Below are 125,763 nucleotides of genomic sequence, written 5' to 3' on the forward strand. Positions count from 1 at the left end.
GGGCGGTGTCTGTTTATGTTAGATAAGACGTGAGAGAGAGAGAGAGAGAGAGAAGAGAGAGAGAGAGAGAGAGAGAGAGAGAGAGAGTAGAGAGAGAGAGAGAGAGAGAGAGAGAGAGAGAGAGAGAGAGAGAGAGAGAGAGAGAGAGAGAGGGAGAGGGAGAGAGAGAGAGGGAGAGGGAGAGACCTGGGGGCATCCGTTGAGCATCTAACAAAAGTGAAGAGTCCCACTTCAAATGGATATAGAACATTTAATGACACACACACACACACACACACACACACACACACACATAAACACACATAAACACATACAAGCGTGTTTATCTATACTTGTGTTGTGAGGACCGTCCATCGTCGCACATGTTCAACAGGAAAGCGGTGTCGTCTGTTGGCAGGGAGAGAAGACCCCTCACTGTGCTCCTGTGACGCCGGCGGGAAGCACTGTCTCTGCCTGGGGGTCTCTATCCACACGGTGAGCAGAGAGCCTGGGGGTCTTCTATCCACACGGTGAGCAGAGAGCCTGGGGGTCTTCTATCCACACGGTGAGCAGAGAGCCTGGGGGTCTTCTATCCACACAGTGAGCAGAGAGCCTGGGGGTCTTCTATCCACACGGTGAGCAGAGAGCCTGGGGGTCTTCTATCCACACGGTGAGCAGAGAGCCTGGGGGTCTTCTATCCACACGGTGAGCAGAGAGCCTGGGGGTCTTCTATCCACACGGTGAGCAGAGAGCCTGGGGGTCTTCTATCCACACGGTGAGCAGAGAGCCTGGGGGTCTTCTATCCACACGGTGAGCAGAGAGCCTGGGGGTCTTCTATCCACACGGTGAGCAGAGAGCCTGGGGGTCTTCTATCCCTGGGTGGGGGTCAGCAGGGAAAGAAGATCATGATATTTCTGGGGCTCCAGCTTCTTCCCAGGAGGTAACCTTTGACGGCGGACAGGATGGTGGTGGTGGTGTCCATTTTCCACCCTGACACCAGGAACTAGGGCTAGGGGGGCGATTAATCAAATTTCAAGTTACGATTTTGGCTTTTTCCCACAATCATGACGACAAGATAATCGAGATAAAAGCGACGCTCTCATTTTGTCTTGTGTGTTGTAAACGCAGCGCACCCCTCCTTCACAGCGGTGTGCTCCGCCCGCCCCCCCCCCCCCCCCCCTCCCCCCCAAACCCAAACAGTAGCTTCAGATCATGTGGAGAGGGAGGAGGATGGAGCCACGGCGCGTCTCTCCAGTTATTTTGAAACGTCTTTGGTAACTCGTAGAAGATGACGTTTCTTTGGCCGAGAAGAAACATAAAACAAATTCATCGTCGTCATGTTTACACAATATCAATCAAAATAATCTGGATTATAATTTTTACCAAAATCACTTCGGAGGACCCTGGCCCAATGGGTGGGTAACAAGGTCCTCCTAGAGTTTTCTTTTTGTGAGGCCCAGCCCAAGGCTCCCCACACAACCCACATGTCCTCACAAGAGGGGTGGGCTATCAAGGGTTGGTTCTCACAAGTATAGAAAAACCAATGCACACACAGACACACACACACACACATATAAAATGCATACACCTTCACACAGGCAGGCACACATACTCACACATTCACACCCTCTCTCTCACACACACACACACACACACACACACACACACACACACACACACACACACACACACACACACACACACACACGCACACACACACACATTTTTACACTCAGACATGCACGCAAACAGACACAGGTCAAGTGTACACTAAACACACCCACACACTCATAGATAGACACTCCCCACAGCAGAGAGAGAGAGAAAGAGAGAGAGAGAGAGAGAGAGAGAGAGAGAGAGAGAGAGAGAGAGAGAGAGAGAGAGAGAGAGAGAGAGAGAGAGAGAGAGAGAGAGAGTCTGCTCAGTGTTCTCTCTGTGGTAAACCCCTCCCTCTCAGGTCAGACACCCTATAAGAGTTCAGCTACTAGATTCTCGCTGTCGACTTAGGCCTAAGTGACGTACACACATTTTTCCTGGGAAGCAGCTTGAGGTCAAATACTACACTCCACAACTCCTTCAGTTTAACACCTCCTTTTTACGACTTAAGCCCACTTTTCCGAGGCAGAGAGAGAGATGAGCGGCATCTTGGGTAAAAAAAAAAACAGGAAGGATTGGATTGGAAAACCTGACGTCTAGCATTGAAAATAAGAATGCGTTCTTCATTGACCTTGCGGTTAAATAGAAGACAACTACAATAAATTAGATAAAGTCTATCAAATAGATCAAATCAACACTTGTTTTCCCCTCATGTGTGAGATTTCTCTGGAATGCTATCCCTCAACAGATGGATGAGCAATTGACCTATCTCAAACTCTGCCCGCTTAAAGATATTCCTTTATTGATCCCCTTGGGGGAAATTCAGGCATCATAGCAGCAGGGGGGAGGGGGGAGGGGAGGTACAGGTAGTAAAAAGCAGTGTAAACAATATAACAAATCAATATACTTAGCATAACATAATTAACTCTGGACATGTGCATAACGGTCAACAAGGTGCGAGATGAGGGTATCTATGCCTTCTCAGTTATATTTGCCCTACAATAAGTGGTTACAATATATAATATAATCCAATCATCTAAATCTAATCTAATATATAATCCAAAAAAAAAGCGAAATGCTAAATATATGACCTGATGAAGTATACAGTATTCACATAAGGTGCGGTATGCCTAAGGTAGTATATTGTCCTTTTAGTATCCTAGTATTTGGACGCCTGGCAGCAGTCCCTGCCCACTGTTGTGGAGCCTGATGAATGCAGGACTGGTCGAGGCGGTTAGTTAAAGGGGAACTATCTTATAAATGGCCTTTTTGAGTGTTTAGCATTGTTTCCTAGCTATGTGAACTTATATTAATATGATCTATGTCTCAAAATTCTCATATTGGCGCATTCTTCCAATTCTCCTCTCACAATATTCACCCTCACTGAACTGAGTCGTTTGAAAATGTGCCTATATGTGATGTCATATAGTCACTGCTGCATGTTAATGTTCAGGCTAAGACGACGCTGCGCAGTGGTTTAGGAGCCCAGGCTCAAAACAGCTCGAAATCTTGAGGTAGAAAAATGCTGTTTTTGAGGACTTGATTAGAAATACAAAACAATGAATAAAAAAAATATATATATTACAGAGGTGTTCCATAGACTCACAGGAATTGTGTAAAAGTGCCCAAATAGTGAAAGAAATAGTAAAATAGTTCCCCTTTAAGTGTCGGGGGGGGGGGGGGGTTATGAGTCTGTGACTGAATATGCTTCTCATCTTGACTAGCTCGTCGTAGAGGGGATGGGAGGGATTCTCCAGGATAGCAGCCAGCTTCCTTCTCATCCCCCTCTCTGCCACCACCTCTACTCTGACCAGCTGGACTCCCATCACAGAGCTAGCCTTCCTCACCAGCTCGATCCTCCAATCACTGTGTTGAGATAGATCAGCGGTTCTCAAACTACGGGTCGCGACCCAAAGTGGGGTCGTGGGTATAGGTGACAGTTGGGTAAGTAACTGTTTTTATGTTCTGGCAACATATCTTGGCTAAATATGCCTCGTTTTTATAATTGTGTATTGATGATAACATAGTGCTGTAATTAAATGTTCTAATAAATATGCATGATCAAGTTCAACAACGTGTGCTTTTATTTTGACATTGCCTAATTCCACGTTGAAATTGCGCGACACATTAAGTGTGGGGTCGCCAAAAGAAATTCCTAAATAAAATGGGGTTGTGGTATAAAAAGGGTTGAGAACCCCTGAGTTAGATATAGGTCAGTTCCATTGTGTAGCAGAAACTCCGCTTGCAGGATCAACAGGCAAACTTGTAGATTTTGGTCAGAAAATGTGAACTCCAGAGTAGTATTGTGTATGTATTTCTATGGTATATTTTCACAACTGAATGAACCCACGGAGGGAAGTGGGGTTTCTGGAACCTCAAGACCTTTTTCTAGAAACTGTGTCGTTTACATTTCGAGTCTGCAAGACATGTTCACTTTACAAACAAGTATCTTTCCTGCTCACGGTTGGTTGACACTTCCTCAAAAAAGATTGTGTTATGGTTTTATGATAACAGAAGATAAGACTTTTTCAAACAAATGCTCTAGGAGTTCTTTTTTCATTCCAAACTAAGTGGTGCATGAATGAATGGATGGATGGATGGACGGATGAATGCATTATTAAATTAATTCATTAATGAATGGATCGATGGATACATTGATACATTAAAGAATGAATTAATGAATGGATGGATGGATAAATGAATGGAACATTAATGTTATGGTTTGACACCGACCCCAAACGCAACGACACAAGAGAGTAGGATTCAGAGTTGCCAAAAACAAGGGCTTGTTTATTAAGACTAAATAAACAGCACAGACTTGGAAGAATTCAAACAAAGACTGGAATACAAGCAAGGATGAATGCTGCTGCTCTGCAGCTTCTCTCGGGATGGTAGTCAGGGGAAGCAGACGCTGACGTCAGAGCCGCTCTGCAGACTTCTCTCGGCAGAATCTCCGAGGTGGTTGCGGGACCGAGAGAGAGAGAGGGAGCGAGTTAACTCCGAGTGCAGGTGGAACAGAGCAGGTGAACAGGAGAGGTGACTTGTACCCGAAAACAGAGTTATCCAAGTGACTGAATCTTCGGTGTAAATACACACTGTGAGTAACGTTCCAAACACAATCCCAAGTGATAGATATCTTCGGTGCAAAATAAACACTGTGAGCGAAGTCCCAAAATACAAATCCAATGTGATAATATCTTCGGTGTGTAAACACACAGTGGGATGAATGAATGAATGAAAACTTTATTTAACAGATTGCAGAATGGGTACAATACAGTACGGCTCAATACATACAATTGTTAAGGGGATGCAGACCTGAGAAAGACGTTTGTCTTGTTTCCATCAGGGTCCCCCATTTTCAATTCATATAGACATATATGACATACATGACATACAGATAGTCAGTACTGCTACATCTATACATTTATGACATACCAGATTTGCAAATACAGTACTGTTTGTGATACAGAAGGAGTCAAGAAAAGGGAGTATATACATTTGACGTAGAAACTGTACATTGGAGGTTGGGTGGGGGGGGTTGGGTACATTGGGATATTGACAACCATACTGGGTAATTTACATTGGAGGTGGTTGGGGGGGGGGGGGGGGCGGGGGGCACACTGTATAAACAAGTAACACTGTACATTGAGGGGGGGGGGGAGGAGACACTGTACAAACAAACACAATTGTACATTGAACTATTGACAAAACCATACTAGGTAAATGACTGTACATTGGAGGGGGTTGGAATGATTGGGTTAGGATATTTACAGGGGCCAGTGTTGAATTGCAGTCTCCCGTAGGTGTCCCTTGAGAGAGGTTTTGAAAGTGGGTAGTGATCCACATTCCTTTACAGCTTTGGGTAGGGCGTTCCACATTGATGTGGCATAATTGCGAAACGTGTTTAGTCCCTTATTTGAGCCGAATCTGGGTTTGACATGATTTGTGGAGCTCCCTCTGGTGTTGTGATCGTGGTATTCACTGACCTTTGGGAAGTATTTTGACATGTACATGGGTACCTTGGTCGTGTAGTGTATCTTGTAGACCAGGCCCATTGCAAGTTGTTGTACTCTGTCGTCTACTCTAAGCCATCCTAGGTTGTCGAAGTGGGCAGGGGTGAGGTGGGTTCTAGGAGTAAGGTCAAGCAGTAGTCTGACCAGTTTGTTTTGAGATGTTTGTAATTTTGTTTTTAGCGCCTTTGAGGTGCTTTGGTACCATGAGGTGCAAGCATAGTCGTAGTACCCCTGAATGAGTGCTCCTGCCAGAGTCTTCAGGGTGTTCTTGTTTACCAGAGAGGAGATCCGGTACAAGAATCGAGTTCGTTGGTTGACTTTTTTTATTACATTGGATGCCATTTTGTCACAGGAGAGATTAGCCTCTAGGATGGACCCCAGGTAGGTAATTTCATCTTTCCTTGTGACAATATTGTCACCCACTGTAACTGAGAAGCCGTCGGTCTTGCTGAGTTTGTTATTTGAACCGAAGAGAATGGACTCTGTTTTGCCCATGTGTAATGATAGTTTGTTATCAGCGAGCCATATGCAGATTCTGCCTAGTTCCGAGTTTGGAGATGTTAGGCCAAAATATTATCCCAATGAAACAATCCAAAAAAGGCTAAACGCTGGGTGAGTGACTGTCTGATAAAAAGCTGGAAATCTTCAGTGTAATATAAACACACGAAAAATGGAATTGGATCAAAGACAGTCATAAAAAACTCACCCAGGCGTTGTGCGTAAAGAGCGTTGGAACAGAAGGGAGCGAGCGAGTCGCCACGGGGAAAGGGTGTCCAAGAGGAATGCTTCTTGAATATCCTGGAGGCAAAGCACTGGGAAACAACAGCAGGCAGCAGGAACGGCGAATGCAACTGAAATATCAAAACGATCCAACAAAACTTGAATGGGGAAACAGGGTATAAATAATAAGGGAATGCTTAATTGACAAGCAGTGACAGCTGAGGGATGTGATTGAAAAGCGTGTGGACGGGGGAGAACCAATCAACGACGTCTCTGGGAAGAAGCGTGTGAATAGGGGAATGCAATGATTAACAGAAAACAATTGGAAACAGAGCGAGTAGGCTTAAAGGAACAGAGCGAGTGGGTGAGCAGCGGACCAATCATCACAGTACTTCAAGAAGCCTGTGGTGGGGAAAGAACCAAACCTTACAATTAATGAATGAATGAATACATATTAATGCATGAATACATGTTAATGAATGAATACATATTAATGAATGAATACATGTTAATGAATGAATACATATTAATGAATGAATACATATTAATGAATGAATGGATACATATTAATGAATGAATACATATTAATGAATGAATGGATACATATTAATGAATGAATACATATTAATGAATGAATGGATACATATTAATGAATGGATACATTAATGAATGAATGAGTACATTAATGAATGAATATTTTAGTGTCAAACCAATAATAATAATAATAATAATAATAATAATAATAATAATAATAATAATAATAATAATAATAATAATAATAATAATAATAATAATAATAATAATAATAATAATAATAATAATAATAATAATAATCCATAACACACCCTTTTCCATTGTACAAAAAACAGCTTCCAGTTAGTTGTGCCGATTTCAAGTGAACATCAATACAGGGTAAACAGAACACTACACTTCTACTGGTGCAAAGTCCCGTGCTTTCTCTAAATTATTTATCTTTCCCCCCCCCCAAGCCGCCCGTTGACGTAGCCCAGCGGTACAGGCGGTGCAGGTGGCCTCCTGTGGACGGAAGGAGGGACACTCAGCACTGGCAGGACGTCCCAGGAGACGTGATGAGCACCAGGAGACCCCTGCAGAGCGAGGGACACGTGATGAGCACCAGGAGACCAGAACTACACAGCTAAACACACTCGTATCTAAAAACACACAAAACAAACCAATCTAAAACAGTGCTGTATATACCGTATATATATATATATATTTATTTATATTTACTGCATATATATATCCATGTCTAGATATACCTGCATATACAGTAATTATTCTATATACCTACTTATAAACCTGTATATATTACCCATACAACTCTGTATAACATGCACAATAATGCTGTATATATATTTCTTTTTTCTTACTGTATATATCTATCCACATCTGTCTGTACATACCTGCATATAATCCTTTTTACATGTCTGTAGATACTATATCTACATCTGTCCCTTACCTACTCTTACTAGTTACACTGCTGGCCAGTATGACTTGCTAGTTGCTACCATAGTGTCTTTATATACCTGTAACTCTGTACATCCATCTGATTAGACACCATTACTCAGTAGCACTCATTTATATATATTTATACCCAGTTTAATCACCTGTACATTGTATATTACGTGTGCACTTTACTGTTACATTTGCCCTCTGTTTGGATGCCAAACCTCTTTTCATTGTACTGTACTTGAATCTAATGTAATCTAATGTAACCCTGAAGAGAAGTGGATGTTTCCCCCCGGTGGCAGAGCAGCGCTCCTCAACAACAACACCAGTCTGTGACCCCTCTGACCTCTCTGACCCCGAGCAGACAGAATGTACTTTGTGCTTCACTGCGTCGTGACATTGGCAGCTGCAGCGGTTACTGCTCAAAGTCTATAAGATCACACGCACACGCACACACACACACACACACGCTCACACACACACGCTCACACACACACGCTCACACACACACACACACGCTCGCACACACACGCTCACACACACGCACACACACACACGCACACGCTCGCACACACCCACGCGCACACGCACACACACACACACGCGCACACGCTCCCTTCACAAAAACACTTCCATACGCAGTCACAAAACATACAACAGGCACAGGAGCACTCACACACACAATGCGTGCACCCACAATCAAAACACACGCATGCACAATACACACACACACACACACAAAAACACACGCATGCACAATACACACACACACACACAAAAACACACGCATGCACAGTACACACACACACACACAAAAACACACGCATGCACAGTACACACACACACACACACAAAAACACACGCATGCACAATACACACACACACACACAAAAACACACGCATGCACAGTACACACACACACACACACAAAAACACACGCATGCACAATACATACACAAAAACACACGCATGCACACACAAAAACACATGCATGCACAATACATACACAAAAACACACGCATGCACAATACACACACACACACACAAAAACACACAAAAACACACGCATGCACAATACACACACACACACACACAAAAACACACGCATGCACAATACACACACACACACAAAAACACATGCATGCACAATACACACACACAGTACACACAAACACACGCATGCACAGTACACACACACACACACACAAGAACACACACATGCACAGTACACACACACACACAAGAACACACACATGCACAGTACACACACACACACAAGAACACACACATGCACAGTGCACACACGCACACACACACACACACACACACACATGCACAGTGCACACACACACGTTTACGTCTGTCGTGTCTCCTCAGTGTCTCCTGGCCGCAGAGCGCCCGCCGTGCTTCGTGGATTTGGGATTTCACAGGTCGCCGGGCGCCTGGTATGTTCTGCAGCCGGACGGGATCAGAGCGGTGCAGGGATGTGGAGCGATCCAACGAGGAGGGGGGGGGGGGGGGGGGGGGACACGACGGGTCACAAACAATACCGTGCACGGCCGGAGCATGTGACACACACACGCACAGACAGACAGACAGACAGAGGCGGAGTGAGAGGTTCTGGGCCCTGTGCCCGTGACGTGTCTCTGGGCGTTTGAATAAATGTACCACAGTTGGTACAGCAGACTACTAGGTCTACTGTTGGTGAGAGTACACCATCGTTATACTGTACACATCATCACACACTACCAGGTCTACTGTTGGTGAGAGCCCACCATCGTTATACTGTACACATCATCACACACTACTAGGTCTACTGTTGGTGAGAGCCCACCATCGTTATACTGTACACATCATCACACACTACTAGGTCTACTGTTGGTGAGAGTACACCATCGTTATACTGTACACATCATCACACACTACCAGGTCTACTGTTGGTGAGAGCCCACCATCGTTATACTGTACACATCATCACACACTACTAGGTCTACTGTTGGTGAGAGTGCACCATCATTATACTGTACACATCATCACACACTACCTGAAATAATGTTAATCCAGACTAGAGACAATGATAATAATAACGTCATTCAAATATAATAAATTGGAATATCCTCCAATTCTGCACATTTAAAGAGGCAAAGTAATCATAAAGTAATGAAATGTAATCAGATTTTTTTTTTATTTTTTTTTATGACAGAACACAAATCACATCGACATCAACAATAATAATAATAATAATGACAAGACATATAACATACAAACTTTTATATTTCCAACAGACTTAATTAAAATGAGAGATAATTATAAAAGAAAAACAGAAAAATTGGTACTCCCAGTCCCTTGGGTTGCTTATTATCCACATCACTTAGGCCATATTTAGAATCAACCATTTGTATCCTGGTATAACCTGGGAATATTCGGTTATTAAGTTGTTCATCTATTAGTTCAGTCCATAGGTAGAAGTTCTCACTACCTTGTAGGTAGCGTTGGAGCTTGTTATCAATAGCTTGTTATTGATGGTTGAGGTCAATTATTCACTGATTCTTGAGAGTTGGGACAAAACATGTCCTACATAGAAAAGTCAAATTTACATCTAAAGGTATTGTGTATACTGATGTTATGTTTTAGCACATATATTGGTTTTTATGGGGGATATTTGTTTAAATGTATAATCTGTGGTTAGAAGCTCCCATGTTAATTATCTTGTCCTCAGCAAGGGGTCACATTACTGACCAGCCCAAAAAAGCTTGAAAGACCTCTCCACTTGTGAAAACATATCAAATCAAAGATAAGGGTTATACATGTATAAAACAATGCATGCCATGAAACTCAAATAATATTTTCCATAGAAATCTACCTATCAAAGTTGTATCCTCAGTTTATGTCAACTCTGTCAGACCGTTTCATAAACCTAATTAAATCAGGCAATAGCATGGCCAGCTCTATCCCTGAGGACCCCTTTTCCTTCCCCTGAATGTGGTGAATGCAACACTACCACACATGGTCTGGTAAGTTTGACACTTTTTGATATTTTAGACAAACAATGTCAATATTCCGATGGTCACAGCTGGAACATGTCAACACCGTCTCTCCGCTATACTTTTAAAAAACAATAGTGGATTGAATTCAACGTGTTTCAGTGAGATTATTAAGACAGCTAGCAACTGCCAAAAAACTAGCTAGCTGTACTGCACAATACAGGCTTGGAGGCAAAATGTGTGCCCTTTTGTCAACTCCGTCAGACGTCAACTCCATCAGATTTTGTCTGATGGAGTTGACGTGTAAGCTGACGGAGTTGACAAATCCATCAATAACCTCATAATATGCTATTATTATACTATTTTTGAACATGGTAAAGGATTTAAATGTTATTTCAGAGTTTTATCTGCACAGAAGTGTGCATATCATAGCATGCATTACAATACACTTCTGACTTTTAGAGCATGGGCAGGCTGTGGTCTGCTTATTGAATAATTGTCTTATTTTCCCAGCACATGTGTTAATAAATAAATATAAATATATCACTTGTCTACGTTGATTGATTGATGTAAAATCATAATGGTGCAGTGTGTAGTTTTCACTACCAAACATCTACACTCTTGCCTCTTATAGAGCGGGGAAGGAGTTCCATGTTGCCCTTTCATATCCCAGTAGGGATACAAGACAGAAGAAAACAGTTATTCTTGTTCTTATACTGTTTACTTAGTTCATCAGAGCAAAGGTGCATGGTGGTAAACTGTGGATATTTCATCTTAATATCTTTATAATAATTCTTAATATAGGACTGGTCCATGCGTGTCTAGATTGCTGTGTCATCCTTTCTCTGACTCTTTCCATCCATAGTGTAATACATTATGGTATGGAGTGATCAACAGGATAATTTTTGGCTAGTCAGTTGTCACAATCTTATCAGTTGTAATATACCCTAAGATTATTGGAATGACTGTCTTCTTGAATTTGCTCCCACTGCTTCCACTGAACATGGATGTTGTCTGCACAAGCCAGTGTGAAGATGTTTGCAACATCTAGTTGTAGAAACTACACACTGCAGCTTTATGATTTAACGTCAATCAATCAATAATGTTTAGTAAATAGACACCTGGTTTTATAGTCTTATTCTAATACATTTTCATGGCTTTTGTATTATAGGAAAGCATGGCTAGACAAAGATTGTCAGTTGAGGAGCGAAGGAGAAGAAATGGAGAGTATCAATGAAAGAGAAGAGAAAAACTATGAAAGAGAAGATTACAAATGTAACAAAGCAACAAAACAACCTGAGAAAAACAACAGTGTGCTGGAAAAAGGCTACAAATACATCACCACTGGACTCTCCAGGCACGGAAACAAAGAATATGCCATCAGGAAGCAAAGTAAGGAATCCGAAAATCCAAAAGGCCCTGCTATTCCACCACATCCTCAGATGAGAGCTGACGACAAACAAACAAACTCCTGGCGCACGGTGCCAAAAACCAGCACTGAGTGTGTCATCAGGCATGATTCTTAAAAAGTATTGTCTTCTTCAACAAATGAAAGAGTTTGGGTTAACCTACAAGTTAATGAGAGAAAAGGAGCAGCCTCAGAAAAAGTCAACATTCATGGTATAACACAGACTGTTCAGGATTTCTTCCTGCACTGCACGTGTGACGACGGATAAGGCTGATGTTTATTTTTGTAAATTTTGGGGAAAATACAAATTCCTTCTTCAGTTTATGTTGTTTAAGTAATAAAGCAGCATTAGATCTTCACAACGGATACGACTGACACAATCACCAGGAACAAGATCAAGCGGCAGATAATGATCCTGCTAGACTCCATGCTCAACCTCCACACTGAATTCCAGATTATGAACCCCACTGTAAAGCTGAGCTATTCTTCATTCTGTGCTCTGAGGCCCTTCTATGTCACAGCAACAAAAGCATCTGATCGGAAGACATGTCTGTGTCAAATACATGAAAATGCATGCTTAATGCTCAAGGTCCTTAAAATGTCTGGTGTTGTGAAGTCAAACAAACTGGATGACAATTTTCAATTAGTAATGGAGACTGGTTAGCAGTAGCAATAACACTATGCAACAACCATCAAATGCACTCACAGCACACACATCCACACGCACACACTCACTTTAAACAAACAACTCACTGCAGCACCCACTCTACACATACTTTAGAACACCTAAACACTTTATATTTATTGGCAAAGAATTTACACTACAACCCATACGTCAGTACACCTTACTGTAAATTGTACCTCATCCCATTTCTGCTTTGCACTATATAGTATATTGTATAGTATATTGTATGGTAACTCAGTTACTTCTACTCTGCATTGAACATTGTACATATGTACATACTGAACACTTGTGTCTACGTACGTGACTTCTATTTTTTACTTGCTATACTTATTTTATACTTATCTTTTTTGTCTAGCACAGTCTCTGGAGCGTAACAGAAAGATGCATTTTGTATAAAAGTATTCTGTACTTCTGTATGACAACTAATAAAGAAACTTGAACTTGAACTAGTATATGATGACCACTAGCCAAGACCATCGATGTGGATAATGAGCAACAAGATGTGAAAGTGGATTTTCTGCATCCCCATGGTCCAACAAAAAAGGTTCAGCACAAATGTGGCAAGAAGGATGTCTGTTTCTGCCCAGTTCAAGACATCATAGTGAAACTAATCAGAAATGCAGAAGGAAAGGAAGAGGAGAAGTGGGTGAGAAAGTGAATATCAGGAAGTGGTGTAGAAGAGGTAGATGAAAACAGGGACGAGAAGAAGGGGTCCTGTTCTCCATTACTGTTTTTGTTGTTGGAAACGGTGCATTTTGTAATAGTTGGAAACGGTGTATGTAAAGTTTGTTGTTTATTACAATTGAGTAACTATAAACTATAAACACTATTACAACATACTTCAGAACTTTAGATTCTTGTTGGACTGGAATAATTAGAATTATATACTTTTTTGTGTGTCTGACGGAGTTAACACAAATCAAGTTTCAAAGGGGAAACATGTGAATTTGTTGAAAAATTTACATGGTTAAATAGCTCAGACCTTTCTCTACATGAATATATAACTCTAATTAATATAGTGTGCATTCTCAAAATATAATATTTAAAAAGTGTTTTGTCCCGACTCTCGAGAATCAGTGTATTGTGAAAAAATGGGATAAACAAAAGAAAATCACAGTAGGTAGGGGAGAAAGAATAAAAACACAGTATAATCAGATATTGTTATCATGTTGTTGGAGTAATCCAATCGATTACGTTACAAATGCAAGCAGATAAAACACACACACAGAGGTAGCCGCCTAGTCTGCATACGATGCACACAGACTGACAGACAGACACACACACACAGCCGTGGACACAGAGACACACATAGGCTTTCAAGCTGTCTTGCTATTTCTTGTCTCCCCCCCCCCCCCTCACGGTCTTTACGGCCGTCAGAAGCACTGCATGACGAGGAACAAAGAAGCATGTGCACTATATCTGTGCACTATATCTGTACACTAACAAGTACACAAACAGGGCACACTCACAACTTGAGCTATCATTCTGCAGACAGGCACACGCACAAACACACAGACACATAAAAAGACAGGAAGGCCATTTCAAATAGTCCTGACTCAGCAGCCCTTCCACCAACCTAATACTTCCCCCTCCCAATCTGCCTGTTTCTCTCTCTCTCTCTCTCTCTCTCTCTCTCTCTCTCTCTCCATCATCTCCCCCAGGGCTCTGCCATTCTTAGAGGGAGAGAGTGTGACCGCTAGGCTACACTGCAAAGTCACTGCAATGTCATAGGAAACGCTGGTGATGCTGTGTGGGAGAGACGGCCGGTCAGACATGTTAGCCGGTAAGCTATAACCAGCGTGCATGCTAGCTAGCCGGTCAGACATGTTAGCTGGTACGCTATAACCAGCGTGCATGCTAGCTAGCCGGTCAGACATGTTAGCTGGTACGCTAGCCAGCGTGCATGCTATGCTAGCCGGTCAGACATGTTAGCCGGTAAGCTAGCCAGCGTGCATGCTATGCTAGCCGGTCAGACATGTTAGCCGTAAGCTAGCCAGCGTGCATGCTATGCTAGCCGGTCAGACATGTTGGTTGGTTTGGTTGGTTGGTATGGTTTATTTATTTCTTAATCCCTGAGGGGAAACATGATTTGCCACCAGAGCGAATACACATATACAAACATGAAAGACACAGTTACATGATACAATACACTACAGGATACACAACACAATAGGAGAGCCTCTTAACACAGTGCTATCGGTGTTCGTTAAAACTTTTTACCGCAGCAGGTACAAAGGACCTTCTCAAGTCAAGTCAAGTCAAGTCAAGAGTTTTAATTGTCACGGCATACAGGTATACAATGAAATGCGGCTGGTCTTGCCCGCGACGATGTGCAATACAGTGGTACAACATATAATAGAATCCAATAAAATACAGTGGTACAACATATTAATAGAATCCAATAAAACAGTGCAATAAACAGGTACATGGTGTGCCATCTCGGTATCTGTACATTAGTATTTACAGAGCATATAGGACATGCTAGGTAGCTTTAGTAGTGCAATACACTACTAAGGACCAACAATCGCTCAGTAGAGCATTGAGGCATCAGCAATCTGTTACTTTAATGAGCTTCGCAGAGCATCGAAAATACTAAACAATGGGTGGCCTACAAAAGATAAAATGGTGTTCAGTTTAGTCCTGGTTCGTTTGACTATGGTGATCAGGAGGAAGGCCAATCACTGAGCCAGCCTTTTTGATGATTTTATTTATACGTTTTTTGTCCGAAACAGTGATGCTGCCCCCCCAGCAGAGAACAGCATTGAACAGGACACTAGCCAGGATACCCTGGTAAAATACATAGAGAAGTGACCTGCTGATGTCAAAAGAACGAAGTTTTCTCAGATGAAAGAGCAGAGACTGGGCTTTTTTAAACACAGAATCTGCGTTCTGCTTCCAGTCCAGCTTAGCGTCCAGGTGAACGCCAAGGTATCTATAGGACTGGACTATTTCAACCTCCTGCCCCCTAATGATGACAGGAGAGACATTCACCTTCTTCCTACTGAAGTTGATGACCAACTCCTTAAATCAAATCAAATCAAATTTATTTATAGGGCCCGACAACACACGTTAATGTCCCCATGGGCCGTACAGGTCTTCTTTAAACAAGTCAAGAAGAAAACATAACAATAAGTCAAGAACAGAACAAGAACACCATAAGGTCCAAACATTTTTAGATGAATGCAAATAAAAGAAAGAATGCAAGCACTCCCAGACATACCCCACGCGAAGGTAAGGAAAAACTCACTAAAACCTAACAATAGGGAAAAAAGCTCCACAGGCAGTGTGGAGGAGAGAAACCTTAGAAGGGCCATTCAAGGGGGGATCTCCCTTCTTAGATGTTGGTGATAATAGTGTTGCAGACGGACAGTTGGTAAGCATGCACTCATGTGTGTGGTGAAACACAGATGAGTGCATGCAATAGCAACTGTACATTTTGAAAGATTAAAGATAGAGCTAATAGCGATAGCAACTGAACATTTTGAAAGATTAAAGATAGAGTTGATAGCGGATCTATTTGAGGCACAGGGGCGGCGCAAAGAGGGTCACGTCCTCCCCGTCTTAGTCACGGGACATTCAACACTCCGGTCGTTGCTCAGGGACAGCTGGAGACAGGGAGATAGGGGGTGGCGCAGGGAGGGTCGCGAACTCCCCGACATCATCGCGGGACATCCGGCACTCCGGTCACCACTACGAGACCTCCGGAGACAGGGGGGCACGCAGAGGGGGTCGCAATCTCCCGGCCTTCGTCACGGGACGTCCAACACTCCGGTCAACACTCCAGGACAGCAAGTCATAGGGAGACAGGGAGACGGGACAGGCGTTAGACAGCTCATGAGATTGTAGTAGGCAGACATAGCAATAGATACAAGTGGTAGGCATATATGTGAATGGAGTAGATATATGAAGTAAGCGTATTATGTGAATAGAATAGAAGTACTTAACCCAGCAATGAAACCGCGTTGACTGTTAATCTGTTAACAGTCTGTTAATACTGTTAATCAGTTGACAGGACCACGGACAGACGGCGGTGAATAACTGATCCAAGGCCTCGGAGGTGCATGTAGAGCAGTCACCACAATCTTGGCCAAGACCCCGAGGCATCCATCACCTTAGTCAGCGCCAGGAGACGGGCACTCAGAGAGAAGGGGGAGGGAGGGGGGGGGGGAGGGAGGGGGGGGGGAGGGAGGGGGGGGGGGGAGGGAGGGGGGGAGGGGGGGGGGGAAAGAGGGGGGGGGGGGAAGAGTTAGAGAGTTCCCATGTTTGTGGTGCTGCAAAGGAGCAGACATGTAGTACCCTGTAGTGCCATGTAGTACCCTATAGTACCCCGTAGTGCCATGTAGTACCCTGTAGTACCCTGTAGTACCCTGTAGTGCCATGTAGTACCCTGTAGTGTCCTGTGGTACCATGTAGTACCATGTAGAGCCATGTAGAGCCATGTAGTACCCTGTAGTGCCATGCAGTACCATGTAGTACTCTGTGGTACCATGTAGTACCCTGTACCCTAACTAAACTACCCTATAGTAAACTACCCAGTGGTACCATGTAGTACCTTGTACCATAACTAAACTACACAGATTAATCTAAAGGTCAGTCCCCGACCAGGTGAGATCAAGGTAGGTTGAAGGAGAGAGAGAAAAGATGAGTCTTAAGCAGGGATTTAAAAGCTTCGACAGAGCAGGCGCCCCTGATGACGGCAGGTAATTTGTTCCACAGGTAGGGAGCGCGGTAGACAAAGGCTCTGTGGCCGGCGGATTTCTTTTTAACCCTAGGGGTCGATAGAAGCCCCGCATTTTGTGAGCGCAGAGCACGAGCGGGCGAGTATCGGGAGATGAGATCGGATAGATAGAGCGGTGCAAGCCCATTTAAAATGTTGTAGGTGAGGAGTAGCACTTTAAAGTCAGAACGGGCTTGGATAGGAAGCCAATGTAGGGCGGACAAAACTGGTGTGATGTGATCAAATTTTCTAGTTCTAGTTAGTATCCGTGCAGCCGCATTTTGCACGAGTTGAAGATTTTTGATGCTTGAATTAGGTAGGCCTGAAAAAAGTGCGTTACAGTAGTCCAGACGTGATGAGACAAAAGCATGAATCAGGGTTTCAGCATCAGCCAGAGTTAAAATGGGGCGTATTTTTGAGATATTACGAAGATGGAAGAATGCAATTTTGGTGACATTTTTTATATGTGCATTAAATGAGAGGGAGGAATCAAAAATGACTCAGAGGTTTTTTATGGTGGAGCTCTGGGATACATGACAGGTATCAAAGTTGAGGGAGATGTCCTGAAACAGGCCTCTGTGGTTTGGGGGGCCAACAATTAACATCTCAGTTTTATCTGCATTAAGGAGTAGAAAGTTTTGCGACATCCATTTTTTGACGGTAAGCAAGCAGGCCTCAAGGTTTTGTAGTTGGGAGGAATCATTCCTTGTTTTTTTCCGATGTTTAATTCCAAGAAGTTGGCATCGCACCAGTGGACAAATCTCCTTTTTATAGGCTTGGCCATCGCCTTTGTTGATTAGACCGATCAGCGCTGTGTCGTCAGAAAATGTTTGCATATGGCACATGGCCTCGCTGTGTCTGCAGTCCGCAGTATAGAGCACAAAGAGGAAGGGCGCCAAAACTGTTCCCTGTTATGTTAGCCGGTAAGCTAGCCAGCATGCATGCTAGCTAGCCGATCAGACATGTTAGCAGTGGCGGCTGGTGAAAATTATTCTAGTTTCAAGTTTCTTTATTAGTTGTCATACAGAAGTACAGAATACTTTTATATAAAATGCTTCTTTCTGTTTTGCTCCAGAGATTGCGCTTGATAAAAATAGATAAGTATAAAATAAGTATAGTAAGTATAAAATAGAAGTCAAGTACGTAGACAAAAGTGTTCAGTATATACATATATACAATGTACAATGCAGAGTAGAAGTAACTGAGTTACAATACAATATACTATACAGTACAAAGCAGAAATGGGATGGGGTACAATTTACAGTAAGGTGTAATGAGGTATGGGTTGTAGTGCAAATTCTTTACCAATAAATATAAATTGTGTTTAGGTGTTCTAAAGTGCGTAAAGTGGGTGCTGCAGTGAGTTGTTTGTTTAAAGTGAGTGTGTGCGTGTGGATGTGTGTGCTGTGAGTGCATTTGATGGTTGTTACATAGTGTTATTGTCATTTAGCATTCTGATGGCCTGAGGATAGAAGCTTCTTCTGAGGCGTCTGTTACACCTAGGGTGTTTTCGTTTCGTTTTCAGGATGAGTTTCGCTTTTCCAGGTCGCAACGTAGTGGCAGCCGAGTTAGACATTCGTTTTGCAACCTGAGCACTTTCGTTTTGCCTCCTGAGCACAGTGATGTAGTACAATGCCAAAGCAGTAGGTGGCAGTAGGTGGCGAACATGAAGGCAATTTTCAACCAATCAGAACTTGAATGTGCCAATACACTTCCTGCAAAAAATATCAACAAGCCGCCATCTTTAAATGCCTCCGTGTAGCACTTATTTTTCAGCAAAGAAATTGCAATTTATTGCAATAAAAGTGCAATAAACAAAACGGATACATTCACTGTGTGTTCTGCCTGTCATTTGTTGATGAAACAAAACTAACATCAACACAATTGACCACCAAGAGCGGATAGTTTAGTCTCACAAAAAGATCGCTGATGTTGTTAGCTACATGCTAACGTGAATGGAATATGCCAGTATAACAGTATAGCATTGTGGCTAGCAGCTAACGTTAGCTCACGTTAGCCAGCCAGCACAAAACTGATGATATAAGGAGCTATCAGTAGCTAGATAACATTAGAGACAACGCCTCATGTATTAAACAAAAGTGAATAGATGACTGGGCCATTTTGTTTAAGTGCTTGTTATGTTGAAAGAGGAGCTTTGAGCTGCTCATGCAATCGACTCTTGCGTGGCTGCTGGTTTGTTGACATGCATGTTGTGAGGCAGAGGATTTGGCCTTGGTCTCTACTGCGCATGGGCATTGGGCAAAACGGCTCCGCGCAGATTACACAACACGTTGTCGGCGAGTTTTGGTGTTTTTCCAAAACGGAAACACAATTTCAGCGTTGTCAGTAGGGCAACGCGTTTTCTTGCCAAAGCGGCATTTCTATTTAACAGGGACAGCAAACATATTCATTCAGCAACAAAACGAAAACAAAAACACCTAGTCTAACCATGGCCTGAGTCTCTCTGTGCTTGCCATGAGACTCCGGTATCGCTTGCCTGACCGCAGCAGTTCAAAGAGGCAGTTGTTTGGGTGGCTGGAGTCTTTGATAATTATCTTAGCCTTACCCATGCACCGCTTGTTGTAAATGTCCTGGAGAGTGGGAAGCCCCCCTACAATTGTGCGTTAGGTGGGGCGAAACTATGTGTTGGGGATAAGGGTTCCGCACGGACAATATTGTTGGTTGCTTTCCTGTCTGCAAATCAGTTCCAGTTAGCTAGCATTAGCAAGCAGACAGTTTTGACGTTGTATTGACAGTAAAACCTTAGCACTTTGAGATTTGGTTCCAAATGTAAAGTGCACTACAAATTAAATGTATTATTATTATGTTGAATAAACAAACTATTTTACCCCAGGATATATCCATGAAATTCGGATTTCGGACGGAGCAGATAGCTAACGTTAGCTCAGTTGTTAAGCCATTTATCTATCAATAAGATAACAAGTGATGACTTGTTTAACTCAAATGTTGAAGCATACTGAAGCATATTTTTTCGCTTGCTTACCGGCGACTCATACATACAAAAAAGGAGCTCCAGTAGCTCACCGCGTATCTCGGCGCTATTTCGGCGTCGGGGACAACCGTGCGCGTCACGGATCTGGGGTACACGAGTTCGACTCCCGGACTCGCCGTATTTTCTCAGAGTGTCTTTCCCCCGATCTATATCCTATTCAACCTGTTTCTGTCGGTCATGCTTGACCAGAAAAAGCGATAAACGCTAAAAAGAACCAGCTGACTGGTCAAAGTTTAAAAAAAAAAGAAAAGGCTTGAACTTTCCATAAACGTGTCCATATAAATCCATTTAGTTAGATCCAAGTCCAACACTGTCTGACTACAAAGTTACAACAACCATAGACATATGCAGGGCTGAACAGTGCGACATATATGTTGCACGTGCTACAACAACATCGGTCTGTGCGATGAATGGATTTACTTCAGTAGCACCCGTGCGATAGGCATTCGGTTCATATCGATACTCTTATTTTGAAAATCCTGTGGCAAGTCTCATCTCCGCAGAAGCGCAGCTCCAGCCATAACATCTATGGCTCCGGCAGCTAACAACGTTCGGTTCATATCGATACTCTTGAAAATCCCATGGAGTCGACTCGTATCCGCTCGGCTCACAGCACAGCAGTAGCGTCTGGAACGCGGATATTACAACATAGCAAGGCTAGTGTGCCTATTTTGCAACCCAAAACAAGTCCCTGCTGTTTTATTCTGCAACGGGTCAAATGCATCTAACATGCTTTGCAATCCTTGCCATTCCTTTATGACCACGTCGTGTTAAAGGCCGAAATTAACGTTACGTTAGCGTAAGCTAACAACAAGCTAACCCTCTTCAGAGCCATAGAGAGAACAGCAGACGGGCAGAGAGAGGAGGGGGGGGGGCAGGCATTCTCCCTTCTGTGTGTGTGTGTGCATTTGAAAAGATCAGATGAAGTCAGATGAGTATATTATATTGATAGTAAATGTACTGAGGGTGGACAGATAATGTTGATATTTAAACATAAAAAATACAATACATAATAAATGTATTCATGATCATCATGCAACATAAAACAATTGCAGGAACGGTTTGGGAGAGGAGGGGGTTTTAGGTTGCGTGTTGTGAGTTCCAAATAACAGTTTAAAGCTCAATATATCAAAATGTTGCACTTTACAGTGAACAGGAGGTCTATTTGTATTAAAAACAATAGATTGTTTTTCCTTTAAAAGTCTGGAAGAGGTAAATAAGTTTTTGGAAATTATATTTTCGTTACCTTTTTTGAGTTGATCTAATTGTTACTGATTGTGTTAAATGGGCTTATGAAGTTATGATATCGTCTCATATCGATTGCAGGCACCTGCATCGTATCGTGGCAGATATCTGCAAATATCGTATCGTTGTCCAAAGAATCGATATCGTATCGTGCTGAAACTGGTGATTCCCACCCCTAGTAGAGTCCATACATCCAACACCAAATCCCATAATTCCTTACACGTAACGTGTCTGGCTGTGTGACGTGAACTTGTCAGCATGAAAATGACAGCCAAACATGGCACTGCAACTAAATAACACAAATACAATAGGCACATTTGTGACTGTTACAAATATAACACGTTTTATACTTGTGCTACAAGATTTTGGCCAGTGCTACAAAACTATCAACCTCTGTAGCACCAGTGCTATGTGCAAAAAAAGTTAACGTACAGCCCTGACATATGACAACAACTAGTAGCCGAGCGGAGGGTATGGTATTTTCCTGGTGGACGTGCCATGCTCAGCCAATAGAGTGAATAGAATAGACAATTCGACAATGACTCTACTTCAGGCGCTAGAGAAAAGCGCCCACAGGCATCATATTTGAAGATGCTGATTGGATTAAATTTAGTTGCTAGGTTCATTTATTTTTCAATTGGCTGAGTTGCGCACTGACGCTGGCGCTGATTTCTAGCGCCCCGAGAAGAGAGGGGGCCAGGGGGGATGAATAGGATGCACAAACAATGATTTATATTTGATATATTACACGTTATTGTGCATTTTAAACACAAACATACTTAAAATGAGTAATTATTATTTATTAAATTTTTTTTTTAAATATTTTTAGGGGTCGAAATCTAAAATCCAAAACCACTATTTCTTCTTTCTTCTTCTCTCTACGCCAGGGGGGGGCGGCACCCTAGCGCCCTCTATGGACCAGCCGCCACTGCATGTTAGCCGGTAAGTTAGCCAGCGTGCATGCTAGCTAGCTGGTCAGACATGTTAGCCGGTAAGCTAGCCAGTGTGCATGCTAGCTAGCCGGTCAGACATGTTAGCCGGTAAGCTAGCCAGCGTGCATGCTAGCTAGCCAGTCAGACATGTTAGCCGGTAAGCTAGCCAGCGTGCATGCTAGCTAGCCAGTCATACATGTTAGCCGGTAAGCTAGCCAGCGTGCATGCTATGCTAGCAAGCTGCGGTCCCAAGAAGCAACACCTCCAGGCTGGAGGACGTCATTCCAGGTGCCAGTCTGGCCGTTTAGACGGCACAAGCCAATACCATACTGTTTGATCTGTACGTCTTGGTAGCACGTAGAATGGTAAAGAGAACTGTTAAAGGAACACGCCAACATTTTGGGAACTTAGAAGATAGATACCATTTTCCTCTCTGTGCGTTCAGTAGAAAGCTATCTGGCTGCACGTTAGCCTAGCTTAGCACAATGAATGGAAGCGGACAGTGCCGGTTTGCCTAGGCATTGTCCAACTAACACCTCTCCCGAAGTCTAACGGGTCATGTCTGCTTCCATTCATTGTGCTAAGCTAGGCTAACATGCAGCCAGATAGCTTTCTACTGAAAGCACAGAGGGGAAACTGGTATCCATCTACTTGTCTCTCTCTGGAAAAGACGGTAAGAAAATTTCTCAAAATGTTGGTGTGTTCCTTTAAAGGTAGAATCTGTAATGCCGTCAAACAGCGCCCCCCTAAGGGAAACATTGCAGATTGGTATTGCGCCTTATTTACTTTTTTTGGTTTTGGTCGGATGTGTGGGTGGGATTTCAGTAACTGTGAACCTAGACAGTTTTCCCCCCAGGCAGTCAGACTCATTAACAAATAACGCTTAACAAGTACCAGCCTGTGACTGGAGCGATCCAGTGCTCTTTTATGGCCGTCTCTGCCACTGATTTGCACACAGGACACCTGTACGGTGTTTGTTATGTAGAAGCAGGGTTCCCACAGATATTGCAAAATAAAATTCAATGACTTTCAAGTACTTTTCCAAGCACCATTTTAAATTTTAAAAGGGCATTTAAAAGGATACAATTCACTTTTAAATGCTGTTTTTTTATAGAAAAAAATCGGATCCAATATTTATTTCCGACAATTAGTTAGACTAAAAAATTCGATTTCTTGATTGAGCATTTTTGGATGAACAAAGCTTTCAATGAAAATGGTTGATTTGAATTTCAAGGACTTTTTAAACACCTTGTTAAAAAATAGGCTGTTTTCAAGGAATTCCAGGATGACTTTTTTTTAAGCACTTCAAGAACCTTGTGCGAACCCTGTGTAGAAGTGACTTTATCACTGATTCTACTGCCACTTTGCACCCACTGTAAATTTGTATGTATTTGTAAAGCCTGTCAACACAAGTTAACGCCCCCATGGGCTGGACACGTCTTCTTTAAACAAGTCAAGAAGAAACAAAGCTCTGAGCTTTTTTGTGTTCATCCATGGCAGTATCTCCTGACTGTGCTTTCTGTCACATGTTATTTTTATATTGTCAAATAAAGTAATTCATTCATTCAACATCACAATAAATCAAGAACAAAACAAAAAAACACCATGAAATCCAAAATAAAATAAATAAATGCAACACTTCCAGACATACCGCACACGAAGGTAAGGAAAAACTCACAAACAAATTAGCAATAGGAAAGAAGCACTGTGCCATGTGGAGGGGAGAACCCTTAGAAGGGCCGTTCAAGGGAGGGATCCCCCTTCTTGGATGTCGGTGATGGTAGTGTTGCTATGGAATGGGTGGAGAATAAAACAGGTGAAACAGTTGGTATGTTTTTATTATTATTATGTACAACGGATGGTACCAGGACGCGGTCACGATGGACTACCGACGTGTGACTGGGGCGAGTAGCGGTGCTATGGGTTAAACTCACTCCTCTGTGCCGTAACAGGAATAGAGGATGTAACAATGAAGCCGATTCTGAATGTCTCCAGACCTCTTTAGAGCCTGAGGTGTGACCAGCAGTACCCAACTCCTATATCCACAGAAATCCATTTAAAATCAGACCAAAACTGAAACTGTAAACAAAGCGCAGTTTTGCATAGAGGTCGCTGTTTGACAATATTACAGATTCTACCTTTAAAGAAAAAAAAAAAACCTTACAGCACCTTTAAAAGGAACCATCCACCTTTGATCAACCACAAGCTCAGTGGGAGTTTTCCCTCCCCATCGCTGGGGGTCAAGGTCAGTGTAATTGGCCTGTGAACGTGTAGTGATTAAAGGGATACACAAATAAACTCGACTTGACTAGAGTCTGCAGAGAACCACAAAACAATGTAATTGTACGAGGCTCCGAAGACAAGGCCGTATCCATTTCCTGAAAGGGCTTTTGGAGCATGGAGAAATCAGGAAATGTTTTTGTTGCTTCCAGTTTTAAAGACTGCAATGGGTAGGGGACTGTCATTCAAACCTTTCAGTCGGTCTGAGTCGGTCGTTCGCTTCCTGACTCTTATGGGCACGCCCCTTCGCTCAAGGTCACAATGCAGGGTATTCTGGGTAGTGTAGTACTGGTGGTTACTTCAAACAAATTTTTCTGTACATTGGAAAAACCTAGATATAAAATAAATTCGTTTTTCACATTACAATCTCTTCTGTCCAGGGGTCCAATAGACCCGTTCACTTAAAATCAAGCCAAATGAGTCACTAGGATTTTTACTCGAAGTAAACCTTTATTCATGCAATGTTTAGAACGAGAAATAAACAAAAATGAACAAGCTCAATATGAATGAGGTGTGTGATGTGTGTGTACGAGTATGAGTGTTCATGTCTGCATGTTTGCCTCTGAGTGCGTGTGTACATGTACGTTACTAACATATCTGCTGTTATTTGTCGTTTGTGTGTGTGTGTATGTGATTGAGTTAACGTGTGAGTAAATGTGCTCGTGTCTGTTTACATAATGTGTATATCCTCAATTCAACTGAGGTGATCATGATGTTGCAGAATACCCCAGGGCTGTCCTCCCTTGGCTTGCGTTGCTCATTTCGTCAAGCTCTGTATGTACCTGCAAACTTTTAAAAAGGGTCAATTTGACCCGGAATATAACAGGAGGGTTAAGGTTTAGGTAGACAAGGCAGGAATTGTTTTTGATCAACTGAAAGGACTCGCAGTTCCTTAAAAAAAATTATATATTATATATATATATATATATATATTTTTTTTTTACTTGTCTTGTTGTTACACAAGACAAATTCTCTCTGGAAAACAGATGTAATTATATCTATTAACAATTAACTAAGGTAGATATGAACCATGTTTGACAGTAAAAGTACAAAAAAGAGTGTAGGTAAGTAATCACTCCGTTGTCGCCATAACGACGTATGTGGCACGGGGGGGGGGGGCTGAGGCTCTCTGGGCTATCGGGTGACGTTTCCTGGTGTTGGCGTCCTTATGCAGAACACAGCAGATTCCATGGAAAGACTTCCCGTTTGGTCATCAAGCATATAGGGGCTGATGATGGCAGTGCCGACAAGCCATAACTCTTAAGTTGCGAACCTATCCCTTACCTTAAACCATTCCAAAAATAATTTTTTTTTAAATTAAAATACATTTTCTTTTTTTTTTATCAAATGTCATTCTCATCTACAGGATCTAGACATTACTGTTGGGGATAAGACTCAACATAGTAGTATATTATCTCCGGTAACTGTTGAATATGATCACAGGCGCAGGTGTGCCGTGGTTACGCCCGATCTGTATCGGCACGCCGACACGGTCAACACTGATACCCGTTTTCCTTTGAATGAAGCGTTCCTTTGTGGGAAAAACAGTGGGGCAGGCGCTATTTTAGTGCCATTGCTGAGCATCAACTACCTATAGTCAGTCACCCATTAACCTTAGTCACCCATAAGGGTTAACCTTCTTTATTACATGGCGTTTTCACATTCGCCAAAATGCTTGCTTGTGATTGGTCAATAGCGCGCGTCAGAGGTCCGATATTACACAATAATGACCGCTGTGGGACAATAATGACCGCTGTGCGCAGCTGTTCACAATCAAGCCCACTGACATCAGTGCAATCAGACACTGCCGGCTGCCGGGGAAGCTGCTGGGGGGCGGAGCGACGAGCACTCAGCGGAGCCAGAACCAGTGTTGCGAGTCGATGTAAAATGAATTAGGTATATTGTTAGTAAGTTAGCCATGTAATAAGCGGGATAATGTATAGCTATACTCGATCATTGTCGCAAAATAATTGACCTTCACTGACGTTTAAAACACCTCGCCGAGGCGGCTCGGTATTTTAAACTCTGCGTCGGTCAATTATTTTGCGACAATGACCTCGTAGCTATACATTATCCCTTACGTATTGTCGCAGTGAAAGGGTTAACCCTTTGGTGGTGTGGTAGTGAAAGGGTTAAGAGATCACTTTTATTGTGAGCTTAAGACAAGACAAGTGAAATGTGTATTTTCACTATGATCCCTCCTAGTGACACATGCACACCGTGTCCCACATACAGTACATGCATGTCATCAGAGGGGTCAGAGGTCAGAGTGCAGCACCCCCCTGGAGTGGTTCGAACACTCGGCACCTAGCTCAAGGTCACACAGGCGGAAGTGGTGGGCACCGGGATGTAATACCAGCTCACGTCAGGGAATACACCCTCCTCTCCCGTCTGTGCCGGGGATCGAACACGTGACCTTTCGGTTACTAGTCAGCCTCGGTTACAGTCTTCACCACAAGGTCCTCCCTCCTTGGATCCATACATCAGGGTGTGTAGACTGGAGCATCACGGCCCCATCGTCTTTGCTTGGGTTTTGTGGCTAACTAGTCGGAGTGGCGGATAATATCCATGATAATATCCACACGACACGTTCGTGACACAACGCTGCAGGATGTGCGGAGACTGCGAGCCACACCTTACCGTGTGTGTTGTACGACAGCAGGTGGCTGTAGGCTACCGTTATGTCCAGAGAGAGAGAGTTGGGTGTCCTCTGTAAAAGGTAGGTCAAGCATTAGCCCAAGATTATTCATAACTATAGCAGATTTGACCACGTACACAAGTTCTATATATATGATGTTTGCAGAACCTCTTACAGAAACAGACAAGTTCCATATATATGATGTTTGCATCTCTTACAGAAACAGACAAGTTCTATATATATGATGTTTGCAGAACCTCTTACAGAAACAGACAAGTTCTATACATATGTTTGCATCTCTTACAGAAACAGACAGGTTCTATATATATGATGTTTGCATCTCTTACAGAAACAGACAAGTTCTATATGATGTTTGCATCTCTTACAGAAACAGACAAGTTCTATATATATGATGTTTGCATCTCTTACAGAAACAGACAAGTTCTATATGATGTTTGCATCTCTTACAGAAACAGACAAGTTCTATATATATGATGTTTGCATCTCTTACAGAAACAGACAAGTTCTATATATATGATGTTTGCATCTCTTACAGAAACAGACAAGTTCTATATATATGATGTTTGCATCTCTTACAGAAACAGACAAGTTCTATATGATGTTTGCATCTCTTACAGAAACAGACAAGTTCTATATATGATGTTTGCATCTCTTACAGAAACAGACAAGTTCTACATGATGTTTGCATCTCTTACAGAAACAGACAAGTTCTACATGATGTTTGCATCTCTTACAGAAACAGACAAGTTCTATATATATGATGTTTGCATCTCTTACAGAAACAGACAAGTTCTATATATGATGTTTGCAGCATCTCAGCACCTTCTCTCCTTTCAAGCTGAACGATCCAGTAAGCAAGCACAATTTATTTCATAAATATTTGTAATCTGGTTGCTGTGGTTACATGAGGATCTGTGGCTGATTATAGTTAAAGGGACACAAAGGAAATGCGCTCACCGTCTTCTCCAGAGCAAGACAATGATAGATAAAACAAATGTATCCCTAGGGCGGCCAGGGGTAGCGCAGTGGACTAAGCGTCTGTCTACCACCGCAGAGACAGTGGGATCGAATCCAGCTGCGGTACCTCCGGCTTGGTCGGCCGTCCATACTGACACAATTGGCAGTGTCAGCGGGTGGGAAAGCCGGTGGGGTGGGTCCTGGTCGTTGTAAACAGCGACTCCTACAGTTCGGTCGGGGCGCCTGCACAGCGAGGGAAGGATCTGGGGGAGGTAGTGTGACCCTTCCACACGTTACTCTCCCAGTGAGAGTCCGCGCTACACATGTGTCAGAGGAAGCATGCGATAGTCTCCGCTCTCCGCCCTTCCAGACCGACGGTAGGGGGTAGAGTGCGCAACGACCAGGAAGGGGATTGGGAATTAGCATAACGACTAACATTGGGATGGGAGAAAAACGGAAAAAGGAGGGGGGGAAAAGAGAATACAAAAATATATATATGTATCCCTGTGTGTTCAGTTATCCGGCTATAAGCTAGCCTAGCTTAGCACAAATGAACGGAAGCGGATACGGATCAGCTAGCCTAGCTTAAAACTCCAGGAGAGGCGCGTTTGGCTAACAGCTAGGGCTAGCCGGTCCATAGCGACTGCCATTCATTTGTGCCGAGCTGGGCTAGCTTGCAGCCGGATAGGGTTCTACTGAACGCACAGAGAGGAAATTGGCGTCCATCTTCTTGCTCGACTCCACAGCAGGGAGCCGGGGATCAAGCTATCTGGCTGCACGTTAGCCTAGCTTAGCACAATGAATGGAAGCGGACAGTGCCGGTTAGCCTTCGGGAGAGGTGTTAGTTGGACAATGCCTAAGGCTAATGTGCAGCCGGATAGCTTTCTACTGAGCGCACAGAGAGGAAACCGGCGTCCATCTTCTTGTCCGACTCCTGAGAGGAGCGTAAAGCACGTTTCCACATGATGTCGGCGTCGTGTTCCTTTAATTCTCCTCCCTCCCCCCCTCTCTGCGGCAGGGAGCCGGGATCAGCTGAAAAGGGGGCGTCCGGTGAGCAGGGCCGTGCCTCAGACAAAGCAGGGGTTTAACGGAGCGTGTAATAATGCTTAACCCTTTCACTACCACCCTACAGAAGGTTAACCCTTTCACAACCACACTACAGAAGGTTAACCCTTTCACTACCACACTACAGACGGTTAGCCCTTTCACAACCACACTACAGAAGGTTATCCCTTTCACTACCACACTACAGACGGTTAACCGTCTGTAGTGTGGTAGTGAAAGGTTAACCTTCTGTAGTGTGGTAGTGAAAGGTTAACCTTCTGTAGTGTGGTAGTGAAAGGTTAACCTTCTGTAGTGTGGTAGTGAAAGGTTAACCTTCTGTAGTGTGGTAGTGAAAGGGTTCATTCAGAATCATGCCATGGGTGAGCACTGTGGGTTAGAATGTCCAGCAGTAACCATCTGCACCGCCCCCTACATTGTACATTTTTATTCCCACACTCCTAATCGTTTTCCTTTATCATGTTTGCTCCGTTACTTTGGCATCATGAAAGTTAACATGTGGCTGCAAGATACGGTAATCAGTAGATTGCGTTATCGGTAAAAAAAATATATATTCAAAACATTTACAGAGGTGAAGATTGTGGTTTAATTAACGCCGATAGCCGCAGTGCACCCGGAGCAGGTTTTAGTGTTTTATTTCAGGGTTTGAATTAACCCTTGTAAATTGCTATTATAATTATAGAGATTTGGTCCAGACATGGAACAAAATCAGTCTGAACAGACTATTAGGCCAACATAAGGGAGTGTATTGAGGAAAAGGAAGGAAGGAGAGAAGGAGGGAAAGATTAAGGAAGGGAGAGGGAAAAGGTTAAAGGGGACAGTACATGTCATTTATACCTGTATTGCATTACATTTCTCTAAACTCTTTCAGGTGTAGGTTGTCTTTTTGGTGGGGAACATTTGTAATTGTGATGTCATCATTAGAATGTTCAGTCCTCAGAATTCTAATCGACGAGTGCGGACAGCGGAAAGGGTTAACCGCGCGGATCAGGGGGGAGCAGATAGTCATTAACTATGCCTCGTCGTATTTACAGTGATGAGAAAGACAGGGGGGGGGGGGGGAGCGCGGCTGTTTAGTATTCACAGCGGCGGCGTGGAAGCCTCACGGTGACTCATCTCCCTCACACCAGCGCTTCCCGGGCGGCTCGCGGCACACGCCCGTCACGACCACCGCCTCCACCACCGGCTGGGCTTCGCGGAGGCAAACAGGAGCACAAAGGAACACCACCCGTGTTCTCAAGAGCTTCTCTCCCAAGGTCGAGAGCTGATCTTAGAACCATCGATTTGAGGACCCTTGGCCGCTGTTGCGTGATGCAAGTGGTCTGCAAAGGGAGAAGTGATTCAGGAACAGTTTCCTCCGAGACGCTCCACAGAAGCCAAAGACCCATATAATTGCTATGTGGCAGTCGAGACAATCGCAGAAGGGAGGTGGGGAATTCTCCCTTCTGACAGATGCCCTTCGCAGTAAAAAAGAAAAAGGAAGGTTGGGGCCTGTGAATGTCACCGCCCACCAGCCATGCGGACGAAATGAGCTCGTCAGGGTGATTTCACACCGAAATCACGTTCCGCTTGGGGGTTCCGTTATCACAAACACACACACATCAACTACCACCACGCTCCCTCATCGCCTGCTTAATTGGCTCAATAGAAAGCCATCATTTCAGAAGCTTATGGGAAGGACGAGACAAGGGAGCGTAATGAAGGCCGCCCCCCCCCCCCCCCCCCCCGCGAGGCCTGGATAACGGGCGACAGCTTTGAGGAGGGTGTCGCGAGGCTCCCTGGCTCTCCACTCGCATCAAGACACATTCTGTCGAGCTTCCTTTCTCACACGCGAGAGGGAATCTTGAGAACCGAACGTTCCAACGATGACGTAACTAGTAACAACAAACGGATATTAGAACGTTCCAAAAATGTACACCTGATTGAAGGGGTTAAATTAGAACAGAGGTGGGTGACTTGTGACTTGTCCTGGACTTGTCCCATCTATCCACCTCCAATAATTGCAACGAGGAAGAATAAATTGGAATAAGCAATCCCTTTTGATTCTAACAAGCAATCTGAAGGCAAGTTGAACATGATTAGGAATCATGTAAAGGAATGTGAATCCCTACCCACATTCAAAACCGCTCTTAAAGAGCACCTATACGGGAGGCTGCAATTCGAAACTGGCCACCGTAAATGTCCAAACCCCCCACCACCTCCTAATAGACAGTCTCCTCCCCACCGCATGTATATATATGCTCCCCACCGTATGTATATTTCTCTCCCACCCACCCACCCCCTCCTAATGTACAGTCCCCTCCCCATCATATGTATATACTCTGTCAGGATCTATGGGTAACAGTGCTGTATATTTGAATACCGTTTATGTCACAAATGTATCAGTACTAAATACCTGTATGTCCCTATGCCATAAATGTCATGTATGTTGTGAATGTCATAAATGTCAATATGAATTGAAAATGAGGGACCCTGATGTAAACAAGACAAACGTCTTTCTCTGGTCTGCATCCCCTTGTGTGTATTGAGCCGTACTGTATTGTACCCATTCTGCAATCTGTTAAATAAAGTTTTCATTCATTCATTAAATGAGACAGAGAGAGAGAGAGTGAACAATTACCAGCATCCATCACATGTGAAGCAGAGTGGGCCTGATGTTACTTTAGTGAGACGAGGAGGGTAAGATCCTATTATAACCGTCGATCAGACAGAACATCATTTACGATGTGCGAGGATGAGCTACCCGGTTGATTACAAACCCCTTTCAGGTGACGTGATCGAGCACGACGTCAGCGAAAAAGTCTGGACTCTGGAGACAATCGATAATACGTACTTGTTTTCTGGTGATGCACAGGAATCATCTCCAGGTGAAGTAGATGGGAGATTCTGCCACAAACTCCCCTAACCTGCTCCCCTCTCCCCACAAACTCCCCTAACCTGCTCCCCTCTCCCCACAAACTCCCCTAACCTGCTCTCCTCTCCCCACAAACTCCCCTAACCTGCTCTCCTCTCCCCACAAACTCCCCTAACCTGCTCCCGGCACGGTGGTGTAGTGGTTAACACTGTCGCCTCACAGCAAGAAGGTCCAGGGTTCGATTCCCGCTTGGGGACCAGGTTTCCATGATGCCAGGTACCCAGGTGGGGCATCTCCCAGGCCTTTCTGTGTGGAATTTGCATGTTCTCCCCGTGCTCGCAAGGGTCCCCCCCCCCCCCCCCCCCCCCCCCCCGATAAGATAAACCCAATGGAAAAACATGCACAACAGATCGCTAACGCTGTGGCGTCCTTGACGAAGACGGACAGGAGCACTTGGATTGGTCCCCGGGGCGCGGCTCACGTTGACGCCCTATCTGCTCCCGGCTGCCCATGGGGGGAAGGACAACGGGATGGGAAAAGTGCAGAGAGACATTTCATCGGCGACTCAGTGCATGTGTGTGTGTTCCTGTGGGTCGCCCATCTCGCGTGTGTGTTAAACTGCATGACAAATAAAGACTTCTAGTCTAACTTCTAGTCTAGTCTAGTCCTCTCCCCAAACCTGCTCCTCTCGCCCTCTCCCCACAAACACCCCTAACCAGCTGCCCTCTCCCCACAAACACCCCTAACCAGCTGCCCTCTCCCCACAAACACCACTAACCTGCTGCCCTCTCTTCTCTTCTATCCCCAGGCCATCAGGCTGCTAAACGAACAATAAACACTATGCAACAACCATCAAATGCACACAGCACACACACCCACACACTCACTTAAACAAACAACACACTGCAGCACCCACTCTCCATACTTTAGATCACACAAACACACTTTATATTTATTGATAAAGGATTTGCACTACAACTCGTACACCTACTGTAAATTGTACCTAAATTGCACCTCATCCCATTTCTGCCTTGCACTATATAGTATTGTATATTAGTACACTGCATAGTATATTGTATATTATATGGTAACTCAGTTACGTCTATTCTGCATCTAACATTGTACATATGTCTATACTGAACACTGACCTTTTTTTTTTTTTTTTTTTTTTTTCTTTTTTACTTTTAATTTACATGCTATACTTATGCTATGTTATTTTATTTCATACTTATCTTGTCTTGCACAGTCTCTGGAGCGTAACAGTAAGAAGCATTTTGTATAAAAGTATTCTGTACTTCTGTATGACAACTATTAAAGAAACTTGAAACTTGAACTTGAAACAAACACCCCTAACCTGCTGCCCTCTCCCCACAAACACCAGTAACCTGCTGCCCTCTCCCCACAAACACCACTAACCTGCTGCCCTCTCCCCACAAACACCACTAACCTGCTGCCCTCTCCCCACAAACACCACTAACCTGCTGCCCTCTCCCCACAAACACCCCTACCCTGCTGCCCTCTCCCCACAAACACCCCTACATTTACATGTACATTTAGCTGACGCTTTTATCCAAAGCGACTTACAAGTTCTGTACGACAAGCCATCAGGAAGGGCACAACCCTATCAGCTGAGTAACAATGTTCATCAAAGTGTTGAGTGCTACAGTGTAGGTTAGTTTATTAGGACAAGTGCATGACAGTATGGTTAGTTAGGGTTAGATAATTTTTTTTTCTTTTCTTTTTTTAATTCAGATAATGGTTGAAGAAGTGCGTCTTTAGTCGTAGGCGAAAGATTGGACGTGTTTCGGCTGTCCTAACTGGGGTGGGTAGTTCATTCCACCATTGTGGGGCAAGGATTGAGAATAGGCGACTTCTCTTTGATGACCCTCCCCTAACCTGCTCCCCCCTCGCCCTCCCCACAAACACCCCTAACCTGCTGCCCTCTCCCCACAAACACCGCTAACCTGCAGTTTTTTTGCAGTATATTGCTTATAGACCACCGTTTGTTCTATTTACCAGCTCCTTCTGTGCTGAAGGCAATATTGCCAATCTCCACCAAGGGCTCAGGAATGTACCACGGTCTTTGCGGTGGTGTTACACTGGGCAAATATTGGAGGAACGGGCAACAAACAGGGTCCAGAACGTATTCAAACATTTGTTATAATTACCTCTTCGGGGGAAGGTTTAAAGGAACACGCCAACATTTTGGGAAATTAGCTTACCGTCTTGTACGCTAATCTTGTAAGCAGAGAGAGACAAGAAGATAGATACCAGTTTCCTCTGTGCGTTCAGTAGAAAGCCATCTAGCAGTGCCGGTTAGCCTAGGCATTGTCCAACTAACACCTCTCCCAAAGGCTAACCGGCACTGTCCGCTTCCATTCATTGTGCTAAGCTAGGCTAACATGCAGCCAGATAGCTTTCTACTGAACGCACAGAGAGGAAACTGGTATCTATCTTCTTGTCTCTCTCTCTGCTTACAAGATTAGCTTACAGGACGGTAAGCTAATTTCCCAAAAATATTGGCGTGTTCCTTTATAATGGCGTCAATACCACTCCACCTCCTAGATGAAGAAACCTGTTGACCATGACCTTGCCTCTAGCGCCAGCATGTGGATTTATAGCCTGGGTCTGTAGAGACTGGAGTTATTAGCAACTTGTTGTTTCTGTCAATTACCCAGTGAAATGTCGCATGCGAAAGTAACGGCACCGCGGGAAGATTGTTAGGCTCCGGCAGAGGTCTGCGCTCCCGAGAGTGCATTCTTTTAGTTTACTAGGTCATTAAAGAAACAATGCGGCCTAACAAGTTGCCCTGTGTATTATTAGACACATCAACGGTCAAATAGTGATTCCTTTAACTTGTGGAGGAACTGTAGTGCACGCTACAATATATTAAAAGGTGCTGTAAGTGGTATTGTCTTGTCTACATGTTAACATACAGTAATAGCTCTACATTCTGACAGCTATCACTGATATAGAGTGTCTGGTCAGTAACAGGGGTCTCCCAGTCCCTCCACTCCGCAGTAAACACAAAATAAATGTTCTGGTATCCTGTTGCCACTTCACTATCAGGAGAGAGAACACCACACTGCCAAAATAGTCAGACAAAAACAAATGTGCGTTAAACAAGTAAAATAATCTGTCAACAAATTTGGCTGATTTCTTGAAATAAGTACAAATATCTAGGGTTCTCCTGATTGGATAATGTGGGAATGGGATACCAGACATTTATTTTCTGTTTACTGCAGAGCGGAGGGACTGGGAGACCCATGTTACTGACCAAACACTCCCATCAGTGATGGCTGTAGGAATGTAGAGTTAATCAACACATAATTTGAACAAAGACATACATGTTACGGCACCTTTATTAAGGAATAAAATGTGAGAACAGAGATTTAATTCACCCATTGCTAAGGAATCCTTCTCATTAGGCTGCAACAGTGTAGCTTACAGTGCAGCTTCTCAGGTGCTCCAGTGTAACGTGACGCTGGCTAAATGCTGCCATCGGCTGGAGAACACCCTGAATGACACTCCCGTGTGGCAAACGACAACCCTAGTAGCACAGGCATCAAAGGAAACAGAAAATGGCAGTTAAGAGCATCTTATTTCACCATAGCCGCATTTCTGGCAGACGTTTCTGGTCATGTGACATGTGCGCCCAATAGTGTGACGAGCCGTGTCTTTGCCCATTTCCACGTCAAACAGCCTGCAAACTACCTGGCGTTCTATCGCCATGCTCTAAGACAAACTCTAACCTTAACCAACTTCGAAAGAGTGCCTAAGCTTAACCGTCGAAAGAACTTGCCTAACCTTAACCAACTTTGAAGATTGCCTAAGCTTAACCAGTGTAGAAACTGGCGTCGGCCAATCAGAGAGCGTCTGCCAGAAATGCGGCTACGGAAAGTATACAGGCTACCAATCGACAATATTCACACGGCGGCCATTTTGCTCTCACGCCATGCTCGGGTTGGGATCACTTTCCACCCTGAAAGTGATCCCAACCTGAGTAATGAACGACATTACACTTCAGTTGCTGTTCGACGTGTTTTATTTGAACCTTTTGAGGCTTTTCCAAATGTTCCATCCTGCCAGGGAGCCAACACATCCTCTGCACCGGAATTAAAAACAAAAACATTGACGGATTTGACAAAATCCTATCCGAATGTAAAACAATTTCTTGAAAACTGTTTTTTTTTCTTTTTGAAAAATTAAAACCAAGTCTTTAACCATCTTTAAAATAACTTAAAATTCTCACCCATTCTGGGGCCTGGAAAAGTGGAGTTGGAAACATAAAAAAGCATTTTTGGCTTTGATGGTTTCTGAACCGCGGAGAGACCAAAAGCTAGCGAAGATAAAGCAGACATAAAAAATCTTTGTATTCAAAATTCAAGTTTTCCTCGTTTCAGCAAAGGCCTTCAATCTGAAGTGCGCGTTCCTGACTGATAGTCACTCTCCAACAACTTAACTCCCTTAACTTAAGGCTTAAACAAGGTGCTCGACTGCGAAAGATCTCAAAACTGAACTTTTCTTTTTCTTTTTTCAAGATCCCAATGCAGTCTTATATTTCATGATTGCACGTTAGGTTTTTTTAGCGACAAGAACATTCACAAAAAGAGGAATGTCTTTGTCGAAAAGAAGAAAAAAAACGCAGTGCAAAACTTGACATTTTGAACGATTTAACCCTTTAAAATTGCAATTGTATCATAACGGGGGGGGGGGGGGGGGGCTGCAAAAGTAGAAGCTTTTTTTTCCCATTCGCTAATTTTTTTTAATTAAAATTAAAATCCCTTAAATGAACTGGCCCCAACCGGATATTTATTGCAGTCGAAATAAGAACAAGGGTCATGCTATGAAACGACCGTGGCGTCCAATTACTAAAATGATATGATTTCTGGGAGATTATGAAAAAGAGCATCCTGCTTCTGTAGCACAACTTTCACTTTGGTTACAGATCTAGGACCAGCGTACTGTACCTATAACCATGAAGGAGGTAGAAAAATATCTGAACCTGGATCAGTGTGGGGAGAGGCGTGTGTTCACATGCTCCCATCTCATCGAGTATAAACCCGTCTCCGCTGCAACGCCGGCCTATAACAGGCCTGGCTCACGTTCCAACGCATCTAGACTGTATATATTAAAACTGATGCATAGACCACCGCAACACTTCCGGTATTCTGATATCATGGGAGAGAGGGGGGGGTGGATTAATTAATGTGGATGAGAGCCTTGACATTAAGTGGTTGTAGCTACGGCTGTGGGGGTGCTGGAGACATTATCCAATAGACTTTTATACACCCGAGTCTCCTGAACATGGAGAGACCAGTCCCAAGTCGAACTGCACTTTCTCTGCCGAGCTATAGTCACTTTTCCACATCTACTCCTGAACTCTGCGCAGATTGATAAACCTAGAAATCCAGAGACTCCGTGGGCAATCTGCGCATGCGTAGTTCGGGAGTAGGTGCGGGAAAGTGACTATAGCTTGGCCGAGAAAGTGCAGATCGACTTGGCACTGGTCTCTCCGTGTTCAGGAGACTCAGGCGTATACAAGTCTATTGGATCATGTCTCCAGCACCCCCACAGCCGTAGCTACAACCACTTAATGTCAAGGCTCTCATCCACATTCATACATTTTTCTCCCCCCGCTCTCTCTCCCATGATATCAGAATGCCGGGAGTGTTGCGGTGGTCTATAGGAGCAGACAAGAGTATACAAGAATACAGGATGTGATGCAGACACACACCTTCTCTCTCACACACACGGGAAGCGGGAGAGGAACTAGTTGGCTGCGTTGTCGGAGGGGTTGGGCCAGGGCTCCGAGCTGCGTCGGCTGAATGTGGGGCTCCACAAGCTCCAGGGGTTGAAGGTGGGGGAGGGGCCCGCCCCCCGGGCCGGGGCGGAGCCCCCGATGTCCGAGCCGCCGCCCATCAGATCGGCCAGCGGGGAGGAGGGGGGCGGGGAGAAGGAGGAGTGCAGGGGGGAGGTGCCGGGCGCGGAGGAGAAGGAGGAGTGCAGCGGGGAGGTGGGGGGCGGGGAGAAGGAGGAGTGCAGGGGGGAGGTGCCGGGCGCGGAGGAGAAGGAGGAGTGCAGGGGGGTGGAGTCGGCGCCGGTGGACCAGATGGAGGGGCTGAAGGGCGGGCTCGGCGACCACACGCTGCTGCTGAGGATGGGCTGCAGGGAGCGGGAGACAGGCGTGTTAACCAGCCAATAATAAAAGGTCACATACTGTATTAACCCTTCCACTGCCACACTACAAAGGGTTAACCCTTTCACTGCGACGATACAGAAGGTTAACCCTTTCACTGCCACACGACAAATGGGTTAACCCTTTCACTGCGACAATACAGAACTTGGCTAACCCTTTCACTGCCACACGACAAATGGGTTAACCCTTTCACAACCACACTACTACCACACTACAGACGGTTAACCTGTAGTGGGTTAACCTTCTGTAGTGTGGTAGTGAAAGGGTTATACTCCTTTTCAACAAGTTAATATACTGGAGGTCACCAAAAACAAGTGTGTCTGACTCTTAACCACCAAAACCTGCACAGACTACATAATGTATATCATGCCAGTTAGGGTACCTTGTATATTATATATTTATATAAGCCAAATTTCCCTCGGGATGAATAAAGTATTTCTATTCTATATATACGGCACCTTGTGTAATAATAATAATAATAACACTTTATTTGTATAGCACCTTTCATACAGAAACTGCAGCTCAAAGTGCTTCACAACAGAAAAAAGACAGGCATAAAATGAGCACATAAAGTGCAGACATAAAAATCACAGTTTTTCACATTAGGATCCAACATCCCAACAGGCCACCTTGTTTATGGTTTGATTGTTTTAAAAATAGACAATAATAAAAAGAGTAAGATAGAATAGACAGAGTAAAATAGTGCAGTGCAATAGAATAGTAGAATAGACATAAACATAAAATGAGCACATAAAGTGCAGACATATAAAATAATTCTTTTTGCAATAAAATAGTTCTGGATTACCGTTTAAAGTCGTCTTTACCTTCTCCGTTTGGTATCCACAGTTTAATATACATAATACTTAATATATATAGTGTATACCGTTTACTCTTAGTATACATTCAGATTTAAATTCTTTATTGTCTATATTTATTGTAACGTATATTATAACAGACCCTCATCTGGCACCTTTGTTTACACCGTATATTTTTCTCGTATTTTTATATTTAGATCTAGTTTTATTGCCTATATTTATGTCTTTCTACTATTACTCTGCTCGTACCCCATGCTGCTATGATGCCTGAAAATACCACTCCGATTATGCATTCTAGCATGTCTCTACTATATACCCCCTCTGGTTCAGTCTTTGTCTTTCCATTACCCTGTACATACAAGCAGCCCCCCCTCCCCTATGCTGCTATGACACCTGCATTTCCCTAAGGGGATCAATAAAGGAATATCTTATCTTGTGTTAGTATTGACTGTATTGGAACAGGACAGGTGCCACTTGGTGCAAAGTACTCAATACCCAAATGGTCTGCATTTATTTAGCAGCTTTTATCCAAAGCGCTTTACAACTTATGCCTCACAGTCACCCATTCACTCGCACACAGACAGCGGAAGAGACCACCATGCAGGGCGCCAACTTGCTCATTGGGGGGGTTAAGTGCCTTGCTCAAGGACACTTCGACACACTGTCGGGAGGAGCCGGAATCTAACCCGGGAACCTTCCCGATTACCAGACGACCGCGCTACCTCCTGAGCCGCTGTCGACCCAACCCTAACCCAATGCTAAAAAATATTAAACAATTATGCATCACTGAGCACAGGGTATACAGTACTATCTTCCTGGACTTTTATACCTACTGTATATTTCTGTATATTTTATATTAGAATGTAACATAGGAAATGTATATCCCCGGATCGTATTTTATTCTTAGGCTTATTTTTATTCTTATTCGTGACTGTTGGTTCTGTCCACCTAAATGTTTACTGTGAGCGATCTGTAGTGCCAAATCTCCGTCAGGATGAATAAAGTGTTTCTTTTCTATTCCATTCTATTGTATCAGCGGGGTGCGTGTGTGTTTCTTACAGTGGAGGGTTTGGCGGTGGAGCTGGAGGTGCACGGCCAGGGCTCCAGGGTCTCGCTGGGCCAGACGGAGGTGGTGGGGCTGGAGGATGCGGGGGGGGCGATGTGGCCGAAGTCGGGCCAGCTCCGCTGGGGCTCGGCGCTCCTCCCGGACGACAGGCCAGTGAATACTGTCAAACACACGCATGGAACAACCAGTCACACACACTGCATCAGTTACATCAGAGTAGGGCTGACCCCTATTAATCGATTAGTCGACTAATCGGTCGAAAGGAGCCGTAGTCGACTGGCCAACCTCTTAGTCGAATATAATAATAATAAAAAAATATATATATTTGATCATTCTTTCAAAAAAAAAGAGGCCTAGAAGCGTGGCTAACGCTAATGGCACACATACCAGAGGCTAACTGCCTACGAAAACAGGCACTGAAAGAGGATTTCACCCGTCTAATGAACACACTAGACTAGACAAATATCAAGGTGTATCCATCAGTGGACCAATTGCATGCTTTTGCAGAGCACAAGAAGCCTTCAGTCGACTCCTTCAGACATTAAGCACCCCCCACAGCACAAATGGAATGATACAAAAAATATATATATTACCGGTATACTTATTTTTTTTTAAGTCGACCAATAGTCGACTAACGGCAAATTTTGGCCAATCCTAGTCGACCATCCAACCCTACATCAGAGTAACGTCAAGTCATGCTAACTCTAAACATATGTCTCAGCTGTGCCTGTGAGCATTTCCAGGGATAGCTTAGTTAGCGTTAGCAGGTTAGCTTAGCTTAGTTAGCAGCTAACATTAGTTAAGGTTTTTACCGTGATGTGGGCATACAGGAATGGCGAGGATGCAAAGCATGTTAGACCATTGGACCCCGTTGCTCGCAGTTTTCATTGCACATAGAAACAGTTGCGAGAAGTTGTCAGAGCTGTCATAGCTTCTAAAATGTAAGGTCGGGCGCTGCTCTGTGTCTATTATGAAATGACAATTGCGCGTTGACATGCCCACTATGCAAAGCTATTACTCGCACACTGCTCCTACAGTAAATGATTTTTCCAGTTTGCACAAATACATTTTTAGGGGCAAATGTGAGTGAAATGGTCGCACTGTAGAGCCCTGCCCATACCGGTACCTCCCATCCCCCATGCTGCTATGATGCAGAATTTCCCCAAGGGGATCAATAAAAGGAATAACTCATCTTAATCTTATCTCATAATCATCACAGACATCTTGGTTCGGAAAACAACAATTGACTAACAAAACATTGGTCTTCATACTTTAATCATTCAGTTTCAGCTCTAGGCCATGGTCAGTTTCAAATAATTTTCCTGAAGGCAGTCTTCAGGACACATACCATATTAACACATTGAGTGCCACGCCCCTTCCAGGAAATTAGGTCTAGATTGCCACCGCTTTAATCAATGGGAGGACGGGGATATTTGCGAACGCTTAAACTATATCTTAAATTATGGCTATGGGTCTAATACACCCGTCGCTCATCAATGACTTGCTTGCAGTCAACATGTACAAAACGGATTGTTTTTTCATCGGTACATTTCCGTTTTATACCGTTTTGAATAAGAGTATAGTTTGAGATTTCTAGTAATTCCAGAGAAAGACACGATGATAGCCCTTTAGTGGAATACACAAAACACGTAATTTATCGGCTGATTTATGAATCGTTTTCAAATAAACGCTAGATTATCGATAGTATATGTGTCCTCATGCACGATACAGAAGCGGGGTCTGAAAAATCGCTTCTCCGTACTTTGGTCGACGCAAACAAGATTCGTAACATAAAGGCCTTACCTCACATCTGATGTCATGCAAAAAGATTAATCCAATTCCTGATTGCCATTCCAAATATAGTCGAAAACACATAATCCACGATGCTCCCAGTCCCGCCAGTCAATGCAATAGTATCCAGCTGCATGCCAGAGAAGTAAAACCTGGACCGGACTTATTTTTTGATGCAGTCCCAGCCAATCCAATCCAATGATGTGCAATACCATCCGGGAGACGATAGGCGGCGGTATTTGCCAGACCCATTCCCAATGATAACGTCAGGCTGGATGGATGAAAAATGAATGGATATCGCTAATAAAAGAAATAACGATTAAAACCTGACTATACTCGTGATTGGCACTGAATGGGTTAAGAGTAGTACCTTTAGGCAAGGCGTTTGACATGGATGACGGCCTAGGACGATTGATCATTTCCCTGATTAATGTATGAAGACAAACACATAATTTGTGAATGTGGCCGTGTCGTCGAGGTGTCACGCTGTGGCTGTAAAGTACATCTGTAAAGTACATCTCAAAAGACTTTGACTGAAGGATTCTTACCTCCGGTCAGGTTGAAAATGTTCCTGCTTCCAAATGCTGAGAAGGCGTTGCTCAGAGCCGGGGTTCTGCCGTTTCCAATGGGACTCAGCAGCCCAGGGCTAATGAAGCACAGAGAATACACATCAGACAACGGCCTAGTTTCGATCCTCGCTCCACAATGGGAGGAACGAACTTCCCACCACAGTCAGGACAGCTGAGAGCCGGCCAATTTTCCACTTTAAACTAAAAGCCAACTCACCTTCTTACAGTCTTTTACCATTATGTACCTTACTACTATGCTACTATACTTAATCTACTACCTATCATGCTAATATGTCTATATACTACTATGCACTCAAGAGTTCAACACTATTTGACAAACAACGCCACTGACCCTTAGCTGCCAAGAGTTGTACCCCTCCTGCTGACTTGTTGTACACAACTTGTAAGTCGCTTTGGATAAAAGAGTCAGCTAAATGACAAAATGTAATGCCATTCTATTACCATTATGTGACTAAATGTATTACCATTATGTGACTAAATGTAAATGTAGTGATGGTTCATGGTGGTGGTTCATAGTGATGGTTCATGGTGGTGGTTCATAGTGATGGTTCATGGTGGTGGTTCATAGTGATGGTTCATGGTGGTTGTTCATAGTGATGGTTCATGGTGATGGTTCATAGTGATGGTTCATAGTGATGGTTCATAGTGATGGTTCATGGTGGTTCATAGTGATGGTTCATGGTGGTGGTTCATAGTGATGGTTCATGGTGGTTGTTCATAGTGATGGTTCATGGTGATGGTTCATAGTGATGGTTCATAGTGATGGTTCATAGTGATGGTTCATGGTGGTTCATAGTGATGGTTCATGGTGGTGGTTCATGGTGGTGTATGCAGAGTGCTGGTCTCACCTGTCTGAACGGTCACTGTCCACAGAGGTCATGTGGGTCAGGCCCGCCCGGCTCACTGCTCCTCGGCCTGAACTGCTGCCCCCTGGAGGACAACAACAAACCAACTGGTCAGCACTGGAGGTGGACACGACCTAATCACCCTTAAAGTCTTCAGCCCTATTCGCAGTGGACTAGTGTGACCTGTTGGCTGGTATTACATCTACGGTGCCAACCATCCTGCCTAAGTGCCCTTGAGCAAGGCACTGAATCCCAAAACCGCTCCAGGGGCGCTGCACTCCAGAGAGAGACAAGAAGATGGATACCAGTTTCCTCTCTGTGCGTTCAGTAGAAAGCTATCTGGCTGCACGTTAGCCTAGCTTAGCACAATGAATGGAAGCGGACAGTGCCAGTTAGCCTTCGGGAGAGGTGTTAGTTGGACAATGCTTAGGCTAACCGGCACTGGCCGCTTCCATTCATTGTGCTAAGCTAGGCTAACGTGCAGCCAGATAGCTTTCTACTGAACGCACAGAGAGGAAACTGGTCTCTATCTTCTTGTCTCTCTCTGGAGAAGACGGTAAGCTACTTTCCCAAAATGTTGGCGTGTTCCTTTAACACGCTCACGAGTACGACTCCAACAACATGAATACCCCCGCATCCCTTCAGTTCGCCTTTATACATCCATCCTCGATAATCGGGAACATTTGAAGATACACCCATGTTCCTTTGAAGATGCAACAATTATCTTTATTTATGTACGATATGCTAAAGAAAAGAAGGTCAAATGTGTCCAGACGTCTTCGGTCCATCATGTGGGCGTGTCCTGAGACTCCCTGTGGTGGAGCGGTGACACCCTCTCTAGTTCGTCCAAGTTTACTTGCCCGTTATAGTTTCCACTCATGATCGAATACAAAATTACTGACTCAAGCTATTTTCTCCCTCATCATGGGGTCATTTTCTATGATTTAGTGCTAGTCCGGTGCGAATAGGGCTTCAGTATGTTTCCCCTAGTGGCACAGTAGCAATGCTGAGAAGGAGACCAAGTATGATTCAGGAAATCAGAGGTTTCTGATGGGATTTAAGTGGTGAATTAGGAAGCATAAAACAGGGTATCAAACAGGAAGAAAGACCGTCCGGTTCTAAACTGTGTGGGTCTGCAGGACACATGCTGGCATGGTTATATTTGTTTCAACTTAATTGTTGGTTTGGTTTATCAATCTAAATCTGCCACCTCGAACCCATATTGAGCCATGTCACTTCAATGAGGTGGGATGGCTCCCTGTGGAGCAGAGGGTCTCCTTTCTGAAACTGGGACATATGTATAAAATGTTAAATGGATCTGCCCCCAGATATTTATGCTCTCGCATTGTCCTGCGTGGCCAGGTCCACGGACGACAGTTACGGTTTGGACAGCTCTCAGTTTATGAGCCTAGAAAGGGTTCCTATTCACAGAATGCCTTTCTGTCTACAGCCTGCTGGCTGTGGAACTCTCTGCCCAGGGCCATCCAAAACTCCCCCACTATTGCTGTCTTCAAGAGGGGTGTGAAGCGACATCTGCAACAATAGGTTGCAGTGGGTGCTTGGCCACCACTCTTGAAGAACAGGAACATGACATGCTGTAATGAGGCTCTTTCAGAAAATTGTCTATTTTATCTAGTATCTATCTTATCTTCTTAACCCTTTCTTTGTGATTTATTGTATTCTTCTTGGGACCATGTTGGAAACAAGTCGACAGACTTTCACATGTTATCCTTGTACCCCTTGTTTTTATACTATTGTATAAATGTTATGTACTAAATAAAAATCAAATCAAATCAATCAATATTTGTATTGTTATCGTCTGTGTTGCTTTGACCTTTTTCTTATTTTCTGCATCGCTTTTATTCAGTCTATTTTATGCTTATTAGTATTATAATAATTAGACCGTGGTCTCTTACCCGGGCTTTTGTCATATCCTGCAGCCACGGCGGCGAAGGTAGGGTTCCCGTTCTGACCAGGAAGTGAAAGTGACTTGATGAGTTTGCTTTTACAGCCAGGAGCCTTTGACCCCGTTTCACTGGAAAGAAACAAATAAGACATACAAATAAAATGTTAAATATGTTACCCATTTGTAGCCATACAATGAATTAAAAACAAAAACAGTGGTACTATAAAGAACAAAAACATTTTGCATGCATGATGCATATACTCCTTTTTACATATCTGTAGATACTATATATCTGTAGTTTATGTACATATCCCTTACCTACTCTTACTAGTTACGCTGCTGGCCAGTATGACTACTACCATAATGTCTTTATACCTGTATTACTGTACATATTAATACTAGAGCTCTGTACATACATCGGATTAGCACTATACTCTGTAGTACTAATTAGTAGTACCAATATATCGTATACCCAGTTTAATCACCTGTACATTGTATATTACTGTTGCACTTTACTGATACATTTGCACTCTGGTTGGATGCCAAACTTCTTTTCGTTGTACTGTACTTGTGCTGTATAATGACAATACATTTGAATCTAATCTAATGTCTATGGAGAGTGACTGCATCAGAGACATCCTCTATAGGTATTTTCTTTACATCAAGGGTAAGACTTTTTTCTTTTTTTAAAGAAAAAGAAAGGTTCGAGGGCAGATTCTGCACATGGTGACAAACTACATGTAGGTTAACTGAGCTTGCCGAGAGGACTGTGCCCACTCGCCACCTGGGAGATCACTCCTCTCAGGAAGCGCATTTAACCTACATGTACTTTATGTGTTTCAATATTAAACCTATATTGAACATGAAGAACAGTCTATGACATAATTGACGAGTCCGGTTCCACGACACTTCCTGATCCAATATCCAACACATCAAAATCATATTCAAGACCTTTTTTAAAAGACCTAAAATTGTGATCATTAAACGTAAGACTTTTTAACCCTGTTTTTTTTTTACCTGCCTGTGTAGCCCACAGCGCTGTAGGGGCTACAGGTAGAGAAGCAGGCGGAGGCTGGCGGAGGGGTACCGATGGGTCTCTTCAGGAATGGATCTGCGTTCATGGTCTGTATGGAGATCTGCTGAAGACTGTCCACCGCTGAGGAGATAGGAACATTGACACTTAATCACCATGGAAGCCTATATATCCCTGCTGTCAGGCAGACACATGTGGGCTCTTCAGTTGGGACGCACCTGTAGGATATAGTGAATATCATGATATATTATTAGCCAGATAAATCAATTATATACAAGATAGTTAGATACATGGTTGAGTGGCTTTCGCCCAGGTTATCAGCTGAAATTACCTAGGAAGAGAAAACTGAATGGTGTCGGGAGGAGCCCTTTATAGTGAGAACGGGGAGCGGTCAAAAGGGGGGGGGGTAGGGGGGAGACACAGGATAGGGGACACATGGGGGGAGGAGGGGGAGGGATTTGATATCCACGACACACAGATACCAGGTTGTTGGGGCGATACCAAGATGCAGGGGAGATACCAGGCTAAAACAGGGCATTATATCTGAGAATCTTGTGGACACAAAGATACCAAGAGTCACATTTTAAAGCAAAGTTGATTCTCTGCATTGTTTTGAAACAAATCAGCATTTTGTTACAGGGTTCCCATTGCAAAGGACTTTCAAGTACTTTCCTAAGCAACATTTTTCATTTTAAAAGGGCATTTAAAAGGATACACTTCACTTTTAAATGCAGTTTTTATAGAAAAGGAATCTGATCCAATATTTATGGCTTAAAACCATTAGTTACACTTTAAATAAAAAAGATGCAATTTCTTGATTCAGAACAATTTTATCATGGATGAACAAAACGTTCAATGTGAATGATTGATTTGAATTTCAAGGACTTTTTAAGCACCTTGTTAAAAAATGGGCTGTTTAAGGAATTCCAGGCCTTACCTTTTTTTGGTAAAAAAAATCAAGCTAAGCACTTCAAGGACCTTGTGCAAACCCTGTTATGATGCCCTAGCTCATGGAATGAACTTGAACAGTCAAGATTCAAATTCTTTATTGCTTATATTTATTGTTAAGTATAATGTAACCAATATATTTATTTTTAAAACTGAATCAAACCATAAACAATGTGACCTATTGGGATGTTAGATCCTAATGTGAAAAACTGATTCTATATGTCTGCACTTTATGTGCTTATTTTGTCTTTTTTTCCCCAGTTGTGAAGCACTTTGAGCTGCAATTTTTTGTATGAAAGGTGCTATACAAATAGTGTATTATTCTTATTAGGGCATACAGACCTTCATCTGCACCTTTGTTTACACCATTTATTTGTCTCATACACTTTTATTCAGGAATTATATCGTTTACACTGCTATTTTTTTCCTTATATTCAGATCTAATGTCATTGCCTATATTTATGTCTTTCTACTATTACCCTGCCCATACCTGTACCTCCCCTCCCCCCTGCTGCTATGACACCCACATGTCCCCAAGGGGATCAATAAAGGAATATCTCATCTTATTGGAAATGCAAGCCAGTAAAGGCACAGACACAGGCACAGCAGAGCTGGTCTCTCACCGCTGTGGGTCTTGTAGAACGGCATACAGTCCCACTCCGGGGGTGGAGAGATATTGCTCTCCCCCTCCGAGCCACTGCTGCTCCCGCTGGGCAGGAACTTGGCCAGGGGGGAGGGGCGCAGGTCCTCCAGCATCCCACGAGGCACTGGGGCGGGGAGACGGTGAGTGAGTGGAGGAGATAGACGGCTAGACAGAGATGATAACTCAGCTAGACAGATAATAACTAGACAGAGATGATAACTAGACAGAGATGATAACTAGACAGAGATGATAACTAGACAGAGATGATAACTAGACAGAGATGATAACTAGACAGAGATGATAACTAGACAGAGATGATAACTAAGCAGGACTGACCTCTTGGTTTGGGAGGTAACACTTTGGTTGCTGCTGGTGAAGTGCTGGCTAGTGCTTGGCTTAGAGCGCTCTTTGAGTTGAAGGCTTTCCGCTTGTTCTCCAGCGGGGTGACGTATGGGAGCTCCAGGGAACTGAGGGAGGAGCGAGGGAGACAAGTCATGAGTGGTGAGTGTGATGCAGAGGGGAGGGGTGTGGGTGAGTGTGATCCAGAGGGGAGGGGTGTGGTGAGTGTGATCCAGAGGGGAGGGGTGTGGTGAGTGTGATCCAGAGGGGAGGGGTGTGGTGAGTGTGATGCAGAGGGGGAGGGGTGTGGGTGAGTGTGATCCAGAGGGGAGGGGTGTGGTGAGTGTGATGCAGAGGGGGAGGGGTGTGGGTGAGTGTGATGCAGAGGGGGAGGGGTGTGGGTGAGTGTGATGCAGAGGGGAGGGGTGTGGGTGAGTGTGATCCAGAGGGGAGGGGTGTGGTGAGTGTGATGCAGAGGGGAGGGGTGTGGGTGAGTGTGATGCAGAGGGGAGGGGTGTGGTGAGTGTGATGCAGAGGGGAGGGGTGTGGGTGAGTGTGATCCAGAGGGGAGGGGTGTGGTGAGTGTGATGCAGAGGGGGAGGGGTGTGGGTGAGTGTGATGCAGAGGGGGAGGGGTGTGGGTGAGTGTGATGCAGAGGGGGAGGGGTGTGGGTGAGTGTGATCCAGAGGGGGAGGGGTGTGGGTGAGTGTAATCCAGAGGGGAGGGGTGTGGGTGAGTGTGATCCAGAGGGGAGGGGTGTGGGTGAGTGTGATGCAGAGGGGGAGGGGTGTGGGTGAGTGTAATCCAGAGGGGAGGGGTGTGGGTGAGTGTGATCCAGAGGGGAGGGGTGTGGGTGAGTGTGATCCAGAGGGGAGGGGTGTGGGTGAGTGTAATCCAGAGGGGAGGGGTGTGGGTGAGTGTGGTGAGTGTAATGCAGAGAGGGAGGGGTGTGGGTGAGTGTGATCCAGAGGGGGAGGGGTGTGGGTGAGTGTGATCCAGAGGGGAGGGGTGTGGGTGAGTGTGATCCAGAGGGGAGGGGTGTGGGTGAGTGTGATCCAGAGGGGAGGGGTGTGGTTGAGTGTGATCCAGAGGGGAGGGGTGTGGGTGAGTGTGATCCAGAGGGGAGGGGTGTGGTTGAGTGTAATCCAGAGGGGAGGGGTGTGGGTGAGTGTGATCCAGAGGGGAGGGGTGTGGGTGAGTGTAATCCAGAGGGGAGGGGTGTGGGTGAGTGTGGTGAGTGTAATGCAGAGAGGGAGGGGTGTGGGTGAGTGTGGTGAGTGTGATGCAGAGAGGGAGGGGTGTGGGTGAGTGTGATGCAGAGGGGGAGGGGTGTGGGTGAGTGTGATCCAGAGGGGAGGGGTGTGGGTGAGTGTGGTGAGTGTGGTGAGTGTGATGCAGAGGGGAGGGGTGTGGGTGAGTGTAATGCAGAGGGGGAGGGGTGTGGGTGAGTGTAATCCAGAGGGGAGGGGTGTGGGTGAGTGTGATCCAGAGGGGAGGGGTGTGGGTGAGTGTGGTGAGTGTGGTGAGTGTGATGCAGAGGGGAGAGGTGTGGGTGAGTGTGATGCAGAGGGGAGGGGTGTGGGTGAGTGTGATGCAGAGGGGAGGGGTGTGGGTGAGTGTGATCCAGAGGGGAGGGGTGTGGGTGAGTGTAATCCAGAGGGGAGGGGTGTGGGTGAGTGTGGTGAGTGTGGATGAGTGTGGTCCAGATGGGAGGGGTGTGGTGAGTGTGATGCAGAGGGGGAGGGGTGTGGGTGAGTGTGATCCAGAGGGGAGGGGTGTGGGTGAGTGTGATGCAGAGGGGAGGGGTGTGGTGAGTGTGATGCAGAGGGGGAGGGGTGTGGATGGGTGTGGTCCAGATGGGAGGGGTGTGGGTGAGTGTAATCCAGAGGGGAGGGGTGTGGTGAGTGTGATGCAGAGGGGGAGGGGTGTGGATGGGTGTGGTCCAGATGGGAGGGGTGTGGGTGAGTGTAATCCAGAGGGGAGGGGTGTGGGTGAGTGTGGTGAGTGTGATGCAGAGGGGGAGGGGTGTGGGTGAGTGTGGGTGTGGTTGCTAACCTCGACATTTGGCTCTTCTCCTTTGTATTCGCTGGCTTCTTGTTCTTGGGTTTTAAACTCTGCTCTGCGATGATCTCCTCCTTCTCCGGCGCTGGCGGCCTGCCTTTCTTGTTGGCCAGTTCCTGCGAACCAGAGGAAGCGTGAAGCGTAACGTTTTCTAGCCCCGTGCCAGAGAGAAGTCAGAGAGGATATGTTTTAAGAGAGTATATCGTACTGCAGCACCGTGTTCTGAGGGAGAAAATACATTAGATAGATCAATCGAAGCCCCCCCCCGCCTGCACATTCCCAATAACTTTCAATAAATTCTGTTCTACAAACAGGCAGAAGAAAAGTGTACCTTTGGTCCAGCCAGGAATCCAGGGGTTACGTGTTTCTCTCAACAATCTCAGGACCGTCCCAAAGAGATCTCCAAAAACCTGCTGTTCACAAGTTGTTCAAATTCACCCTATTTTCATCTACCTTCCCTAAATCTGTTTTGTGCCATCGCAGACACCATTTTCATCATTACCCATGGTCCAATATCGGGTGTGTGTGGTATCTCTCTGAGGCTGGCCTCCGTGTGTCTGTGTTGGAGGTTAGGGACCTCTGTGTGTGTCTGTGTTGGAGGTTAGGGACATGTGTGTGTCTGTGGTACCTCTTTGAGGCTGGCCTCTGTGTCTGTGTTGGAGGTCTCTGTGGTGGTGGAGGAGCTGTCGTCGTTGTCATCCTCTCCCTGAGCTTTTCCCTTTGTCCTGCTCTCTGCCGCCTCTTCCTTCTTCTTCTGGGCCTTTGGTTTGCGCGGTACCTTCCCTTTAGCTCCTGGACAGAGAAGAAGAAAAACTTGAACTTGGCTGAAACCTGTGAACCTCGTCCGTCCGTCCGTCCACGTACGTACACACACACACACACACACACACACACACACACACTGTCTCTCATATTTGGTTCATTTGAACAGTCTAAGTAGTTGCAGGAAAAACATACACCAAACTAACACCACACCCACGTTCATGAGGCTTGATGTGAAGGCCTAGTTCTGAATAGTTTAATTCAGATTATTAAGAGTGTGGTCCACACACACGATCACATTTCCCTCCTAGATAAAACCACAGCATCCTGGTACCTTTGCCCTGAGCGCTGGGAGCAGACTCCAGCTCTTCAGGGGTAAACTCTGGTCTGTCCAGATCCTTGTCCATGGCCTCCACCAGGCTGGCGTAGTCCTGCTCCTCCTGCCCAGAGTTGGCCCCTCTCCCCGGGCCGGAGGGGCCCTGCTGACCGGAGCCAGAGCCCTGCTGTTTGGAGCCGGCGGTGCGCGCCCTGCGGCCGGCTGGCTGGCTGGATGACGAGGCGTCGGAGGCCTTGGGGCCGGGCTGGGGGGCAGGCGGGGGGGGCTGCGGAGAGGAGCGGCTCTGGCCTACTCTAGCGTTCCTGCCGCCAGGCCTGGAGAGGGGAGAGGAGGACGGGACAGGCCTGGTTGGAGGTTGGATGACCAGGGGTTTGAAAAATGACCTAATAGATTACAAGCATAGGGGGAGGTCTGTAATCGCTGTATGTGCCGTCAATCAGGGTGGAGTACCATTGTATCTACAGTATTATTATTATCTGCAGGTTTCAACAAGTGAAATTGAAGACTTTTTAATACCACTTAGAGCACATTTTATACCAATACTAGCAACAACAAAAAATAATAATAATAATAACTAATAAAGATTTGGAGAACATTTTATAAAAAAAAACGTGTGCGTTCCATACAAACATTTTAATACCCTGCAGATACTCGGTGTTAAATGGACTGCATTAATATAACGGCTTTTATCCAAAAGCGCTTTACAACTTATGCCTCACATTCACTCACACTCCCACGGCGGAGGCGACCACGCAGGGTGCCAACCCGCTCATCGGGAGCCGTTAAGGGGGTTAAGTGTCTCGCTCAAGGACACTTTGACGCGCTGCCAGGAGGAGCTGGAATTTAACCAGGAACCTTCCGATTACCAGACGACCGCTCTACCTCCTGAGCCAGTCGCACCCCCATTATTACCTCATGTAGTACAAGGGATGAAGGACAGAGAGGCAGCAATTTCAGTTAATTATCCACAACATCCACATTATTTTCAGTGGAATAGGGAATACCTGTGCATTCCAAGGTTCAAAACAAATATGGGCAAATGTTCTTTTAAATTCTGGGGAGGCACCAATTGGAATTTGCTACCTTGTATTAGTAGCAGACACAATAAAAAAGTTAAATCATGGGTGCCTCGACAATGTTAAAAAACTAGATTTTAAAATGTATGAAAATGTTGTGTATGTTACATCGTTGTCTGTGGCTAGGTTTGTACTGCACTTAAAATGTATATGTAGTTTGTCATATTGTTATTTGTGGTCATGTTTTGTATTGCTTATCTGTCTGAGACCAAGGAGCACAAGGGAAATAAGTAGTGCTTTCAGGCGATTAAAAAGATTTATCAAATTTTTTAACAAAACCTTCCGTTTAATCATCTTCCATTTATTCATTTGCTTAGATTTTTCAGGTCTGGTCAATTTTAGCATGGTGTTATTCACAGTAAATTTTTTTCATTGATATTCTCATTTGGTTCATTACAATTTACTCAAGCCTAGTAACAGACAGTATTTCTGACACTGGGAATACATTCCCTGAGATCCATAGATGTCCCTAGAATCAGATACCAAGAACATGCAAAAATTATATATATATATATATAGCGTTTCATCCTTGATGTTTTGTTGAATTTAAATGTCAAATCAAATCCAATGGAGGAGAAAACCCACTGTGCCGTGCTGTTATGGAGGCGCACTATCTCCCTGAGGTCGAAGGGCTTGCCCGTCTCCATGGAGGTGTTTGACGACTCGAAGCACACGCGCTTCTTGAACATCTCCCAGATGCCCAGGGCCTCCAGGTACGCCGTCACCACCACCAGGAGGAACATGGAACTGCAGGGAACACGACGTGAGAAGATTATTATATTATTCATTACATGAGAAGATCATTATATTATCATTACAACCTGCTGCCAGCAGCTGGAGAACTAACTAACGGCTGCAGAACTCGAGAACTACTAGGAATGTCTGACTCTTAACCACCTTAACACCGTATATATGTATGACGTATATGTGGCGGCACGGTGGTGTAGTGGTTAACAAAACCTGGGTTTGATTCCCGCTTGGGGACCAGGTCGCCGTGTTGCCAGTTACCCAGGTGGGGTATCTGCCGGGCCTTTCTGTGTGGAGTTTGGATGTTGGATGATAAGATAAACCCAATGGAAAAACATGCACAAGAAATCTGACCTGTATCTGATTTAGGACCACATATGAAAGTGGCCCAATTTAAATCAGAATAGAAAAGATCAGATTCCATGTGATTTATGCTGTTCACACTGTCATGAAAGAATCAGATCGGAGATATGAGTAAATTATTTTTAAATAAAAATGAAGATTTGGGCAACTTTTGCCTGCAGTGTGAACGTAGCCTTTGATCTGGACTGGGCAGCTGCAATGGGGGAATGGTCACAGTTAGGGATGGGTACCGAATCAGGTACTTTTAAGGGTATCGATCGAATCACGTCGGTGCTACCGAGTACCGATTCACGTGAGATCCACCGGTGCCACATTTCTGTAATAATTTAAATATATACCGGTATATATATATATTTTTTTTTTCTTCATAAAGTCCGATGATGTCAACGTTTCGTTTACCGCGAAACAAAACCTATGAAGTGTGCCGCACGTTCACACACCCAATACACGCTTACCTAGGATTTGACTTGATTCAACAACAAAGCAGTCGGGGAAATGGCAAGCCAAAAACGGTCGCAAGTGTGGTTACACTTTACAAAGCTAGATGCAGAAAACGCTCGCTGCAATATTATATATATATATATATATATTAACAAATTGTTCTAAATAAATAATAATGATAATAAATTATTTGAAGTTTGGACATTTTTTTTTACAACTGAGGTAGGTAGATTACATTTTTAGAGACTAAAGTATCGTTGGGTACTGGTAACTGTTCAAATGTGAACGGTACCCAACCCTGATGGTCACAGTGGAACCTCACTCCCCCAGGTCTACAGGGCTGATATGGAATGTAGCCCAACTATGTTCCAGACACAAAGATGTTCTGTGAAGTCGGCCTTCTCTCCCGTCTGATAGTTAAATGAAAACATGTGGGCTGCGGATCGAATTTATCCAAGCGTTATCCTCGTTCCCTCCCCTCTCATTCCTGGGACAAAACACACACAAGGCGTTTGTCTCGTCCGGGTTTGAGGATCTGGAGTGGGGAGAGCAACACTGCAGCAAGGTCATACATTTATATTAAAACGTCTGCTTCTCAGTGGATTAGCCTGTAGGAAACGATTATTAAGTGGCCATAGTTTGTTAAATAGGCCTGCTTTTGACAAAACTTTGGCAAGATAGGGATTTTCTTTTATTTACTACTCAACTTTTCAACTTGTCTTAGTATTTACAAAGTATAGTTAAGTACATGCCAGGAGTACATGAATGTCTTGTCCTGCATTTATCCTGAGCACCCAAGACCAATTAAAAACTATTTTGATTGTTAGGGCAATAACTTACAAATTCCTCAATCGCTCTTAAAGGTGCTGCTGTGTATGTTTGTGTTGTGAAGATAAGTGTTAAAGAGCTCTACATTCCCAGAGCCATCTATGATTTAACCAGAAAATACATTTTCTTGTATCCCTTCCCACTTTATCCAATCAGGAGAGATAACCATAGATATTTGTATTTATTTCAAGAAATCTTGCCAAGCCAAGTTTGCTTACTGCACTGGTCGATTATTTTACTTGTTCCAAGAACAGTGTGGAGTTCTCTCTCCTGATTGGATAAAGTGGGAACGGGATACCAAGACATTTATTTTCTGTTTACGTCAGAGATGGCTCTCGGAATGTAGAGCTCTTTAACACTTATCTTAACACAAACATACACAGCACCTTATCTTAACACAAAAATACACAGCACCTTTAAGAGCGATTGAGGAATTTGTAATTTATTGCCATAACAATCAAAATAGTTTTGAATTAGTCTTGGGTGCTGAGGATAAATGCAGGACAAAACATCAAGGTACAGGCAACGTATACAATACTCCTGGCATGTACTTAACTATACTTTGTAAATACTAAGAAAAGTTGAGTAGTAAATAAAAGAAAATCCCTATCTTGCCAAAGTTTTGTCAACACTAATCAGTGATGGCTGTCAGAGTGTAGAGTTATTATTTTAACTCATGTAATAATATGTAATAATAAATAGGATTCGAAGAGAGAAGCGCCTTTCTCAGACTCAAGGATATTGTACAAGGAGAGATAAGCTATATGAAAGAAAGTGTAAATAAAATTGTGAAAACATTTGCAAAAAGTTAATAACTTAACAACTTACATGTATTTTACCAAACAATAAAATACCAGTTACAGCACCTTTAATTGAGAGTGGTCTAAAGGCGTTTTGCTGGTGTTTAAATGTGGATACAAAAGGGTACTTGTAAGGCAATCAACAAAGCATACACTATTGATGAGTTCGATGGGAACGCAACCTAGAACCTCCTCTTTTAAAACGGATGTGGGTTTGGGTCCAAGTTCAAGCTGGCAGTCATCCTCTCAAGTCGTTCCAACCATCACATCACGTAACCATCAGTTATGCAAAACTAACAAATGGCAATTGGAGGAAGAGCGAGACTGCATTAACCATTTCACTGCGACAATACACAGAAGGTTAACCATTTCACTGCCACACAACAGCCAGTTAATCCTTTCACTGCCACACTACAGAAGGTTAACCCTTTACTATCACACTACCGACGGTAACCGACACAAAACCGACACGTTAGATGTAGCCTTTCACATTCTCCGTTGTGTGCAACCCTCTCGGATCGATTTGAACCATGTGCTCCTCTTTTCAAGAAACTAAACATTCTGTCTGTCTGAGGTTAATTCTTTACAGATATGTAAAGTATCGCTATATGTAAAATAGCGATTTTTTTCCCTTTTTTCGATTTGATAATTGCATCATTCCAAATCGCGATTTCGATTAAAAAACTATTAATCGTGCAGCCCTAGTTAGGGGGAGGGAAGTCATGGGTGGGAATCTGGCGTTGTGGACAGCGACGCCTACAGGTTAGGTCTGGGCGCTTGCTCAGCGGAGGCAGGAAATGGTGAAGGCAGCGTGACCTCCCACGCGTTACGCTTCACCAATGAGAGTCCTCGCTGCCAGGTGAAAAAAGAGTCACTGGCTGTCTCCACATGTGTCGGAGGAAGCATGTGGTGGACTTCAGGGTTCCCTTGTACCGACCAGTAGGAGAACATGCACACCACAACCAGGCAGGGGATGGGGGGGAATTGGCACAACGACTAAATTGGGACGGGAAGAAAAACAGAGAAAAATCTGAGAAAGAGAGGATTAAAAAAATATAAAATAAACACAGATAATATTTGACTGGAATTTCTCCACATTGAAGTCTTCCAGGACAGGTGGACCCTGGACCCTGCCTGCCTGCCCCCCCCGGAAGCGGACAGTGCTGAACGGAAGCGGACAGTGCTGAACGGAAGCGGACAGTGCCGGTTAGCCTAGGCATTGTCCAACTAACACCTCTCCCGAAGGCTAACCGGCACTGTCCGCTTCCATGCATTGTGCTAAGCTAGGTAACGTGCAGCCAGATAGCTTTCTACTGAACGCACAGAGAGGAAACTGGTATCTTATCTTCTCGTCTCTCTCTGGAGAAGACTGTAAGCTAATTTCCCCAAATGTCGGCGTGTTCCTTCAGTCGATGGCAGCCCTACGACATTCAGTCCTAGCGGCAGGGGGGTTTATAGCTGACCTCATGATGAGAGAGATGATGACGTAGAGCTCCAGCTCCCAGTTGGGCCGCGGCAGGGCGGTGGCGCAGGAGGCCAGCATGTGGTACGGCAGGGAGGCGTTGAGGGAGAAGAGGAAGCGGGAGCCGCCCGCGGAGGTCAGCTTCAGCTCCCGGATCACGCGGGACGCCGTGAAGTCAGGCGTGAACCTGGAGGACGGACCGACGGAGAGAGACACACAGGGGAGGGGAAATATAATGAGATCCATACAGATAGATCAATAGATATATATATACTGTATATAAACAAAGTCAAGTGAGTTAGCATTTACACACAGTTTGAAAGTAAAAGTGAAAATAATAACAGAAACTATAAAAGAAGGAAGGGTCATTGAGTCACTGTGTAGCACGTGAACGTACATTGGTGCCAAGTTGAATGGGATCAACAATCTGCTCGTTTATGACCCGTCTTTTAAAACAGGTTATTACCTCGGATGTCAGAATCATCTGCAATCGTTGCATTGTTAACTAGCTAACGTTTGATATATCGGTTGATGTATATTCCCTTATTACATGGCGTTTTAACACGCTCGGTTGCCCCTGACAGCGGTGAATTATTTCTCGATAACTGACCGCTGCCATGGGCAACGCGCAATAATGACCGCTGATACGGGTAACAGAGCGCTATTGACCAATCACAATCAAGCATTTTGGTCGCAGTCACGAAAGCTAAGCATTACCATTATGCACAGCTGCACTCATCAGTGTAATCAGACCACACACCTGCCGGCTGCCGGCGATTACAGCGGAGCCACAGAACAACTGCGTCTGCATTTGATCTCGTCTTGTCAATGGTGTAAAATGAATTAGGTATATTGTTAGTAAGTTAGCCATGTAATAAGCGGGATAATGTATAGCTACTCGGTCATTGTCGCAAAATAATTGACCTTCACTGCGTTTAGAACACCTCGGCGCGGCGCCTCTGTGTTCTAAAGTCTGTGTCGGTCAATTATTTTGCGACAATGACCTTGTAGCTATACATTATCCCTTACTTAGATATCCGGTATATTTTTTGTATTATTTACATCTCCCAAAGGCTTAAATACAACTGGTATTCCGAGCATAGAACGCTGGTATTCTCACGCGATGACCCTTCCTTCTTTCTTAGCCTCCTTGCAGAAACCGAGCTACTTACAAAATGACTATGTCCCTTGAAGCGTTTGGTTTTAGTGCAAATTCTTGGCAATTAAGGACTTTGAAACCGAATCCCTCGCAGGAACGGCCATTTATCTCGATGGACCGGATGTCGATCTGCTGTTGACCGGTGTTCTCGACCTTGAAGGACTTTCTGAGGGTGAAGTTGGGCTCCTTTGGCTTATTTACTAGAGAAACAGAAAGTAAATATTATTTACTAGAGAAACAGAAAGTAAATATTATTTACTAGAGAAACAGAAAGGCCACAGATCAAGAGAGGACAACAACATCTTATTTACTAGAGAAACAGAAAGGCCACAGATCAAGAGAGGAGCACAACAGCTTATTTACTAGAGAAACAGAAAGGCCACAGATCAAGAGAGGAGCACAACATCTTATTTACTAGAGAAACAGAAAGGCCACAGATCAAGAGAGGAGCACAACATCTTATTTACTAGAGAAACAGAAAGGCCACAGATCAAGAGAGGAGCACAACATCTTATTTACTAGAGAAACAGAAAGGGCACAGATCAAGAGAGGAGCACAACAGCTTATTTACTAGAGAAACAGAAAGGCCACAGATCAAGAGAGGACACCAGCTTATTTACTAGATAAACAGAAAGGCCACAGATCAAGAGAGGACAACAACATCTTATTTACTAGAGAAACAGAAAGGCCACAGATCAAGAGAGGAGCACAACAGCTTATTTACTAGAGAAACAGAAAGGCCACAGATCAAGAGAGGAGCACAACATCTTATTTACTAGAGAAACAGAAAGGCCACAGATCAAGAGAGGAGCACAACATCTTATTTACTAGAGAAACAGAAACGGCACAGATCAAGAGAGGAGCACAACATCTTATTTACTAGAGAAACAGAAACGGCACAGATCAAGAGAGGACAACAACAGCTTATTTACTAGAGAAACAGAAAGGCCACAGATTTTCGCAGATCGTCAAAACCGATCGATGACACGGAAAACATGATCCAATTCTCTGCGGAGTTCTCACTCGCTCACAGCCACACACTCTGCTGCTGCGCGTCTTGCCCCTCCTCCTCCCCCTCCCAGACCCATCTCATGTCAACAAACAAACCCTTCGACGAGTCGAGTGCATGAGCACCGCAGAGCTCCTCTTTCAACATAACTGAAGCATTAAACAAAATGGCCCAGTCATCTATTCACTTTTGTTTAATACACGAGGCGTTGTCTAATGTCATCTAGCTACTGATGGCTCCTGCTATCAACGTGACAGTTTGGCATTCGTTTTCGCAAGAGCTGGCTAGCGTTGGCTAACTAGCTATCGCCCGTGAGCTAGCGTTACCGTTTAAACAAAACTACACAGTCAACTATTCACTTTAGTTTAATACATGATGAGGCGTTGTCTAACTGGCTAGCTACTGATAGCTCCTGATATCAACAAATGCGCATTTCAGAATGATAGGGATGCACCAGCATGAAACCTCCGTTAGCTAGGTAGCTCACGTTAGTGAGCTAAATAGTTCACTTTATTTTAATACATGATGCATTGTCTAACGTCATCTAGCCGGCTAGCAGTAGCTACAGATAGCTCCTGATATCAATGTCTTATAACATAATTGACATTATTTGTTTTTGCAGCTGAACATTGGCTAATTAGCTATCATGCTTCATAACACGTTTCAGACCCTGTTGAACTATCGCTCTGACTCAATAGTATCCATCTGCAGAACGTCAGCCCCAGCACTCTCAGGCCCCACGCTGAATGTGATTTGACCAAAGCAGAGTATACACACAGACAGTGGAGCTGTTTGCAGATAGCGAGCATTTTGACTTGTTGCGTGGTGGCGATGTCTCGCAGACAATACAACTACAAGTATAATTATATAATATATATATTTTATAAAAAAAATATATATATATATATATAAAATATATATATATTATTTTTTTAATAAAAAACGATCGATATCGGATCGGTATCGGCCGATATGGCTCAAGACGATCGGTGGCAATAAACGTGATCGGGGCATCCCTAATTATTATTATTTATAAGGCAGTATCTGTCCCAACAATGACAAAAGAGGTATTTTGTAGATATTCCTAATGGTATTTTAGAGTTAGTCATTTCCTGAAAAACTGAAAAAAGAATGTGGATGAGTCATCCAGCATATGGGGGTGTATACTAATTTAGCATCATCCAATCAAATGCTTTCTAGAATTCAGGACAGTCCTTCTTTCTTCATCTCCTGTTCTGTGGTTCTTCTCCAGGTGGTTCTCGGTCTGCCTCTCTTCCTCCTGCCCTGTGGGTTCCATGTCAGCGCCCGCTTTGTGATTGATTTCTTTCTTTTGAGTGTGTGACCTATATCCACTTCCACTTCCTCCTCCGGATTTGAATTTCTATTGTGTCCTGTTTGGTGAGTTCCCACAGGTTGGCGTTAGAGATGGTGTTGGGCCAGTATATTCACAGGAGGCGTCTGAGGCACCGGTTGGTGAAGGTCTGTAGCTTATTATAGTGGTGGTGGTTTTCCAGGATTCTGAGCCATATAGTAGAGTGGTCTTTACGTTTGAGTTGAAGATCTGTAGCTTGGTCTTGAGTGACAGGTTTTTTGCCTTCCAGATGATGTTTAGCATGTTGAATGATGTCCTTGCCTTTCCAATCCTGGCTTGGACATCGTCTTCCGTACCACCTTCCACAGAAATTATGGTTCCAAGGTAAGTGAAGCTGTTTACATCCTCTAATGGGTTTTGTTCCATGGTTATGGGTGTGTTGTTCTTGCTGTTGATACGCATTACTTTGGTTTTGGATGAGTTTATTTTGAGCCCGAGCAGAGCAGCAGTTTCTTCCAGTTTTCCCGCACTTGGCCTCTTTTAACTAAATTGAAAAAAAAATTTATGTTAGCTTGCTAGCTAACATTATGTTAAGTAACATTGCTTGGTTTTGTTTGTGCTCTATAGCGAACCTAAGATAATCCAACAAGCGAGCGAGCGAGCTGGCTGCCATTGCCAACAGCCAACGCTAGTGGACCCAGTGAACGTAAAGCATTCATTCCAAAAAATGTAAACGTGTGGCAAACGTACAAAACGTTGCTAGTACCATCTCCAGTCTCTCTTCAGCTTTCTTTTCTGTTCTCCCAGTTGTTAACAGACCGTTATGCGACCTGGCTAGCGAGCGAGCTGTACCCGGCATGCTGTTCAGCGGTGTAGGGGTGCTCCCATAGTCGAGCGGACCGTACACGGAGCGGACTTGCGCGGACTCAAAGCAGACCCAAAGCGGACTCCAAGTGCGAAGCTCCAATTTTCCAATGCGTGGACGTCCGCGCCGCTCACTTGGTGTCACACACAAAACGCTGCTCGGCGTTTTGGTTGACATCGACCTGCATTTAATGTGACGCCGATTTGCATTTTATTCTGACCACTCGCCTTTTCACTCGCAAAAGAGAATGGCTTTTCTAAATGAAGTGTGTAAAACTGCCAGTTTTATTATCGAAATATTGGAAACGGAGATAACACTCTTTATTTTGACACCGGATGACGACGACATGACAGAAGTTGAACAGCGCGTGGGAAACATTTTGTAAACTGGCGCGAGACATGTAGGAAATTGGTCTGCGGAGGGCCGCTCGACTATGAAAGCTCAAAGAGTCCAGTCCGCTCGACCATGGGAGCACCGTAACAGTCAATAGGGTCCCCTCTCAATACACTACACAGTGTAGGTGCTGGTAAAAACAAGCGGAAATATATATTTTTGAAACAAAATTATATTAACTATTAAGAATATTTAAAAATCCATGCGCATCCCTAAAGATCACTCCTACTTCATTGAAGCTACTCACAGTCTGTACATTCTTTCAGGTGAGATTCCACCATCTTGAAGCGAAGGAAGCCCCCAGGGCCGGGGTTCTTGCCCCCCACCTTCAGCCTCTCGTAGCAGCCGCGGCCCTGGACGATCAGGAACTCCACCCCCGTCAGGTTGTTCCTGCAGACGGGGACGATTCATCAGTTTACCCGCCTATGTCCTTTTGACAGATTAGATCGTTTGAAGTTGAAGGTTCTTCCTTCTTGTGCCTATAATGTATGAAATCGTGCCTATATTACCTATAATGTATGAAATTGTGCCTATAATGTATGAAATTGTGCCTATATTACGTATAATGTATGAAATTGTGCCTATATTACCTATAATGTATGAAATTGCTGATAAACTGTCTTTTGTAAACTCGTTATCGAAAATCTGCAAAATGCCCCTTTAAATAAGAATAATAAACTATTTATAAAGCACTTTTCGTGCAATAGAAAGCAGCCCAGAGTGCTTTGACAAAAAAAAAGTGTATTTACAAATTAATAATAAAATGCAGGACGTAAAGATTTCACATCCATACAGAATGCATTTTACATTTAGTAATTTAGCTGAACACTTTTATCCAAAGTGACGTACAAGTTGTGTACAACAAGTCAGCAGGGAGGGTACAACTCTGGCAGCTAAGGGTCCGTAAGATTGTTCGTCAAACAGTGTCAAACTCGAGTGCTACACTCTTGAGTGTATAGTAGTATAGACATATTAGCATGGTAGCTAGTAATATAGGCATAGTAGCATAGACATATTAGCATAGTAGCTAGTAATATAGGCATAGTAGCATAGACATATTAGCATAGTAGGTAGTAATATAGGCATAGTAGCATAGACATATTAGTGTAGTAATATAGGCATAGTAGCATAGACACTATATTAGCATAGTAAGTAGTAATATAGGCACAGTAGATTACTTAGTAGCAAAGTGTAAAATAGTAAAAGAAGTTTTTTATTTGACTACATGGTAAACATCATCTAGCGTGCTGAAAACAAGCGCTTTAAAAGCAGAGAATGCTGTTCCAACACCTCAGACATGATGGGAGCCGCCTGTTACCAGAGTATGAGGGGGAGAAGGCCTGGGGAGTTACCTGAGTATGAGCAGTGAGGTGACCGTGTGGTTAGTGGTGGAGGAGGAGTTACCTGAGTATGAGCAGTGAGGTGACCGTGTGGTTAGTGGTGGAGGAGGAGTTACCTGAGTATGAGCAGTGAGGTGACCGTGTGGTTAGTGGTGGAGGAGGAGTTACCTGAGTATGAGCAGGGAGGTGACCGTGTGGTTAGTGGTGGAGGAGGAGTTACCTGAGTATGAGCAGTGAGGTGACCGTGTGGTTAGTGGTGGAGGAGGAGTTACCTGAGTATGAGCAGGGAGGTGACTGTGTGGTTAGTGGTGGAGGAGGAGTTACCTGAGTATGAGCAGTGAGGTGACCGTGTGGTTAGTGGTGGAGGAGGAGTTACCCGAGTATGAGCAGTGAGGTGACCGTGTGGTTAGTGGAGGAGTTACCTGAGTATGAGCAGTGAGGTGACCGTGTGGTTAGTGGTGGAGGAGGAGTTACCTGAGTATGAGCAGTGAGGTGACCGTGTGGTTAGTGGTGGAGGAGGAGTTACCTGAGTATGAGCAGTGAGGTGACCGTGTGGTTAGTGGTGGAGGAGGAGTTACCTGAGTATGAGCAGTGAGGTGACCGTGTGGTTAGTGGTGGAGGTGGAGTTACCTGAGTATGAGCAGTGAGGTGACCGTGTGGTTAGTGGTGGAGGAGGAGTTACCTGAGTATGAGCAGGGAGGTGACCGTGTGGTTAGTGGTGGAGGAGGAGTTACCTGAGTATGAGCAGTGAGGTGACCGTGTGGTTAGTGGTGGAGGAGGAGTTACCTGAGTATGAGCAGGGAGGTGACCGTGTGGTTAGTGGTGGAGGAGGAGTTACCTGAGTATGAGCAGTGAGGTGACCGTGTGGTTAGTGGAGGAGGAGGAGTTACCTGAGTATGAGCAGTGAGGTGACCGTGTGGTTAGTGGTGGAGGAGGAGTTACCTGAGTATGAGCAGTGAGGTGACCGTGTGGTTAGTGGAGGAGTTACCTGAGTATGAGCAGTGAGGTGACCGTGTGGTTAGTGGTGGAGTTACCTGAGTATGAGCAGTGAGGTGACCGTGTGGTTAGTGGTGGAGGAGGAGTTACCTGAGTATGAGCAGTGAGGTGACCGTGTGGTTAGTGGTGGAGGAGGAGTTACCTGAGTATGAGCAGGGAGGTGACCGTGTGGTTAGTGGTGGAGGAGGAGTTACCTGAGTATGAGCAGGGAGGTGACCGTGTGGTTAGTGGTGGAGGAGGAGTTACCTGAGTATAAGCAGTGAGGTGACCGTGTGGTTAGTGGTGGAGGTGGAGTTACCTGAGTATGAGCAGGGAGGTGACCGTGTGGTTAGTGGTGGAGGAGGAGTTACCTGAGTATGAGCAGTGAGGTGACCGTGTGGTTAGTGGTGGAGGAGGAGTTACCTGAGTATGAGCAGGGAGGTGACCGTGTGGTTAGTGGTGGAGGTGGAGTTACCTGAGTATGAGCAGGGAGGTGACCGTGTGGTTAGTGGAGGAGGTGGAGTTACCTGAGTATGAGCAGTGAGGTGACCGTGTGGTTAGTGGTGGAGGTGGAGTTACCTGAGTATGAGCAGTGAGGTGACCGTGTGGTTAGTGGAGGAGGAGGAGTTACCTGAGTATGAGCAGTGAGGTGACCGTGTGGTTAGTGGTGGAGGAGGAGTTACCTGAGTATGAGCAGTGAGGTGACCGTGTGGTTAGTGGTGGAGGAGGAGTTACCTGAGTATGAGCAGTGAGGTGACCGTGTGGTTAGTGGTGGAGGAGGAGTTACCAGAGTATGAGCAGGGAGGTGACCGTGTGGTTAGTGGTGGAGGTGGAGTTACCTGAGTATGAGCAGTGAGGTGACCGTGTGGTTAGTGGTGGAGGAGGAGTTACCTGAGTATGAGCAGTGAGGTGACCGTGTGGTTAGTGGAGGAGGAGGAGTTACCTGAGTATGAGCAGGGAGGTGACCGTGTGGTTAGTGGTGGAGGAGGAGTTACCCGAGTATGAGCAGGGAGGTGACCGTGTGGTTAGTGGTGGAGGTGGAGTTACCTGAGTATGAGCAGGGAGGTGACCGTGTGGTTAGTGGTGGAGGTGGAGTTACCTGAGTATGAGCAGTGAGGTGACCGTGTGGTTAGTGGTGGAGGAGGAGTTACCTGAGTATGAGCAGGGAGGTGACCGTGTGGTTAGTGGTGGAGGAGGAGTTACCTGAGTATGAGCAGTGAGGTGACCGTGTGGTTAGTGGTGGAGGTGGAGTTACCTGAGTATGAGCAGTGAGGTGACCGTGTGGTTAGTGGTGGAGGAGTTACCTGAGTATGAGCAGGGAGGTGACCGTGTGGTTAGTGGTGGAGGAGGAGTTACCTGAGTATGAGCAGGGAGGTGACCGTGTGGTTAGTGGTGGAGGAGGAGTTACCAGAGTATGAGCAGGGAGGTGACCGTGTGGTTAGTGGTGGAGGAGGAGTTACCTGAGTATGAGCAGGGAGGTGACTGTGTGGTTAGTGGTGGAGGTGGAGTTACCGGAGTATGAGCAGTGAGGTGACCGTGTGGTTAGTGGTGGAGTTACCCGAGTATGAGCAGTGAGGTGACCGTGTGGTTAGTGGAGGAGGAGGAGTTACCTGAGTATGAGCAGTGAGGTGACCGTGTGGTTAGTGGTGGAGGAGGAGTTACCTGAGTATGAGCAGGGAGGTGACCGTGTGGTTAGTGGAGGAGGTGGAGTTACCTGAGTATGAGCAGGGAGGTGACCGTGTGGTTAGTGGTGGAGGAGGAGTTACCTGAGTATGAGCAGTGAGGTGACCGTGTGGTTAGTGGTGGAGGTGGAGTTACCTGAGTATGAGCAGTGAGGTGACCGTGTGGTTAGTGGTGGAGGAGGAGTTACCTGAGTATGAGCAGGGAGGTGACCGTGTGGTTAGTGGTGGAGGAGGAGTTACCTGAGTATGAGCAGGGAGGTGACCGTGTGGTTAGTGGTGGAGTTACCTGAGTATGAGCAGGGAGGTGACCGTGTGGTTAGTGGTGGAGGAGGAGTTACCTGAGTATGAGCAGGGAGGTGACCGTGTGGTTAGTGGTGGAGGAGGAGTTACCTGAGTATGAGCAGTGAGGTGACCGTGTGGTTAGTGGTGGAGGAGGAGTTACCAGAGTATGAGCAGTGAGGTGACCGTGTGGTTAGTGGTGGAGGAGGAGTTACCAGAGTATGAGCAGTGAGGTGACCGTGTGGTTAGTGGTGGAGGAGGAGTTACCTGAGTATGAGCAGTGAGGTGACCGTGTGGTTAGTGGTGGAGGAGGAGTTACCAGAGTATGAGCAGTGAGCTGACCGTGTGGTTAGTGGTGGAGGAGGAGTTACCTGAGTATGAGCAGTGAGGTGACCGTGTGGTTAGTGGTGGAGGAGGAGTTACCAGAGTATGAGCAGTGAGGTGACCGTGTGGTTAGTGGTGGAGTTACCTGAGTATGAGCAGTGAGGTGACCGTGTGGTTAGTGGTGGAGGAGGAGTTACCTGAGTATGAGCAGTGAGGTGACCGTGTGGTTAGTGGTGGAGGAGGAGTTACCTGAGTATGAGCAGGGAGGTGACCGTGTGGTTAGTGGTGGAGGAGGAGTTACCAGAGTATGAGCAGTGAGGTGACCGTGTGGTTAGTGGTGGAGGTGGAGTTACCCGAGTATGAGCAGTGAGGTGACCGTGTGGTTAGTGGAGGAGGAGGAGTTACCCGAGTATGAGCAGTGAGGTGACCGTGTGGTTAGTGGTGGAGGTGGAGTTACCTGAGTATGAGCAGTGAGGTGACCGTGTGGTTAGTGGTGGAGGAGGAGTTACCTGAGTATGAGCAGGGAGGTGACCGTGTGGTTAGTGGAGGAGGAGGAGTTACCTGAGTATGAGCAGTGAGGTGACCGTGTGGTTAGTGGTGGAGGAGGAGTTACCTGAGTATGAGCAGGGAGGTGACCGTGTGGTTAGTGGTGGAGGAGGAGTTACCTGAGTATGAGCAGGGAGGTGACCGTGTGGTTAGTGGTGGAGGAGGAGTTACCTGAGTATGAGCAGGGAGGTGACCGTGTGGTTAGTGGTGGAGGAGGAGTTACCTGAGTATGAGCAGGGAGGTGACCGTGTGGTTAGTGGTGGAGGAGGAGTTACCAGAGTATGAGCAGTGAGGTGACCGTGTGGTTAGTGGTGGAGGAGGAGTTACCTGAGTATGAGCAGGGAGGTGACCGTGTGGTTAGTGGTGGAGGAGGAGTTACCAGAGTATGAGCAGTGAGGTGACCGTGTGGTTAGTGGTGGAGGTGGAGTTACCTGAGTATGAGCAGTGAGGTGACCGTGTGGTTAGTGGTGGAGGAGGAGTTACCTGAGTATGAGCAGTGAGGTGACCGTGTGGTTAGTGGTGGAGGAGGAGTTACCAGAGTATGAGCAGTGAGGTGACCGTGTGGTTAGTGGTGGAGGTGGAGTTACCTGAGTATGAGCAGTGAGGTGACCGTGTGGTTAGTGGTGGAGTTACCTGAGTATGAGCAGTGAGGTGACCGTGTGGTTAGTGGTGGAGGTGGAGTTACCCGAGTATGAGCAGTGAGGTGACCGTGTGGTTAGTGGAGGAGGAGTTACCTGAGTATGAGCAGTGAGGTGACCGTGTGGTTAGTGGTGGAGGTGGAGTTACCTGAGTATGAGCAGTGAGGTGACCGTGTGGTTAGTGGTGGAGGAGGAGTTACCTGAGTATGAGCAGTGAGGTGACCGTGTGGTTAGTGGAGGAGGAGGAGTTACCTGAGTATGAGCAGTGAGGTGACCGTGTGGTTAGTGGTGGAGGAGGAGTTACCTGAGTATGAGCAGGGAGGTGACCGTGTGGTTAGTGGTGGAGGAGGAGTTACCTGAGTATGAGCAGTGAGGTGACCGTGTGGTTAGTGGTGGAGGTGGAGTTACCTGAGTATGAGCAGGGAGGTGACCGTGTGGTTAGTGGTGGAGGAGGAGTTACCTGAGTATGAGCAGGGAGGTGACAGTGTGGTTAGTGGAGGAGGAGGAGTTACCTGAGTATGAGCAGTGAGGTGACCGTGTGGTTAGTGGTGGAGGAGGAGTTACCTGAGTATGAGCAGGGAGGTGACAGTGTGGTTAGTGGAGGAGGAGGAGTTACCTGAGTATGAGCAGTGAGGTGACCGTGTGGTTAGTGGTGGAGGAGGAGTTACCTGAGTATGAGCAGTGAGGTGACCGTGTGGTTAGTGGAGGAGTTACCTGAGTATGAGCAGGGAGGTGACCGTGTGGTTAGTGGTGGAGGAGGAGTTACCTGAGTATGAGCAGGGAGGTGACCGTGTGGTTAGTGGAGGAGTTACCAGAGTATGAGCAGTGAGGTGACCGTGTGGTTAGTGGAGGAGGTGGAGTTACCTGAGTATGAGCAGTGAGGTGACCGTGTGGTTAGTGGTGGAGGAGGAGTTACCTGAGTATGAGCAGTGAGGTGACCGTGTGGTTAGTGGTGGAGGAGGAGTTACCTGAGTATGAGCAGGGAGGTGACCGTGTGGTTAGTGGGGGAGGAGGAGTTACCTGAGTATGAGCAGGGAGGTGACCGTGTGGTTAGTGGTGGAGGAGGAGTTACCTGAGTATGAGCAGTGAGGTGACCGTGTGGTTAGTGGTGGAGGAGGAGTTACCTGAGTATGAGCAGGGAGGTGACCGTGTGGTTAGTGGTGGAGGTGGAGTTACCTGAGTATGAGCAGGGAGGTGACCGTGTGGTTAGTGGTGGAGGTGGAGTTACCTGAGTATGAGCAGGGAGGTGACCGTGTGGTTAGTGGAGGGGGAGAACTGGACCCTCAGGGTCTTCATCTCCTCCGGCTGCAGTGGCAGGTTATAGACATGGGGCCGCGACGGGCCCTCCACGAAGCCTGTCTTGCGTTTAAGCACAGTTGTCTGTAGAGGGGAAAAGAGAACGTTTTTATTTAGGGACGCACCATGTAATCGGTGATCGTATCGGTATCGGCCGACAATAGTGATTTTCTCTTCATATATCAGTGATCGCTCCGATGATCAAAACTGGGCAGATATACAGTCAGGCCCATAAATATTTGGACATTGACAAAATGTTGTTTCCCACGGCGACTATGGATAGGGAATTTCTTTATTTAATTAAGATGTTCACGACAACATGGATGCAAGTACTCTGCCAGCATGTTTAATATCCATAATACTAAAGGTTTGACTAAGATTTTTATGAAACTTTATTAACACATTCTCTGCGATGCTTATATCCATCAATGTTTGATCACTGCCACCACTCTAAGCCTATGGAGATGTTTACCTTCTTTGCAGGGCTATAACTTTTTAAATTGTATTGCTAAATTGACATTACTAGATCTACGTGAACGGCACTGGATGTGTTAAGACCCGCTAGAAGAGTGTGGCGACGGTCTGTATCTGCAGAGATCCTTCCCTCTGCCTGCATTATTCGGCTCTGCTCTGGACATCTCTGAGTGTGAACCTTCTGGCAGCGAGTTCATGTTATGTGTTGAGTGCATGTTATGTGTTGAGTGCATGTTATGTGTTGAGTGCATGTTATGTGTTGAGTGCATGTTATGTGTTGAGTGCATGTTATGTGTTGCATGCATGTTATGTGTTGAGTTCATGTTATGTGTTGAGGTCATGTTATGTGTTGAGTGCATGTTATGTGTTGAGTGCATGTTATGTGTTGAGTGCATGTTATGTGTTGAGTGCATGTTATGTGTTGAGTGCATGTTATGTGTTGAGGTCATGTTATGTGTTGCGTGCATGTTATGTGTTGAGGTCATGTTATGTGTTGAGGTCATGTTATGTGTTGCGTGCATGTTATGTGTTGAGTGCATGTTATGTGTTGAGGTCATGTTATGTGTTGCGTGCATGTTATGTGTTGAGTGCATGTTATGTGTTGAGTGCATGTTATGTGTTGAGTGCATGTTATGTGTTGAGTGCATGTTGTGTTGAGTGCATGTTGTGTTGAGTGCATGTTGTGTTGAGTGCATGTTGTGTTGAGTGCATGTTGTGTTGAGTGCATGGTGTTGAGTGCATGTTGTGTTGAGTGCATGTTGTGTTGAGTGCATGTTGTGTTGAGTGCATGTTATGTGTTGAGTGCATGTTGTGTTGAGTGCATGTTGTGTTGAGTGCATGTTGTGTTGAGTGCATGTTGTGTTGAGTGCATGTTGTGTTGAGTGCATGTTATGTGTTGAATGCATGTTATGTGTTGAGTGCATGTTGTGTTGAGTGCATGTTATGTGTTGAGTGCATGTTATGTGTTGAATGCATGTTATGTGTTGAGTGCATGTTGTGTGTTGAGTGCATGTTGTGTGTTGAGTGCATGTTATGTGTTGAGTGCATGTTGTGTTGAGTGCATGTTGTGTGTTGAGTGCATGTTATGTGTTGAGTGCATGTTGTGTGTTGAGTGCATGTTGTGTGTTGAGTGCATGTTGTGTGTTGAGTGCGTGTGATGTGTTGAATGCATGTTATGTGTTGAGTGCGTGTTATGTGTTGAATGCATGTTATGTGTTGAATGCATGCATCCCCTCCCTACTTGACATTTCCCCCATGTGGAACGAACCTGATTGGATAAATGCGCTGCTAGTAGGCAGTGTGTGGTTCTCGTTTTCAAAAAGAAAATGGCGGCTCGTTCGCTTGTCAACGTTCTCTTTTTCTACTTAACCGAACCCAAAATTATGTTTCTGACAAAAACATTTGTGATGATATTGCTGGATCTTGTGTCATAGTTGTTCTGCAATGCCTAGTTTGACAGTTTTGTTTCTGAACTAGTTAATAATCTGTTACGGCTTTTCCTATTGTAAGCGCCACATTGTTTTGGTGGTGCTCTAGTGACATCTAGTAGCTGAAACTACTTAGTGTGCCTCCAAGTCTAACGGTTCCCTCCCTCAAATTCATAGGCATAGAAAAGGTCCAGCCAGGGAAGCCTTTTGGATAAGCAGCCTTAATGTAGAAGCTTCTGGTAAATTATCAACTCTCCTGCTTCCTCCAATGATCCCTGGTCTCTTTCCTGTTTAGGTACTGTGGTCATCAATATCTACAACATGTAAATAATCAATATCTACAACATGTAAATAATCAATATATACAACATGTAAATAATCAATATCTATCAATATCTACAACATGTAAATAATCAATATCTACAACATGTAAATCAATATCTACAACATGTAAATCATCAATATCTACAACATGTAAATAATCAATATCTACAACATGTAAATAATCAATATCTACAACATAATCAATATCTATAACATGTAAATAATCAATATCTACAACATAATCAATATCTAGAACATGTAAATAATCAATATCTAGAACATGTAGATAATCAAGCTATTTTTCTTTGTTCTGCTGTTGACTCTGAGGAAGATGCTTGCGGACACGTCAGTCACACCCCGGCGATACAGCGCAGACTTTATAAGCGCGCCAGTGTTTCGCTACTGGTCGTTTATTTGAAGTACTTACTTACTTACTTACTAACTTATTACCTAAGTGCCCAGGCAATAAGCTCTTATTGTTTTATGATCAGATCACGTGGAGATTCTCAGAAGCCCCACCTTGTTTTAAAGGGGACATGCATTGCTATTCCTAGCACTATTTGGGCAACTTTACACAATTCCTGTGAGTCTATGGAACACCTCTGTAAGGTTTTATTACAAGAAATTCATTGTTTTATATTTCTAATCAAATACTCAAAAGCCACATTTGTCTCACTTTGGATTTCAGGCTGTGTTAGGGGGATACTAATAATTTCGCCGCGGGGGGGGGGGCATAATCCCACGGGACAATGTATTGGTAACTTGTTTCAAATGACAATATATACCTCTGTGATTATTATTGTACGGATCTGAATACGGGCGTGCGAGTGGGAGCATGCGCAAAGATATTAGTGATATATAGTGCTCCTGACTCGAGAGAGAGAGGGAGAGGGAGAGAGAGAGAGGGAGAGACAGATAGATAGAGAGGGAGAGAGAGAGGCTCATACGGAGCAATCTCTCCTCTGTCTCTCCCCAAGTCCCCCTGCATCGCGACTCGAAGGGCGCACACGCAGGCTCTCGGAGCGATCTCTCCTCTCTCTCTCTCCCTCCCTCCCTCCCTCCCTCTATCTCTCTCTCTTTCTCTCTCTCTCCCTCCCTCTGCCTCCCGTTTGAGGAAGTGTCGGGTTTCACTGTGCGCTATAGAGGGGGCGTTAGTTATGCAGATCAGTACCCTATTCAGAACAGCTTAGTTGAGTGAGGGAGGATCTCGTGAACTCGAGACTAGACTGATGAGTCAATATGATAACTAGAGACACAGACCCATTGATACTAACTCCTATTACTATAAAAACATGCTAAACACAGAGAAAAGCCATTTATAATGCATGTCCCCTTTAAGTAGAATTAAGAAAGATCGACATGCATGCAGATGGTATCTAATAATACAAATAATAATGTATTTGCCCTACCTAGCCTTTTTGACATCATAAAGGGTTACTGTTATGACTATGCATATTACAGCTTGTGTTATCATCTCGTCTACTGTTCACTGATACAAAGCAACTTTATGGCTGGCAACGTCACCATGATCTCACCCATTCATTCATTCAGCAAGCCACTCTCTGCCCCAGTGGCAGGGCACTTTGTAAATGGACTGTTCAATATATGAGAGAATGCTCTGCATCTATGACATATGACGTGTGTCCTTGTACAGCTTTTCTGGTGCATGTTTCTGCTGCATGTTATGTATTTTTCCCCATTTTCTATTTTTCTCCCATCCCAATTTTCGTATTATCCAATTCTACCCTCTCCTGTCTCGAACGTTGTTAGACCATGCCTCCCACTGGTCGGCTGCAATGTGGACCAAGCCTTGCATCACGTGTCCCCTCCGGTACACGAGGAGGCAGCGGTCGCATCTTTTCACCTGTACAGCGCGATCTCTCAGTGGCGAGCAGTAACGCGTGGGAGGCTCACGATACTTCCTGATTCTGCTGTACAGGCGCACCAACCGACTGGTAGGAGTCGCTGTCCACAACGTCCGATCCCCACCCACCGGCTTTCCCACCCCCTAATACTGCCAATTGTATTAGTATGAACGACCAGCCAAGCCGGAAGCAACGCCGAGAGCTGGGCTCGAACCCAGCATATCATGCGTTAGTGACGAGCGCCTTTCCCACTGTGCCACTTAGCCGCCCTGTATGTTATGTATTTATGTCGGACCCCAAGGAGAAAAGCTGATGCTCTGCTGTACAGCTAATGGGTCCTAGTGAATAAAATAAAGCAAATGGTATACAATATTATGTTCCGTTATAGACATATGTCCACAGCTGGCCAAAACTCTGCCCCTCCCAGGTATAAGATATAAAAGTTGATATAGTGTGGCGTAGGGTAATGTAGACCAGTGTCTCTGGACAGACCTGGTTTCTATGGATCTGGAACTCCAGGGTACTGGGGTTGTAATGTAGACCTGTGTCTAGACAGACCTGGTTTCTATGGATCTGGAACTCCAGGGTACTGGGGTTGTAATGTAGACCTGTGTCTAGACAGACCTGGGCCCTCATTCATCAACGTGTTCTACGCACAGATCTGTGCTTACCCTGTGCGTACGATCATTTCTAAGCAAAGAGTGGGATTCATCAATTTCGATTTGAACTTGACTCCGTGCTTACATCTACGCACAGGTCAGACCACACTTACCTGGCGCCCAGTGGTAGAATATATTACTACAACAAGGAAATGAGCTTCTGTGCATAATAACACTGGCATGTTCTGTACGAACCGTAGTTCATTATAGTTCATTGTAAAATAGCAACAGTAGTGTAATTATGGTCAAAACCCTATAAATAGCATTTGGAATAATAGATCTTTCTCTCAGAATGAATGCAGCATGGTTTATATAGCGTTATCGGAATATACGGGGTGTAGGCTACTGACTGACTGCGCTCCGCGTAGCTTGATTGATTGATTGAAAAGTTTATTAACAGATTGCAGAATGGGTACAGTACAGTACAGCTCAGTACATACAATTGTTAATTGGGGATGCAGACCAACTTTCGTCTTGTTTACATCAGGGTCCCCCATTTTCAATTCATCATAAAGCTCAACTCGTTATTATTTTGCGCACAGACCGCCGAAACACGGGAACGTTTTGATTATATTTAAAAGGCTTTACGTTAAACGAAACAAGTGGAATTTCGAAGCTGTAAGCAGAATAAGTCATATGAATATAGTGGTCTTCCCCCTTTTTACTGTATAAGAAAGAATAGAAAACGCATTGCAATGACACCATGCAGATAGTGGACAGATTATATGATGGGATTCAAGTTCGCGTTTTTGTTGCTCATAGGCATGCTGTCAGAGTATGATATCTTAATCAAACATTCTAGAACATTTGTCGTCACAGATCATGTCCTAATAGAACATAGGCTATGGCATGGATCGTGATATTGTGTGGACTGTTATTATTACTGTACACCGGTACCACCCATTGTGACAACAGCCTTGTGAGTCCCGCACACAAACATGATGGAATTCAAGTTCATGTATTGAAAGGCAGGCTACATCATACATGCAGTGAGATTCATTGTTCTTGTATATGCTCTCGTATTATATTGTTTATATAGGCTACCCAATACTGACATCAAAATAGATTGTAGTATGCCTCTAGAAATCATATGCAGCAGGTAGAAAATTGACGGGAGATCCATCGCGATTTGGAATAGAATTGAGGAGAACTTTAATCCCTGTGTATTAATCAAACAACACGGGAAAAGGCAGTCATATTCCAGCGCGGTCTTTATTAGCCGACAACAAAATAGATGCCTCTAAAAATCATATAGCCAATCGAACACAACTAATAAAGGCATTCATATTACAGCACGGTTATAATGACACACAACCAACGCCAAACAGTGGTCAACGAACAGTCTTTATTAGTATTTTGAGCTGTCCAGGCAGAATTGCAGCAATGGTCTTAGGGAGCCGTTGATATCTGACATCACCGTTTACAAATCCGCCTTTTATTTATCCCATAATACGCGATAGTGTCTTCTTGGTTCGACAGCAGTGAATTCTCCGTGGAGTTTCTCAGAGTCCCGCTCGGGTCAGTCCATTATTTCACATCCCATGGGGGGTGTTTCCTCATTTTCATGACCATATATGGATAATCATGCACGAGCATTGACGGTAGAACAAAGTGGTATTCATCAACACGGAGGAGCATAGAGCCTGCGTACGCACCGTGTGATGAATCCCGACTTCCCTGTGCGTACACTAGTTCTACATTCCGTGCTTACGTGTGGAAATAGAAATGTTCTACGCACACTATTGATGAATGAGGGCCCTGGTTTCTATGGATCTGGAACTCCAGGGTACTGGGGTTGTAATGTAGACCTGTGTCTAGACCGACCTGGTTTCTATGGATCTGGAACTCCAGGGTACTGGGGTTGAAATGTAGAACTGTGTCTAGACAGACCTGGTTTCTATGGATCTGGAACTCCAGGGTACTGGGGTTGAAATGGGGAAGTCTCTCCAGAGGGAACCTGACAATGAAGAGAAATCAATCAAAAGTGAGACAAAATCAACACACTTAACATATAAACTAGAGCTGGGCCGTTAACGCTATACTAGTATCGCGCGATAATATAATTAACGCATTAATCTTAAAAAAAGAAAAAAAAAAAAAAATTATTTACCCAGGGTAGGTTCGCTGAGCACAGATGCTCTTTTTCAGGAACGCCCTGCTTCACATTCACACAGTTCCATTCACACCTGGGAGCTGCCCAGTACAACCACAGTTGACACCATTGGCCACTGAGCAACTCCACTGGAGCAGTTGATTCAAGCCATGTCACATAGTTCAAGTTTGAAATGATTCTTTCTGTTTTGCTCCTGAGAGTGCTAGATACTGTACTGTACTGGTAATATTATTTATTTGTGTTAACTTCTGAATAAAACAACTTATTAAACACAAGTACATCTTATTGAACATTATTTTGATATTTCATTACCAATTATCATAGCAAAACAGCTTTTTCAAACAGTCTGTAATGCATTTTGGAAACGGGAGATGGGCTCATGGTGTAATGGGCCACCTGGCCTGAGAAACATAAGGAGGAAAGAAAATGTAAGGACTTACTTCTGGTCATTATTTGGGTAGAACACACATATTTTGAATGCCTTCGGCAGTTTTTTTTTTTTTTTTTTTGGGCCATTTTAATCTAGATTAAATCCAGGATTGCAGATAGATTAATCTAGATTAAAAAAATTAATCTATGCCCACCTCTAATATAAACACACTAACACACATTTGGACACAACTGCAGGATGACAATGACAATATTTAAAATGAGGAAAAGCAGCAAACCAAAAACATTGACACTTTTTATACCAGGGTATCCGCAGGTTTCAACCTTTTTAAATGCCACTTAAATGCCAATTTCACGACCATACTAGCAAAACAACATAGCAACACTGAACTGGCGTCTGCACTTGCGTGCCAATTAAAATTCTTGCACGGTCCATACAGGCTAAAATTGAATACAAAAACATTTCATATAGTTAGAATTATTTCATCTGCCAACAGCCAGTCCCTGTGCAAATTAAAGACTTTCTAATACCTTTTAAGGTCTTAAATTGATAATTGAATACAAGACTTTTTAATACCCGCAGATACCCTGTATATGAATGAGTAAGAGGTGACTAGGTGAGAGAGTCAGGCAACTGTCGTCATTAGGGGTGTGGGGGGGGGGAAAGAAATATTCACATACGAATCGATACAAATTCCAAAAATTGCTTGTTTTCTTTACCGTCTACCACAGTCAAAAGGGGAAAAGTAACTTGAGAATCTAATATGAATCGAAAATGTATTTTTATATCGAATCGTGACCCCAAGAATGGAAATCGACTCGCTGGGCTCTCTGCCGACACTCACATCTGTGCCAGTTTGTCGGTGACGGCGGCGAGGTGTGGGTAGAGGGCCAGGGGGAGGATCTGGACGTAGAGAGGGCCGTCGGCCGGGTTCTCCAACAGCACCTCCACCTCCTAAACACCACAAAACACACACACCACTTAGTTGCATGCAAAAAGAAATGTGCTATATAAACACACATATACACACACCATTAACACCTTGGGTGCCAACGACGAGAAATCTCGTTGTTCGCCGCCATACGTTGAGTGCCAACGACGAGAAATCTCGTTATTTAATCGTCTTATTAGCGATATCCATTCATTTTTCATCAATCCAGCCTCACGCACAGATGAAAAAACAATCCGTTTGGTACATGTTGACTGCAAGCAAGTCATTGATAAGCGACGGGCGTATTAGACACATAGCCATAATATAGAATATTATAGAAATAGCCCCGCGAAAATCATGAAATATAGGAAAATCAGTCCCAAAAGGCTGGCATTCAAGCGATAAATCGTGCGCCCCCTGCTGGCACTCAATGTGTTAAAAGAACAGGCCAACATTATGGGTTTTAAGCTAGGCTTACCGATTCGTATCCGCTTTCATTCATTTGTGCCGTGCTAGGCTAGCTTGCAGCCGGATAGCTTTCTAGCATCATTCGTAAGCCTAGCTTAAAACTCCGGGAGAGGTGATTTTGGCCAACGGCTAGGCTCGATCCATATCCGCTTCCATTCATTCATGCAGTGCTTGGCTAGCGTCTAGCCGGATAGCTTTCTAATGAACACAGAGGAAACTTGAACAAATAAAGTAAACCTAAACCTAACCTAAACCTAAACGGGTATCCATCTTCTCGTCTGGCTCTGAAGACGACTCAGGTCTTACATAATGTTGCCATGTTCCTTGGATTACGTGGATGGGGCGTTTAGTGGAGGACACACTCACGGAGGAGCTGTTGACGCTGGTGAGGGGGAAGAAGACGTGGCGGGAGGAGTTGATGATGGAGGGCCACTTCAGCTGGGCCGAGACCCGAGTCTGCACGTTCTTCTGGAGGTCGGCGTTGGCCTCGAACACGGCCTCGGCCCTGGAGGGGAGGAGGGGAGGTGTGGGACGAGACACGGCTCACTGGGGATAATAGTCTATTCCAAGCACTACTGGAACAACTACAACAACTGCTTCTGAACCCTCAGTGAAAACATTTACATTTAGTCGTTTAGCCGACGCCTTTATCCAAAGCGACTTACAAATTGTGAGCAGGAAGGGGTGAACCTCTGATGACTGAGGGTATTGTTCATCTAACAGTGTTGAACTTGAGTGGGAGTACACAGTAGTATAGACATGGTAGCATAGTAAATAGTAGTATATTAGGCATAGTAAATAGTAGTAGTTTTTGGAGGATCAATAAAAGGGGGTGGGTTTTGAGACGGCTGTACTAAACGGACAATAGAGTCATCTCCTGATGGGATTCTGAAGTTAAAACTTACGTGTGCAGTGCATTATCTTTCAGCTCTCTCCACCTCTTGCTCAACATTTGATATAGATCTACGTCCGTGTCCCACATGTCTTCCTGCATCACCAGCCCGGGGGGGCGGGTCTCCGCTGCAACAGAAGATGTGGACGTTAGGCCAGAGGGGGGAGGGTGAACAACAAGTAGGGCGAACAGATAAGAAAGCATTTTACATAGACCACCGCAACACTTCCGGTATATTCTGAACTCATGGAGGAGAGAGCGGGGTGAGAAAATGAATGAATGTGGATGAGAGCCTTGACATTAAGTGGTTGTAGCTACGGCTGTGGGGGTGCGGGAGACATGATCCAATAGACTTTTATACGCCTGAGCTATAGTCACTTTTGAGCACATACTCCCGAACTCCTCTGGATTGTCCAGAGATCTAGGTTAATCAATCTGCACATGCGTAGTTCGGGAGTAGGTGCGCAAAAGTGACTATAGCTCGGCCGAGAAAGTGCCGATCAACTTGGGACTGGTCTCTCCGTGTTCAGGAGACTCAGGCGTATATAAACGTCTATTGGATCATGTCTCCAGAACCCCCACAGCCATAGCTACAACCACTTAATGTCAAGGCTCTCATCCACATTCATTAATTTTCTCACCCCGCTCTCTCCTCCATGAGCCCAATGTAACGCGGAAGTGCAGTGGTCTATAGCAGCCACTGAGTTCTGCGAAGTTGCAATACTCACATTTTAGAATAAATGGCACGCCCACATAACAGTAGTCGCCACAATGGAGACTGGCGTCAAAATATATTTTTGCCACCTAAAAACAAGGATGAAAAAAACACAAAAACAAATGGTGTACGGGTCAAAAGGTTTCATTTACACCTGCTGCACAAGTCAAACATAGATTTAAATTAAATTTAACCAAAGATCTTCTCTTCATTTGCTAGGAGGTCTTACATAGCACATTGCGGTAAATGTACAATTTGTGAGTATTGGCTATTCTGACGGAGATTACTATTTGCGATACGTTTAATTGTATTCTCATTTCCATTGAAAGAAGTATTAAAATGATTTTGACAGGGGTCTGTACCGAACAAAGATATTTTCTTAAAAAGGCGAATGTCTTAAAAAGTATGTTCTTCCTGTGCCCCAGGACAGTTCAGTCAGTATGTTCTTCCTGTGAGGTCATAGACCTGACATGGACAACACACATAGACTCAGTCGTAAAAAAGGCGAAGCAGCGCCTCTACCACCTGAGACCGTTAAGGAAGTTCAGAGTATCGGGGAAGATACTCCAGTCCTTCTACTCAGGAGCTGTAGAGAGCATCTTGACTGGAAACATCACTGCCTGGTATGGAAACAGCACGGCACAGGACAAAAAGGCCCTACAGCGAGTGGTGCGCTCAGCTGAGCGTACTACGGGTATTGCACTACCACCCCTGCAGGTCTTATATAACAAGAGGTGCAAATCCAGAGCCTGCAGAATAATGAAAGACCCTCACCACCCCAACAACAGCCTGTTCAAGCTGCTGCGGTCAGAGACTTCGGCTCAGCTTCTTCCCCCAGGCCATCAGAGTCTTGAACACTGAACTCTCCACACACAAGCACACATGAGCACACACACACAACACACATACTGTATACGCTCACACACTAACAGTCACTTTAGCACGAACACACACACACACATGCTGCACACGCTCACACCAAACCATCACTTTACCAATGAAAAGGTCAAAATGACAGAGGGAGTCACACTCAAGTCAGAATATGCCTTCATTAAATACCGCAGCCTCCCGCGATTGGGATATCACACGATACATATTGCAATTTCGATAAAAAACATTGTGTTAAAATGGTAATTTCCGCCGCGCGGCTAAACGGTACCTTGGACTTCCTCTTGGGCTCCAGCTCGTCCCGGCTGGTCTTCAGCCGGCGGTAGTAGAAGCGCTTGTCGTCGGTCAGCGAGTGGACGAGCTGGAGTCTCACCCTCTGAGAGAAGGAACTGATGATGCTGAAGCTCTGGTGGACTATCTTACCCTGAGAGAGAGAAACACCATTCAGTAGGGATGGGTACCGAATTCGGTACTTTTGAGGTACCGAACCGAAACACGTCGGTACTACCGAGTATCGATTCAAGTGAGATACCGGATTTTCTTTTTTTCATGTCAACGTTCACACGCACAATATATGCTTACCTAGGATTTTACTTGATTCAACAACAAAGCAGTCGGAGCAATGGCAAGCCGAAAACTGTCGAAATTGTAGTTATTTGAAGTTTGGATTTTTTTTTTCGACTGAGGTAGGTAAATTAAATTTCTTGAGACTAAAGTACAGAGAAAAGGTACCGTTGGGTACCGGTATCGATTCACAGGTACAGGTACCGTATCGGTTCAAATGTGAAGATACCCATCCCTACAATTCAGTAGATGTTCCAAAACAATTACCTCATATGTATGGTTTAAACTAAAGCACAACCAAGAGGAGTGTCAGAAAAAAGAAAAAAAGAAAAAGCACAAGCCCAGCACATCTGTGACGCTAAAACAAATTCCAAGTGTTTAGCCGTACAATTTGGCCATGTTTAGCGAAATAGCTAATCTCTACAGTAAGCATTACCGTAAAATCAGCAGGGGGGGAGGTGGAGATAATTGTTATTTCTTCATTCGTTTCACAACTCACTATATGGAAATAATTAAACCCTTTTGCACTGAAGAAACATACAAGTCTGTTTTGAATTTTTGTTGGACAGACCATGTATTTGCAGTTCTGAAGTTGTATTTTATTTCTATCTGAACCCCTGCACTTATTTGTATTTGCACTTTTTGCACCATTATATTTAGTATATGTATTTCTTGCTCTATGCTCTTATCTGCGAAGCACTTTGGTACAGTCACAACTGTTGTAAATGTGCTATACAAATAAACTTGATTATGATAGTTGTGAAGTTATTACCGGCTGATTGAATCCTGCCGATTAAATTCCACAACTACGATCACTATTATTACTACGTTCTATCACTATGTTCATTGCTATTACTATTGCTACCTCCTCTGCCTGCACCTCTCCTCCCCCACGCTGCTATAACACCTGAATTTCCCCAAGGGGGTTAATAAAGGAACACTTGACTTGACTTCATCTAAATCACTTGGAGTATGAATGAGATATATCACAAGAAAAAACCCAATCTCTACAGTCTTTAACCAAGTAAACACAACACTAACTTTCCACCTTTAGATAGTAAAGTATGAAGACATTGTTCCTCTGAACACTTAAAAAACTGACTTATATGGTTGTTGTCTGAGGTACTCGATTGTTCTCCACAACAGACTGGAGATGACGGCAAGGAGTTTGTCTTGAAACATGCCAGGGAGGGGGGTTCAGTTCTACCTCTGCCCAGCAGGGGGCAGACTGGTTCGTCTGGGCTCTGAAACGTGGACAGTGAGCGGCAGGCGACAGGAGGGACTCTCACCGGAAATGATGGCGGTAGTATGATGTGCTTTGGGAAGCTGGTCAGCGTGCCGACGGCAATCACTGCTTTCACCGGTATGGTCAATATCTGGCAACGATATGAAACCAAAAGACGGATATGAAGATAAAATGGTTTAGATTCCCTGAAGCCTATAAGTAGGATCAAGAATGCAGTTAGTGTAGCCAGACTTCGCACACATGCAGCATACAGTCACTTCATTTTCACAAGTTTGACACGGCTAGAGTAGATGAACACCACCACCGACACGGACCCTTAGCCACCAGAGGTGTACCCCTCCTGCTGACTTGTACACAATTTGTCACTTTGGATAAAAGAGTCAGCTAAATGAATAAATGTATGGGTATGTTGCTCACTGCACGCTATAGATACAGTGAGAAATGTGCATTACGACACTGATGAAAATGGATATTCTTTGCGATTTGTGTTTTATTACACGTATATTACGTACATACCAACTATTCCGCCTGTTTTATTCTCCACCCATCGATCATCCATAGCAACACTACTATCACCGACATCTAAGAAGGGGGATCCCCCCCTTGAACGGCCCTTAAAAAAAGTTTGAGAAGCCCTGGTTTAGGGAAAGCCCTGTGTTACACCTCCCACTCCCAGCACCTTCTTTAAAATGGACAGAACATGCATGCTCCAACGACCAGACGCAAAAGGACATGATATTCCTCTTTCCGCTCACAGCTCTCACCTCGTACTCTGTGGTGATGTGTATGGCTGCATCGTACGCTCAGCGCTCACCTCGTACTCTGTGGTGATGTGTATGGCTGCATCGTACACTCAGCGCTCACCTCGTACTCTGTGGTGATGTGTATGGCTGCATCGTACGCTCAGCGCTCACCTCGTACTCTGTGGTGATGTGTATGGCTGCATCGTACGCTCAGCGCTCACCTCGTACTCTGTGGTGATGTGTATGGCTGCATCGTACGCTCAGCGCTCACCTCGTACTCTGTGGTGATGTGTATGGCTGCATCGTACGCTCAGCGCTCACCTCGTACTCTGTGGTGATGTGTATGGCTGCATCGTACGCTCAGTGCTCACCTCGTACTCTGTGGTGATGTGTATGTTTGCATCGTACGCTCAGCGCTCACCTCGTACTCTGTGGTGATGTGTATGGCTGCATCGTACACTCAGCGCTCACCTCGTACTCTGTGGTGATGTGTATGGCTGCATCGTACGCTCAGTGCTCACCTCGTACTCTGTGGTGATGTGTATGTTTGCATCGTACGCTCAGTGCTCACCTCGTACTCTGTGGTGATGTGTATGGCTGCATCGTACACTCAGCGCTCACCTCGTACTCTGTGGTGATGTGTATGGCTGCATCGTACGCTCAGCGCTCACCTCGTACTCTGTGGTGATGTGTATGGCTGCATCGTACGCTCAGCGCTCACCTCGTACTCTGTGGTGATGTGTATGTTTGCATCGTACGCTCAGCGCTCACCTCGTACTCTGTGGTGATGTGTATGGCTGCATCGTACGCTCAGCGCTCACCTCGTACTCTGTGGTGATGTGTATGTTTGCATCGTACGCTCAGTGCTCACCTCGTACTCTGTGGTGATGTGTATGTTTGCATCGTACGCTCAGTGCTCACCTCGTACTCTGTGGTGATGTGTATGGCTGCATCGTACGCTCAGTGCTCACCTCGTACTCTGTGGTGATGTGTATGGCTGCATCGTACGCTCAGCGCTCACCTCGTACTCTGTGGTGATGTGTATGTTTGCATCGTACGCTCAGCGTTCACCTCGTACTCTGTGGTGATGTGTATGGCTGCATCGTACGCTCAGTGCTCACCTCGTACTCTGTGGTGATGTGTATGTTTGCATCGTACGCTCAGTGCTCACCTCGTACTCTGTGGTGATGTGTATGGCTGCATCGTACGCTCAGCGCTCACCTCGTACTCTGTGGTGATGTGTATGGCTGCATCGTACGCTCAGCGCTCACCTCGTACTCTGTGGTGATGTGTATGGCTGCATCGTACGCTCAGCGCTCACCTCGTACTCTGTGGTGATGTGTATGTTTGCATCGTACGCTCAGCGCTCACCTCGTACTCTGTGGTGATGTGTATGGCTGCATCGTACGCTCAGCGCTCACCTCGTACTCTGTGGTGATGTGTATGTTTGCATCGTACGCTCAGTGCTCACCTCGTACTCTGTGGTGATGTGTATGTTTGCATCGTACGCTCAGCGTTCACCTCGTACTCTGTGGTGATGTGTATGGCTGCATCGTACGCTCAGTGCTCACCTCGTACTCTGTGGTGATGTGTATGTTTGCATCGTACGCTCAGTGCTCACCTCGTACTCTGTGGTGATGTGTATGGCTGCATCGTACGCTCAGCGCTCACCTCGTACTCTGTGGTGATGTGTATGGCTGCATCGTACGCTCAGCGCTCACCTCGTACTCTGTGGTGATGTGTATGGCTGCATCGTACACTCAGCGCTCACCTCGTACTCTGTGGTGATGTGTATGGCTGCATCGTACGCTCAGCGCTCACCTCGTACTCTGTGGTGATGTGTATGGCTGCATCGTACGCTCCCTCCAGGTCTTTGGCCGACAGCGTAACGCGGAACACGGCGAAGTAGCCCGAGGCCAGGATCACCTGTGTACAGGAACAGAACAAACCCCTCAGGCTCCTCATTTCCCTGCACTTTCCCTGCGCTGCGAGGGGGCGACGAGAACCCCGTCTCTGTCCTTCGCCCGGCAGACAATGGGCCAGTATTCACAGGCAACGTTAGACAAGAGATCCCACCAATATTGCCGTATAGAAGACCCCTCATTAGATTATAAGGCTGAGACCACTTATCGATTTATCGAAAATGATAGATAACTGTGTGAAATCGATAAGTGGAGTAACAAAAATTTAAATATATATATTTGTATATATATATATATATTTAAATATATATAATAATAATAATAAAAAATCGATATTTATCGAAAAAGTTGTGCCGATTTATCGATTCTTCCAAATGGCACATCGTCTCAGCCTTGTTAGATTAGATTAAAAAGTATTGTCATTATGCAGCACAAGTACAGTACAACGTAAATAAGTTTGGCATCCAGCCAGAGTATTTTATTTATTCATTGTGGCCAATATCAGATTCCAGTGTGACCCGGCCACGCTCCTGAACGGACCCACACGCGCAAATGAAGATGGACGTGAAAAACAGTGACAAATGTTAATGTAGAGTGACATGAAAGTCACATGCCTATTAGGACTGAGGTCACATTGCAAAAAAAGAAAAAATCGAATTGGCCCAAATCAGAATTGAAAAGATCAGATTCCATGTAATTTGTGCCGTTCACACGGTATATATATATATATATATATATATATATATATATATATATATACATATATGAGCAAAGAAATCAGATTTGGGCCACTTTCGTCTGCAGTGTGAACGACGCAGCCGTGCGGTGGTGGCTGTAGGGGCTGCGTTGGTACCGTTCTGTGCGTGGAGGCGGTGGCGTTGTGCAGCTCTCTGGCCCGGGCCAGCACCTGGGTCCTGTTGCCTCGCTCCGTCTTCAGCAGCTCCACACTCACGCTCTCCCCCGTCACCTGCCATGGCCTCAGCACCAGCTGGGTGTAGCAGTGTGTGAGGAGAGAGAGAAGAGAGAGAGGAGAGGAGCGAGAGAGAGGAGAGAGAGGAGAGAGGAGAGAGAGAGGAGAGAGAGAGAGTGGAGAGAGGAGAGAGGAGAGAGGAAAGAGGGGAGAGAGAGCGAGAGAGGAGAGGAGAGAGCGAGAGAGGAGAGGAGAGAGCAAGAGAGGAGAGGAGAGAGAGTGAGAGAGGAGAGGAGAGAGAGGAAAGAGGAGAGGAGAGAGAGCGAGAGGAGAGAGCGAGAGAGGAGAGGAGAGAGAGTGAGAGAGGAGAGGAGAGAGAGGAAAGAGGAGAGAGGAGAGAGAGCGAGAGAGGAGAGAGAGGAGAGAGCGAGAGAGGAGGAGAGAGGAGAGAGAGAGAATCCAAGAGTGTGTTAATGTTGCATCAGCACATACTGCACATACTGTACACACGCAATATTGCCTACTGTACATAACATACACATAGGTTTTTAACAGTAGTCACCATACAGTGTTAATTGTTTGTGTGTCAATTAGTCCTGTGTATTGTCATGTCAGGGTTTTGTTGTAATAAGGTTATGTACATTTGTTTATGTTGTTTATTTTGTCCAGCATGTGGTCTTTGTACTGCATGATTATGTACATTGTTTATTGTCTTTATTGTTCATTGTCTTTGTATTGCATGTTCTTCGCATGTTTTGTGTTCGCATCAACCTGCAAAGGGACGACAGATGGAAATGAGCTTATAGCTACAACCTGGCATGTTATATAAATGTTCATTGTCCCCACGGCATGTTATATAAATGTTCATTAATGTGCATTGTCCCCACGGATGGCGCATTCCTTTTCCTGCATGAAAAAAACAGATAGATATTTAGGCTGAAATCCTTGGTACCTACAATACATTGACAAATACTGCAGCGCCTTTGTTAAAAGAGTGGGTCCAGGATCAGACCAGCACATCCACGTACTTTGTGTTTCCCCCAAAAGTAGGCGCAACGCCATTGTATTTGGCAGACGGCAGAACGCGTACATCGTTGGAAAAGTGTGTTTTGTTGCATCATGTTAAGTCAAGCGATTACTTTCTAAACATGACGTATTGCCAGTCTGATGTATTGATCCCTTGATTCCCTTGATATTCAAAAATGTTGCAATGCTAGTGCAAGTCAATGGGATACAAAGCCATTTGTTTCAAATCAACATAAACACAAAGGCAGTCCTTTCAAAGCATTTCCATTACTTGCTCTTACTACAGCTTGTGGAAGTCAATGGACTGGCCTGCCATGTGATTAGTGTGGGGTTTGGTTAGTGGCCGTTAGGATAGACTTCTAAACTGTAAATAAAGCAAGAGACCTCGATAGAACTGCAAAGAATGCAAAGAATGAAGTGTGGCAGGAAAACCACAGTGATGGAATGTTATGGTGCAACAAATTGATAAGTGATCGCAGTGTGACGTACTCAACATTAGAAATACTCAGAACTCAAAATACTACTAAATATTCTACATACAAAGATGCCAGAAAAAAGCGCTACATTTTCAAATGCTCCTAAAGATGAAAAGATAAGTAAGAGAAACACGTCACAGTCTATCACACTGGGTTGCGCAACAGAGCTGTCAACGAACAGGTGTTTTTGGCCTCTTACTTTCAGACTCGGTGGGCCAGTTATCGCAACATCAGATTAGCCATCGTTACTAGTAAACAAACTCATCCCTTGACCGCGGTGATCATGTTTCTCTGCATAACCCTCTTGTTCTTAAGTGCAGGCGAGTACCTCAATGGGGTTGCTGTGCGTTATCCAAGTAAAGGACTACGATACTGACAGTCTCTACCCCCCACGGGCCATCAGCTCCCCCACTTTTTTTCTTTTGTGCCAGGCAGACACTCTGACCTGACTGCTGCTGCGACCTCACTGTCACCCTTCCCCCAAACTGTGAATCACTACACTTTTTAACTGCTGGTGTCACCTCCATATTTATATTGCAAACACTGTGAATCGGAACGTGCAATAACGTCAATGTTACTCACTGTGCCTTGTATATATCTTATACCTTTATTTAAATTGTAAAAAAATAAAATTGTTAAGATTGTGTGATTTTGTGCGAAGGGCGGACTAGCAAAGTAAGATTTTCATTGTACGGCAAACTGTTTAACTGTGCACATGACAATAAACAATCTTGAATTGTGTGTACCTCGATAGGGTTGTTCTTTGTTGTCTATTAGAGACTGTGTAACTCTATAGGGTTGTTGTTTGTTGTCTAGTAAAGACTAACTCTATAGGGTTGTTGTTTGTTGTCTAGTAAAGACTAACTCTATAGGGTTGTTGTTTGTTGTCTAGTAAAGACTAACTCTATAGGGTTGTTGTTTGTTGTCTAGTAAAGACTAACTCTATAGGGTTGTTGTTTGTTGTCTAGTAAAGACTAATTCTATAGGGTTGTTGTTGTTGTCTAGTAAATACGAACTCTATAGGGTTGTTGTTTGTTGTCTAGTAAAGACTAACTCTATAGGGTTGTTGTTTGTTGTCTAGTAAAGACTAACTCTATAGGGTTGTTGTTTGTTGTCTAGTAAAGACTAACTCTATAGGGTTGTTGTTTGTTGTCTAGTAAAGACTAACTCTATAGGGTTGTTGTTGTTGTCTAGTAAAGACTGTAACTCTATAGGGTTGTTGTTTGTTGTCTAGTAAAGACTAACTCTATAGGGTTGTTGTTTGTTGTCTAGTAAAGACTAACTCTATAGGGTTGTTGTTTGTTGTCTAGTAAAGACTAACTCTATAGGGTTGTTGTTTGTTGTCTAGTAAAGACTGTAATTCTATAGGGTTGTTGTTTGTTGTCTAGTAAAGACTAATTCTATAGGGTTGTTGTTGTTGTCTAGTAAAGACTGTACCTCTATAGGGTTGTTGTTTGTTGTCTAGTAAAGACTGTACCTCTATAGGGTTGTTGTTTGTTGTCTAGTAAAGACTGTATGTAACTCTATAGGGTTGTTGTTTGTTGTCTAGTAAAGACTAACTCTATAGGGTTGTTGTTTGTTGTCTAGTAAAGACTAACTCTATAGGGTTGTTGTTTGTTGTCTAGTAAAGACTGTAACTCTATAGGGTTGTTGTTTGTTGTCTAGTAAAGACTAATTCTATAGGGTTGTTGTTGTTGTCTAGTAAAGACTATACCTCTATAGGGTTGTTGTTTGTTGTCTAGTAAAGACTTTACCTCTATAGGGTTGTTGTTTGTTGTCTAGTAAAGACTGTATGTAACTCTATAGGGTTGTTGTTTGTTGTCTAGTAAAGACTAACTCTATAGGGTTGTTGTTTGTTGTCTAGTAAAGACTAACTCTATAGGGTTGTTGTTTGTTGTCTAGTAAAGACTAACTCTATAGGGTTGTTGTTTGTTGTCTAGTAAAGACTGTATGTAACTCTATAGGGTTGTTGTTTGTTGTCTAGTAAAGACTGTAACTCTATAGGGTTGTTGTTTGTTGTCTAGTAAAGACTAATTCTATAGGGTTGTTGTTGTTGTCTAGTAAAGACTGTACCTCTATAGGGTTGTTGTTTGTTGTCTAGTAAAGACTGTACCTCTATAGGGTTGTTGTTTGTTGTCTAGTAAAGACTGTATGTAACTCTATAGGGTTGTTTGTTGTCTAGTAAAGACTAACTCTATAGGGTTGTTGTTTGTTGTCTAGTAAAGACTAACTCTATAGGGTTGTTGTTTGTTGTCTAGTAAAGACTGTATGTAACTCTATAGGGTTGTTGTTTGTTGTCTAGTAAAGACTGTATGTAACTCTATAGGGTTGTTGTTTGTTGTCTAGTAAAGACTGTATGTAACTCTATAGGGTTGTTGTTTGTTGTCTAGTAAAGACTGTATGTAACTCTATAGGGTTGTTGTTTGTTGTCTAGTAAAAACTGTATGTAACTCTATAGGGTTGTTGTTTGTTGTCTAGTAAAGACTGTACCTCTATAGGGTTGCTGTTAAGGACCACAAACAGGATGCTGCAGGTGTCGGTGGCACTGAGCACGCCGAAGTCCAGGAAACGCTCGCTCAGACTAGGAGGCAGAGCCAGGGGCTGGTGGGGGAGAGAGAGAGGCATAGAAACCACATAGAACATGTCAGAATGCATAAACTAGAGCAGGGTGGAAAGAGAAAATCATAATACTTATTTTTTTTTCATGTCTGCTCAGCAAAATGTTATACCAATTGCACTACCATACTAGCAAAAGAAAAACAGTGACACTGAACTGGCGGCTGCACTTGCGCGCAAATATAAATTATTGTGCGTTCCATACAAGCTCCCGGTAGCCCCACAAAAAACAATGACTTGAAATACAAAAACATTTTATATATTTAATATAATTTCATCTCGACAGCCGGGATGCCATCACCAAAATGTAATACCTGTGCAAATGAAATTTAGGACTTTTTAAGACCCAGCAGATACCATTGTACACACACACACACACACACACCCTGTACACACACACACACACCCTGTACACACACACACACACCCTGTACACACACCCTGTACACACACACAGTACACACACACACCCTGTACACGCACACAAACCCACACACACCCTGTATACACACACACCCTGTACACACACACAAACCCACACACACCCTGTATACACACCCTGTGCACACACACACCCTGTACACACACACACCCTGTACACACACACACCCTGTACACACACACACACCCTGTACACACACACACACACCCTGTACACACACACACACACCCTGTGTACACACACACACCCTGTACACACACACACACACCCTGTGTACACACACACACACACCCTGTACACACACACACACACCCTGTGTACACACACACACCCTGTGTACACACACACACACACACACCCTGTGTACACACACACACCCTGTACACACACACACACACACACACACACAGTACACCCTGTACACACACGCTCTGTGTTATCTCTGTGGTCTCTGGTTACCTGCAGGAAGCCCGTGTAGGCTCTGATGGGCAGGTGGAACGTGGAGGGTAGTTACCTGCAGGAAGCCCGTGTAGGCTCTGATGGGCAGGTGGAACGTGGAGGGTAGTTACCTGCAGGAAGCCCGTGTAGGCTCTGATGGGCAGGTGGAACGTGGAGGGTAGTTACCTGCAGGAAGCCCGTGTAGGCTCTGATGGGCAGGTGGAACGTGGAGGGTAGTTACCTGCAGGAAGCCCGTGTAGGCTCTGATGGGCAGGTGGAACGTGGAGGGTAGTTACCTGCAGGAAGCCCGTGTAGGCTCTGATGGGCAGGTGGAACGTGGAGGGTAGTTACCTGCAGGAAGCCCGTGTAGGCTCTGATGGGCAGGTGGAACGTGGAGGGTAGTTACCTGCAGGAAGCCCGTGTAGGCTCTGATGGGCAGGTGGAACGTGGAGGCGTTGGTCACCAGCAGGATGTTGTCGTCGATGTGAGTGGAGGGCCGCAGCGGCCGGAACTCCAGGGAGAAGATGTAGCGCGACGCCTGGGGAGGGATCAGCACCGGGGAGGTGAAGTTCAGCACCTGGTGGGGGGAGGCGGGGGTTAACCAGGTGAACACAGAGACCAGGTGAACACAGAGACCAGGTGAACACAGAGACCAGGTGAACACAGACCAGGTGAACACAGACCAGGTGAACACAGAGACCAGGTGAACACAGAGACCAGGTGAACACAGAGACCAGGTGAACACAGAGACCAGGTGAACACAGAGACCAGGTGAACAGAGACCAGGTGAACACAGAGACCAGGTGAACACACAGAGACCAGGTGAACACAGAGACCAGGTGAACACAGAGACCAGGTGAACACAGAGACCAGGTGAACACACAGAGACCAGGTGAACACAGAGACCAGGTGAACACAGAGACCAGGTGAACACACAGAGACCAGGTGAACACACAGAGACCAGGTGAACACACAGAGACCAGGTGAACACACAGAGACCAGGTGAACACAGAGACCAGGTGAACAGAGAGACCAGGTGAACACAGAGACCAGGTGAACACACAGAGACCAGGTGAACACAGAGACCAGGTGAACACAGAGACCAGGTGAACACAGAGACCAGGTGAACACAGAGACCAGGTGAACAGAGACCAGGTGAACACAGAGACCAGGTGAACACAGAGACCAGGTGAACACAGAGACCAGGTGAACACAGAGACCAGGTGAACACAGAGACCAGGTGAACACAGAGACCAGGTGAACACACAGAGACCAGGTGAACACACAGACCAGGTGAACAGAGACCAGGTGAACACAGAGACCAGGTGAACACAGAGACCAGGTGAACACAGAGACCAGGTGAACACAGAGACCAGGTGAACACAGAGACCAGGTGAACACAGAGACCAGGTGAACAGAGACCAGGTGAACAGAGACCAGGTGAACACAGAGACCAGGTGAACACAGAGACCAGGTGAACACAGAGACCAGGTGAACACAGAGAGACCAGGTGAACACACAGAGACCAGGTGAACACACAGAGACCAGGTGAACACACAGAGACCAGGTGAACACAAATGAGAGATTTCCCCCAATACTATAATCCAATACAAAAGGCCACGTGTAACATGTCAAGAGTTCAAGGCAAAGCACCACGATTCTCAGCATTTTTGGCACAAACACGTTGGACCTCTCCATTTCAGTCAGGGTTCAGGACTGGCCATAGCACAGAAGCAGCCCTCCTTAAAGTGTCAAATGACCTACTCCTCGCCGCTGACAACCGTGACTGCTGTTGTAATGCTGCTTGACCTCAGTGCAGCTTTCGACACTTGTTGATCACACACCATTTTATTAGATCGTCTCCAACATGGGGTTGGTGTCAGTGACACTGCACTAGCATGGTTCTCCTCCTATCTCACAAATAAGAAGCTTTGCTGTCAACATCGCCAACTGCTCCTCCCCCTCAACCTCCCTCTCCTGTGGGGTCCCGCAAGGGTCCATCATTGGCCCGATCCTGTTCTCCCTTTACATGCTACCCCTTGGTCCAATCATTCAGAAGCACAACATCTCTTTTCACTGTTATGCTGACGACACACAGCTTTATGTTTCCCTGAAACCTAACAACCAGTCTCTACTTAACAGTCTCATATCCTGCCTGGATGATGTTAAATGTTGGATGGCACAAAACATTCTACAACTAAATCAAAACCAATGCGAAATAATCCTATTCGGTCCCCCAGACGCTGTCACCACCCTTACCAACAGCCTTGGCAACCTGTCCTCCCTGGTCAAGCCTTATGTCAAGAACCTAGGTGTCATTTTTGATCCACAATTTAAATTTGACAGACAAGTGAACTCAGTGGTAAAGGCATGTTTTTTCCAACTACGCACCATTGCCAAACTCAAAGCCCTTCTCTCCCCTGCAGACCTTCAGAGTCATCCACGCCTTCGTTTCATCTAGATTAGACTACTGCAACTCCCTCTATATAGGCATTAACCAGTCTTCCCTGTCCCGCTTACAACTGGTACAAAACGCTGCTGCCAGACTGTTGACCGGAACCTGCAAGAGACCACATCACCCCTGTCCTTGCCTCCCAGTACGCTACAGGATAGATTTTAAGGTTCTCCTATTTGTTTTTAAAGCCCTTAATGGTCACCCCCCCCCCCCCCTCCTACATCTCAGACCTCCTATCCCCCTATTCCAACACCAGGTCCCTCAGGTCAGCCGATCAGAGGCTCCTGACAGTCCGGAGGTCTAACCTCAAGCTCAGGGGGGGCCGTGCCTTTGCTCTCGCAGCCCCTGAACTGTGGAACAGCATTCCCACCTCCATTAGGCTCACCCCCTCGATAGATGCTTTCAAATCGAGGCTCAAAACCCACTTCTACCTACTAGTCTTTCCCGTTCACTGACTCATGCCCTGTTTTCCTGTGTTTCATGTGTTTGCCTGTGTGCCCTCCCATAAAACGGAGTGTGATTGTTGCTCTGTACAGCACTTTGGTTGACACGCGTCATGTGAAATGTGCTATATAAATAAATCTGATTGACTGATTGATTGAATAAAGAAAAATAAAGAAAATAAATATTATATATCAATCGAATGAATGCTCCAAGTCTATACTGTTCAGTAAAAGAAATGGTTTGAATTAATACTGCATATGAGCCAATACTTGAAGAATATTTGTAAAAATCTAATGAAAATAAACGTAGGACTAAGAAGAGGCATGGTGTCTCAAATAGGAAGAGAGCTTCAGATGGAGCTTCTTGAAGGTTCTTCCTTCTTTTACTGCACTCCATCGATTTTTAACTATGAAATGACTGATAAACTATGTCAGCCTAGTGCTTATTCGGTCCCCCTTGTGTTGCTGTTCTGTGTTCTGTATAGTGTCCAGTTACTTTATTGTCATCCCCTGTGTCTTATGTCTTACCGTACTGTCTGTTGCATAGTCCTACTGCTATAACATATCGGCTAGTCTCCTATGTCTATGTAAATGTAAATGTAAATGGGGGACCCTGATGGAAACAAGACAAACGTCTTTCTCAGGTCTGCATCCCCTTAACAATTGTGTGTATTGAGCCGTACTGTATTGTACCCATTCTGCAATCTGTTAAATAAAGTTCTCATTCATTCATTCATTCATTCATTCGTCTTACTATATTGTCGGCTGTATAGTCTTTGTGTCAGTACATGTCTGTCCTATGTCATGCTGTATCGTCTGTTGTATACTCCTAGTGTCTTGTGGTCCTACTGTATTGACTCTCCATCCTGTCTTTTGTCATGTTCTATTGTCCTCTGTTACACTGGGTGATGTCTATAGTTTTTAATTCTGTAGTTACTGTACAGGACTCTGCTCTTTGAGCTTTTAAACGCGCTATATAAATAAATGACATGACTCGTCTTGTAAGCTCGTCGTCACTGTAAATGAGTATCCTCGATGTCTTACGAGTTGAAATAAAAGTTTGAAATTAACTAGGGATGTTCGATATTGGCTTTTTTACCGATACCGATATACCGATATTGTTCAACTCTTAATTTCCGATACCGATATCGATATATGCAGGGTTTCCCCCCCCCAAAAAATGGAATAATTTCAGGTAATTAACATTACATATATCTTGTTGTGGAATTAACACAACATTATGCATACTTTTAACAATACATAAAATCAGAATTTGTTCTTACTTGCTTGCCTGGGTAAATAAAGGTTATAGAAATGTAAAAAAAAAAAAAAAAAAAAAAATTGAAAATTTATTTTAAAAGGATCAATTTAAAGTTTTAAAGTTTTTTTATAAAACAAAAAAAACGGATCCAATATGGCTTAAAACCAATTTCCGATACTTTAGATAAAAAAGTTATTTCTTGATTCAGAACAATTTTATCGTGGATGAACAAAACGTTCAATGTGAATGGTTGATTTGAATTTCAAGGACTTTTTAAGCACCTTGTTAAAAAATTTGCTGTTTTCAAGGAATTCCAGGCCTTGACTTTTATTTCCCCGTAACAATTCAAGCACTTCAAGGACCTTGTGTGAACCCTGCTAAAGTCTGGAGAGCACGCTGACTGATGGGTGCCGACCTTAAACATGGCGTTGGCCTCCGCGGGCAGGGCCACGAGGTGGACGCTGACGGCAAAGTGGAAGGTGTTGGTGAGGTGGATGGGCTTCAGCAGGGGCTCCGTCACGCTGTCCCGGATGTGGAACAAGGTGACCGTGTGGTCGAAGCCCAAATACCTGAGAGAGAGAGGTGGAGAGAGAGAGAGAGATGGAGAGACAGCGAGAGAGAGGGAGGTGGAGATAGAGGGAGATACATGGAGAGACAGAGAGAGGGAGGGAGGGACAGAGAGAGAGGGAGAGAGAGAGAGATCCGGTTAGAAAGAGGAAGACAGAGACAGAGAGACAGACAGACATCCGGTTAGAAAGGGGAAGCCTGCTAGCTGGCAGGAAACCATCATAGACACTTGACATTTTTAACTTGAAAGAAATGTACACGTGCTACTTAGGCTTAGAAAAAATAGCAAAGTGGACATACCCAATTAGAACTTCAGCTTGATATGGGATTTCAAGTTTCGAGTAGCTTTTCTCTTTCGCTTTCACAGTAATTCTACCCGACGACTGACTGGGTTTCTGTACTTTTGAAGCTGGAAACAGAAAAAAGTGAAAAAAAAGTATAATAATTCAAAGATAAGATGAAAAGAAATGTTACATACATTCAGATTTGAAAGCTATGACGAGAATGTACACCATCTATTTCTATCAATCTATCGATTCCAAAACATCTCTCCAAATTTCCTTCCAACTTACCATCAAAACTAATACTTGCAACTTTGGTATATTTATTGTCCGCAGCTTTGAGCGTGATTGCTTTGAAATCTATCATCACGGCATCGTTCGACGGACTCGCTCGAATGCTCTGGAAAACGAGAAGAAATAGAAAATAAAACATTTCAAATATACTCTTATCTAGCCCATTTGCAGTGTTCCATCGTAGACAGCTCGGCAAAACAACAGGTGGTTGTAATCAACTAGCAGGTGATTGTCATTAAATGACAACTGAGCTGTGGCACCAACCATATAGAAGCCTTGCATGGAATGTTTGTGTAGTTGGGACAACATGGTAACCAGATTATATTCAAATGTATTGTCATTACAGTATATAGCACAAGTACAGTACAACGAAAAGAAGTTGGCATCTAACCAGAGTACAAATGTAACAGTAAAAGTGCATTAACGATATACAATGTACAAGTGATCAAATGTGATATATATAACAAGCTACTGAGTAATATAATGCTAAACTGATGTATGTACAGTATAATTATCTACAGTGATACAGGTATAAATATACTATGCTAGTAAGTCAAGTCAGCTTTATTTATATAGCATGTTTACAATGACTAAAAGCTACCCAAAGTGCTTTCAAGGTAGAATGCAATAAAAAACACGTACAGTAACAAATAAAATACACTAAATTACAGTAAATAAGTATAGTACACTAAGAAACAAGAGCAAGGTGCAATATAAAAAGAGACGAGAAGTAATCAAATATATACAAAAAGTCCAGAATAACAGCAAACGTAGTTGACAGGTGACAGGCTAACTCTGGTCAAAGGCCAGGGAGAAAAGGGTGTGTTTTAAGCAGCGGTTTAAAGGCCTCTAGGCTTTAGTAAGCCATACTGGCCAGTGATATGACTAATAAGAGTTGGTGAACATTGGTGAACACTTTCGAAAGAAAATGCCCGATTTCTGTGCCGTGGTAGAGTGTAAAACATTGGAAAAGCATGATATTACTGCTCTACTGTGACTTTTGTTGAGAACATCTTTTTCTCATACATCAACATAGCAACTGTTGTTTCTTCCAACATTGGAGGAAAATGGGCCTTCATGCAAGGCTATTCTACTCTATTGGTTAGCGAGGCACGTCACGAGAACAACGTGAATATTTCTACTTCATCCAAAAAGTACTCACGGTAATTTGTACATCTTTTGTCCCCCAATTTAAGAGATGTAAATTCAACTGCTTTGGTTTATCTGCGAACACACAGAAAATGCGTACACGTTAACCAACTGATTTGCGATGACAATGTGACAATATTGACCGTATTCACATCAAGTTTCATTATTAGTTGTCATACAGAAGTACAGAATACTTTTATATAAAATGCGGCCGTTTTGCTCTTAGGCCAGGCTCAGGGTTGAGATTCATTCCTTTCCACCCCGTCCCCTTGGATCAATGACATCCTTTCAAAACATTTCCAAGAAAAGAAGATCGCAGAAAGGTTCCTTTGGTTGTTCCTTCAGGGGAATGAAGACAAACAGGGTCTACGTAGTGTTGCAAGATTCAGCCTTTGTAATTATATAACCGCAAAAAAGGCTGCGATTTGTGATTTAATTAAATAAATGTGTGTGTGTGTGTGTGTGTGTGTGTGTGTGTGAATGTGCTGAATGCATGGTAATTTGTACATCTTTTGTCCCCCAATTTAAGAGATGTAAATTCAACTGCTTTGGTTTATCTGCGAACACACAGAAAATGCGTACACGTTAACCAACTGATTTGCGATGACAATGTTGACAATATTGACCGTATTCACATCAAGTTTCATTATTAGTTGTCATACAGAAGTACAGAATACTTTTATATAAAATGCGGCCGTTTTGCTCTTAGGCCAGGCTCAGGGTTGAGATTCCTTCCTTTCCACCCCGTCCCCTTGGATCAATGACATCCTTTCAAAACATTTCCAAGAAAAGAAGATCGCAGAAAGGTTCCTTTGGTTGTTCCTTCAGGGGAATGAAGACAAACAGGGTCTACGTAGTGTTGCAAGATTCAGCCTTTGCAATTATATAACCGCAAAAAAGGCTGCGATTTGTGATTTAATTAAATAAATGTGTGTGTGTGTGTGAATGTGCTGAATGCATGAGAGTGAAAGCCTGCAACTTCTCACATTAAATGTCCGAATCCGAGTCATGAAAGAGCTGTATATATGCATGATATGCTTTGTTGGCAGACGGCTCCTTCTTATCAACACTGCTATCTAATGTTAGCAAGCGAAGCGTGTGTAGCTCGACCTCTGTAACCCGTGTTCCGCTGGGAAAGACCGTTCATCACTGCATATACAACTTGGGTTTAATCCACAAGTCAATTTGGAAACTTTGTATTACGAAATAAGACATTGGGGGGGGATGTCTGGTCACGGTACTATGATCCCTGTGGCGCATGGGATGCAGGAATGTAAACAGACACGTCACCAGGCAGCCACCCGGGAGGAAATCAAAGGAACTATGGGAGGCTGTTGCGGTCAAAAAGGGTAGCGTGATTAAAATATTACGATTCAAAAATGTATTGGAAAAAATGTATGTGTTAATATTGACTATTATAAGATCGACTAATATTGACAATTTCTTTAAATATAAAAATCGCATGTGGTTACATTTCTATGTTTGAGTGGAGATACACATTTCAAATCCATAAGTAATCTCTGCAGTTTCCTTGATAACCATGCAAGTAGACTCATGACACCATTTATTTATTATATATCGCAAATCTCAATATTGTCCACAATAATGGCAATCTTTCACCAAATGGTGCAGCTCTAGGTCTGCGGTCTGACAGAAACGTCCCCTGAAAGCAGCGCACCTTGTGAGCGCAGGGTGCCGAAGTCGAGCATCTCTATGGAGGAGTAGATTCCCGGCGCTGTGGACAAGAACGGGAGGGATTGATTGATTGATTGAAAACTTTATTAACAGATTGCAGAATGGGTACAATACAGTACAGCTCAATACACACAATTGTTAAGGGGATGCAGACCAGAGAAAGACTTTCGTCTTGTTTACATCAGGGTCCCCCATTTTCAATTCATCAGGACATATATGACATACAGATAGACCGTACTGCTACATCTATACATTTATGACATACCAGATTTGCAAATACAGTACCGTTTGTGATACAAAAAGAGTCCAGAAAAGAGAGTATATACATTTGACGTAAAAACTGTACATTGGAGGAGGTTGGGTAGGAGGGGTTGGGGGGGGGGGGGGGGACACTGTACAACTGTACAAGCAAAACTGTACATTGGAATATTGACAAAACCATACTTGGTAATTTACTGTACATTGGAGGAGGTTGGGTAGGTGGGGTGGGGGCTGTACATTGGAGGGGGTTGGGTTTGGACATTTACAGGGGCCAGTTTCGAATTGCAGTCTCCCGTAGGTGTTCTTTGAGAGTGGTTTTGAAAGTGGGTAGTGATTCACATTCCTTTACAGCTTTGGGTGGGGCGTTCCACATTGATGTGGCATAATTGCGAAACGTGTTTAGTCCCTTGTTTGAGCCGAATCTGGGTTTAACATGATTTGTGGAGCTCCCTCTGGTGTTGTGGTCGTGGTATTCACTGACCTTTGGGAAGTATTTTGACATGTACATGGGCACCTTGGTCGTGTAGTGTATCTTGTAGACCAGGCCCCAGGGGGGAAAGAAAAAAGAAAAAAAAGCACCAATGAGGAAATTACTTTGAGGCATTAGAAAGAAACTCAGTGGTAAACCGAATTGTGGCGACACATTACGATGACTAAGTGACGGTACAGTTTGCCACAGCACACGGTGCAGAAGGTGTTATTGCCGTTAAGCGTTTTACAACAAGGAGCTGCTGTAGAGGCAATATGGAGAATAGTTCTCCAAGGGGGGGGGGGGGGGGCGTTTTACAACAAGGAGCTGCTGTAGAGGCAATATGGAGAATAGTTCTCCAAGGGGGGGGGGGGGGCGTTTTACAACAAGGAGCTGCTGTAGAGGCAATATGGAGAATAGTTCTCCAAGGGGGGGGGGGGGGGGGGGGGGGGTTTACAACAAGGAGCTGCTGTAGAGGCAATATGGAGAATAGTTCTCCAAGGGGGGGGGGGGGGCGTTTTACAACAAGGAGCTGCTGTAGAGGCAATATGGAGAATAGTTCTCCAAGGGGGGGGGGGGGGGGGGGGGGGGGCGTTTTACAACAAGGAGCTGCTGTAGAGGCAATATGGAGAATAGTTCTCCAAGGGGGGGGGGGGGGGGGGGGGGGGGGGGCGTTTTACAACAAGGAGCTGCTGTAGAGGCAATATGGAGAATAGTTCTCCAAGGGGGGGGGGGGGGGGGGGCGTTTTACAACAAGGAGCTGCTGTAGAGGCAATATGGAGAATAGTTCTCCAAGGGGGGGGGGGGGGGGCGTTTTACAACAAGGAGCTGCTGTAGAGGCAATATGGAGAATAGTTCTCCAAGGGGGGGGGGGGGGGGGGGGGCGTTTTACAACAAGGAGCTGCTGTAGAGGCAATATGGAGAATAGTTCTCCAAGGGGGGGGGGGGGGGGGGGGGGGCGTTTTACAACAAGGAGCTGCTGTAGAGGCAATATGGAGAATAGTTCTCCGGGGGGGGGGGGGGGGGGGGGGGGGGCGTTTTACAACAAGGAGCTGCTGTAGAGGCAATATGGAGAATAGTTCTCCAAGGGGGGGGGGGGGGGGGGGTTTTTACAACAAGGAGCTGCTGTAGAGGCAATATGGAGAATAGTTCTCCAAGGGGGGGGGGGGGGGGGGGGTTTACAACAAGGAGCTGCTGTAGAGGCAATATGGAGAATAGTTCTCCAAGGGGGGGGGGGGGGGGCGTTTTACAACAAGGAGCTGCTGTAGAGGCAATATGGTGATTAGTTCTCCAAGGGATCTAGATAATAAAGGCATTACAGGCATTCAGGTTGGGAAACAATTATACCAGCCAGACTGAGGTTTAGAATGGAACGGGTCTGCTTGTTTTACATGTGTGGTAGAATGAGTTTACCGTAGTTTTACCAGTATGGACGGGTTTCTTCTTGACCAAGATGACACCAGACGGTGTTGGTAAGTCACAGCAAATGTAAATCTTGTTAAATGCATGATTGTTGGAAAACTGGGCGCATTACATTCTCCCAGACTACAAACAGATGTGTGCCCTTTATTGCACATAAAATCATTTTTTTACCAGTTTGTCTAATATCCACAGCTGCCATGTGTCTATTTGGCCGCTGGCTGGTGTTTGTTTTCCCACCGTGCCGGTGCGTGTGTGAGCTGCCTATGAGCGTCTCTCTCTACCTGAGGTGACCTCCACCTCCACGGGGAGGTATATAAACTGGTCGGGGTCCGACGCGTTTGTTTTGATCCTGATGAAGGCTGTGTGGTTGTCTGCTTCTCGCGAGGAGAAGCTCGCCCGCATCACCCCCTTGGTCTCGAACGGGGGGATCTCCTGAGGAGGACGAAGAAGAGTCAAAATGCTCGGTTCAGAACACTTCGGACGGGTATCTCATGTAACAAAAAGCATTTCATCAGGGTATCTGCAGGTTTCAACAAGTTCAATTTAAGACCTTTTTAATGAATGGTAAATGGCTGCATTTATAAAGCGCTTTACAATTTGTTCCTCACATTTGACCCATTCACTCACATTCACACACCGATGGCGGAGGCAACCATTTAGGTGCCAACCTTCTCATCGGGAGCAATTAGGGGCTAAGTGTCTTGCTCAAGGAGCGGTAATCGAACCGGGAACCTCCGGATTGCCAGACGACTGCTCTACCTGCCGGGCCACTGTCAATACCACTTAGAGCAAAATGTAATGCCAATTTCACTACCATACTAAGAAAAAAAAAGACAAAAAAAACTGCAACACTGAACTGGCGGATGCACTTGCCAATTTGTGTGTTCCAAGCTCTCGCCAGATGCACCAAGCTCCCGGTAACCCAGCAAGAAACGACTTGGATACAAAAACATTTCCTATATTTAATATTATTTCATCTCCCAACATCCGGGACATCTAGGCTTGAGTAAATTGTAATGAACCAAAGGAGAATATAATTTTCTTTTTCCATCTTTGACGGTGAATAACACCATGCTAACATTGACCAAAAGAGTTTTTAATACCCTGCAGATACCCTGTTCATTCATAGTCAGGGACCATTGTAAACAAATTCCTCGATACAGTAATGCAGAGTTTCTGGATCCTAGTGCCTAAAGCCCTTCAGATACCAACGTCTACTAAAGCTGGCACCAGGTGATATGAACAGAATCTCCATTAGAGACCAGATCACGTCACATGATAACACCCCTCATCCTGCCGCCTGGCCGGGGGGGTACATATGATGATAACACCCCTCATCCTGCCGCCTGGCCGGGGTGGTACACATGATGATAACACCCCTCATCCTGCCGCCTGGCCGGGGGGGTACACATGATGATAACACCCCTCATCCTGCCGCCTGGCCGGGGGGGTACACATGATGATAACACCCCTCATCCTGCCGCCTGGCCGGGGGGGTACACATGATGATAAACACCCCTCATCCTGCCGCCTGGCCGGGGGGGTACACATGATGATAAACACCCCTCATCCTGCCGCCTGGCCGGGGGGGTACACATGATGATAAACACCCCTCATCCTGCCGCCTGGCCGGGGGGGTACACATGATGATAACACCCCTCATCCTGCCGCCTGGCCGGGGGGGTACACATGATGATAACACCCGTCATCCTGCCGCCTGGCCGGGGGGGTACACATGATGATAACACCCCTCATCCTGCCGCCTGGCCGGGGTGGTATACACACCCACAAGTTGGTCCTGCCTCCCTGCTGGCCCGTCGGCAGCTCCAGGTGCAGGTCACCTCCGCTGGAGTACATTTCCACTACCTGCCAGAGGGGGAAACAAAACATGGAATCACAACACATGCCTTTAAAAGGGCTCAGCTACACTGATCAAGATAAAAGATAAAAACGGTCCTGTACACTGGAGGTATTATGGAAGGTATTACTGTTTGCAGAAACAACAGCTTTGCTAACGGACAGTGATGTATCCTGTCGGTTCCAAAAGTGAATCCTCTCTGAACTTCGGTCAAAGTGGACACTGATCCAGCGGGGACGGAAACATCACCAGGCTAGCCCTCACTTGAGACTTCATGCGCTAAACCTGTCCAGATGAGGACCGGTGCTGCTCAGACTTGAACCATAGTCATCAAAAAGGAAGGTACTGGAGCACACAGACCATTTTAGAAAGACTTTAATAAGTAAATAATAATAAATAAATAATAAAAATGATTAACTAGACAGTAGAGTGCACATCTCCACCAGGCGGCACGCCAGACACACAGACACCAAAACACTGACTGCTCTCTATATGATTATCAGCATTAGCTGAACAGCTCGTCCCTGCCATGCCTCTGCACCGTAGCACTTCATGGCACCTATTCCCTCTTTAAATCAGTGAATCAAATTAGTGTTATTGAACTAAATCAGTTGTATTGAATTAGACTAGGTTTTCATTGAATGGATTTGTTTTCTATTGAATTAATTCGTTTTTTTTTTTTTTAATCAGTTTGCATGTCTATCATGAGGATCAGTATTTATTCTAGTTATTTAGTATTTAATGGCTATAACCGAGACCCAAGTACTGTATTTCGTGCTTCCATATGTCCCATGGAAAGATTACAATAAGAAAAGCACAGACGTAGATGCTTATCAGTAGAAAAAAAGAAAAATCTCAATACAGCTATACCAGTGCGTGGTATTTACAGGGTTCCTGCAGGTTTCAACAAGTTCATTTTAAGACTTTTTAAGACCACTTTGGATAGAATTGAATACCTATTTCATAGCTACACTGGCAAAAAAAGAAAGGGGAACCGATAGGCCGTTAACATACTGCTTACTTTGCAGCCCGAACAATTCCCCCAAACATATTTAAATACAGAGATACAGAGTCATTTAAACTCCTCCACTTCAGCCATTTAAACTCCTCCACATCAGTCATTTAAACTCCTCCACATCAGTCATTTAAACTCCTCCACATCAGTAATTTAAACTCCTCCACATCAGTCATTTAAACTCCTCCACTTCAGCCATTTAAACTCCTCCACTTCAGCCATTTAAACTCCTCCACATCAGTCATTTAAACTCCTCCACATCAGTCATTTAAACTCCTCCAGTTCAGCCATTTAAACTCCTCCACTTCAGCCATTTAAGTTCAGCCATTTAAACTCCTCCACATCAGTCATTTAAACTCATCCACTTCAGCCATTTAAACTCCTCCACATCAGCCATTTAAACTCCTCCACATCAGTCATTTAAACTCCTCCAGTTCAACCATTTAAACTCCTCCAGTTCAGCCATTTAAACTCCTCCAGTTCAGCCATTTAAACTCCTCCACTTCAGCCATTTAAACTCCTCCACATCAGCCATTTAAACTCCTCCAGATCAGCCATTTAAACTCCTCCACATCAGCCATTTAAACTCCTCCACATCAGTCATTTAAACTCCTCCACATCAGTCATTTAAACTCCTCCACATCAGTCATTTAAACTCCTCCACATCAGTCATTTAAACTCCTCCAGTTCAGCCATTTAAACTCCTCCACATCAGCCATTTAAACTCCTCCACTTCAGCCATTTAAACTCCTCCACATCAGCCATTTAAACTCCTCCACATCAGCCATTTAAACTCCTCCACATCAGTCATTTAAACTCCTCCACTTCAGCCATTTAAACTCATTTAAACTCCTCCACATCAGCCATTTAAACTCCTCCAGATCAGCCATTTAAACTCCTCCACATCAGCCATTTAAACTCCTCCACATCAGTCATTTAAACTCCTCCACATCAGCCATTTAAACTCCTCCACATCAGTCATTTAAACTCCTCCACATCAGTCATTTAAACTCCTCCAGTTCAGTCATTTAAACTCCTCCACTTCAGTCATTTAAACTAATTTAAACTCCTCCACATCAGTCGTTTAAACTCCTCCACTTCAGTCATTTAAACTCCTCCACTTCAGTCATTTAAACTCCTCCACATCAGTCATTTACAGAGAAACTAAATTATTGTGAATTTTCTATGTGATAAGAGAAAATTCTGATTATTAAATGTAAGACTTTTTAAGAACAAAATGTGTCGTTTACATAGTAATGTCAGTTAAATAGAATACAATAGGAGTTTTTGAAGTTGATCTATGATAAACAAGAAGGGAAGTAAGCGGGAAAGGAGGAGGCCTGAATGTGAAGGGATGGTGGGAATATTAGTGCGATGCTTCTTCCCGGATGCTGTGAGACTGAACAGCTCGTCCCTGCCATGCCTCTGCACCGTAGCACTTCATGGCACCTATTCCCTCTTTAAATCAGTGAATCAAATTAGTGTTATTGAACTAAATCAGTTGTATTGAATTAGACTAGGTTTTCATTGAATGGATTTGTTTTCTATTGAATTAATTCGTTTTTTTTTTATTTAATCAGTTTGCATGTCTATCATGAGGATCAGTATTTATTCTAGTTATTTAGTATTTAATGGCTATAACCGAGACCCAAGTACTGTATTTCGTGCTTCCATATGTCCGATGGAAAGATTACAATAAACACGTCTTTGACTTTGATACCTGCAGCGGCTCACTGTGTGGGTTGTGGATGTTGATAAGGGGGGAGAAGCTGCTGTTGACGGGCACCCGGGCCCCAATGAAGGGCCGTAGTCTGTACGGGTTGGGGATGCCCACGCCAAACACCTGGAGGATCACACAGGATATACATAATACAGTTATATAATGTAAAACATAGAGAATATAATGTAAAATATAGAGTAGAACATAGAGAATATAATGTAAAACAGAGAATATAATGTAAAATATAGAGTGGAACATAGAGAATATAATGTAAAATATAGAGTAAAACATAGAGAATAGAATGTAAAATATAGAGTAGAACATAGAGAATATAATGTAAAACAGAGAATATAATTTAAAACATAAGAGAATATAATGTAAAATAATAAATATAGAGTCAAACATAGAGAATATAATGTAAAATAGAGAGTAAAACAGAGAGAATATAGTTAGTAGAATGTAGAGTAAAATATAGACAAACTATAAATAATTGTTGGAATTATATTAAAACATAAGAGGATAGTTAATATAATGTACAATATATAGAGGATATAGATAACATAGTTCATATAATGTAGAATATAGTGTAAAATATAGACAAAATATTGATAATTGTTGGGACCTTGAAGCTGTTGACTCTTTAGGCTAAACGAATAGGAAATTAAAGGAACACGCCAACATTTGGGGAAATTAACTTATCATCTTCTCCAGAGAGAGACAAGAAGATAAGATACCAGTTTCCTCTCTGTGCGTTCAGTAGAAAGCTATCTGGCTGCACGTTAGCCTAGCTTAGCACAATGAATGGAACGTGCAGCCAGATAGCTTTCTACTGAACGCACAGAGAGGAAACTGGCATCTATCTTCTTGTCTCTCTCTGGAGAAGACGGTAAGCTAATTTCCCCAAATGTTCCGAGGACTCAGAAGTGGCATCGTTAGTGGGAGAGTGGTATCGGTGCTTCCCTATACGAAACATGTAGAATCTATATTCACACCAACGTAGTAAGACATGACATACACACGGTGGATAAACAGGACATTCAACACAACGGCCACTGTATGTAACATGTGTGAAAACAAACCTGATATGTAAACACTCCATGGTGCGAGCTATTAATAAATAATGTATTCTCTACGTTTCCGACGACTCGCGCCAAGAAGACCACGTCAAACGACGTATTCCCCCCCGGCTGAATTATCTGCGAGGAAGGAGAGAAATAATGAGATAATAAAAGTGTTGCACTCGGGACAAACCTCCACTGACGGGGGTGTTGATGTCACCGGTGTCAGCGGGTTTAGTGCTGATGCAGTCGTGGTGTGCCACTCTGGTTAGACAATAAATACCAAGTGCAAAACAAGAACTAGCACTAAAAAAAACAGGAAAATCCAGGTGAATGCATTCTGCGGTGGCAATACATTGACCTCTTAAAGATACACTACGCCATTTCATAGGAGAGATATGTTTACATTTAGAAAGCCTGCAATTAGTCTACAATACATATTTACTAGGACATGTAATTAGGGGCCAAGCCCTCGGCGTGCGAGGCAGCTACGTGTTTTCGCTTTTACTTTTTATGAAACTCGGCACATTGATAGATGGCCATGTCTACAATCTATTTGGCAAATTTGGTGACCAAACAAACGTACTGCTAGCTAGCGCTACCGGCATGCCAAAGTAATAATAAAATTAAAAAAAAGTTAGAAAATACATTAAAAAAAAATATATATATATATATATATACAGGTCTACCCAATTGAGAGGGAACTTTCATATACTGGTACTGTTTTTTTTATTGTTGTCGTTTAAAAAAGAAAAGGGGCAAAACTGACATGATGCGTTACTCATGAGTGATTGATCAGATATGAACCAGACTTGTGTCCGTCTGCCCTACGACACTAATGAGGAAGTTGAAATCTTCTTCGTGTCCATTTCTTCCACATGTGTGGTCGAGGGTCAAATTACCCCTTAAATGCCGCTTGCAGCTATGTTTCTTACAATTGTTCTACTTTATTTCATCATCATGAATCAAAACTAAATAACTTTGAGGCACTGTAAACCAAAACAAAAGTCTACTTCTATATTGTAAACACAATTGCGGGCCCTGCCTTTGCAAACAGCAGTAAAAAAACAAAAAGTATATATATATATAAATATATATATATAATAATAAAAAAAAGCAGCAACTTTTCCCCTGAGGAAATTATTTTTATTCACTTATGAAAATATACCATAAACATTTTCTTCCACTATTTAAGAGTTTCTAAATGATGTCACAGAGCTACATAGTGCACAAGCAAATACATTTGAAAACAGTAACATTTTAAAACCATTTCAAGCGAATGCATTAGGAAACAGTAAAATCTAAAAACCATTTCCATCCACGGCCCTCCTCGTCATTTGACACCGTGATCACAGGATAAAAGTGGAAAAAACAGACATAGAACCTAATCTGGTCAACGTTCAGTGTGTCCAAGTTTTTCCAAACAAATCTTAAACAAGACACTTTGAAAAAGATGTTCCACTCTGTGACCTAAATGACACGTGCGGAGGGCCGCGCGGGGACAGAGACACACGACCCCATCCGTCTCTTGTGACGGAGCGCTGGGTTCAACCCTGTGAAAAGTGTCGCCATATTGTGAAAAAGCCAGTTTCCCCTCTTGGACGGCGTGGCATGCAAGGACCTCGGGAGGAAATGCTCCGCTTTCACTGTTAAACACCAACAAGGCTGTTTTATGACACGGAAGAGGTGTAAATAAATACCTACCCTGTTTTGAAAGAATGAGGCATGAAAATGCGCTGTTGTGGCTGATATGGATATCAAGCTTATTTCCTCTGCGCTGGGGTTGTGCAAATAAACTTTTTCCATTTTTGGCATTCCCACAGGCCTGGTGGAGAGACACACACAGGTCACAAAGTCAACACGGCTACTGTCACAGCAGGGCAGACCGGGCTGCACTTGACCTCACAACCGAGTGACACCATGCAAACTCAGCGGAACCTGAGTCTACTGGGAGAGGTTATTAAAGAAAATGAAAATAAATATGCTAGATTATAGCCAAAGGCACATTTCCATATGTCGTTCCTTTGCAGGTTGATGTCAACAGAGGAGACAATTTACAAATGTACATAAACATCCTAACCACCACAAGGACAAACAACAGCACATGTACAAGTTACTAAACTACACACGTCACCATAAAAACAGACGATAGATAAAACAAACAATGACAATGTACTGTGTACGATGAGACAAACCGGGACAAAGGAGTACTATAAGTTTATGGTGCTTTAGGTACCAAGTTAGGGCTGGGCGATATGGAAAAAAATCATATCGCGATAATGATATGATAATTTTATTTTATTTCTCGATATCGATAATTATCGAACATTTTTTTTTTTTTTTTTTTTTTTAACAACAGGTGTATGTTTATTTTGCAGCAATTCTTTGTCATTGCCGCCATCTTTAGTGTTACATCCCCTCACACTCCAGTTCTCAGGCTGCAGCTGGTTTAAAAGCTAAAGTAAACCGGCTTCTCTGCTGGCTGTGGCTCCAGAGGAGTTGAACAGTTCTGGCTCTGCTAGTTTATTTTCGATCTTTTGGCGCTTTTTTGGTGGACAAACCACCGCACATGTGCACTGTGACTCGTGACTGGAGTCTAGTTCTGCTAGCACACATAGCCTACTGTGTACAGACGGTTTCAAAATGTATTTTAAATTAGAAAGCAAACAAAATAAATGGACAAGAGAAAAAGAAATCTGAATTTGGTCAGTATTGTCATTTGGACAAGCAAAGCCATTACTTTAAGTTGCAGGCAAGAAAGACAAGTCTGTCCACTGTCTCTGGTTTTAAAACTGCCCTGTTGCAGGTAAAAATAAATTAAAAAAAAAATTATATAAAAAAAAAAAAAAAAAAAATTTGATTTTTTTTTAATTTCGATATTCGATATCGATTATTAAAATATATCGCGATATTTATCGTTATTATATTATATCGCCCAACCCTATACCAAGTGTTAAAGTGACTGGTGCTTGTGATATGATGATATACTGTATCATGATATGAATATCATCATATGATATATATGAAAGAAATTATAAAATAGACAGGACAATGGAGACAGGGAACCAGGCAGACGGACAGACAGAGAACATAAGAACACCTCAGACACACAACACAACAGCAAAGTAACTCAGTGATCTAGAGCGAAAAGGTGGGTTTTAAGCAAGGCCTTGAAGGAGTGCTAATGTGCTAATTTTATTGCACTTGAATTGTAAAGTACGTGGGTTACAGGGGGGTAATGGTGATGACGACAGGAACTAGGCCCAGTCCACACGATCACGGGTATTTTTGACAAAGAGGTTTTCAAAAAAATAATCCTCCGTACACACGAGTGGTTTAAAAAAAATAACCATGTACTCACACAACTGTAAAATCCGGTACCGAGTGATGTAATATACATGTAGTACAATGCCAAATCAATAGGTGGCGATGTAGTTCAAACATGAAGGCCATTTCAACCAATCAGAAGGCGTCACTACGTTATCATTGCTACACGGGGGAACGTCCTGCACAAAACAGAAACCCGCCATCTTTAAATTACCTCGCTTGAACATGAACATTAACATTCATTATTTGTTTGCAGCAAGAACAAAGTGCAATAAACAAAAAAGGATACATTCACTGTGTGTTCTGCCTCATTTGTTGATGAAACAAAACCAACATCAACACAATTTACCACCAAGAGCGGAGAGTTTAGTCTCACAAAAAGATTGCTGATTTTGTTAGGTTACGTGCTAATGTGATTGGGATTTACCATTATAATAGTTAGCATTGCGGCTAGCGTACATAGCGTACAAAGATAGCTGATTTTTGTTGGCTTACGTGTGGTTAGCTGGTGAGGCGCTGGTATCGTGGAATGGAGTGGAAATACTTGAATCATCACGTCATTAATTAATAGATCATTGTCATTTCCAACATAAGTTAATGCTTAATAACGTTACACATGTGGAGACTAGCTTGCTGGACACAAACATTGTTGATATAGTCTGGTTAATGTTGTTATATCACTCGCTATTGATTGTACTATTAACGTTAACGCTAGTAGAATGAATGGATGATAACTTTATTGAACAGATTGCAGAATGGGTACAATACGGCTCAATACAAACAATTGTTAAGGGGATGCAGACCAGAAAAATATTTTAGTCTTGTTTACATCAGGGACCCCCGATATCGCTCGCTATTGATTGTTTACTGGTGATGGTGGCTAGGTCTAATATCTGGACGATACGTTTCGAACAAAAGTTTATTACAATCATTTTCATATAACGCTACTCTACTTGCAACAGCTCTGCCGTAAACACTGGAAATAATCTCGGTTACTATGTCTACACGCAACCACTGAAACCGGGATTCCCCCCAAAACTTCATCCTGGACTCCGGTTTTAAATGATCACGGTTGCAGTGTTCCAAAAACCCGGTTGCGTGTGGACGAACAGTGCAACCGCGAAACATTAAATCACAGTTACATAAAACCCGCGTTCGTGTGGACTGGGCCTGAGGATAACAAGAACTGGGCGCTGTAACCCCGTCTGGTCGGAGGCGACACGTGGCTTAAGCAGTGCCAACACTTGACACACCAAGACAACGACCGACCCGACCAATATTAATTTATATCATCACTTTAATTGCTCCAACTCCATGAGCTACATATATTGATTAGGGGTGGGATGATACGAGTAACTCGTGATGCGATAATGTGACGAATTAGGCCCTCAATAACGATATCGTGATATCTGCGATAATCAATATATTGCAAGACATTTCTCTCAATATATCCATCTATGATATCTGTGTAACTGAAGGGAATATACCCACAAAAAGGCAAAACAGCAGGATGTATTTATTCACAAAATTGATATGAAAGCTAACAGATTCTTTAGTGCGTCAATCACATGATCAATAAATTGCCTAGTGCCTCTTTTAACACAGACTGACTAATAAGTTAATGTTTTCAGTCTGTTCACCTCATTCTAATAAATGTATTGCAGTAAGAATATAAAAATATTAAAAGAATAAGAAAAACTTGGCGCCATTATAAATGGCTGATGTGGAGGAGTTTAAATGGCTGATGTGGAGGAGTTTAAATGACTGATGTGGAGGAGTTTAAATTACTGAAGTGGAGGAGTTTAAATGACTGATGTGGAGGAGTTTAAATGACTGAAGTGGAGGAGTTTAAATGACTGATGTGGAGGAGTTTAAATGGTTGATGTGGAGGAGTTTAAATGGTTGATGTGGAGGAGTTTAAATGACTGAAGTGGAGGAGTTTAAATGACTGATGTGGAGGAGTTTAAATTACATGTGGAGCACATGTGGAGGAGTTTAAATGGCTGATGTGGAGGAGTTTAAATTACATGTGGAGGAGTTTAAATGACTGAAGTGGAGGAGTTTAAATGACTGAAGTGGATGAGTTTAAATGACTGAAGTGGAGGAATTTAAATGACTGAAGTGGAGGAGTTTAAATGACACGTGGAGGAGTTTAAATGGCTGAAGTGGAGGAGTTTAAATGACACGTGAAGGAGTTTAAATGGCTGAAGTGGAGGAGTCTAAATGACACGTGGAGGAGTTTAAATGGCTGAAGTGGAGGAGTCTAAATGACTAGGTTGGTTGGTGGGTGGTCTGAATGAAAAAAATAGACAGTGCGTGCCGACATTAACAAAAGGCCAAACGATAATTCAGTGATTGGGTTTCTATGACCCATCCCTACTATAGTCTGAGATTGTCACGTCTAGTCGATGTCATGAAAAGCCTGTTCCCGGAGACACCATCACACAGTGGAAAAAAACCCATCAGCCAAAAGATAAACTCACGTACGCTGCCTTGATAAAAGATAAGTAGAAACTTGCCAGTGCGTTGATAATGCCTATGGGCACACACACAAGAATGTTTACTGGGTTGAGAAGACCACGCTTGGCAACGTTTTATTGGCGTCTTTGAACATTTGGAAAAAGCGCTATATAAATCCAATGCATTATTATAATTTGTATTGGGATCCCCCAATAAGCCGTTACCCTTCCTGAGCTATACACAAAGATGCAGACACATAAGCAGCATTTGTGTATCAAATTCTGACTGTTGCGATTATGCAAAGATCTACCTATGCCTGCATCTCATCCGATGCACGAACATGCAGGACAGGTGCCAAAGGCACTCTCGTCTTGAACCTGAACACTTAAGAACACGTCTGCACAGTTGGCAACAGAGTCTTTCAGCAAACTTCCACCAACTCCCCCTTAAAGGAACACACCAACATTTTGGGAAATTAGCTTACCGTCTTCTCCAGAGAGAGATAAGAAGATAGATACCAGTTTCCTCTCTGTGCGTTCAGTAGAAAGCTATCTGTGCCGGTTAGTCTTCGGGAGAGGCGTTCGTTGGACAATGCCTAGGCTAACCGGCACTGTCCGCTTCCATTCATTGTGCTAAGCTAGGCTAACGTGCAGCCAGATGGCTTTCTACTGAACGCACAGAGAGGAGACTGGTATCTACCTTCTTGTCTCTCTCTGGAGAAGACGGTAAGCTAATTTCCCCAAAAGTTGGCGTGTCCCTTTAAGCGTCTCAGGTACTAACCACGGTAGCATCGAGTCCCGAGTGCACACGAGTCACTCCGAGGACACTCAAAAAGCTTTTGAACGAGTGCGGGAGCAGGAAGGAGTGAAAGACTCTGGCCGAGCGGCGACATGTGACACCTGATAACGGTGTGTGTGTGTGTGTGTGTGTGTGTGTGTGTGTGTGGTCGTCTTGAGGACAGACGTCTACTCACTGTTCGTGGAAGTCTAGCATGGCCGGCTCGAAGCGGATGGGTCTGCTGTTCCCCCGCTGTAGAGGAGAGCTGCTGAGGAACACACACAGCAGTGATGTCATCGAGAGGAGCAGGGCATGACACCGTTCAGTGTCCATGTCACCGTGGTACTGCCACGGCACGCATACCAAAACAAAGTGTGTGTGTGTGTGTGTGTGAGGGTGTGTAGGTGTGTAGGTGTGTAGGTGTGTAGGTGTGTAGGTGTGTGTGTGTGTGTGTGTGTGTGTGTGTGTGTGTGTGTGTGTGTGTGTGTGTGAGGGTGTGTGTGTGTGTGTGTGTGTGTGTGTGTGTGTGTGTGTGTGTGAGGGTGTGTGTGTGTGTGTGTGTGTGTGTGTGTGTGTGTGTGTGTGTGTGTGTGTGTGAGGGTGTGTGTGTGTGAGTGTGTGTGTGTGTGTGTGTGTGTGTGTGTGTGTGTGTGTGTGTGTGTGAGGGTGTGTGTGTGTGTGTGTGTGTGTGTGAGGGTGTGTGTGTGTGTGTGTGTGTGTGTGTGTGTGTGTGTGTGTGTGTGTGTGTGTGTGTGTGTGTGTGTGTGTCACAAGAACAGGATACCAGTCAAACCTGTCTTCCGTCACAACATGCAAAGGCAGCCCATTACAGATATATTTCCCCCATTTGACATATTATTAGACCTCTGTATTGCCTAGTCACAGGTAGAGGGATTTAGACAACAATGATGTGGATGATGACAGGGGACCAGTTAGTTTAAATATGCTGTAAGTGGCTTTTTATTGTTTAAATAGGTGTTAAATAGCTCTACATTCTGACAGCCATCATTGATATAGAGTGTTTGGTCAGTAACATGAGTCTCCCAGTCCCTCCACTCTGCAGTAATCAGAAAATAAATGTTCTGGTATCCTGTTCCCACTTTATCCAATCAGACCCATGTTACTGACTCAACACTCTATATCAGTGATGCTGTCGGATTGTAGAGCTATTATTTTAACATATAGACCACTTATTCCAACAGAAAATACCACTTACACAGCACCTTTAAAGTTGAGAGGAATGGCTCCGTAACCCATTGACTTGCACAGACGCCAACAGGTGGCAAGACAAAGAAATACTGGTGTGAAACCCTTATGAATGTCATAGAAAGGAGCTTTGTTTAGTCATCAATATGACACAGGCTTCTAAAGCTTCCAAGATCCCAAACCTTTCCTTTAGCCCTGCAACACACGTGAAAGATTAGCAACCAGTTTTGCTCTGAAAACTAAAACAGGGTATCTGCAGGTCTCAACAAGTTAAATGCAAGACTTTTTATTACCACTTAAAGCAAAGTTTTATGTAAATTTCACGACCATACTATCAAAACAATTTAAACAATATAGCGACACTGAACTGGCGGCTGCACTTGCGCGCCAATTTAAATTCTTGCACGTTCTATACAAGCCCTCGCCAGACGCACCAAGCTCCCGATAGCCCCACAAAATACTACTTTAATACAAAAACATTTTAAATGGTTCATATTATTTCATCTCCCGAAAGATTAAATACCTGTGCATATGAATTTTTTTGGTATAAAGCCATGTCCTACTCTCTGAATGTACTGTCTTGTCCTGCTGTGCCTTTTTGTATTTTTGTATTTGTGTATTTTATATTAGGACATTGATTTTAAGCTTTGACTGTACAGCACTTTGGTTGGCTCTTGTGCTTTTAAACGTGCTATATAAATAAATTACCTTACCTTACCTTACCTTACCTAAATTGAGAATTATGAATTGTATACTTTAAGACTTTTTAATAGCCCGAAGATACCCTGTAAAGCAATCAGTTTAGCATTGTTGATGTCTAAGCACATAAGACTGGGCCAAATGTAGGGCTAGGCTAAATGAAAGTCTAAACTAGGGATAATAAAAAAAAAGACAATCAAACATTTGTTCATGAATAACTTTATCACACGGTCCATCAAAAGTCAAACGCAGTCCATCACACCTGTCTCACACAGTGAGGTGAAACAGTCTTCGCAGCGCATTCGTTCGCACTGACGAAAAGTCATAAAGCTGTCAGCCGAGATGGATGATCAGAGTATTGCCGGCGGTGGGGAGAGATAGGTGGAACTTTTTGCATCTAAATCACAGCTGAACGTTTGGTTGGGTCACATTAGCATACGGCTGTTTAAACACTGAAGAGGGGGCCGACCGACCTTTAGCTGTCCCGTTTCAAGTATTTTCCTGCACCGTGTCAGTGTGTGTGTGTGTGTGTGTGTGTGTGTGTGTGTGTGTGGCATGTTTACAAAACCATCCCGACTCAAAAGGAACACACAGGAAAAGAATATGCCGTTCTATGTCAGACTGACCTTCGACTGGGGAAATCACACACAACTGTGTGTGTGTGTGTGTGTGTGTGTGTGTGTGTGTGTGTGTGACTGTGTGTGTGTGTGTGTGGCATGTTTACAAAACCATCCCGACTCAAAAGGAACACAGGAAAAGAATATGCCGTTCTAAAAATGCATTACAATAGGGAGGTGTAATGACGTCACTTTAGTTTCCCACGCGGTCCACCCGTATAGGGATTTATCATTGGGAAAATGGATTATTGGCTATTGTAATAATTCTGCCTAATGAACATTGGCAAGCTTTCCATTTTTGCCCAAAATGAGTTTCCTTCCATCACTAACATTATTGTTTAAGCATTTTTGGTTGAAATAAAATTATACGTAATTATTTTACGATTAATTGTGAATTGTTTTATGTTGAGCTATAGATTGTGGATGAATAATACACACAGAAAGGTACACCATGCTTTATTTGTTTTAAACGAGACGATTTAGAAATGTGTCCATTGGAAATACATTGCAATTTCAAGCGAGGATGCAGGATAAAACACTGATGAAACCAAATACTTGTAGATTCCAAACGTTCCCATATCATTATTATTGGCTGGTAAACAGCTGCCAGAGGAAGCTATTAATATGAATCTCCCATATGCCATTACACTTCCTGTCAACTTCACTATCAGGTTGGCCATGGTTTCGGAGGTATCATCTGATCAGTCACAGACGAGATACCAGTGGTGTTATTGGCAGGTTGAACTGTTTTACTTGCATGTAAGAGCAAGAAGATTCAGACAAAGAACCATATAACTGTCCTGCATATAACAACGTTTTCAAACTTTATTATGTAAAGATGGAAAGTTAGACTGTTGTGTTCATTCATAGTTAAAGAAAGTAGAGGTACTGTATCGACAGGGCATCATTCTTCTTCATTTGAGGAAATGAGTGAGAGGAATGCCATTCATTTTAAGAACTGACAGGACGGTTCATATTAGTGAAAAATATACCCTGTGAGAACGGTGAGGAATCCGTGAGAACCTCGTAGGTAGCTTACGGTATCACATGAACGTAAGATCTGGAGCTGCCTTTTACAGCCAGGTGACAACACAAATTCAAGGGTTGTCCCTCTCTAGCTATGGGAGAGTGTGGTGCATGTTGACAAATATTAACTGAACTGGGGCAAAGAAATCTAAGAAAGTGTTGGTATTCCCCCATGCCAACATTTGGGGAAATTAGCTTACCGTCTTCTCCAGAGACAGACAAGAAGATAGATACCAGTTTCCTCTCCGTGCGTTCAGTAGAAAGCCATCTGGCTGCACGTTAGCCTAGCTTAGCACAATGAATGGAAGCGGACAGTGCCGGTTAGCCTAGGCATTGTCCAACTAACACCTCTCCCGAAGGCTTCCATTCATTGTGCTAAGCTAGGCTAACGTGCAGCCAGATAGCTTTCTACTGAACACACAGAGAGGAAACTGGTATCCATCTTCTTGTCTCTCTCTGGAGAAGAGGGTAAGCTAATTTCCCATAATGTTGGCGTGTTCCTTTAAGTGCATGTGTTGTATTGTTCCAATGGGGCTGTAAACCAACCTACAGCATCCCACGGTACTTGTTGGAATGTAGGAATGACAGCTTGTTTAAAGCTTGCTAGGTTACTGGTTGCATGGCAACTAGGCATCTCACGAGCCGCGTCATGTCATTAAGGCTATTAAAAAGGAAAGACTTTTTATTTTTTGAATTATCTTCCCTGATTTAGAACCAGTGCCACTTGTTTTGTAGTAGTGGTGCTGTTGACCTCATGTTTCAGGCAACGAGGACGCTGCTACTTTTTGTAATTCCACTTGCCATGTGCAGCACGGCGGAATAGAACATTTAGGCCAACTTTCAAGCCATACGCCCAGGAACCTCTACACAAGTAGTCTACAGATCTCATTATAATTATTATTATTATTTTCTTTTATATAAGACGGCCACAGAACATGGTCATGGACGAAAGGGTAACGTTAAAGGAAAACTCCAACATTTTGGGAAATTAGCTTATTTAACATCTTCCCTGGAGTTAGACAAGAAGATACATACCTTTTTTGTCTCTGTGCGTGCATTTAGCTTAGGGAACAGTCGCTCCGTTAGCATAGCTTAGCTTCATCACTGGAAGTGAGGCCGATCCGGAGCCTTACAGTGTATAGTTTGATTGATTGATTGAAAAGTTTATTAACAGATTGCAGAATACACTCCAAATACAACTCCAAAACGTTCATGTAAACATGTTGTGACCTGTGTATTCACCACGTGGAGAAATAAAAAATAATTGAATTAGACAATTACGTTTTATAAGCAAATATACTCGGAACTATTTTTTTGCCCAACCACTACTCTATGAGCGCAGCCAGTGATTTCAACGTGACGCAGTGTTTGTTTACATTCTCATTCATTCAAAAGATCCGAACCGATTGAAGTTTATGGATACCATGACTTGAAATCCTCTTACCTTGACGATTAAAAGCCTCCCCAATTTAGAAAACAGTAATCCAATGGCTGGTATTGTTATATACCGGACGCTCTGAGCTAACCGGAGCTAACACAGACCAGGATCGTAAAGCATATATAATGACTTCCTTTCTGGGGTTGTCAAAATAAAAGTGCGACGTTTATAGCAGCGGAAAACGTTTATTTTGTACATTATCTAACGTTAACACGAACCTAAACTAACTTTAGGTTAGTTGTAACGTTAGTTTAGGTATCCATCTTCTTGGCTGCGCTCATAGAGTAGTGGTTGGGCAAAAAAATAGTTCTGAGTATATTTGCTTATAAAACGTAATTGTCTAATTCAATTATTTTTTATTTCTCCACGTGGTGAATACACAGGTCACAACATGTTTACATGAACGTTTTGGAGTGTATTCTGCAATCTGTTAATAAACTTTTCAATCAATCAATCAAACTATACACTGTAAGGCTCCGGATCTGCCTCACTTCCAGTGATGAAGCTAAGCTATGCTAACGGAGCGACTGTTCCCTAAGCTAAATGCACGCACAGAGACAAAAAAGGTATGTATCTTCTTGTCTAACTCCAGGGAAGATGTTAAATAAGCTAATTTCCCAAAATGTTGGAGTTTTCCTTCAACACTGTTGGTTACAGCAGAGATTGGTTGGGGATAGCCCCTTACGTGACTGCGGTTTGCAAGCCTGGGGCTTTTGTGACCGCAGTCACTTGCTGGTGGGACGCGACCAGTTTAAAAAATAACAACCAAGCGTGATCGCGGGGCTGTTGGGTGTGTGAGTTTCAAAGATACCCAGCGTACAATATGGGTTTAACACAGCTTTACAGTGGGGTCTGGAAGCTCGGAGTTGCTAATAAACAGTTTAAATCATTGTTACTCCATGAGTGGTACTCACAGAGCGAGCCGTGTATTTCCGCCTGTAATGCCTGGACCAGCCAAATGCCTGGTGCGCATGCGCGGTGACACCAATGGCGGAAATACACGACTCGCTCTGTGAGTACCACTCGTGGAGTAACAATGATTTAAACTGTTTATTAGCAACTCCGAGCTTCCAGACCCCACTGTAAAGCTGTGTTAAACCCATAATGTACGCTGGGTATCTTTGAAATTCATATCTGATATATTTTTGACACACCCCCAGCCCCGCGATCACGCTTGGTTGTTATTTTTTAAACTGGTCGCGTCCCACCAGCAAGTGACTGCGGTCACAAAAGCCCCAGGCTTGCAAACCGCAGTCACGTAAGGGGCTAGGTTGGGGAGGTATACAGAAAATGAAGGTATACCGTCATGGATCCATGCAAAAGGTATGGATTTTTACAATACCGTTGTCCGCGATATTCCTACATATTGAAAGAAATATATATATATATATATATATATATATATATATATATATATATATTAGAGCTGGGCCGTTAACGGCGTTAACGTGCTGCGTTATCGCGAGACTAGTATCGCGCGATAATATAATTGACGCCGTTAATCTTTTTCTCAACGTTGGGTCTGTATTGTCCTTAAATACTAGCCGTAGTTCCCAGCTGTGGTACCAGGAAGTGATTGCACTACCGGAGCTGTAGTCAGAATAATGTGTTAAACTAAAGTAGTGGTCCGGTAATCATTGTTATACAGGTGAGGTTAAGAAGTCCTCAGGATATAACACAATTCGGCGATGAGGACGTCTGAATCTGCGCAATGCAAGAAAAAAGAAGTCCGTTGCAAGCTTTGTTTACATTATTAACGTTAGCGAGTTAGCATGTTAGCTCACGTTGATACGGGCGGCACTGGGAAACATCTACAAGAGGAGGAAATCCACTTTACACACTAAAGGAAGGATCGACTGGACTATCGTGAGTGTTTACAACAGAAATGGCTTGGGTTATTGGAAATATTGGACCGTTTGATGACAATGTAGCCCCTTTCGTGACTGTGATGCACGGAGTGAATCCACAGTCACTTGCTCCTCAATAGGAAACTAACCTAGATTTACCATGAAGGACTGGTTCTGGCTGAACCGTTCGTTATACAAGAATCACAGAGACGTTTCAAAGGTGCTCACAGTTGCACGAGGGTTTCGGACAGAGATACGGGATGGTTTGAAAGCTCTGCGTTGCTAATAAACATTTTAAATAATTTTTATAAACTGCTCAAAACGGCATTATTTCCGCCGTTGGGTGATCACAGCGCATGCGCACCATCCCTTATCTCTGTCCGAAATCCTCATGCAACTGTGAGTACCTTTGTAATTTCTCTGTGATTCTTGTATAACGAACGGTTCGGGCAGAACCAGTCCTTCAGGGTAAATCTAGGTTGGTTTCCTATTGAGGAGCAAGTGACTGTGGATTCACTCAGTGCATCACAGTCACGAAAGGGGCTAATGACAATGTGGAGCAAATAAATGAAAATGGGGGACCCTGATGTAAACAAGACAAACGTCTTTCTCTGGTCTGCATCCCCTTAACAATTGTATGTATTGAGCCGTACTGTATTGTACCCATTCTGCAATCTGTTAAATAACGTTTTCATTCATTCATTCATTCATGGAACTGTTACACTGAGCTTGCACTGAATTTGTTGAGAAACCTGCTTCTGCAGCAGTCTGTGTGTGAGCAACCAGTCAGCAGCATTGTGAATTTAGAGATTCACTAAAAGACACATTGAGAGACAGGTTTGTCTGTGGATTAAGAAATGGTTCATAAAGTATAAAAAAAAAAAAAATGAAGGTTCACAGAAGAAACTACTGACAGAGAGTGATTTGACACTGGAGAGAGCTGTCAATATCAGTGTAACAATGTTAATGGCATCAAAGGAAGGGCACAGAAAATTACGATAAATCTGGTTTTAAAAGAAACACTGGAAATTACAAAAAGAAGAGACATGTTCATGCTGTTGAACAAGGAGATAGAACAGCTAGTGACTCCTCAGATGAAGAGGAGAGGATAAATCTCCTCCTCTGGTCATTATTTGGGTAGAACACACCTATTTTGAACACCTTCGGCAGACTTTTTTCTTTTTTTTTTGAGCCATTTTAATCTAGATTAATCTAGATTAATTCCAGGATTGCAGGTAGATTAATCTAGATTAAAAAAATTAATCTATGCCCAGCTCTAATATATATATATATATATATATATATATATATATATATATATATATATATATACATACATAGTTGACTTTACATTTTTTATTCCTTGCAGCAATATAAGAAAAAAGTAAATAGACGCTGTTTAATGAAATTTTACCACAAGTTAACAACAAAAAATAGTCATATAATGTTATAATTTTTACTGGAAAACTAAATACCATCAAATACCATTATACGACCCAAAATTGTAAAAATGGTATCGTGACCACATGGCCCAGCCCTATCATAGAGGCCAGCGTCAGACCGACGAGGTGTTAGATGAGGCGAGGGGGTGTGAAGACGCAGACGTCTATTTCGGGGGAACGGAAGGCTTCGTCGCCGTAGCAACCAACCAAGAGGCTGCAAACCACTTCCTGTTCTAGATCAGCCAACATGCTGCCTTCTTCTGCCTATACAGACAAATGGAAACCAAGGGACTTCCACCATCAGAGATACAATCTGTGACTAATAAACCCGTTCAATTTCAGATGGGTAATATGATGTCGAAGTCTGAGGCAAAATCGACAGGTTGGTCATCAAACGAGGATGAAGAGGAAGGAGCAGATAATAAAGCTGCATAATTAATTTAATCGCAATTGCGATGCGATTTAGTTCAATTAAACGTGTGTGTGCTGAATGCATGCGAGTGAAAGCCTGTAACTTTTCACATTAAACGTCCAAACCTGAGCCGTTAAATATGGGTTATATTTGCGCACATAACGTAGCAAACGCTGCAGTCACAAAATGGTTAGGGAAAGTTAGACACAGGAGTCTTAAATAATGTTTGAATGATAATCCATTTTGTGATTACATTTCTTGAAACAACATCTTTGTTGGCAGACGGCTCCTTATTATCAACACTGTTATCTAACGTTAGCAAACAAAGTGCGCGTAGCGCGACCTGTGTAACGTTAAGTAACTTGTGTTCCACTGGGAAAGACCGTTCATCACTGCACACAACTTGGTTTAATCCAAAAGTGCATTCAGAAACTTTGTATTATGAAATAAGACAGTCAGGCATGTCTGGTCATGATACTATTCTCCCTGTGGTGCATGTGATTCAGGAATGTAAACAAACATCATGTCACCAGCCACCCGGGAGTAACCGGTAGTCAAAGTAACTATGGGAGACTGATGGGGTCAAAAAGGGTAATGTGATTAATTGCTAAGATTTTAAACTGTTATTGTAAAGATGTATGCAATTGATATGCATCATACTTGAAAAAGACCGGAAGGGTCGGTCGAAATGTTGTATCTACTGCTATTATTTGTCAATTAAAACACCTTGGAGCATCAAACGTGAGTTGCGAGCCCCGCTTTGTTCTATGCATTGATATTGACAGCACTATTTTCTTCTTCTTTATTTTTTTTTTTACTTTACAGCACTGACAAAGTTGAACAAAGTGCTGTACAAGCCCCACAACATTAAAAAAAAATATATATATATATATAATATATATATATATATATATATATATATATATATATATATATATATATATATATATATATATATATATATATATATATTTATTTCTCGTAGCTTCAAATTCCCAAAAAAAATCGAAGGTCAGCCCTACAGAACAGTCAGTTTGCATCTTGAAACAGTGCTGAGCAGTACTGAACAGATAGACTAAACAACATAGATTGAAGTCTGCATTTCTAGACCAGGGTGCCTTGCCTATACCGTTTTGCTGTGGAAAGAGCCGGCAAGTTGATTTTACGGCTTTCCAGTGTGGAGGAATTTTCATCTGTTGGGTCGGCGGTGATTTTGGAGACTGGGAAAATACAGTTTTCTTAACCTTGTACTAGTGACGTGAATATTTAGGAAAATAGCTTTAGGACCACTTCTGTAAAGAAAGACTTCGCTGTGGAAGAGAAATAAACCATTTGGATATCTTTGTTTTACACCGGAGCGGCTGTGGACATTCATTTTCTTTATCAGCGAACGTACTACGTCACGAGTAACTGCAACTTCAACCAGTAGAGTGGAACGTCGGCCCTCTTAGTTTAGGTGCCCCAACACAACGTATCCCTTTCATTGGCTGAAGCCAAGTCCACTGAATCAACTGCCGCGGCTCTAGGCCGACCGACATAAACAACAAAGACTGAACAATTGTTACCTGAAATAAGCCAAATAACTTGCTGCCTATAAGGTCTCTCTCCGAGCAGGTTTGGGCTGGCCTACATTCTGCAGATCATATTAACCCTTTCACTACCACACTACAGAAGGTTAACCTTTCACTACCACACTACAGAAGGTTAACCTTTCACTACCACACTACAGAAGGTTAACCTTTCACTACCACACTACAGACGGGTTTAACCTTATGTAGTGTGGTTGTGAAAGGGTTAACCCTTTGTCGTGTGGCAGTGAAAGGGTTAACTGTCTGTATTGTTGCAGTGAAAGGGTTAACCTCCTGTGGTGTGGTTGTGAAAGGGTTAACCATTTGTCGTGTGAAAGGGTTAACACAGTCTGTATTGTCACAGTGAAAGGGTTAACCTTATGTAGTGTGGTTGTGAAAGGGTTAACCCTTTGTCGTGTGGCAGTGAAAGCATTAACCGTCTGTATTGTCGCAGTGAAAGGGTTAACCGTCTGTAGTGTGGTAGTGAAAGTGTTAACCTTCTGTGGTGTGGTTGTGAAAGGGTTAACCCTTTGCAGTGTGGCAGTGAAAGTGAAATGTGAAAGGGTTAAACGTCTGTATTGTCGCAGTGAAAGGGTTAAGATAATAGTCTGGCCTTGGGGGGGGGGGGGGGGTCCCGATGCATGAGAGCCGGCTTACTGTACATCAGGAGAGGTGGGACTAGGGACATAATGTCCACTCAGACTGTATATGCCTATCAGAGCACCTAATAAACACGCGCAGGTCTGTACATTGATCTCCAGCTCGTCAACCACATAATAACTAACAGTGTTTACCCCCTCCCACCCTAAACAATTCATAAAAAAAAAAAAAAGATAATACAAGAAAAGCCCATCCAGTGGCATTATGTCACTCAAGGCTCATTCCGGCCGCCTCCAGCGAAGTCTAGCAACGTGGCTGCATTCAATTCATGTCCACTGTAGAGGAGCACATGCAGTACCTTGCGTGTACCTTGTGGCTGCATATACGCTCCTCTACACAGGAAATGAATATCTAAGATCGCTGGTTAAAATATCATCATGATACGCATTCCATAGATTGTGGAGATCGTGATACATTCTTCTTACACAATCGACAAAGTCCCTTTAGAACATTAATGGCCGTGGTAAAATATATAAACAAGATGATTCAATCTACATCTATTTATAATATCCGTACATATGTAATTATTGTAATAACCAATAAACACTAGCCTACTTATTCATGCTGTGTGGAGGAATGAAAACAAAATTAAGTGTGTTGTTGCTGATTTGTTTACAGCTATTCCTGTTCCTTGTACATACTGTACACAAAACCTCTCCACTCTAGTGTGTGTATCCTAAATATATACGCACTCACTCTCCTCTTTGTTGTCGCTACCCAAACCATGTCAAATGGACTGTGTGAGGTCACGTCTTAGGTATGCCTTGTTAAACAGGTGTAGTGTAGTGTATATATAAGAGTTCCTCATAAGAGACACACAAGACACACAGACCGACTGACCCGAGATAAGAGGCAGCTTCACTGCGTCTTCGTGGGTGTGTGTGTGTGGGGGGGGGGCTCTGATCTGGAAGCCTTCGATTGGAGGACAGCCAGAGCACAGGAGGCGCGGCCAACGGGGCTTTAGGAATCCAAGACACGAGGGAGCCGAGACATGCTGGTGGCGCGGGGCCGCAGGCAACACACTTACATGTCAACAAACCCTGACGTCGTGCAGAATGACACAACTAAGGCCTTCGAAAACCAGTCGGTTCCAAGAATTCAGCCTTTTGTTGATGTGAGAAAGTTTCCTCATTCAAACCCTACTGTAAGACAAAGACTTGTCCACAGAATTAGGACAGGTTATGTTGCTCCTCTGACCCTGATGCTGCGCTGATAAGCTGAACTAAACCAACAAGTGTAGAAAGCATGGATGGGAGGGAGGAGGCACGCCCCCTGGCCGGCCCTGTCTGAGGCTCAACCTCAACCACAACAAAACAGCCACGTCGGAAACCAGGACGAGGTGTGGCACTCTGGGCTTGAAAT

At 44.0% G+C, this 125,763-nt stretch overlaps 1 protein-coding gene across 1 annotated transcript; it reads right to left on the bottom strand.

Annotated features, from left to right (window-relative positions):
* Positions 1 to 38,115: 38,115 nt before the first annotated feature.
* LOC311245228 (transmembrane protein 131-like) lies at positions 38,116 to 113,811 on the bottom strand. The gene is made up of 38 exons (XM_084335059.1): positions 113,683 to 113,811; positions 108,627 to 108,747; positions 106,944 to 107,060; positions 105,865 to 105,987; positions 103,057 to 103,137; positions 101,553 to 101,703; positions 99,103 to 99,159; positions 97,438 to 97,499; positions 96,273 to 96,381; positions 96,001 to 96,109; positions 95,549 to 95,702; positions 91,381 to 91,551; positions 89,969 to 90,079; positions 85,920 to 86,054; positions 84,966 to 85,070; positions 82,445 to 82,531; positions 80,863 to 81,015; positions 79,717 to 79,792; positions 79,002 to 79,116; positions 78,463 to 78,601; positions 77,542 to 77,651; positions 76,084 to 76,150; positions 69,377 to 69,528; positions 62,612 to 62,754; positions 58,799 to 58,985; positions 57,628 to 57,813; positions 53,571 to 53,732; positions 51,907 to 52,223; positions 51,439 to 51,602; positions 50,805 to 50,926; positions 48,747 to 48,877; positions 48,391 to 48,534; positions 46,804 to 46,942; positions 45,797 to 45,915; positions 43,884 to 43,965; positions 42,994 to 43,091; positions 40,648 to 40,814; positions 38,116 to 38,739 (listed from the first exon to the last, which is right to left on the bottom strand). Exons 1-38 carry the CDS (start codon positions 113,781 to 113,783, stop codon positions 38,347 to 38,349), a joined length of 5,160 nt encoding a protein of 1,719 aa, XP_084191185.1. The 5' UTR covers positions 113,784 to 113,811; the 3' UTR covers positions 38,116 to 38,346.
* Between the last annotated feature and the right edge of the window lie 11,952 nt (positions 113,812 to 125,763).

This window comes from Notolepis coatsorum, assembly GCF_963971535.1.
Source record: "Notolepis coatsorum genome assembly, chromosome: 1".
NCBI classification, from domain to species: Eukaryota; Metazoa; Chordata; class Actinopteri; order Aulopiformes; family Paralepididae; genus Notolepis; species Notolepis coatsorum.

Excerpts from the sequence above, each read along its gene's own strand:
- LOC311245228 (XM_084335059.1), bottom strand. The coding sequence starts at position 113,783 with ATGACATCACTGCTGTGTGTGTTCCTCAGCAGCTCTCCTCTACAGCGG. Across the intron at positions 78,602-79,001 it reads AAAGATAATGCACTGCACAC|GGCCGAGGCCGTGTTCGAGG; the intron begins GTAAGTTTTAAC and ends CCTCCCCTCCAG. Across the intron at positions 40,815-42,993 it reads CATTTTCAACCTGACCGGAG|TATTCACTGGCCTGTCGTCC; the intron begins GTAAGAATCCTT and ends TGTGTTTGACAG.